The sequence below is a fragment of the Eretmochelys imbricata genome, chromosome 14 (genome assembly GCF_965152235.1).
Source record: "Eretmochelys imbricata isolate rEreImb1 chromosome 14, rEreImb1.hap1, whole genome shotgun sequence".
In the NCBI taxonomy this organism is placed as follows: Eukaryota; Metazoa; Chordata; order Testudines; family Cheloniidae; genus Eretmochelys; species Eretmochelys imbricata.
The window spans coordinates 41182378-41298912 of record NC_135585.1 but is presented as its reverse complement, the minus strand read 5'-3'; the positions used below and the strand labels follow the sequence as shown (position 1 = coordinate 41298912).

Here is a 116535-nt window from a genome sequence, read left to right as displayed (position 1 = left end):
CCAGTGGGGATCTAAAGCGTGAATTTCAGCCCTGAAATCACAAGCCCAGACCCCTTGCCTTAAAGCAGTAACTCGTTTGAGCTGCGAGCCATGAGTTGGTTGTTCGTGACTGGGGCTGGCCACTAGAGGGACAAGATCTCTTGCACTAAGCCAATGTATGAAATAACCACATAAAGCCAACGAGAGGGGGTGTGTCCTAGCACTGCCCTTGTCTCCTCCAGCTCTGCTTTTCCGTGTTGTTGCCCTGAGGTTTCTCCTCTGCAATTCTTTCAATAGGATTCACAGAGAGCCAGCTTGCTGCAGGTTTGTGAGCTAGTGGCCATGGGGCGAGCCCCTAGGATGAGCAGGCAGGAGATGGGGAAGGTGAGGCTGGAGGAGAGAGAAGTCCTGTCAGACTCCAGTCTCCTGCTGTTCAGATCAATCAGCAAATGGCTATGAAAGCCTGTGGGATTTGGGCAAAGACAGGTGGTGGAATGAAAAAAACAACACACAAACTAGGGGCAAGCGATCATATCTCAGACATTCTGAATGAAGCCAAGACATATGGGCCAGCCTGTCCACGGGTAGCTGTAGCCATTTCTGTTTAAGGGCAATGGACCAAATTCATCCCTGCCACTAAGTGTGTACTCATCTCATTCAATGAAGAGGGCCAGATCTCCCTCTGGTGCACATCGGTGTTGCTCCATTGGAGTGAATGGGCAAGAGCTCCAGGGGGAGTAAATCAGTGGAGCTTCATTGACTTAAATGGACCTCTGTCAGTGTACAGCCGTGGTCACGAGTTAATCGCTTGCTTGCTTGCTTGCTTGTAGATGCTCTTAAATTAAAAGAAGAGAAAAGGAAGGCAGGTTTTTAACTCAGCTTATTTTTGAGATGAGCACTCTTCCCAGCAGAGAGAGGGTCACGTTTCTCATCAGAGCCCCCAGGGGCGGGGAGAACTCACAGCCCTAGCTGATTCTAGCTCCGCCAATGAGACAGAGCCAGGAAGGGAAACACCCAATAACGAGCTTTGTGCTCCCCTTCCAGCTGGGAGCCATGGCTGGAGAGAGCAAGGCAGAAAGTCTCCGGGATGAACTTTCTTGTCCCATCTGCCTGGAGTATTTCCAAGAGCCGGTGTCTATCCACTGCGGGCACAACTTCTGCAGAGACTGCATCAGCCAGTGCTGGGGGGAGTCGGAGCCCAACTTCTCCTGCCCCCAGTGCAGAGAAACCACCCAGCAGAGAAACTTCAGGCCCAGCAGGGAACTGGCGAGAGATATCGAAATAGCCAGAGGGCTGAGTTTCTAGGCAGCCAAAGGCTCAGGAGGGGAGCGAATGTGTGAGAGGCACCAGGAGGCTCTGCAACTCTTCTGCGAGGAGGATGAAACCCCCATCTGCCTGGTGTGTGATAAATCCAAGGCTCACAGATCTCACACGGTGGTTCCCATAGAGGAGGCTGCCCAGGAGTACAAGGTAGGAAATCTCCGCCCGGCGTCAGTGTTTGTACCTATGGGGTTTTTCAGATATATTTCTAGGCCCAGAGTAGAGCTGCTCATGCAGAGGTCATGTAGCCTGAGGCCATAACTGGGGGTCCCCAGGCTTTCCAATGTTTGGGTTTCCTTCTAGTGTCACCTGAACTCCAGTGTCATTTCCTGCTGTCATAAAGGATGTTTTTTTGCTAACTACAGTGTTGTGATAAAGATTTTGAACCTTACACCTGGATCTCTGCTCTGACTTGAGGACCAATTTCCAGGAGTGGGTGGGGAAAAATATTTATTATCTTGTGATGCCCTTTTCCTCAGCGAATATTTCTGTTCCAACACACGTTCCTGCTGAGCGGGACACACCGGAAGCAGCACTGCCAGCCCCCACCGTTCTTAAATCCTGCGATCTTTGGAAAGATTCAGTCAGACTGCGGGAATTTATCCTCCCACGCTCTGCTTCATTCATTTCAAACCAACAGAGAAATAACTTGCTTCTTGGTCCCCAAAAGATGCTGGTGGAGGCGAGGTGAGGCAGGGGTGCAGTCAGAGCTCCTGACTGGAGGACAGATGAGGAATTTTTGGAGCAAACCTGACACCATCTGTTTTACTAGGATCAGCAACCTGAGAGCAGAGTTGTAGGAAAGAGATCTTCACTGAACACACTGAGAGGCCAGTGCTACAGGGGCCGGCAAACTTTTTGGCCTGAGGGCCACATCGGGTTTCCAAAATTGTATGGCTGGCCGGTTAGGGGAGGCTGTGCTTCCCCAAACAGCCAGGCATGGCCTGGCCCTCGCCCCCTGATGAACCCCCCCGGGACCCCTGCCCCATCCACCCCTCCCAGTCCCCTGATTGCCACCGGACTCCCCACCCCTGAGTGCCCCCCGCCGCCCCATCGAACCCTCCCTCTCCTTCCTGACTGCCCCCCCCCCGGGATCCCTGCCCCCATTCAACCCCCCCTATTCCCCGCCCTCTGACCGCCCTGACCCCTATCCACAGCCCCGTCCCCTGACCACCACCTCGAACTCCCCTGCCCTCTAGCCCACCCCCCCTTCCCCCTTACCGCGCTGCCTGGAGCCCCGGTGGCTGGCAACGCAACAGCCGCACCGCCGAGAGCACCAAGACAGGCAGCCTGGGCGCCCGGCTGGAGCCAGCCACGCCACCGCGCAGCACAGAGCCCCGGGTCAGGCCGCGGCCCTGCAGCTGCGCTGCCCGGCAAGAGCGCGCAGCCCCACCGCCCAGAGCCTTGCGCTGGCTGTGCAGTGAGCAGAGGCTGCGGGGGAGGGGGGACAGCAGGGGAGGGGCCGGGCACTAGCCTCCTGGGCCAGGAGCTCAAGGGCCGGGCAGGAGGGTCCTGTGGGCCAGATGTGGCCTGCAGGCTGTAGTTGGCCCACCTCTGCACTGGAGTTTGTGCACTGGCTGCCTGGATCCGGTTTATGCTCCTAGCCCCCAGGTGTCAGAGTGAACTAGTTCTCCTCTGCTGCTTGCTGCTTGCCCCCAGTTCCTGCAGCGTCCCTGGCCTGGCCTGTGCATTGCCCTGTGGGTGCCCTCCCGGTCTGCTGCTGGGTTAAGTAAACTGGAAAGCTACATCCATGCACCGGTGTTATTGCCGGGGGATACGGGGTGGGGGGAAGTGAAATTTCAAAAGAAAATTGCTCCTCAAGCTCCAAAAGAAAAAAAATGACTCCCTCCGTCCCCTGCATTTCTCTTTGCCCAGGAACAGTTCCAGACCCGACTGCAGGCTCTGAAGGAAGAGAGAGAAAAGCTCCTGGGATGGAAACTGACTGGAGAGAAGAGAAGCTCAGAGTACCTGGTAGGTGCCCAGTGGTGTTACCCAGCAGGGCCCTGGGGATGAAGGGCAGTGTGGGATATTTATGTGTCTCTCTGGGTCCCTGTGCTGCTGGTTTGGGATTCTGCATGTCTATCTCTGGGTCCGTCTTCACTACCCTCTGGATTCGCTACTCCCTAGTCTAGACGCGATAAATTGACCCCCGAGCGCTCTCCTGTACTCCAGCGCCAGGAGAGGCGCCGGCGGAGTCGATGGGGAAGCGGCAGCGGACGACTCACCGCGGTGAAGTCGATCTAAGTACGTCAACTTCAGCTACATTATTCACGTAGCTGAAGTTGCGTAACTTAGATTGATACCCCCGCCCCCCTCAATGTAGACCAGGGCTCTGTTCCCCTCTGTGGGCTGGGGTGGGACTGGGACTCCTTGCCTGGCTCTGGGGCAGATTCCCCAGGAGCAATGGGCAGCCCTGGGGCAGGACAGATGCTGATCGAATCCAGCAGCAGGTGCAGCCTGTGCTCCCCTCTGCCCGGGATGGACGGGAAGTGGGGTCATGGCCCGACCTCCTGCCTTCAGTTCTGGTAGTGCCAAGGCTGTGTTAATGGTCCATCCCCAGATGTCAGAGAGGCCTGCTGGGCTCGGCTTCAGGCTTGATCTTTGTCTGTGTCTGCAAAACACTGTCTTTTTCACCCTGTGCAGTGCAGTTGTAGCCATGTCAGTCCCGGGATATTGGAGAGACAAGAGGGGGAGATTAGATCTTTGCACCAACTTCTGTTGGTGAGAGAGACAAGCTTGTACACTACGCAAAGCTGTTCTTGAGGTCTGGGCTGGAGAGCTCTGGGTGGCTCGAAAGCTTCTCTCTCTCTCTGACGGAAGATGCTCCAATCAAAGAGATCACCTCAACCCCTCGTCTCTCTCCTCTTATAGATGAGCACTAGAGAGTCAATAGCTGAGCGACAGCCAAGCTCTCATGCTAAGCGCTGATGTTTTCACAGTGCTCTAAAACCCACCTGCATCCTGACCTTGTCTTGGAAAATCACGGTGCCCCATCCAGGCCTGAGACAGAGTTATTGGACTGAATCAGGAGTCAAGTGGCCAAGGGGCTGCAGAGGTGAAGGGCTCAGACAAAAATAACCTGACATTCAATTTGTTTCCCATTCTCATAACTTTTCTGTGCCCACCTATGGCTCAGATCATAGCACCGATCAGCCCCAAACTGAGCTGGGTCTGAATGGATTTCACCTTGGCTGGCGACCGGCTCCAGGGCCACACCAGGGAAGCAGCATCTTAGAAGTTATAAGAGGTTCTTTTAGGCTCTGTAAATACTCATACATCTTGGATATACACATGGGAAAGTGATGTGAGCATGCTCCAGGAGACAGGTGCACCTCAAGCCAGGGTGCGGAGTGGTAGCCAGCAGCTGCAGAAATGGGACAGAGTTAAGGTTGGGTGGCAGTGTGCATGGGAGGCGTGACCTTAACTCTGCATTCCCTTGATTTCAGAGCTGTGTTTGTCTTTGCTTCATTCTTGATTTGATGGTATAAATTTATGGACTGGGGCTGCACTAGAGATCCTGATTTCTGCACTAACACAGTTAGTCTCTTCAGAGGTGTGGCTGAGCATCCCTCCGAGTAATGTGAATATCTGTAGCTTCCTAAGTGAAACTTAAGAGTTTTAGTTTGTTTTCTTATTTTGTGTTTTCTTTACCCCGTTCAGTCTCTCTCAGGAAGTCTCTGCTCACGTACCTCTGAATCCTGCCCTTTCTACTGTTCGAAGGACTGAGATTGTCACAGGTCACTGATCACAAGAGAAATAAGCCATGTGAGATGGGAAGGGAATTTAGGGCGAGGTGGGACTTTCTAGGAAAATGTCTCTGGTCAGATGGGGAAAGTTTCTGTCTGCTTTTGAGGTGCTGAATATTTAGAAATTCCCCCTCCTGCTGACACAGGGCTCTGTGAAATCTCCCCTGCCTCTCGGTGTGTCCTTGACGTGCCCTTTCCCTGTTTGTGCCTCTTCTTTACAGGGAAAGACAGATGCTGAGAGAGAGAAAATTGTGTCTCAATTTAAGCAGCTGCACCAGTTTCTGGAGGAAGAAGAGCGACTCTTGCTGGCCCGGCTGGGAGAGCTGGAGAAGGAGATTGTGAAGCTGCAGGATGAAAACATCACCAAACTCTCCGCGGAGATTTCCCATCTCAGTGATCTGATCAGCGAGATGGAGGGGAAGTGCCAGCAGCCAGCGAGTGAATTCCTGCAGGTGAGACCTCAGAGCCTTGGGGATATTTGGGAAATGGATGAACGGGGAGACCCATGTGGTTTGGAGTGCAGGATCCTAACACTACAGCGGAACTCACTATTTCTAGTTTTTACATAGGAATCCTCTCTCTCGCTCTCTCTTTAATGGTACCTCATTTAATTGTTAGGAACTACTGTTAAAATGTGAATTCGCTGGTTTACAATTACCTCCACTTGCTTCTGTTTTATTATTCTCTTTTATATTATTAGTAAGTTGATGAGGGGTCTGGAACAGCTTCCATCTGAGCAGAGATTAAAAAGACTGGAACTGTTCAGCTTAGAAAAGAGGTGACTAAGGGGGATATGGTGGAGGTCTATAAACTCATTCCGGTGCGGAGAAAGTGAACGGGGTCACCCAATGAAATTTAATAGGCAGCAGGTTCAAAACACACATAAGGAAGTGCTTCTTCATAGACCTCACAGTCAACCTGTGGACCTCATTGTCCTGGGATGGTGTGAAGGCCAAAAGTATAAGTGGAGTAAAAAAAGAATTAGATCAGTTCATGGAAGACAGGTCCATAAATGGCTGTTAGCCAAGATGGTCAGGGACACAACCCCATGCTCTGGGTGGCCCTAAAGCTCTAACTCCCAGATGCTGGGACTGGGGATGGATCACTTGAGTTTGCTCTGTTTTGTTCATTCCCTCTGAAGCATCTGTCAGAAAACAGGACACGGGGCAGATGGGCCATCAGTCTTGTGTTGTTAGGATTGAGGGATCCCGGGAGAGGGGCCCCTTTGTAGGGTTTAGATTTTAATGGTCTTTTTTATAGTGTTCTGGGTCCACTTAAGGCCCACATCACTGGGGGAGCGGAGCCCGTTAATAACACACATGACTTCATCTACCGCTCATGAGGCAGGGAAATATTATTTAAATAATGTGATCCCCATTTCACGGAGAGAAAGGGGGACTTTGTTTTGGAAATCATCCCAGGCCAGCTGCCGCTCTCCCCATGACACCAGCAAGACCCCTGAACCAGGATCACAGTGTGGCCCACTCCACCCTCTTTTCCATTGGCCGACGTCCTTCTCTTGGTTATCACTCGTAACTGAGCTCTTTGTTCTCTCTCTCCCCCCTCCCCTCCCAGGACATCAGAAGCACCTTGAGCAGGTACGTGGCTCTGTCTCACTCTCAGAGACACATCACTCTGTGGGGCAGGGGCTTGAGCGCCATGCAACGCCCTCATCTCCTCAGGGCACCATGGCCAGCTGTGTGGGGCAGGGTCACCCCTCGGATCCAAATCTCACCTCTGCTGACGTTACTCCTGGGATTGATGCTCTTTATTTGAGATGCTGAGATGATGAAGCATGAGGGCAAGTTAATAGACCCGAATAGATTCATGAAATCTCTTGTGTCCCAGGGAACGGGAATATGGACCCTTCCAGAGCAGCGGTGTTCTAATATGTTCAGCTTATGTCCATTTGGCGCCCTGCATGAGGTGATTTGGGGTTAGTGGTCTCCATCCATTTCTGACTGAGCAGGTGTGCACACCACAAAGCTTAGCAGAGTCAATGCAGCTTGTTGGCCCATCTCCCTACTCCTCTTCCCCTCGATGTTGTCTCTCCGGGTCATGCTAGAAACAAACTGGGCCGCTGTGGGTGAAGCTTGTGCTGCCATTGCCTGAGCGGTACCTGCTCTGAGGCCGGGATACATAGAACAGTCCAGCCTCCAGGCCCTGCAGTCCAGGAGCTTTCGCTGGCATGAAATTCATCTGAGATGCGGATAAAATTTTGATTTACAATCAGTTAATTAGAGAATTCTGTTTCTCTCCAGGTGCGAGCAGGGGAAGTTCCAGCAGCCAGTGGAGATTTCTCCTGATCTGGCAAAGAGACTTGGTGATTTTACCCAAGAAAACATTGTGGTAAAGGAGACTCTGAAGAAATTCCAAGGTAGTGAGCAGGGATTGAAAAAGGAAAATGGAGACTGGTCTCTGTGAAGGTTGGAGGAAACGGGCTGTGTCCAATTAGCTGTGAATGTAAAATTCAATTTAAGAAAATGGAAGAAATATAAAAAAAGTTTTGAATTTATTAAGACATTTTTTTCCCTAGATACACGATATTTATGGAGGAACAACAGTAGTCTGAATGTGATTCGTTGTCACTTTGTTTGCCCTAATTCTTGAGGACTGCAAAGTACTTGGTTGAGTGAAACTCTGTGCTAATACAAAGGGCTCCATCTTCTCTTCCTAAGTCTGTTTCATTCCAGTCTGAGATGTCTATGAATTTTCTCTTGTAGAAGGATGAGATACACTAAATGCCACATAAGCTATGTTTATAACCATGTTATTAGTGCAGAAAGGGGTCCATAAGCTTGAGAGTGGCCCATGTCCATATGGGCGAATTTTACACTATGTCTCTCTCTTTATCTCTCTCTGGGTCTCCCTGCCTTTTCCCTTCTGTTCGTGGCTCAGAACTAAAGCACAGTTATTCTGATTAATTGTAGAAATCCTGCATGAAACATAATTTTGATACCATGAAATCTCTTTCTCTCCCTCTCCTCCCAAGATGCTCTGGTGTTTAAACTGCAGACAGCAAGTAAGTGGATCTCTGGCAAAAGGGGGGGGTAGTGTTATGAGTCGGGTTTTAGATGGATTGAGAGAAAAAGACAGTTTGTGTTTGTGGCACTGGATTCATTTGAGGAACAAGCTTCTGAGATCGAACAAAAGAGAGTCCCCCATCCATAGAGAATGAGCATTGCAGAGGAGGGGGCTGGCCTTGAGCACTCCAATATATTATTAACCCCTTAATTGTTGTGAAGTGTACTGACTGAATGAGGGCACTGTCTCCTCTGTTATGCTGAGAGGGGGCGGGGGCCTGGTCTGACCCTCTCTCGGAGTGTCCATAGGACATCGCCCCCTTCTCTGTCTCTCCCTGTGGGTCCCACCTCTCCCTTTCCCCTGGGCTCTTGGGTTGCCAACTAGGCCCCTCCATCCTCTCTGTCTTTGTGAGGTCTTCCGTGGACACTGCCTCCTCCTCTCCCATTCCCCATGGGCTAGGGGACCTGCCCTGGCATACCCACCAACTCCCTCCTGCCTCCTTCCACCCAGGGCTACTGCCTCCTTCCCTTGTCCCAGCTGCACTGGGGTTTGCGCTCCCCTCTCTGCTGGCTCCTTGATTCCCTCTGACTGGGGGTGTCTCCCCAAGAGGCGGCTGAGGCTGATGCCTCTTCGGTCCCACCCCAGGCTCTGCTGCCTGCCCTGCCCAGTCCCTGCGGCTGGGAGTGGGGAGCCACAGCATGGGGAGCAGGGTAGAAGATCGAGATCATAGAATATCAGGGTTGGAAGGGACCTCAGGAGGTCATCTAGTCTAACCCCCTGCAGGGCCAATCCCCAATTTCTGCCCCAGATCCCTAAATAGCCCCCTTAAGGATTGAACTCTCAACCCTGGGTTTAGCAGGCCAATGCTCAAACCACTGAGCTATCCCTCTCCCAAGTCTGCAGCTATAACTGGCCCAGGGAGGTGGGAGCCGCGGTGAAATCCCTGCTCAGCCCCAGCACAGAGGCAGCTCCCTGAGACCCGGGACAGAGAGGCAGGAAATCAGGGAGGGTCCCAGCCAGGACGGGGCTGCTGGGGAGTGTGAGAAATGGTCCCATCCTCCCCCAGGGTTGAGCTCTGCCCCTCACGCTCTGATTCTCTCTCTCCCCCCAGTGACTCTGGATCCAGACACGGCTCATCCCCAACTTGTCCTGTCCACAGATCGGAAAAGTGTGAGATGCGGGGAGACACGACAGCGACTCCCCGACAACCCTGAGAGATTTGACTGGAATCGCTGCGTGCTGGCCTGTGAGGGGTTCACCTCGGGGAGACATTGCTGGGAGGTGGAGGTGGGGGATGGGCGATGCTGGGCTGTGGGGGTGGCCAGAGAGTCTGTGAGGAGGAAGGGGTGGTTCAGTTTTAACCCTGAGGAGGGGGTCTGGGCTGTGCAGTGGCTGCAGGGGGATCAATACAAGGCTCGCACCTCCCCTGAGACCACAGTGTCCCTGGGCCAGGTCCCCAGCAGGATCCGGGTTTGTCTGGACTGTGACGAGGGGCAGGTGGCATTTTTCAGTGCTGACGACAAGGTCCTGATCTTCAGTTTCCCACCAGCGTCTTTCAATGGGGAGAGAATCTGCCCTTGGTTCTGTTTCTGGGACAGCAAAACCCAGTTGAGACTCTGTTCCTGATACACAAGATTATCTATCCCCCTGCAGGCCATGAAATGGGCTTCTCTCGCCTCTGACACCCTCATTTCTACAACTCTGGAATCTAAAGTGGGCTGGTGACCTGTTCTCCCTGCTCCAAAAAAACCCAACGAAACAAAACCACTCAACCGTCAGGGACATTGTCCAGCCTGTTTGTCACTGTTCTCTATGATCGCAGAGGACTCTAGCAACCTGGTCAGAGAGCAAGAGGAGCAGTCCTGGGTGAGGGAGAACAGTACAGGTGGCAAATCTTTGGGGCAGGGGAGTGGCAAGAGAAAATGGTTAATCCTCCCTTTTGATGAGGGTTTTCTAGAATTTAACAAAGCTATTTTTATATCAAGCCCATGGAGGTTGTGTTTTATGGTTCCCATAAATCATTGACTGCTGCCGGCTTTTTTGTTTTTTCACCAAGTGGATTCTGTATCTTCATAGCTGTAAAGATGCTGACATTTTTGTGTCTCACAATGATTTCTCTTGTCTCCTGCGGGGGAAAATATAGCAATAAACCAGGAGCCATCAGAACTACTTGATTTACCAGTGTTGGGTTTGTTTGCTTTTTACTGACCTGCACGGTGGGGTCGAGTGGGTTACAGGCCATTAGAATTGCAACGAAAGCAACCCTTCTGGAATTGCAACAATAGTAATGATCATGTCTCTGCTAGGCCACATTCAGGTGCTTTCATCCATTGTCTGTTGGATCCGAATTTCCCAGCCCAGGTGCATCAAGCATTCAGACAGTACAGTGACATGTAGCCAGTTACTGGTCCAAACTTCTCATAGACCAGGGTCACATGCATAGTTGTTCGGTACCTCTACTGGCCACATTCAGAAACAAAAGAGCATCATCGTCTGTTTGATGAGACCTTGCACATATGGTGTGTGCTCTATAAAATGGCCTCCTGACACACACATGTCACAGTTACCAGTGGGGATCTAAAGCGTGAATTTCAGCCCTGAAATCACAAGCCCAGACCCCTTGCCTTAAAGCAGTAACTCGTTTGAGCTGCGAGCCATGAGTTGGTTGTTCGTGACTGGGGCTGGCCACTAGAGGGACAAGATCTCTTGCACTAAGCCAATGTATGAAATAACCACATAAAGCCAACGAGAGGGGGTGTGTCCTAGCACTGCCCTTGTCTCCTCCAGCTCTGCTTTTCCGTGTTGTTGCCCTGAGGTTTCTCCTCTGCAATTCTTTCAATAGGATTCACAGAGAGCCAGCTTGCTGCAGGTTTGTGAGCTAGTGGCCATGGGGCGAGCCCCTAGGATGAGCAGGCAGGAGATGGGGAAGGTGAGGCTGGAGGAGAGAGAAGTCCTGTCAGACTCCAGTCTCCTGCTGTTCAGATCAATCAGCAAATGGCTATGAAAGCCTGTGGGATTTGGGCAAAGACAGGTGGTGGAATGAAAAAAACAACACACAAACTAGGGGCAAGCGATCATGTCTCAGACATTCTGAATGTAGCCAAGACATATGGGCCAGCCTGTCCACGGGTAGCTGTAGCCATTTCTGTTTAAGGGCAATGGACCAAATTCATCCCTGCCACTAAGTGTGTACTCATCTCATTCAATGAAGAGGGCCAGATCTCCCTCTGGTGCACATCGGTGTTGCTCCATTGGAGTGAATGGGCAAGAGCTCCAGGGGGAGTAAATCAGTGGAGCTTCATTGACTTAAATGGACCTCTGTCAGTGTACAGCCGTGGTCACGAGTTAATCGCTTGCTTACTTGCTTGCTTGCTTGTAGATGCTCTTAAATTAAAAGAAGAGAAAAGGAAGGCAGGTTTTTAACTCAGCTTATTTTTGAGATGAGCACTCTTCCCAGCAGAGAGAGGGTCACGTTTCTCATCAGAGCCCCCAGGGGCGGGGAGAACTCACAGCCCTAGCTGATTCTAGCTCCGCCAATGAGACAGAGCCAGGAAGGGAAACACCCAATTCCTGTCCCAGACGCTGGAAATTCAAACGAGCTTTGTGCTCCCCTTCCAGCTGGGAGCCATGGCTGGAGAGAGCAAGGCAGAAAGTCTCCGGGATGAACTTTCTTGTCCCATCTGCCTGGAGTATTTCCAAGAGCCGGTGTCTATCCACTGCGGGCACAACTTCTGCAGAGACTGCATCAGCCAGTGCTGGGGGGAGTCGGAGCCCAACTTCTCCTGCCCCCAGTGCAGAGAAACCGCCCAGCAGAGAAATTTCAGGCCCAGCAGGGAACTGGCGAGAGTTATCGAAATAGCCAGAGGGCTGAGTTTCCAGGCAGCCAAAGGCTCAGGAGGGGAGCGAATGTGTGAGAGGCACCAGGAGGCTCTGCAACTCTTCTGCGAGGAGGATGAAACCCCCATCTGCCTGGTGTGTGATAAATCCAAGGCTCACAGATCTCACACGGTGGTTCCCATAGAGGAGGCTGCCCAGGAGTACAAGGTAGGAAATCTCCGCCCGGCGTCAGTGTTTGTACCTATGGGGTTTTTCAGATATATTTCTAGGCCCAGAGTAGAGCTGCTCATGCAGAGGTCATGTAGCCTGAGGCCATAACTGGGGGTCCCCAGGCTTTCCAATGTTTGGGTTTCCTTCTAGTGTCACCTGAACTCCAGTGTCATTTCCTGCTGTCATAAAGGATGTTTTTTTGCTAACTACAGTGTTGTGATAAAGATTTTGAACCTTACACCTGGATCTCTGCTCTGACTTGAGGACCAATTTCCAGGAGTGGGTGGGGAAAAATATTTATTATCTTGTGATGCCCTTTTCCTCAGCGAATATTTCTGTTCCAACACACGTTCCTGCTGAGCGGGACACACCGGAAGCAGCACTGCCAGCCCCCACCGTTCTTAAATCCTGCGATCTTTGGAAAGATTCAGTCAGACTGCGGGAATTTATCCTCCCACGCTCTGCTTCATTCATTTCAAACCAACAGAGAAATAACTTGCTTCTTGGTCCCCAAAAGATGCTGGTGGAGGCGAGGTGAGGCAGGGGTGCAGTCAGAGCTCCTGACTGGAGGACAGATGAGGAATTTTTGGAGCAAACCTGACACCATCTGTTTTACTAGGATCAGCAACCTGAGAGCAGAGTTGTAGGAAAGAGATCTTCACTGAACACACTGAGAGGCCAGTGCTACAGGGGCCGGCAAACTTTTTGGCCTGAGGGCCACATCGGGTTTCCAAAATTGTATGGCTGGCCGGTTAGGGGAGGCTGTGCTTCCCCAAACAGCCAGGCATGGCCTGGCCCTCGCCCCCTGATGAACACCCCCGGGACCCCTGCCCCATCCACCCCTCCCAGTCCCCTGATTGCCACCGGACTCCCCACCCCTGAGTGCCCCCCGCCGCCCCATCGAACCCTCCCTCTCCTTCCTGACTGCCCCCCCCCGGGATCCCTGCCCCCATTCAACCCCCCCTATTCCCCGCCCTCTGACCGCCCTGACCCCTATCCACAGCCCCGTCCCCTGACCACCACCTCGAACTCCCCTGCCCTCTAGCCCACCCCCCCTTCCCCCTTACCGCGCTGCCTGGAGCCCCGGTGGCTGGCAACGCAACAGCCGCACCGCCGAGAGCACCAAGACAGGCAGCCTGGGCGCCCGGCTGGAGCCAGCCACGCCACCGCGCAGCACAGAGCCCCGGGTCAGGCCGCGGCCCTGCAGCTGCGCTGCCCGGCAAGAGCGCGCAGCCCCACCGCCCAGAGCCTTGCGCTGGCTGTGCAGTGAGCAGAGGCTGCGGGGGAGGGGGGACAGCAGGGGAGGGGCCGGGCACTAGCCTCCTGGGCCAGGAGCTCAAGGGCCGGGCAGGAGGGTCCTGTGGGCCAGATGTGGCCTGCAGGCTGTAGTTGGCCCACCTCTGCACTGGAGTTTGTGCACTGGCTGCCTGGATCCGGTTTGTGCTCCTAGCCCCCAGGTGTCAGAGTGAACTAGTTCTCCTCTGCTGCTTGCTGCTTGCCCCCAGTTCCTGCAGCGTCCCTGGCCTGGCCTGTGCATTGCCCTGTGGGTGCCCTCCCGGTCTGCTGCTGGGTTAAGTAAACTGGAAAGCTACATCCATGCACCGGTGTTATTGCCGGGGGATACGGGGTGGGGGGAAGTGAAATTTCAAAAGAAAATTGCTCCTCAAGCTCCAAAAGAAAAAAAATGACTCCCTCCGTCCCCTGCATTTCTCTTTGCCCAGGAACAGTTCCAGACCCGACTGCAGGCTCTGAAGGAAGAGAGAGAAAAGCTCCTGGGATGGAAACTGACTGGAGAGAAGAGAAGCTCAGAGTACCTGGTAGGTGCCCAGTGGTGTTACCCAGCAGGGCCCTGGGGATGAAGGGCAGTGTGGGATATTTATGTGTCTCTCTGGGTCCCTGTGCTGCTGGTTTGGGATTCTGCATGTCTATCTCTGGGTCCGTCTTCACTACCCTCTGGATTCGCTACTCCCTAGTCTAGACGCGATAAATTGACCCCCGAGCGCTCTCCTGTACTCCAGCGCCAGGAGAGGTGCCGGCGGAGTCAATGGGGAAGCGGCAGCGGACGACTCACCGCGGTGAAGTCGATCTAAGTACGTCAACTTCAGCTACATTATTCACGTAGCTGAAGTTGCGTAACTTAGATTGATACCCCCGCCCCCCTCAATGTAGACCAGGGCTCTGTTCCCCTCTGTGGGCTGGGGTGGGACTGGGACTCCTTGCCTGGCTCTGGGGCAGATTCCCCAGGAGCAATGGGCAGCCCTGGGGCAGGACAGACGCTGATCGAATCCAGCAGCAGGTGCAGCCTGTGCTCCCCTCTGCCCAGGATGGACGGGAAGTGGGGTCATGGCCCGACCTCCTGCCTTCAGTTCTGGTAGTGCCAAGGCTGTGTTAATGGTCCATCCCCAGATGTCAGAGAGGCCTGCTGGGCTCGGCTTCAGGCTTGATCTTTGTCTGTGTCTGCAAAACACTGTCTTTTTCACCCTGTGCAGTGCAGTTGTAGCCATGTCAGTCCCGGGATGTTGGAGAGACAAGAGGGGGAGATTAGATCTTTGCACCAACTTCTGTTGGTGAGAGAGACAAGCTTGTACACTACGCAAAGCTGTTCTTGAGGTCTGGGCTGGAGAGCTCTGGGTGGCTCGAAAGCTTCTCTCTCTCTCTGACGGAAGATGCTCCAATCAAAGAGATCACCTCAACCCCTCGTGTCTCTCCTCTTATAGATGAGCACTAGAGAGTCAATAGCTGAGCGACAGCCAAGCTCTCATGCTAAGCGCTGATGTTTTCACAGTGCTCTAAAACCCACCTGCATCCTGACCTTGTCTTGGAAAATCACGATGCCCCATCCAGGCCTGAGACAGAGTTATTGGACTGAATCAGGAGTCAAGTGGCCAAGGGGCTGCAGAGGTGAAGGGCTCAGACAAAAATAACCTGACATTCAATTTGTTTCCCATTCTCATAACTTTTCCGTGCCCACCTATGGCTCAGATCATAGCACCGATCAGCCCCAAACTGAGCTGGGTCTGAATGGATTTCACCTTGGCTGGTGACCGGCTCCAGGGCCACACCAGGGAAGCAGCATCTTAGAAGTTATAAGAGGTTCTTTTAGGCTCTGTAAATACTCATACATCTTGGATATACACATGGGAAAGTGATGTGAGCATGCTCCAGGAGACAGGTGCACCTCAAGCCAGGGTGCGGAGTGGTAGCCAGCAGCTGCAGAAATGGGACAGAGTTAAGGTTGGGTGGCAGTGTGCATGGGAGGCGTGACCTTAACTCTGCATTCCCTTGATTTCAGCGCTTTGTTTGTCTTTGCTTCATTCTTGATTTGATGGTATAAATTTATGGACTGGGGCTGCACTAGAGATCCTGATTTCTGCACTAACACAGTTAGTCTCTTCAGAGGTGTGGCTGAGCATCCCTCCGAGTAATGTGAATATCTGTAGCTTCCTAAGTGAAACTTAAGAGTTTTAGTTTGTTTTCTTATTTTGTGTTTTCTTTACCCCGTTCAGTCTCTCTCAGGAAGTCTCTGCTCATGTACCTCTGAATCCTGCCCTTTCTACTGTTCGAAGGACTGAGATTGTCACAGGTCACTGATCACAAGAGAAACAAGCCATGTGAGATGGGAAGGGAATTTAGGGCGAGGTGGGACTTTCTAGGAAAATGTCTCTGGTCAGATGGGGAAAGTTTCTGTCTGCTTTTGAGGTGCTGAATATTTAGAAATTCCCCCTCCTGCTGACACAGGGCTCTGTGAAATCTCCCCTGCCTCTCAGTGTGTCCTTGACGTGCCCTTTCCCTGTTTGTGCCTCTTCTTTACAGGGAAAGACAGATGCTGAGAGAGAGAAAATTGTGTCTCAATTTAAGCAGCTGCACCAGTTTCTGGAGGAAGAAGAGCGACTCTTGCTGGCCCGGCTGGGAGAGCTGGAGAAGGAGATTGTGAAGCTGCAGGATGAAAACATCACCAAACTCTCCACGGAGATTTCCCATCTCAGTGATCTGATCAGCGAGATGGAGGGGAAGTGCCAGCAGCCAGCGAGTGAATTCCTGCAGGTGAGACCTCAGAGCCTTGGGGATATTTGGGAAATGGATGAACGGGGAGACCCATGTGGTTTGGAGTGCAGGATCCTAACACTACAGTGGAACTCACTATTTCTAGTTTTTACATAGGAATCCTCTCTCTCGCTCTCTCTTTAATGGTACCTCATTTAATTGTTAGGAACTACTGTTAAAATGTGAATTTGCTGGTTTACAATCACCTCCACTTGCTTCTGTTTTATTATTCTCTTTTATATTATTAGTAAGTTGATGAGGGGTCTGGAACAGCTTCCATCTGAGCAGAGATTAAAAAGACTGGAACTGTTCAGCTTAGAAAAGAGGTGACTAAGGGGGATATGGTGGAGGTCTATAAACTCATTCCGGTGCGGAGAAAGTGAACGGGGTCACCCAATGAAATTTAATAGGCAGCAGGTTCAAAACACACATAAGGAAGTGCTTCTTCATAGACCTCACAGTCAACCTGTGGACCTCATTGTCCTGGGATGGTGTGAAGGCCAAAAGTATAAGTGGAGTAAAAAAAGAATTAGATCAGTTCATGGAAGACAGGTCCATAAATGGCTGTTAGCCAAGATGGTCAGGGACACAACCCCATGCTCTGGGTGGCCCTAAAGCTCTAACTCCCAGATGCTGGGACTGGGGATGGATCACTTGAGTTTGCTCTGTTTTGTTCATTCCCTCTGAAGCATCTGTCAGAAAACAGGACACGGGGCAGATGGGCCATCAGTCTTGTGTTGTTAGGATTGAGGGATCCCGGGAGAGGGGCCCCTTTGTAGGGTTTAGATTTTAATGGTCTTTTTTATAGTGTTCTGGGTCCACTTAAGGCCCACATCACTGGGGGAGCGGAGCCCGTTAATAACACACATGACTTCATCTACCGCTCATGAGGCAGGGAAATATTATTTAAATAATGTGATCCCCATTTCACGGAGAGAAAGGGGGACTTTGTTTTGGAAATCATCCCAGGCCAGCTGCCGCTCTCCCCATGACACCAGCAAGACCCCTGAACCAGGATCACAGTGTGGCCCACTCCACCCTCTTTTCCATTGGCCGACATCCTTCTCTTGGTTATCACTCGTAACTGAGCTCTTTGTTCTCTCTCTCCCCCCTCCCCCCCTCAGGACATCAGAAGCACCTTGAGCAGGTACGTGGCTCTGTCTCACTCTCAGGGACACATCACTCTGTGGGGCAGGGGCTTGAGCGCCATGCGACGCCCTCATCTTCTCAGGGCACCATGGCCAGCTGTGTGGGGCAGGGTCACCCCTCGGATCCAAATCTCACCTCTGCTGACGTTACTCCTGGGATTGATGCTCTTTATTTGAGATGCTGAGATGATGAAGCATGAGGGCAAGTTAATAGACCTGAATAGATTCATGAAATCTCTTGTGTCCCAGGGAACGGGAATATGGACCCTTCCAGAGCAGCGGTGTTCTAATATGTTCAGCTTATGTCCATTTGGCGCCCTGCATGAGGTGATTTGGGGTTAGTGGTCTCCATCCATTTCTGACTGAGCAGGTGTCCACACCACAAAGCTTAGCAGAGTCTATGCAGCTTGTTGGCCCATCTCCCTGCTCCACTTCCCCTCGATGTTGTCTCTCCGGGTCATGCTAGAAACAAACTGGGCCGCTGTGGGTGAAGCTTGTGCTGCCATTGCCTGAGCGGTACCTGCTCTGAGGCCGGGATACATAGAACAGTCCAGCCTCCAGGCCCTGCAGTCCAGCAGCTTTCGCTGGCATGAAATTCATCTGAGATGCGGATAAAATCGTGATTTACAATCAGTTAATTAGAGAATTCTGTTTCTCTCCAGGTGCGAGCAGGGGAAGTTCCAGCAGCCAGTGGAGATTTCTCCTGATCTGGCAAAGAGACTTGGTGATTTTACCCAAGAAAACATTGTGGTAAAGGAGACTCTGAAGAAATTCCAAGGTAGTGAGCAGGGATTGAAAAAGGAAAATGGAGACTGGTCTCTGTGAAGGTTGGAGGAAACGGGCTGTGTCCAATTAGCTGTGAATGTAAAATTCAATTTAAGAACATGGAAGAAATATAAAAAAAGTTTTGAATTTATTAAGACATTTTTTCCCTAGATATACGATATTTATGGAGGAACAACAGTAGTCTGAATGTGATTCGTTGTCACTTTGTTTGCCCTAATTCTTGAGGACTGCAAAGTACTTGGTTGAGTGAAACTCTGTGCTAATACAAAGGGCTCCATCTTCTCTTCCTAAGTCTGTTTCATTCCAGTCTGAGATGTCTATGAATTTTCTCTTGTAGAAGGACGAGATACACTAAATGCCACATAAGCTATGTTTATAACCATGTTATTAGTGCAGTAAGGGGTCCATAAGCTTGAGAGTGGCCCATGTCCATAGGGGTGAATTTTACACTATGTGTCTCTCTTTATCTCTCTCTGGGTCTCCCTGCCTTTTCCCTTCTGTTCGTGGCTCAGAACTAAAGCACAGTTATTCTGATTAATTGTAGAAATCCTGCATGAAACATAATTTTGATACCATGAAATCTCTTTCTCTCCCTCTCCTCCCAAGATGCTCTGGTGTTTAAACTGCAGACAGCAAGTAAGTGGATCTCTGGCAAAAGGGGGGGGTAGTGTTATGAGTCGGGTTTTAGATGGATTGAGAGAAAAAGACAGTTTGTGTTTGTGGCACTGGATTCATTTGAGGAACAAGCTTCTGAGATCGAACAAAAGAGAGTCCCCCATCCATAGAGAATGAGCATTGCAGAGGAGGGGGCTGGCCTTGAGCACTCCAATATATTATTAACCCCTTAATTGTTGTGAAGTGTACTGACTGAATGAGGGCACTGTCTCCTCTGTTATGCTGAGTGGGGGCGGGGGCCTGGTCTGACCCTCTCTCGGAGTGTCCATAGGACATCGCCCCCTTCTCTGTCTCTCCCTGTGGGTCCCACCTCTCCCTTTCCCCTGGGCTCTTGGGTTGCCAACTAGGCCCCTCCATCCTCTCTGTCTTTGTGAGGTCTTCCGTGGACACTGCCTCCTCCTCTCCCATTCCCCATGGGCTAGGGGACCTGCCCTGGCATACCCACCAACTCCCTCCTGCCTCCTTCCACCCAGGGCTACTGCCTCCTTCCCTTGTCCCAGCTGCACTGGGGTTTGCGCTCCCCTCTCTGCTGGCTCCTTGATTCCCTCTGACTGGGGGTGTCTCCCCAAGAGGCGGCTGAGGCTGATGCCTCTTCGGTCCCACCCCAGGCTCTGCTGCCTGCCCTGCCCAGTCCCTGCGGCTGGGAGTGGGGAGCCACAGCATGGGGAGCAGGGTAGAAGATCGAGATCATAGAATATCAGGGTTGGAAGGGACCTCAGGAGGTCATCTAGTCTAACCCCCTGCAGGGCCAATCCCCAATTTCTGCCCCAGATCCCTAAATAGCCCCCTTAAGGATTGAACTCTCAACCCTGGGTTTAGCAGGCCAATGCTCAAACCACTGAGCTATCCCTCTCCCAAGTCTGCAGCTATAACTGGCCCAGGGAGGTGGGAGCCGCGGTGAAATCCCTGCTCAGCCCCAGCACAGAGGCAGCTCCCTGAGACCCGGGACAGAGAGGCAGGAAATCAGGGAGGGTCCCAGCCAGGACGGGGCTGCTGGGGAGTGTGAGAAATGGTCCCATCCTCCCCCAGGGTTGAGCTCTGCCCCTCACGCTCTGATTCTCTCTCTCCCCCCAGTGACTCTGGATCCAGACACGGCTCATCCCCAACTTGTCCTGTCCACAGATCGGAAAAGTGTGAGATGCGGGGAGACACGACAGCGACTCCCCGACAACCCTGAGAGATTTGACTGGAATCGCTGCGTGCTGGCCTGTGAGGGGTTCACCTCGGGGAGACATTGCTGGGAGGTGGAGGTGGGGGATGGGCGATGCTGGGCTGTGGGGGTGGCCAGAGAGTCTGTGAGGAGGAAGGGGTGGTTCAGTTTTAACCCTGAGGAGGGGGTCTGGGCTGTGCAGTGGCTGCAGGGGGATCAATACAAGGCTCGCACCTCCCCTGAGACCACAGTGTCCCTGGGCCAGGTCCCCAGCAGGATCCGGGTTTGTCTGGACTGTGACGAGGGGCAGGTGGCATTTTTCAGTGCTGACGACAAGGTCCTGATCTTCAGTTTCCCACCAGCGTCTTTCAATGGGGAGAGAATCTGCCCTTGGTTCTGTTTCTGGGACAGCAAAACCCAGTTGAGACTCTGTTCCTGATACACAAGATTATCTATCCCCCTGCAGGCCATGAAATGGGCTTCTCTCGCCTCTGACACCCTCATTTCTACAACTCTGGAATCTAAAGTGGGCTGGTGACCTGTTCTCCCTGCTCCAAAAAAACCCAACGAAACAAAACCACTCAACCGTCAGGGACATTGTCCAGCCTGTTTGTCACTGTTCTCTATGATCGCAGAGGACTCTAGCAACCTGGTCAGAGAGCAAGAGGAGGAGTCCTGGGTGAGGGAGAACAGTACAGGTGGCAAATCTTTGGGGCAGGGGAGTGGCAAGAGAAAATGGTTAATCCTCCCTTTTGATGAGGGTTTTCTAGAATTTAACAAAGCTATTTTTATATCAAGCCCATGGAGGTTGTGTTTTATGGTTCCCATAAATCATTGACTGCTGCCGGCTTTTTTGTTTTTTCACCAAGTGGATTCTGTATCTTCATAGCTGTAAAGATGCTGACATTTTTGTGTCTCACAATGATTTCTCTTGTCTCCTGCGGGGGAAAATATAGCAATAAACCAGGCGCCATCAGAACTACTTGATTTACCAGTGTTGGGTTTGTTTGCTTTTTACTGACATGCACGGTGGGGTCGAGTGGGTTACAGGCCATTAGAATTGCAACAAAAGCAACCCTTCTGGAATTGCAACAATAGTAATGATCATGTCTCTGCTAGGCCACATTCAGGTGCTTTCATCCATTGTCTGTTGGATCCGAATTTCCCAGCCCAGGTGCATCAAGCATTCAGACAGTACAGTGACATGTAGCCAGTTACTGGTCCAAACTTCTCATAGACCAGGGTCACATGCATAGTTGTTCGGTACCTCTACTGGCCACATTCAGAAACAAAAGAGCATCATCGTCTGTTTGATGAGACCTTGCACATATGGTGTGTGCTCTATAAAATGGCCTCCTGACACACACATGTCACAGTTACCAGTGGGTATCTAAAGCGTGAATTTCAGCCCTGAAATCACAAGCCCAGACCTCTTGCCTTAAAGCAGTAACTCTGAGCTGCGAGCCATGAGTTGGTTGTTCGTGACTGGGGCTGGCCACTAGAGGGACCTAATCACAGAATTTTAAACTTTTTATGCAGGCCACCAATCAGCCAATAGTTGCTAACTTTGGGTCACAGAATATCAGGGTTGAAAGGGACCTCAGGAGGTCATCTAGTCCAACCCCCTGCTCAAAGCAAGACCAATCCCCAATTTTTGCCCTGATCCCTAAATGGCCCCCTCAAGGATTGAACTCACAACCCTGGGTTTAGCAGGCCAATGCTCAAACCACTGAGCTATCCCTCCCCCCCCACTGAGCTATCCCTCCCCCCTTGATCTCCTCCTCCTCCTCCTCCTCCTCCCAAGATCTCTTGCACTAAGCCAATGTATGAAATAACCACATAAAGCCAACGAGAGGGGGTGTGTCCTAGCACTGCCCTTGTCTCCTCCAGCTCTGCTTTTCCGTGTTGTTGCCCTGAGGTTTCTCCTCTGCAATTTTTTCAATAGGATTCACAGAGAGCCAGCTTGCTGCAGGTTTGTGAGCTAGTGGCCATGGGGCGAGCCCCTAGGATGAGCAGGCAGGAGATGGGGAAGGTGAGGCTGGAGGAGAGAGAAGTCCTATCAGACTCCAGTCTCCTGCTGTTCAGATCAATCAGCAAATGGCTATGAAAGCCTGTGGGATTTGGGCAAAGACAGGTGGTGGAATGAAAAAAACAACACACAAACTAGGGGCAAGCGATCATATCTCAGACATTCTGAATGAAGCCAAGACATATGGGCCAGCCTGTCCACGGGTAGCTGTAGCCATTTCTGTTTAAGGGCAATGGACCAAATTCATCCCTGCCACTAAGTGTGTACTCATCTCATTCAATGAAGAGGGCCAGATCTCCCTCTGGTGCACATCGGTGTTGCTCCATTGGAGTGAATGGGCAAGAGCTCCAGGGGGAGTAAATCAGTGGAGCTTCATTGACTTAAATGGACCTCTGTCAGTGTACAGCCGTGGTCACGAGTTAATCGCTTGCTTGCTTGCTTGCTTGTAGATGCTCTTAAATTAAAAGAAGAGAAAAGGAAGGCAGGTTTTTAACTCAGCTTATTTTTGAGATGAGCACTCTTCCCAGCAGAGAGAGGGTCACGTTTCTCATCAGAGCCCCCAGGGGCGGGGAGAACTCACAGCCCCAGCTGATTCTAGCTCCGCCAATGAGACAGAGCCAGGAAGGGAAACACCCAATTCCTGTCCCAGACGCTGGAAATTCAAACGAGCTTTGTGTTCCCCTTCCCGCCGGGAGCCATGGCTGGAGAGAGCAAGGCAGAAAGTCTCCGGGATGAACTTTCTTGTCCCATCTGCCTGGAGTATTTCCAAGAGCCGGTGTCTATCCACTGCGGGCACAACTTCTGCAGAGACTGCATCAGCCAGTGCTGGGGGGAGTCGGAGCCCAACTTCTCCTGCCCCCAGTGCAGAGAAACCGCCCAGCAGAGAAATTTCAGGCCCAGCAGGGAACTGGCGAGAGTTATCGAAATAGCCAGAGGGCTGAGTTTCCAGGCAGCCAAAGGCTCAGGAGGGGAGCGAGTGTGTGAGAGGCACCAGGAGGCTCTGCAGCTCTTCTGCGAGGAGGATGAAACCCCCATCTGCCTGGTGTGTGATAAATCCAAGGCTCACAGATCTCACACGGTGGTTCCCATAGAGGAGGCTGCCCAGGAGTACAAGGTAGGAAATCTCGGCCCGGCGTCAGTGTTTGTACCTATGGGGTTTTTCAGATATATTTCCAGGCCCAGAGTAGAGCTGCTCATGCAGAGGTCACGTAGCCTGCGGCCATAACTGGGGGTCCCCAGGCTTTCCAATGTTTGGGTTTCCTTCTAGTGTCACCTGAACTCTAGTGTCATTTCCTGCTGTCATAAAGGATGTTTTTTTGCTAACTACAGTGTTGTGATAAAGATTTTGAACCTTACACCTGGATCTCTGCTCTGACTTGAGGACCAATTTCCAGGAGTGGGTGGGGAAAAATATTTATTATCTTGTGATGCCCTTTTCCTCAGCGAATATTTCTGTTCCAACACACGTTCCTGCTGAGCGGGACACACCGGAAGCAGCACTGCCAGCCCCCACCGTTCTTAAATCCTGCGATCTTTGGAAAGATTCAGTCAGACTGCGGGAATTTATCCTCCCACGCTCTGCTTCATTCATTTCAAACCAATAGAGAAATAACTTGCTTCTTGGTCCCCAAAAGATGCTGGTGGAGGCGAGGTGAGGCAGGGGTGCAGTCAGAGCTCCTGACTGGAGGACAGATGAGGAATTTTTGGAGCAAACCTGACACCATCTGTTTTACTAGGATCAGCAACCTGAGAGCAGAGTTGTAGGAAAGAAATCTTGCTGAGAGGCTATCTGAGGCACTAGGGTTTGTGCATTGGCTGTGTGGACCCAGTTTGTGCTCCTAGCCCCCAGGTGTCAGAATGAATTAGTTCTCCTCTGCTGCCTGCTGCTTTTCACCAGTTCCTGCAGTGTCCCTGGCCTGGCCTGTGAGTTGCCCTGTGGGTGCTCTCCCGGCCTGCTGCTGGGTTAAATAAGCTGGAAAGCTAAATCTGTGCAGCAGCGTTATTGCAGGAGGAGGGTGGGATTCGTTGATCCTCAAAATCCAAAAGAAAGAAAAATTACCGCCCCACCCCCAATTGTCTTTGCCCAGGAACAATTCCAGACCCGACTGCAGGCTCTGAAGGAAGAGAGAGAAAATCTCCTTGGATGGAAATTGACTGGAGAGAAGAGAAGCTCAGAGTACCTGGTAGGTGCCCAGTGCTGTTACCCAGCAGGGCTGTGGGGATGAAGGTCAGTGAGGGAGGTTTCTGTGTCTCTCTGGGGCTGTGTGCTGCTGGTTGGGGATCGTGTGTGTCTGTCTCTGTTCCCCTCTGTGGGCTGGGGTGGGACTGGGACTCCTTGCCTGGCTCTGGGGCAGATTCCCCAGGAGCAATGGGCAGCCCTGGAGCAGGACAGACGCTGATCGAATCCAGCAGCAGGTGCAGCCTGTGCTCCCCTCTGCCCGGGATGGACGGGATGTGGGGTCATGGCCCGACCTCCTCCCTTCAGCTCTGGCAGTGTCAAGGCTGTGTTAATGGTCCATCCCCAGCTGTCAGAGAGGCCTGCTGGGCTCGGCTTCAGGCTTGATCTTTGTCTGTGTCTGCACACACTCTCTGTTTCACTCTATGCAGTGCAGTTGTAGCCATGTCAGTCCCGGGATACTGGAGAGACAAGAGGGGGAGATTAGATCTTTGCACCAACTTCTGTTGGTGAGAGAGACAAGCTTGCACACTATCCAAAGCTGTTCTTGAGGTCTGGGCTGGAGAGCTCTGGGTGGCTCGAAAGCTTCTCTCTCTCTCTCTCTGACGGAAGATGCTCCAATCAAAGGGATCACCTCAACCCCTCGTCTCTCTCTTTGTTATAGATGAGCACTAGAGAGTCAATAGCTGAGCGACAGCCAAGCTCTCATGCTAAGCGCTGATGGCTTCACAGTGCTCTAAAACCCACCTGACATTGTCTTGGAAAATCACGGTGCCCCATCCAGGCCTGAGACAGAGTTATTGGACTGAATCAGGAGTCAAGTGGCCAATGGGCTACAGAGGTGAAGGGCTCAGACAAAAATAACCTGACATTCAATTCGTCTCCCATTCTCATAACTTTTCTGTGCCCACCTATGGCTCAGATCATAGCACTGATCAGCCCCAAACTGAGCTGGGTGTGATTGGATTTCACCTTGGCTGGTGACCGGCTCCAGGGCCACACCAGGGAAGCAGCACCGTAGAAGTTATAAGATGGTCTTTCAGGCTCTGTAAATATGCATACATCTTGGATACGCACATGGGAAAGTGATGTGAGCACGTTCGAGGAGACAGGTGCTCCTCAAGCCAGAGTGGAAAGGGGGCAGAGTTAAGGTTGGGTGGCAGCGTGCGTGGGAGACGCAACCTTAACTCTACATTCCCTTGTCTTCAAAGCTGTGCTTGTCTTTGCTTCATTCTTGATTTCATGGTATAAGTTTATGGCCTGAGGCTGCACTAGAGATCCTGATCTCTGCACTAACACACTTAGCTTTTAGGCACTGAATTCTCATGGCTCTCCACAGGTGTGGCTGGGCATCCTCCAGGGCATGTGAATATCTGGAGGTTCCTCAGTGAAACTTGGGAGTATTAGTTTGTTTTCTTATTTTGTGTTTTCTTTACCCCGTTCAGTCTCTCTCAGGAAGTCTCTGCTCACGTACCTCTGAATCCTGCCCTTTCTACTGTTCGAAGGACTGAGATTGTCACAGGTCACTGATCACAAGAGAAACAAGCCATGTGAGATGGGAAGGGAATTTAGGGCGAGGTGGGACTTTCTAGGAAAATGTCTCTGGTCACATGGGGAAAGTTTCTGTCTGCTTTTGAGGTGCTGAATATTTAGAAATTCCCCCTCCTGCTGACACAGGGCTCTGTGAAATCTCCCCTGCCTCTCGGTGTGTCCTTGACGTGCCCTTTCCCTGTTTGTGCCTCTTCTTTACAGGGAAAGACAGATGCTGAGAGAGAGAAAATTGTGTCTCAATTTAAGCAGCTGCACCAGTTTCTGGAGGAAGAAGAGCGACTCTTGCTGGCCCGGCTGGGAGAGCTGGAGAAGGAGATTGTGAAGCTGCAGGATGAAAACATCACCAAACTCTCCGCGGAGATTTCCCATCTCAGTGATCTGATCAGCGAGATGGAGGGGAAGTGCCAGCAGCCAGCGAGTGAATTCCTGCAGGTGAGACCTCAGAGCCTTGGGGATATTTGGGAAATGGATGAACGGGGAGACCCATGTGGCTTGGAGTGCAGGATCCTAACACTACAGTGGAACTCACTATTTCTAGTTTTTACATAGGAATCCTCTCTCTCGCTCTCTCTTTAATGGTACCTCATTTAATTGTTAGGAACTACTGTTAAAATGTGAATTTGCTGGTTTACAATCACTTCCACTTGCTTCTGTTTTATTATTCTCTTTTGTATTATTAGTAATTTGATGAGGGATCTGGAACAGCTTCCATCTGAGCAGAGATTAAAAAGACTGGAACCGTTCAGCTTAGAAAAGAGGTGACTAAGAAGGGATATGGTGGAGGTCTATAAACTCATTCTGATGCGGAGAAAGTGAACGGGAATGTTTTTTACCTCTTCCGATTACACAAGAACCAGGGGTTACCCAATGAAATTTAATAGACAGCAGGTTCAAAACACACATAAGGAAGTGCTTCTTCATAGACCTCACAGTCAACCTGTGGACCTCGTTGTCCTGGGATGGTGTGAAGGCCAAAAGTATAAGTGGAGTAAAAAAAGAATTAGATCAGTTCATGGAAGACAGGTCCATAAATGGCTGTTAGCCAAGATGGTCAGGGACACAACCCCATGCTCTGGGTGGCCCTAAAGCTCTAACTCTCAGATGCTGGGACTGGGGATGGATCACTTGAGTTTGCTCTGTTTTGTTCATTCCCTCTGAAGCATCTGTCAGAAAACAGGACACGGGGCAGATGGGCCATCAGTCTTGTGTTGTTAGGATTGTGGGATCCCAGGAGAGGGGCCCCTTTGTAGGGTTTAGATTTTAATGGTCTTTTTTACAGTGTTCTGGGTCCACTTAAGGCCCACATAACTGGGGGAGCGGAGCCCGTTAATAACACACATGAATTCATCCACCACTCCTGAGGCAGGGAAATATTATTTAAATAATGTGATCCCCATTTCACGGAGAGAGAGGGGGACTCTGTTTTGGAAATCATCTGAGGCCAGCTACTGCTCTCCTCATGACACCACCAACCACCCCTGAACCAGGATCACAGTGTGGCCCACCCCACTCTTTTTTCCACCAGCCGAAGTCCTTCTCGTAGTTATCACTTGTAACTGAGCTCTTTGTTCTTTGTCTCCCCCCCCCCAGGACATCAGAAGCACCCTGAGCAGGTATGTGGCTTCGTCTCACTCTCAGGGACACGTCACTGAGCGTGGCAGGGGCTTGAGCGCCATGTGAGGCCCACATCTCCTCAGGGTACCATGGCCAACTGTGCGGGGCAGGGCCACCCCTCAGATTCAAATCTCCCCTCTGCTGACATTACTCCTGGGATTGATGCTCTTTATTCGAGATGCTGAGCCCTGGTCTACACTAGGACTTTAGGTCGAATTTAGCAGCGTTAAATCGATGTAAACCTGCACCCGTCCACACGATCAAGCCCTTTTTTTTTTTTTTTGACTTAAAGGGCTCTTAAAATCGATTTCCTTACTCCACCCCTGACAAGTGGATTAGCGCTTAAATCTGCCTTGCTGGGTCGAATTTGGGGTACTGTGGACACAATTCGACGGTATTGGTCTCCGGGAGCTATCCCAGAGTGCTCCATTGTGACCGCTCTGGACAGCACTCTCAACTCAGATGCACTGGCCAGGTAGACAGGAAAAGAACCGCGAACTTTTGAATCTCATTTCCGGAGACTGCGGGAACTGTGGGATAGCTATCCACAGTGCAACACTCCGGAAGTCGACGCTTGCCTCGGTACTGTGGAAGCGCTCCGCCGCGTTAATGCACTTAGAGCATTTTCTGTGGGGACACACACACTCGAATATATAAAACCGATTTCTAAAAAACCGACTTCTATAAATTCGACCTAGTTTCGTAGTGTAGACATACCCTTAGATGATGAAGCATGAGGGCAGGTTAATAATCCCGAATAGATTCATGAAATCTCTTGTGTCCCGGGGAATGGGAATATGGACCCTTCCAGAGCAGCAGTGCTCAAATATGTTCAGCTTGTGTCCGTTTGGCGCCCTGCGTGAGGTGATCTGGGGTTAGTGCAGTAGTTCTCAAACTTTTCTACTGGTGACCCCTTTCACATACCAAGCCTCTGAGTGCGACCCACCCTTATAAATTAAAAACATTTAGCACCATTATAAATGTGGATGCAAAGTGGGGTTTGGGGTGGAGTCTGACAGCTCGCGACCCCCCCATATAATAACCTTGTAACCCCCTGAGGGGTCTCGACCCCCAGTTTGAGAACCCCTAGGTTAGTGGTCTCCATCCATTTCTGGCTGGGCAGGTGTCCACACCACAAAGCTTAGCAGAGTCAATGCAGCCTGTTGGCCCATCTCCCTGCTCCACTTCCCCTCGATGTCGTTTCTCTCCGGGTCATGCTGGAAACAAACTGGGCCGCTGTGGGTGAAGCTTGTGCTGCCATTGCCTGAGCGGTACCTGCTCTGAGGCCGGGATACATAGAACAGTCCAGCCTCCAAGCCCTGCAGTCCAGCAGCTTTCCCTGGCATGAAATTCATCTGAGATGCAGATAAAATCGTGATTTACAATCAGTTAATTAGAGAATTCTGTTTCTCTTCAGGTGTGAGCAGGGGAAGTTCCAGCAGCCGGTGGAGATGTCTGCTGATCTGGCAAAGAGACTTGGTGATTTTACCCAGAAAAACATTGTGCTAAAGGAGATTCTGAAGGAATTCCAAGGTAGTGAGCAGGGATTGAAAAAGGAAAATGGAGACTGGTCTCTGTGAAGGTTGGAGGAAACGGGCTGTGTCCAATTAGCTGTGAATGTAAAATTCAATTTAAGAACATGGAAGAAATATAAACAAAGTTTTGAATTTATTAAGACATTTTTTCCCTAGATATACGATATTTATGGAGGAACAACAGTAGTCTGAATGTGATTCGTTGTCACTTTGTTTGCCCTAATTCTTGAGGACTGCAAAATACTTGGTTGAGTGAAACTGTGTGCTAATGCAGAGGGCTCCATCTACTCTTCCTGAGTCTGTTTCTTTCCAGTCTGAGCTGTCTAGGAATTTTCTCTTGTAGAAATGCCACTTAAGCCATGTTTATAACCATGTTATTAGTGCAGAAAGGGGTCCATAAGCCTGATAGTGGCCCATCTCCACATGGGCGAATTTTGCACTGTCTCTCTCTCTTTATTTGTCTTTCTGGGTCTCCCTGCCTTTTCCCCTCTGTTCGTGGCCCAGAACTAAAGCACAGTTATTCTGATTATTTGTAGGAAATCCTGCATGAAACATAATTTTGATACCATGAAATCTCTTTCTCTCTCTCTCCTCCCTAGATGCTCTGGTGTTTGAACTGCAGACAGCAAGTAAGTGGATCTCTGGCAAAAGGGGGTAGTGTTATGGGTCGGGTTTTAGATGGATTGAGAGAAAAGGACAGTTTGTGGCACTGGATTCATTTGAGGAACAAGCTTCTGAGATCGAACAAAAGAGAGTCCCCCATCCATAGAGAGTGAGCATTGCAGGGGAGGGGGCTGGCCTTGAGCACTCCAATATATTATTAACCCCTTAATTATTGTGCAGTGTACTGACTGACTGAGGGCTCTGTCTCCTCTGTTATGCTGATTGGGGGTGGGTGCCTGGTGTGACCCTCTCTCGGAGTGTCCATAAGACATCGCCCCCTTCTCTGTCTCTCCCTGTGGGTCCCACCTCTCTCTTCCCCCCCGGACTCTTGGGTTGCCAACTAGGCCTCTCCATCCTCTCTGTCATTGTGTGGTCTTCTGTTCACAATGCCTCTTCCTCTTCCCTTCCCCATGGGCTGGGGGCCCTGCCCTGGCATATCCACCAACTCCCTCCCGCCTCCTTCCACCCAGGGCTACTGCCTCCTTCCCTTGTCCCAGCTGCACTGGGGTTTGCGCTCCCCTCTCTGCTGGCTCCTTGATTCCCTCTGACTGGGGGTGTCTCCCAAGAGGCGGCTGAGGCTGATGCCCCTTCGGTCCCACCCCATGCTCTGCTGCCTGCCCTGCCCAGTCCCTGCGGCTGGGAGTGGGGAGCCACAGCATGGGGAGCAGGGAGATGCAGCAGGGGAGGAGATGGAGATGCAGAATCTGAAGCTATAACAGCCCCTCTAGGCCCTGGGAGCTGCGGTGAAATCCCTGCTCAGCCCCAGCACAGAGGCAGCTCCCTGAGACTCAGGACAGAGAGGCAGGAACTCAGGGAGGGTCCCAGCCCGGATGGGACTGCTGAGGAGTATGAGAAATGGTCCCATCCTGCCCCAGGGCCGAGCTCTGCCCCTCACGCTCCGATTCTCTCTCCCCAGTGAATGTGACTCTGGATCCAGATACGGCTCATCCCTGATGTAACGGGCCTGCTGATTGGCTACATGTGAAACGGAGAAAGACACGGAAGCAAGTGCCCAACAACCCTGGAAGCGATTTCCCAACGTTTCTGGGAGGTGGGGATGGGTGATGATGAGGCTGTGGGGGTGGCCAGAGAGTCTCTGACCAGGAATGTGGGATTCAGTTTTAACCCTGAGGAGGGGCTCTGGGCTGTGCAGTGGCTGCAGCGGGGTCAATACAAGGCTGGCACCTCCCCTGAGACCACAGTGTCACTGGGCCAGATCCCCACCAGGATTCGGGTTTGTCTGGACTATGACGAGGTGCAGCTGGCATTTTTCAGTGCGGACAGCATGGCCCCGATCTTCACTTTCCCACCATCATCTTTCAATGGGGAGAGAGTCCACTCTTGGTTCTGTTTCTGGGACAGCGAAACCCAGTTTAGGCTCTGTCCCTGATCCACAGGGTAAAATATCCTACTGCAGGCCATGAAATAGGCTTCTCTAGCAGCTGACATCCTCATTTCTACAACCCTGGAAGCTAAAGCGGGCTGGTGACCAGTGTTCCCTCTCATTTTTGACAGGCCATGTGCGCAAAAAATTTTCCTCCGTGCAAATTGTTGTGCTTCTGTACAAATTTTTGTGTGTGCGGTGTTTTGCCGTATGCACAGGGTTTAGGATCTGTGTGCGCCCGCACACGCACACAGCTTAGAGGGAACACTGCTGGTGACCTGTTTTCCACCCAAAAACCAACCAACTGAACTCTCAGGGACACTGATGAGCCTGGTTTTCACTGTTTTCTATGATCCCGAAGGACTCTAACAGTCTGCGTAGTCAGAGACTAAGAGGAAGGTCCCGAGTGAGGGAGGCCAGTCCACAGGTGGGGAACCTTTGGGACAAGGGGAGGGGCAGAAGACAATTGATAATCTTCACTTTTGATGAGTGTTGTCTAGAATTTAACAAAGGTATTTTCATATCAAGCCCATGGAGGTTTGTTTTATGGTTCCCACAATCCTTGGCTGCTGCAGGCGTTTTTGTTTTTTCATCGAGTGGATTGTGCCTTCACAGCTGTAAAGATGCTGAAATTTTTATTGCCTCACAATAATTTCTCTTGTCTCCTGCTGGGTAAAATATAGCAATAAACCCAGGAGCCATCAGAACTACTTGATTCACCAGTGTAGGGTTTGTTTGTATTTTACTGACATGCTCAGTGAGCTCGAGGTGGGTTACAGGCCATTGGAATTGCAACAGTAGTAATGATCATGTCTCTGCTAGGCCATATGCAGGTGCTTTCACCCAGTGTTTGTTGGATCCAAATTTCCCAGCCTAGGCGCATCGAACATTCAGACAAACAGTGACATGCAGCTAGTTATTGGTCCAAACTTTTCATAGACCAGGGTTGTTGTGTAAAGCCACCGCTCAATCCAGTAGAATGTGATTGTCAGATCTGTAACTTTTCAGTCATTGCTAGTATGATCATTGAGTTCTGTAACCTTTTGCAAACTGTGTAACTTTTAGTCATTGTTAGCATGACCTTTTAAATTTTGTAACTTTTGCAAGCTTTGTAGTCCTTTCACTTACCACTTGTATAACTTCCAAGCTTTGCAATATTCCATCACACCATCACGGAGAATGTGAACAAGGGAGTGTATGTGGGACTGGGTGGAGAGGAACTGCAAGGAGAAAAGAGCCCGGAGACAGGTGTGTCTGATGTAATCTGCCCCGAGAAGGCAATCATAGGGTGCTGTAAAGAAAAGAAGAACCTGGTATGAGTGAAAGGAACAAGGTCTGGGAATGTTTCTCTGTGACGGACACAGAAGGAAAATTCAGTGTATGTGACAGGAGCTGCCCAGTTCCAATAAAAGGAAGAAAGCATGCTCACAAGCCCTTCTTCTTTTTGACCTGCTTGCTGGCCTGGATCCGTGACCGCAGGCGGACACACCAGATCTACTATGCTTTGGATTCTTGGCTTCCTATGCTGTCTCCGGTAACTCTCCGCCTGCATGAGCGTGTGGGTGCATGAGGGTATGAATGCGGTGAATGTGTGCGTGCATGAATAAGCGCCATCCCTTTTCTGTTTGATCCAATAGCGGCATTTAATAAAACCAATATAAGTGTAACCCTGGGTTGGTTTCTAGTGAAATTGAGGTAACGTTAGTGGTGGGGAATGCAGGCAACCACCGATAGGGTACACTCGTGGAAAGGGGTGACAAGGAGTAGAGAGCATGTGTGGCTCTTGCTCCCCCTTCCAGGTACGCTCGAGGAAAGGGGTGACATGGAGTAGAGAGTGCATATGGGTAGCCTAGGAGCCGCGGTGCACCTGCTCCCCCTTCCTGATTTTGGGCACGATGCCACTGTTTAGAAAGGGGAAAAGCCCCCCCGAATCCACAATGGAGGGGAAGGGGGCAAAATTTCCCCATCTCCTCCTCTGGGCCCACTCCAAGGGTGTTGACCGCTGGGTCCCAGGGACAGTTTCATCAGGGGACACCATGGTGGATGTAGAAACTACATACCAGGAATATTGTGAGTTTTATCATCCGGATTCAAAGACTAAGGATAGGGTTGTTGTGGCAAACTTGTTGTGCTTGGCAAACTGCTAAAGGTGATTATAATTCTGAAACTGTGCAAGTGAAGCAGGAGTTGGAACGAATAAGGGCGGGAAGGGATATGTGGAAGGCACAAGCGGCAGGGGCAAGTTGTCAGCAGCTAGCAATCTCCGCCGTCAGGGTGACGGAGAGAGCTGAACAGGCCGAGGAAGAGAGGGAACAATCTAAGGAGCTGGAGATCCAGGTGGAGTGTTTGCGGGGATTGGTGTTAGAGCAGGGGACTTGTCCAGGTGGGAGAGCAGCAGGACCCCTGGGATCGGGGACAAAGGCGCTGCTCCAATATGACCCCAGAGACTGGAACGGGGACATATGGTATGACCCTGACCCGGGATGGCTGCCAGATGGGCCAGGAGCTCGGCTAGCCCCGGGGGCAGCTGTGCAATGGTTAACTTTCCAGCATGGCCCCCCGCCCAGGGAGGGAGCCCGAGACCTGTAACTGGGGTAACTATGCAGGAAATAGCCTTGACCCCTGCGGAGATAACTTCTCTGGCTCAGGGGTTAGGGCCAGCCAAGACAAGCACATTGTCGGAATGGGTGTGTCAGTTTCTAGGGGGTTAAACCCAGAGGAGGTTAGGAAGGGGTTAAAGCCAGGGGAGGTTAGGAAGCTGTGGAGGACGGCATCCACCATACCGGCATGCGATATGGGTATCGCACTGTGGACGCAGGCAGCTGGACAGTGGCAGTCCCTGTTCGTGCTTTTCGCAACTTGGCTCAAGGAGAGGCACTGCAGGAGGTCAGCCCCCAGTATGCAGCAGGCTCCCCAGCTTTGGGGGAGGCCCCTGACGTCTTTGTGGGGAGAATGGTATTAGCGGGATTGTTAACTGGGTGGTGTCCGGCCCGTGCCCTGGGGAGAGCGATCCCCAGGACCCTGTCCGAGATCGTGGTTCCAACGGCCGAATTAAGGCTTAGTGCAGCAACGTTGCCTGAAGATGTTCAGATGGCTATGGGAGTGTGGAGGCAGGGAGAGCCCCTAGACATATCACACCTTAAGGAAGTGGCGCGCCAGGCCACCAGAGCAGTTGGTCAGCTGGGAGCTGGGATTCCTGCTCCCATTGCTGCGGCTGTACCCCCAGCGCCTCAACACAGGCGCCCCCCATGGGACACCAGTCAGCTCCGCATACAGTTGTGGATGGCCTTAAAGGACCAGGGGGAACCCATGGGCCAATGGGACGGGAAACCCACGGAGTCCCTAGGACTCCACTGTATTCAGCTGGAGTTGAAGCTCCCAGAGCCAGGAGGCGATATTTGGGCCAAAAAAGCAACCTCAAATTAGGGGAGCCCCGACTCTCTGAGCTCCCAATAACTGGGAGAGGAAAGCACCCAGGGATGGACCTGGGTGGGACCTCTCCAGGTGGACTCGGCAGGAAAGTTGCAGTCGCACCTTTGGGTGGGGGCGCCATATGAGCACCCTGAGACATCTGAACTAGATTTTCTGGCGCTGGTGGACACCGGCATGGCTGTCTCACTGCTTCCCTGCCCTGTGCCGGGAGTGCCAATCCAGGGAACCATTGAGATCCAGGGATTTGATGGCACCTTGGTGCAAGGACAAGTGTTGGGATGACTGGTCACCCGGGTGGGGAATCATACCCGAAGATGGCCCTGGATTTATAGCCCCGCAACTACAGAACCAGTTTTGGGCATAGATTGCTTGCGGGAGGGAGGAATAGTGGTTGATTGTGCTAACAAAGGTTTATAGAGGACCCCAAAGAAAGACTGGACCCCTGAAGTAGGGAAGGGAGATACCGGATTGCTGACGGTAGTATGTTGGGAGTGGCGGCAGTGACCGGGGATAGCAAGGAGGAATGGAGGAAGCATTTTCCCCAGGCATGGGTGGCTCACAAGCTGGACTGTGGTAAATGGACTGGGGAACCAGTGAAAATAGAAGGACCAGCGGTCCCCCCACAGAAACAATGTCCTATCCCCACTGTGGCATGCCAGGCAGTAGCAGAGATAGTTAGAGAGCTGGAAGGGCAGGGAGTAGTGAAAAGAATGACTTTCCCCTTTAACTTCCCCATATGGCCTGTGAGGAAAGCTGATGATGTCTCACGGAGACTGACTGTCGACTATCGGAGAGTCAATGCAGTGACCCCCCAGTGGGCACCAGTAGTCGCAGACATGACCCAGGTGTTGCAAGACATACCAAGGGAAGTGATAGTGTTCCAAATTGACCAAAGCCCCCATAGGAAGTGGGTCCATTGGGGACAGCTCAAGCATGAAGGGGGAACCACCCTGACTCCATGTTCCTCTCTACGGTTTACAATGTTTAAGTCTTTTTCGCAGCTTCTGTTTTTCAGAGCACCAGAGAGAGCTGGTACCAGCTGAAGTACAATTGGAACATACCATGGTGCATTGTGGTGACAAACTTCTATGTTGTCTGATGTTCTGTGTTTTGTGTTTCGTGTTTCATATCTCATGTTTGTCTTGTAGCGCTTGTCTCATTGCTAGCATTACGGTGTATGGTGTTTGGGGAAAGGGGGGATATTGCATTAGGCAACAAACCATACGCACAGCCCTTTGTAACTCTAATCAGACCCCTCCCTCTCCCTACCCCTCCGCCTCCTGCCAAATTGTCAATCACACACCTATCCCCCTGGTGGCCACCTCTGTCCAAAAGCCTGTGATACATCAAGATTATTACTGCCTCTTTACCGATTGTTCACCTCCCCACCGAATGCTCTGATTTTCATCTCAATGTAGTACATGAGAATGGCTGTTTGACACTCATTACATCCGCCGGTCAATATTTTGATATGTATTTTTGTTACTGTGGACATGCTACGTGTAATGAAAATCTGGAATTGCTCCGGCAATCGAAGCACTGGCATGGATGAGCGGCGGCATGCCATCCCCCTTTGGATGATCACCACAGTTTGGGTGACCAAGGGGAGGGAAATGTTTTGTGTAAAGCCACCGCTCAATCCAGTAGAATGTGATTGTCAGATCTGTAACTTTTCAGTCATTGCTAGTATGATCATTGAGTTCTGTAACCTTTTGCAAACTTTGTAACTTTAGTTATTGTTAGCATAGCCCTTTAAGTTTTGTAACTTGTGCAAGCTTTGTAACCTTTTCAGTTACCACTTTGTATAACCTCCAAGCTTTGCAATGTTCCATCAGGTGATCAGAGAGAGTGTGAACAAGGGAGTATGTGTGGGAGATAAGGGAGTGTGAACCAGGGAGTGTATGTGGGACTGGGTGGAGAGGAACTGCAAGGAGAAAAGAGCCAGGAGCCAGGTTTGTCTGATGTAATCTGCCCTGAGAAGGTGATCACGGAGTCCTGTAAAGAAAAGAAGAACCTGGTATGCATGAAAGGAACAAGGTCTGGGAATGCTTCTCGGTGATGGACACAGAAGGAAAAACTCAGTGTATGTGACAGGAGCCACCCAGTTCTAGCAAAAGGAAGGCATGCACACAAGCCTCCTGCTTCTTGACTTGCTCACTGGCCCGGATCCGTGACTGCAGGCGGACACACCAGATCTACTATGCTTCGGCTTCTCGGGTTCCTCTGCCGTCTCCGGTAACTCTCCACCTGTGGGGGTGCATGAGGGTATGAATGCGGGGAATGTGTGCGTGCATGAATAATCTCCATCCCTTTTCTGTTTGATCCAATAGCGGCATTTAATAAAACCAATATAAGTGTAATCCTGGGTTGGTTTCTAGGGAAACTGAGGTAACAAACAAGTCACTGTATGAAATTTTAGTTTGCACTGACTTCGCTAGTGCTTTTTATGTAACCTGTTGTAAACCGAGGCAAATATCTAGAGGAGTTGGTGTGCCCCCTGGAAGACCTGAGTTCCCCCAGGGGTACATGTACCCCTGATTGAGAACCCCTGGGCTGAAGGACCAGAGAGATGTATTCTCCTCTCTAGGACTCAACGGGGTTGTACACCAGCACAATCACACAGCTCCCAGCACAGCCAGGGTCACAGGAGCTCAGCCAATGAGAGGGATCCAGGAAATGAAACCTGCAGCTGGGCTGTACCAGAGAAGTGAAACTAACTTGGTCCCCCACATCTGCAGTGCAGGGAGCAATGGCTGCTGTGCAAAAACTCCAGGATGAAGCCACTTGTTCCATCTGTCTGGAGTATTTCAAAGCCCCGGTGTCTATCCACTGCGGGCACAACTTCTGCAGAGACTGCATCAGCCAGTGCTGGAGGGAGTCGGAGCCCAACTTCTCCTGCCCCCAGTGCAGAGAAACCGCCCAGCAGAGAAACTTCAGGCCCAACAGGGAGCTGGCGAACATGGTGGAGCTAGTGAAACAGTTGAAGTTACAAGCAGGGAAAGATCCAGAGGGGGAGCAAGTGTGTGAGAAACACGGGGAGCCTCTGAAACTCTTCTGTGAGGAGGATCAAAGCCCCATCTGCGTGGTGTGTGACAAATCCAAGGCTCACAGAGACCACCCTGTGATACCAATCGAAGAGGCTGCCCAGGAGTACAAGGTAGGAAAACACCATCAATGATTCGAAACCCAGCTGGCAGGAATTGGATAAAGTCTGACCTTGGAATTACTAATCTGTGTTCTTTAAAGGCTTTATTTTTAGTGTAGGGGGTCTGTTAGGGTGATCAGATGTCAAGTGTGAAAAATCAGGGTGGGAGTTAAGAGTCCTATGTAAGACAAAGCCCCTGATATCAGGACAGTCCCTATAAAATGGGGACATCTGGTCACCCTAGGGTCTGTGAATTAGACCTAAGTCATGCTGCCTTTTGCCTGTTTAACAGCTCTCTTTGTAACCAGGTTCTGTAGGAGCAGGACAGATTAAAAAATGTATTAAAGCTAAGGTTAAAAAAATTACATAGTACACAGGTTAAGAAAAGAGGGTCTGTACATCTGGGTATAGTGCTTAGATTATCCACAAATACAGGGTTTGTTTTAAAAGTCATAAGATACGTAGCACATAATCAGCAATAACCCAAATTTAAGTGAATACATTTAACAATACAGTTTAGATATTAGCATCCAAGTTTTTGGGTACATCACTTATGAAAAGATATACAGAGAGTGGGTTGTGGAAAGCAAATATATCAATGAGTGAAGACTGTCCCTCAATAATTGAAAATTCGGGGTAGGTTGTCCATTAGAAAATACAACCATCAGGGTAGTATTTCAGTCACACGCAAGGAAATGAAGAATGAATCTCTCATCTGCTATAGCGGCTCAGCTGCGGGTAGCCTCTCACTGGAAAAAGAAAAACAGCCCAACCAGAGAGAAATTTATTCTGCCTCTGTCTGTGCCAGTCATTTCAGTCTCTTAAGAGTAACAACTCAATTCTTCCTTCCAAAACATCCTGGCCAATCATAAACCAGCACAGTGGACTATTCAGAGCCTCTGGGTTACATGGATTATCCAGACCAGGGTTATAATACTGCTAACCAATAAAACAATCCAGTAAATTGTGAGATGCAAATCTGGTTACATTCAAAAGCTCTAAGAAGTGAGTTTTCCTACAAACTGCACCAGCAACTCCTGTAAAGTTGAATACATTGTGTAAATTCTTTCTAAAGTCTGAATCAGATCCATAGGTTTTGTTTATTTAAATTGTTTTCTGTGAAGAAGACAGCCAGGATGCCCCTCCCAGCAGAACAGATCACATACCGTGTTTCTTTGCTCAGGAACGAATCTGGACACAACTGCAGACCCTGAAGGAAGAGAGAGAAAAACTCCTCAAATACAGACAGGCCAAGGAGGGGAAAAGCCAGGAATACCTGGTAGGTTCCTGTTATGAATCTGTAGGTTGGTGGTGGGGGGGAATAACACGACTACTGCTTACTGACTAAGGGTGTCTCTGAAGGCCGACCCCCCCCCCTCCATTTTTCCCTCTCTTCAGGATCCTTTAAGAACTCTCAGAGGCTTTCTCTGGTAAATGGTATCCCTAGTTTCATACCAGAACCAGTTTACAACAAGCCAAAGTCCATTCCAACAACACAAAGAAAAAGTCCATATTTAGCTCTAGAGAGAGAGAGAGAAGGTGGGTGAGGTAATATCTTTTATCGGACCAACTTCTGTTGGTGCAACGTACAAGCTTTTGAGATGCTGGTCCGCTAAAAGATGTCACCTCACCTACCGTGTCTGTCTAATATCCTGACCAGCTATGGAAGATATTTAGCTCGGGCACTTTCTCTCTCCCTCCCCTGCCCCCCCCGGGCTCTTCTTCCATTCTGGTCTGATCTCCCAAATGTTCCCCCTCACTGGAGCTCTGACACCCATTCCCAAACATAGTCAGGGTTTCCCAGCGCCCTGAGCCTCCTGCTCACTGGGCTTTACCCTCCTAGCTTCCTGGTGTCATAGTCCTGCCGGAGCCTTCCTCTGCAGCTATGTGTACACTGCTGCCTAGGTCAGCAAAACTTCTGTCGCTCAGGGGGGTGAATATTCCACCCCCCCCGAGCGACGTCAGTTACGCCGATATGTTCACAGTGCTTCTCCCACCGACATAAGTTATGCTGCTCACGGGTGATTTTTTTTTATGGCAATAGGAGAACATAGAGCGCTGTACGTGTAGACATTGCCTTCCTCTTTGCACTAGCCATTCCCTGAGGACAGCCACCTCTATCTGCTCTTTGCCGGCAATTGCCTGATTCCCCTCAGGTGGGGCTTTGTCCAAAATCTGGATTGGTTTCACCCAGTGGTCCCAAAACTTTTGAAGGTCGCACCCCCCCCCCATCCCTGTCCAAGCCTGCTCCTGCTGGGAGTGGGGCCATGGCTCCGGATGGGGGGAGAGGCTGGGGCTGGAGCCACAGCCAGGGCCTGGGGGGCAGGGCTGGAAGCAGAGCTGCGCCGAGGGGCCAGGTGCGGGGCTGGGAGCTGAGGCTGTGGCTGCAGGTGGGACTGGAGCAGAGCTGGGGGCGGGGAGGGGCTGGGCGGCACTCCCTCCCTGCCCCCTGTGGGGGCTGGCTCAGGCCCCGCTGCACCCCCTGAAGGGGGGAGCGCCCCACAGTTTGGGGACCTCTGGCTTAGCCCCACACTCTTCAGCTCCTGGGGCAAGTGGCCCTGTTCCAGGGTGTGTCTTGGGTTTGCACAGCTCCTCTGTTCCTCTCGCTCTTTGCATGCATGTTTGCAGCCGTGTGTGCATCACAGTTGCCCACTTTCACGCAGTAAATAAGCACCCTGACTTTCACAATAAGCCAAAAATCTAGCTAATCCCATTTCAAAACAAGGCCAAAACAAGCCAATCCCTAAGAACCCCAACACTCTGTGAGACTAGATCCCCCTGGCGTGCAGTCTGGGACTGTGGTGGGCCCACTGTGCACCCCTGACTCTCTCCTCCCCTTGCCCTGCGTGCTCCCCCTTGCCCCTGCTTGCTGGGAGCCAATCAAAAAAAAGAAGCAACAAGCCAAACAAGCAACAAGCTACAAGCCCAAAACTAGCCAATAAGCAACACATAAGCCAATTAAGCCAAAACCAAGTCCAATGTCTGCATTTTTTTCCTCGGATTTGGCATGTCTGGTGTGTGTCTTTCTTTTGTCTCTGCATGAGCATCGTGATTCTCCTAAATTGTTTGTTTTGATCTATACTGATTTTCACCCCTTCCTTCGGCTTCTGTCCCAATAAACTGCTGCCCTTGTCGCTCTGAAACCTGCTCTTGGAAGAATCTGGTTTGTTGGAGCCCATTGATCAGATGATACATGAAGAGGCAGCAGAAAGACAAATTAGGGCCAACACAGCATTAAGAGACATTATGACCAAAGTGAGAAGCTTTAGGGGAAAACGCTGATCTACTGGCGTGGGGGGAGTTTCTATCAAAAGGCCCTGTTGACATTTCACAAGTGGCAATGAAATTCTCTTGAATGTGCACATCTGGCCATGGGGGGGTCAATGAAAATATGTTACTTTTAGGGCTGTCAATTAATTGCACTTAACTCAAGTGATTAATTTGTTTTTAGTTACCTCAATTAAAAAAAATTAATCACGATTAATTGCAGTTTAATCTCACTGTTAAACAATAATACCAATTTAAATGTATTATAAATATTTTGGATGTTTCCTACATTTTCAAATATATTGATTTCAATTACAACACAGAATACAAAGTGTACAGTGCTCACTTTATATTATAATTTTTGATTACAAATATTTGCACTGTAAAAAGGATAAAGAAATCGTATTTCAATTTACTTTATACAAGTACTGTAGTGCAATCTCTTTAACATGAAAGTGCAACTTACAAATGTAGAATTGTTTTTTACATATCTGCACTCAAGTATAAAACAATGTAAAACTTTTTAGAGCCTACAAGTCCACTCAGTCCTACTTCTTGTTCAGCCAATCACTAAGACAAATTTGTTTATCTTTATGGGAGATAATGCTGCTTGCTTCTTATTTTGTAGCCAGCGTTGCAAGGTATTTACGTGTCAGATAGGCTAAACATTTGTATGCCCCTTCATGCTTTGACTTCTAGATTGCATCTTTTGTTTATCTTTTTTTACAGTGCAAATATTTGTAATAAAAAAAAAAAAACAATGTAAAGTGAGCCCTGTACACTTTGTATTCTGTGTTGTAGTTGAAATCAACATCCAAAAATATTTATAATAAATTTAAATTGGTATTCTATTCTTGTTTAACAGTGTGATTTAAACTGATTATTATTTTTAATCTTGCAGTTGATTTTTTGAATTGTTTGACAGCCCTAGTTAATTTACATCTGGTGCAAGGTATGCCACGACATGTCCCCTGCCCTACCTTTTCCTTATTTGTGTCTGTCCGTGACAGGAGAAGACGGATGATGAGAGACGGAAAATCATGTCTGACATTCTGCAATTGCGCCAGCTGTTGGAGGAACAAGAGCGACTCCTGCTGGCCCAATTGGGAAGCCTGGAAAAGGAGATTGGGAAGATGCAGAATGAAAATGTCACCAAACTCTCAGCGGAGATTTCCCGTCTCAGTGAGTTGATCAGTGAGATGGAGGGGAAGTGCCAGCAGCCCGCGAGTGAATTCCTGCAGGTGAGACCCCTGATTCTTGCAAGGCATTTGGGGAAGGGGGAGAGGATAAAACTCATGAGTCATGGAGTGCAAAATTCAAACCTCGGTATAGAGCTCACAGTGTGTATTTTTTAAACAAATTCTGTTGCTATTAATGAATTTTCCTCCTCTTGTGAGTAGGTGTTGTACCAATAAAATAAAAACCAGCAGGATCTTATTAAAGGGAAAAAGGCAAAATACCACATTTATTGTGAATACAGAAAGAATCCTAGTAAGCAGTTAGTTATAGTTATAACATTCCATTCAATCTCATATTTATTCACACATTCATTCATTCATACACACACACACACACACACACACACACAGGTTCTGCAAGGTTGTTATCATAGTTACCAGCCTTAGAGTTGCTCATGCCAAGCCACTAGCAAGGTGGCCTGGACATGAGGAGGGAGCAGGGCCTTGTCAGATGCTCATCTGATGCTCCTGGAAGTTGGTTTGCAGAATCAGACCCCCAAAGTTCTCATTTTTTAGAGTCTATTTTTATAGGAATTTCTTCCTATGCCAGTCTATGGGAATTGCTGCTTCATGCTGTTGCTGAATCAATCAGCAGATAGCACATTCCTGACGGCTCCAAGATGTTATCTTGTTCTTTGGTTCTCCCATTCTTGAGGCTGTTGGGTGGATTCCAGTCTGCCCTCCGGGGTGGGGGGGGGGGTGTCCTCTGGTTATTTCCACTTGACGCCTTCTTCAGCCGATGGACACTGGATTCTTAGGCTGGCACCTCCCTGATCATTCAGTTATTATCCACACCAAGCATCCATCCACATACATCCTCTATCTCTATTTTAATCACAATTGTTAATACAACAAAAGGGTGGGGAGTCTCTGGGTGCTATTTCTGTTGTTAGAGTATTGCTTTGAGTCTCTCTCTCTGTGAATTGCTTTGAGAATAGACTCTGTCTTAGAATGTACTAACACAATTAGCAGCTTGCAAGTTTCACACATACAGGGAGAGAAACAGTACCAAAAACCAAGAGACCTCTTAATTAGTAATACCCTGGAATTTAAACTCTGGGGAATCAAACTCATTTGTGATTTTAATACAGAACTTCTTTAATATGATCCAACATAGGAAACTGAGACCCAGCGAGATTAAGGGTACGTCTCCGCTGCAAGCAGGAGTGTGACGGCAGCTCATGTCGACACGCCTGAGTCAGCGTTGATCTAGCTAGCTCCAATAACAATTGCTGGGAAGCCAGGGCAGTGCAGGTGGCACCATGGACTCACTGCTCAAGTACATACCCAGGGTCCCAGCTGGGGTGTATAATCCATGCTGCTGCAGCAGCTTCACTGCTGTTTTGATTGGAGCTAGCTCACGTACGTCCCCACATGCTGCACATGCAGTCACACCTCGGATTGCAGTGTAGCCGTGCCTTAAGTGAGTGCAACTCTGCCTGTGCCCAAGAGCTGAATGGAGTTTTCCTGCACCTCAATCACGTGCTTTGCCAGAAAGCCAAACGTCCTCTCCTACCAATATCATTGCCCTCTGCTGGCTGGGTAAAGAACCCAGGAGAAGGGCTTAGAAGGCAGATATGCTAACCAACTTAAACACCAACTTAGCAGCATTGGGATGGTGTGTAGCCAAATACCGAGGCCCATGTGGCTACTTCATTCAAACACAGATCTGGGCATGAGGATGATAATTATTAATTACTGTTACACTTATTTGTGTTCCAAAGTGATTGTGACAGGGAAGTACAGTTAACTAAGCAGTTAGGTACAGAGGATATCCCTGAGATTACACTGTTAAAAAGAATCATAGAAAGTAGGACCGGAGGGGATCTCGAGAGGTCATGTAGTCCTGTCCCCTGCATGGAGGCAGGGTCAAGTATTCTCTAGGCCATCCCTGACAGGTGTTTGTCTAAACTGTCCTTAAAAACCTCCAGTGACTGAGATTCCACAACCTTCCTATGTAATTTGTTCCAGAGCTTAACCACCCTGCCAGTTAGGAAGCTTTTCCTAATGTCCAACCTAAACCTCCCTTGCTGCAATGTAAGCCCATTGCTTCCTGTCCTGTCCTCGCTGGTTAAGAACAATTTATCACCCTTCTCTTTATAACAACCTTTTACATACTTAAAGATGGTTATCATGTCCCCCTTCAGTCTTCTCTTTTCCAGACTAAACAACCCCAATTTTTTTCAATCTTCCCTCATAGGTCATGTTTTCTAGACCTTTACTCATTCTTGTTGCTCTTCTCTGGACTTTCTCCAATTTGTCCACCTCTTTCTTGAAGTGTGGTGTCCAGAACTGGACACAATACTCCAGTTGGGGCCTAATCAGCATGGAGTAGAGTGGAAGAATAACTTCTTGTGTCTTGCTTACAACACTCCTGCTAATTCATCCCAGAATGATGTTTGCTTTTTTTGCAACAGTGGTTACACTGTTGACTCATAATTAGCTTGTGGTCCACTATGACCCCCAGATCCCTTTCCGCAGTACTCCTTCCTAGGCAGTCATTTCCCATTTTGTATGTGTGCAACAGATTGTTCCTTCCTAAATGGAGCACTTTGCATTTGTCCTTTTTGAATTTCATTCTATTTAATTCCTACCGTTTCTCCAGTTTGTCCAGATCATTTTGAATTCTAATCCTGTCCTCCAAAGTACTTGCAACCCCTCCCAGCTTGCTTTTGTCCACAAACTTTATAAGTGTACTCTTTCTGCCGTTGTCCAAATAATTTATGAAGATATTGACTAGAACTGGATTCAGGAGAGATCCCTGTGGGTCCCCATTTGATATGCCCTTCCAGCTCGATTATGAACTATTGATAACGCTTCTCTGAGTACGGTTTTTCAAACCTTAGAGCAGGTATGTCGAGGCTTCTATTGCTCTGGTTTACGTGTGAGATAAATAAAAAAATTAATGGGCACCGAGATAATTTGTCAGCTCTGATTCATGTCCCTGTGATACGGAGCTCTTTTTCTCTCTCTCTCTCCCCCCTCTAGGATATCAGAAGCATCTTGAGCAGGTACGTGGCTCCTCACTTCCTCTGATCCCTCACGGTGCTGGGAAAGGGCTTGCATATGCATCTTCCCAGCCACTAATCTTCCCTGCTTAAAGACATGCTGGGTAGAGTTGATTGGGAGACAGGGGATGAGTCACTGGATGGTCCCCTGTTCTGTTTGGTCCCTCTGGGGCACCTGGCCTTGGCCACTGTCGGCAGACAGGACACTGGGCTAGATGGACCTTTGGTCTGACCCTGTCTGGCCGTTCTTATGTTTTTATGATTAACCAACCCCCCCACACCCCAAAAAAAACAAAAAAAAAACCCACGGGGAAAGAAATACAAACATGGCAAAGTCATTTTTGTTCCACAAGCTTCAAAAAGCAGCGTTTCCTTTTCCTTAATGTACCTATTTTCATTTATTTACTTGGGTTTCAAGAAAGTATTTTCCTTTTTTTCCAATTTAAAAAAACCCCACCGAAAACAAAAGATTGACAACACAGTTTTCAAAAGTGCCTGAGTGACTTAAGAGCCTGAACAGCACCAGACTTAGACTTCTGGGGCCCGGAACCTCAAAGGTATTTAGGCCCTTCACTCCCATTGATTTCAGTGGAAGATAAGCACCTAAATATGTCTGGCAGTCTGGGCCTAACCCTCCCCCACCTCAGTTGGAGGGAGTACTTGAACTGGGGGTTTCCAATGTCCACGGTGACTACTGGAAGCCCTGGGCTAGAAGTTCTGAAGGAGTCTCTTCTCACCCCAGCCATTTTGTGTAAGTTCTCCAATAGGCATGGGTGGCGCGTATAAAAGGCCAGGGAAGGCTGAGCCTCCTGAAAAGGCTGGCCACGCAGGGGGGAAATGCTGCAGATACAGCACGGGTCACCTGTCTGGAGGCGTGCTGGCCAGCCACTGCCTTTGGAGAACCAGAAGCAAAGCTCCATGGAAGTGGGAAGGTCCCCTACTGGTGCCTGGACCATGGCCTTGCCTTCGCTCCGCCCTACCCCCACTCGACCTCTTCCCCCATGGCCCTGCCTGCCTCTTTCCACCCCCGCTGTGTTTCTCTTCCCCCGAGGCCGCTCCCTGCCCACCGCTTGCTCCTCTCCATCCCTCCCCGCCGCCCCCGGGTTGCTTGCATAAGTAGGAAAAAGTGATGGGGCCAGGGCTGGGCCTCCAGGGGAAGAGGCCAAATAGGGGCAGGGTCTCAGGGGCATGATCTCTAGGGTGGGGCCATGGTCCAGCCACCAGTGGCCCCCGCCTCACTTCTAGGGAGCTTCCGGCGTGTGAATCTCCCCAAATGGAAGACTCATGTGCCACCTATGCCAATAGGGACCCAATCCAGCAGAGGTGATGTCTGAGCATGGTTACCAAATTGGGCCGCACGGGAGGCTTAGGCAGAGGAATGCCTCTCTTCCCCCAGTTATTGGACTGTTCTGGGGCTTGGGCATCCGGACATCTGGTGAGAAGCAAGAACATAGGCACCTAGGGCACTTGCACTGTGAAAATGTCAGTGCTGAGCAAATTTAGGTGCCTTTAGGGTTTGGCAGCAGCTGGAGCACATGGATTGTGGCACCTAAAATCGGGACATTGGCACCAAAATCTGAGGTTTTGTTGCCCAAGTAACTTTGTGGAGCTGGGCCTACCTGCCCCGAGTAGAGCAAGTTATCCAACAGGCTGCTCCACTTCCCAGCTTTCACTTCCAGGATGATCAGAACATAACCAATGCATAATTACACAGCAAACTGCGATTCCTTAGCAAAGCCTGTTTCTCTCTAGGTGTGAGAAAGGGAAGGCCCAAGTGGCGGTGGAGAGTCCTTCTGAGCTGGAAAAGAGAATCTGTGATTTCTCCCAGAAAAGGATCATTCTGGAGAAGTTTCTGAGGGAATTCAAAGGTATCAAGAAGTGCAAATCAAAATGTCACTGTGGGAAGACATGGGCTCTGGATAAACAGTGTTGATGTCAAGCCCAACTCAATAATAGTAAAAAAATAGGTTATACATTCCCGGGAAGGGCCAAGGGAAGAGAAAATGTTATATCATAAAAATAAGACCAATCTGATCTTGTAAAGGGGATAAGGCAAAATGCCGCATTTATTGTAAATATAATACAAAGATAAAAACACACAATTCTATGTCACTACAATTCCTTACTTATACCTTATTTATACACATATCCATTCATACATTCATTCTGCTTAGTTGTTATAGTTAACCAGCTTAGAAGTTGCCCGTGACAGAGTACTGGCCAGGTAGCCTGTTCACGAGAGTGGAGCCAAGTCCGTGTCAGATGCACATCCGATGCTCCTGGAGGGTGGCAGCAGAACCAGACTCAAAGTTCTCACTTTCTAGAGTCCATTTTTATAGGAATTTATTCCTATGCCAGTCCATGGGAATTGCTTCATCATGTTGTTGCTGAATCAATCAGCAGATGGCACATTCCTGACGGCTCCGTGCTGCCAGATGTTATCTTGTTCTTCAGTTCTCCCATCCTTGAGGCTGTTGGGTGGATTCCAGTCTGCCCTCTGGGGGTCATCTGATTGTCTCCACTCTGCGCATTCTTCGGCCCATCGATACTGAATTCCTAGGCTGGCACCTTCCGAACCATTCATTCATTACCATTATTCATCTGAACCAATCATTCATTCACATACGTTCTTTATCTTAATCACAGTTATTCTACTGTCTTTTTAACTTTTGGGGTGTTGCTAATTCATTTGAAACTCCCTGTCTTTTAATATGTAAAGTGAGATAAAACTACAGAGGGTGGGAGTCTCTGTGTCATTTCTAAGAACAGTTGTTGTCACAAAATGTCAATATCAATTACAAAGTATCACTTAGAGCAATTGAGTAGTTTACAAGCTTTACGCAGACACCATCAGCAGCTTGCAAGTGAACAAGAGACCCGAAAGATCTTTTAATTGGTAGTGCCCTGTACTTTAAATTGTGAGGGACTAATCATGGAGAATCACAAATATAATTATGGGGAATCACAAAATATGCCTACAAAAATACAATAGAGAACCAACAACAACAAGAGTGAATTTTATTATTCACGCTCTCTTCCTTTGTTTCTCTCTCTGGGTATCTGAGCTCCCTTCCCCTGTGTTTGTGTCACAGAAATAAAGCATGTCAGTTGTAGGAAACCTTATCATAAATATGAGTGTATGAAAACGCATCTCTTCTCCCCCTGTCTTCTCTCTAGACATCCTGGTATTTGAGCTGGAGGTGGAAGGGAGTCAATTTTTGGCAAAGGAGATGGAAAACGTAGGTGAAAAGGGTAAGTTTTCCCGGGGATATTGTAACAATGAGAAGAACCGAAGAGAAGACGGGTTTGCGGATCTGGATTCACTTGCAGAAGAAAAGTCTGGGATCAAACAGAGCCAGTTTTCCACCTCATGGTAGTTTCCCGCCTCCGGAGACTTGTAGGAAAAGGGCTGGGTGGAGAGGCCATTACTGCTCTAAGCATACGACTGAGAAGAGGTGATATACAGATGCGCTGGGAGTCAGTGGTGTGATGTCTCCACCTCCCAGTGTCTCCTTGGGGCATGACTCCCATCATTCTCTCTCCTCCAGTCCCATTGCTTTCTTGTCTTTTCCTCCTGGACTCTGATGCCATATTCCCACACTTCCTGCCCTTCCATGGGCTGGGTGCCCTTGCACGGGTTGGGTGCCCTTCCACAGGGTTCCCACTGTCTTCCTTCCCCATAGGCGGTGGGTCTCTCCTTCCACCCAGTGTCACTTCCATTTCCCCATGCTGTCCCCTCCTCCCCCCTTCCCTCTGGGCTAGCCAGAGGGTTTCCCCAGTGGACAGCTGAAAACTCTCCCTCTTTCACTCAACTTTGCCCCCACTCCCACCCTAGCTGTGGGGGTACAGCAGCCCCGGTAGGAGCAGATGCAGAGTCAGTTCTTACAGTGCCTCCTAGTGCCTGGCAGAAGGGAGCTGCCGTGAAATGGCCGCTCAGCCCCCTGCAGGGGCAGCTCCCTAGGACCTGAGACAGGCAGGAAATCAGGGAGGGTCCCAGCCAGGACAGGGCTACTGAGGAATGTGAGAAATGGTCCCAGCCTCCCCCGGGGCTGAGCTCTGCCCCTAACACTCGGACTCTCTCTCTCCCCAGTGAATGTGACTCTGGATCCAGACACGGCTCATCCCAAACTCATCCTGTCTGAGGATCGGAAACATGTGAAATATGGAGATGCCTGGCAGGATCTGCCCCACAATCCCAAGAGATTTGATTCTTCTCTCTGTGTGCTGGGCTGTGAGGGATTCACCTCAGGGAGACATTACTGGGAGCTGGAGGTGGGCGAAGGGGGAGGCTGGGCCGTGGGGGTAGCCAGAGAGTCGGTGAAGAGGAAGGGACCGGTCAAATATAGCCCTGAGGGAGGGATCTTCTCTGTAGCTCTGCGCAGAGGTGAGTACTGGGCACTCACCTCGTCTGAAGAAATCCCTCTCTCTCTGAGCTGGGTCCCCCAGAGGATCCGGGTTTCTTTGGACTATGAAGGGGGACAGGTGGCACTTTTCGATGCTGATCGCAAGTCCCTCATCTTCTGCTACCTGAGGGCCTCTTTCACTGGGGAGAGAGTCCTCCCTTTCTTCTGGGTGGTGGGAAAGGTGTCCTGGCTCAGACTGGCTCCTTCAGAAATGAGGTTTCAAATCCACATCTCCAACAGTCATTTTCCCCAAAAAGGTCACCATCGTGTCTGCTTCGCACCCCCAGGGTTTCTCCAATATCCAGAAAGAATGAGCGGCACTGAATTAAACCTAGCCACTGCCTCAGCAGAGCACGCAACCCCTGTCTCAGGCAACTCTCGGCTCAGTACCTTCCAACAAAGGAAACTGAGGCCAAACACTTGTCACCCCCGCAGGCCGATCCACCGCTATCCAGCCCATGCCACCTACCCTATAAGGGGAACAGAGCCCCATTCAGCCCAGGCAGCCACCCCCCAGCCCACAAAAAGGAAAAGTTTTTATTCCCTGTCCGACTTCCTGAAAAGTAAATAGTTTCCAGCTGCCTTGCTCCTCACTGCCCCTGTGCCCCCAGGTAACAATCTCCAGTCCCCGGCCGCTCTGCTCCCCTTCACCCGCTAGAAACTGTCTCCCAGTGAGAGAGCCCAGAATGAGCCATTTTCTCTCTCCCTGGAGAGAAGCTGGGAGCTGCGGAGGGATCTAGGCCCCTGTGGGCCCTGATGGCTGGGAATGGCCAGCCAGGGAGGAGCTGGAATTCTGTTCCTCACCTTCCAGCTAAAGAACTAGCCTCTCCCCTGCTGCCCTAGTCACTCCTTGGGTTACGGAGGTGGTCAATAGCGCTGGGCAGGCTGGGAAGTTGTTTGACTGGAGGGGAGCAGAGAGGGCAGAGCCCCTTGGAGAGGGAGGCTTTGGAGTATCAGTCACTTTGTGAACGGGGCTGAGGTTTCTGTACTGTACTGATTAATCTGCTTATTTTAGGAGCAAGGGGCCAGGTTGCGGCTGTGCAATGGCTGCTTATTGCGATTCCTGTGCCAGGCTGATTCCTGAGTCCGTCCTCCTTTGTTTGTGTCCGCCTGCTTTCTCTCCTCATCTACACAGATTGTGAACTCTTAAGGGCAGGGGATGTCTTGAAATACAGCACCATTGGCCCCAGAGCCCAGACGTGTACCGGCACGTGCTAACACAGTTCCAGTACTACACAATAACATCAATGAACGACTTGCCACTGGAAGCATGTCTTTTTCTTTACAGCACCGCTTTGTATTTTTACAGGATAATTGGAAATTAAGATTCCCCAGCTGCAAAGAGGGTTTGGTGGACATGAGGCAGTGTTATTTGAGCAAATTCTCTTTTTTTTAAATGATTCACATAATCTGGGCTCAAAGTGTTTTTAGAACAGGGTCTCTAGAGGATGCTAAAGGGTCCTCTTGTCTGGGCCATTTGGCATTAAATACAGAAATAAACTCAGAAGTGATCAGAAAAAGGGTTGCTGTTTCTTTGTTTGCCCCTTCCCCTCCCCCCCTTGAAATGTTCTGTGCCCTCAAGATGGGTTACAGGGAATGGTAGCTGCAGCCAGATGAACAGCGCCCCCCTTTGTCAGTTTAGAAATGGGGCAGATGTGGACAAACCCTCTTTAAGTGGAAAATGCGGCAAACATCTGTATGTGACTGGTCACCAGGCCCAAATGATAGAGCACATCATATCTGAATGTCCCCTTCGTTCTTTTGCCGGGGACCTGAAGGACGTTCATCAGCTCACTGCTGCGGCAATGTGCTGGCTATTAAACTTAGATTTACCTTTGTAGGTGTTGTTATCTACTCAAGCCATAAGAAAGAAGAAGTAGTAGTTTAGGAAGTATCCTGCCCCGTTGCACTCTGTTTAGCCTGCTAGATCCAAATCTTGACGTCTCGATGGAGCTTACATAGTCAAGGCCCCGTGTACAGGCCTCGGGACAGACATCACAGTTATTAATAGGGATCCAAACTAGGACCTTCAGCCCCCAAATGACTTGCTCCTACCCTTGGGGATAAAGGAGTTAGGCCCAGATCCTTAAAGGTGCCTAAATCCCTTTGGTTTCAATGGGAGTTAGGTGCTTGAATACCTTGTGGGCCTTACTCCTTTATGGGTATGTTTGTGTCTCCCTTACCCTAAATCTGAGCAGGTGGAGGAGAGAGGAAGATGTGTCGAGATTCTCCCTTCAGGGATAGAGAGGAGTGGGGCTGGGGTCTCTTCCACAGGATACCTTCATCCTCTACAGCTCTCCCATCTCCTCCACTGTGACCACAGGACTAGCTGGGAGCTTGCTGCAATCACTCAGGTTGTCTCACAGCTCCAGCTCCAGCATCCTCAAAGATGCTTAGGTGCCTAAATCACATATGAGTTAGGCACCTAAATATCTTGGGCCCTGTAGTCTTTCTATAGACCTCAGCTGGCTGTGGCTCAGATCCCCAGACTGCCCAGGAGTGGGGAAGGTGACTGTCTTGAAGTGAAAAATCTTATTTGAATGTTAGAGATTAGGAGATACTCTTATCGCAGTCTGATTTGCCTTCAGCAGATCTTGCTTCTGGTGTTTTTTACTGTCAAGATACTTTGCTTTAACCATATTGATCCAAAGCGCTGGTTGAGCAGAGGTCCCACTTCCACAGTGGATTACAAGTTCCCTCATCAGTCGGGGAAGTGACCGTGTGTTGTGCAGAGCCAAGGATATGCTCCAAGCTCAAGGAGAAATAACAATGAATCATCAGGGCATTTCCCAGGTTGTATTTTCAGCTACAGATTAACAGGATGTTGCCCGATTTTATGGGCGATTAATAGATAATATGGGTTATAGGCTCGCCAGTTCATCTGATCAGAAGATAATAAGGTTCTTAGCCCAGAATCAGGCTACATAGAATTTGCAAGGACCTTCTATAATAAACCTATTGTAATAACAAAGAACATACTTCTAATGTAACAAATGATCAAACTTGTAAGAAAAGATATATGGGCAAGCAATCAGAATAGCCCTATATGCCACAAGCCTGAACGGGATTAATTATATAACTCAGTAAAGCATTCCTGAACAGGAAATGTGCTAGAAATGAAGACACTTTGGTTTATTTTTGAGGGAAATCTCCAAGATTTCCTAGGATTGGGTAGCAGTACCAGGAAATGCTGCTAAAGACTGACCATCCCAGAGGGGGATTTAGTCCTGTAGGGACCAGATCCTCAAAGGTGCCTAAATCCCTTGATCTGGGCCTAAAGGGAATGCTTAGATCCTGTCTTTCCCATAAGCTGACTCCACCCTCACCAGCCAGGCCCATTCTATTCTATTTATTTAATTTGGTTGAGTGAATTTCCTGGTAGCGAAAGGCTGTCAGACTCTGGGAACCACAATCCTTATTGATCTATACCACAGACCCAACACAGGCAGCTCTATACTCAGCACCTCTTTCAAACTGCGGGCTTTTTGTTGTAGTGTAGACGTAACCTCAGAGTTTTGCAGCTAAATACAAGGTGGAACAGATAAGGAGTTAACACATGTTGCAAGGTGAAGTGAGCAGTTAACCCCTCTCCGGCTCAGGACAGAGAAGGTTAGTGGGTTACAGATTGGTGTAATGAGCCATAAATCCAGTGTTTTTTATTAAGCCCATCATTTTTGGTATCTAGCAGAAGGCAGAGAGAACAGAAACCCAGAGATCCAAGGAGACATGACCTCAGTGACTCCTGCACAGGAAATCCAAGAGGAAACCAAATGCTCCATCTGCCTGGATTATATGAAAGAGCTGGTGAACGCAGAGTATGGCCACAACTTCTGCTGAGTCTACATCACTAACTACTGCGAGGCTGGGGGAAAGGGGGATTTCGAACCTTTGTGCTGCCCAAACTGCCGAGCTCGGATTCAGAAAAGGACTCTCCAGCCCAACTGGGAGCTGGTGAATAGTACTGAAACCATCAAACTCCTGGAAAGGAAGGGACAGGAGAAGCTGTGCGTAAGACACCAGGAGAAACTCAATCTGTTCTGTGAAGAGGACGGGGAAGTCGTGTGTGTGGCATGTTGGGAATCGGCAGAGCACAGATCTCACAAAGTGCTTTTCGCTGAGGAGGCTGCCCAGAAATACTAGGTAAAGTAGGAAACACTCTGCATCCTGGCCAATTCAATCCTTCCCTTTTCAGACTAATATGTGCATGAACGGTGGGTATAATAGGCCAGGGCAGGCTAAGCCTCCCCTAATCCAGGCTGTGGCCCCACCCATGCTCCGCCCTTGCTCCCCCTCTCCCCCGAAGCTGGCGGGGGCTCAGCACTGCTGCTTTCCCCGAAGCCCCACCCCTGTGCTGCCCCTTCCCCCTGAGCCCCTTCCCCCCCCCCAAGGCCCTGCCTTGGAACTGCCTCTTCCTCCCAAGGCCCTGCCCCCACCCTGCCCCTTCATGCTGCCCCTTCCCCCAAGGCCCTGCTGCTGCGCCATCTCTTCCCCCGAGTCTCTGCTTTGGTGCCACCCCTTCCTCCTAAGGTCCTTCCCCCACCCTGCCCCTTTCCCCCCGAGGTCCCACCCTCATGCCACGCCCCTTCTCCCCAAGCCCTGCCCTCATGCTGTCCCTTCTCCCAGAGCCCCCCAAGCCCCCACCCTCGCACTGCCCCTTCCCCCCGAGGCCCTACCCCTGCGCCGCCCCTTCCCCCTGAGCTCCTGCCCTCACGCCACCCCTTCTCCTGAGGCTGCCTCTTCCCCCTAAGACTCTGCCCTCTGCTCACTCTTCTCCCTCCACCCCTCATTTGCCCTTTCAGCCAGTAAAATGTGGGAGGGCTATGGCCCCCTGGACCCCCCCGTTCCGGCACCCCTGCTTCACAGTCACGATGAACACAGCAATCCTCCCTATCCTTCAGGGAGCATTTACGGGGCTGGATTAAGGCACGGGATCTATGGACCCCTGCCTACGGCCCCCTGCTCTTGGAGTCTCCTTCTTGCATCCGATGAATTGAGCTGTAGCTCACGAAAGCTTATGCTCAAATAAATTGGTTAGTCTCTAAGGTGCCACAAGTCCTCCTCTTCTTGCATTGGAACCCCAATTCTGCCACCCCTCCTTTTTGTAAAGTACACTTTTAGCCTTCCTGTCTGCAGAGAAAAGCTTGAAAATGAAAATCAAGCATAGGTGACCCAGTGACATCAGCCTGAGTTTGCAAAGAGCCTGAGAAAGTAGCTGGAATCCCCAGCACAGGCCTAAGGGCACGTCTACACTTAACACGCCTACGTTACTACCCCAACGCAGCTGTGCCACTATAGTGCTTTGGTGAAGATGCTCTATGCTAACGGGAGAGAGCTCTCCCACTGGCGTAGTTAATCCACCTCCCTGAGAGGCGATGCCTATGTTGGTGGGAGAAGTTCTCCTGTCGACATAGCACTGTCTACACAGGGGGTTAGGTTGGTATAACTACGTCGCTCAGGGCCCAGGGTGTGGATTTTTCACACCTCTGAGTGATGCACTTGTTTCACTATAGGTCTGTAGTGTAGACCAGACCTAAGTGAGGCAGGAGGGGAAGTGTGCAGTGTGATCAACCAGGACTCCCAAGTGGACACACCATAGTCGTGAACTAATTAATGGGGGGGCCCTACTGCCTCCCCATCTCCTCCTGAGTATAGGGGTCCTCTGGTAGCTAATCCTGGTGGGGAAGGATGGACCCTGCCACCAGCATCCCCAGTGGTGGGTGGAAGGAATGGGGCCATGAGGGGGGACTCACGGGGGTGGGAGGGTGGGCATACCTTGGTGTGTCCAGAACTCCAGATTGATTTAATCTGGCTGGCCCTGGGAAAGGTTCCCAGCTCATTCATTAGGGTTATTACACATTGCGTTGTTACCCACATTTCATTATTCACGTACAGAGCAGCCAAATGGGTACTGGTGTCTGACATGTAAACAGGTCCCTGACCCCAAGGGCTTGCAGTCTATAAAGATGGATGCAAACCAAAGAGGAGGTAGGAAGCCAGCCGAAAGTGGCAAGTCCCACCCACTCTCTCTGGAACATGCTCTGCCCAGATCCACACACACTGTGCGTTAAAAAGACCAGAGTTATTTACTCTCCCTCCCGGCAGAGCGGAGCTCAGTGCAGGATCAGAGAGGGAGGGCAGAGGTGGCTGTATGACAGCTTTCCACCTTGTTATAGTATCTGCTTCTCAGGGGGGCCGCCTGGACCCCCAGCCCCAGGGACTGCTCTAGCTTACAGTCTGCTGCCATGGCCTGCAAACAGCCAGAGTGCAGTGCGGTCTGGTCACCCCAACAGCTGGCCCCTATGAAGGAGGCTGAGAAGAGGATGGCAAATGGTCATACTGCTGGTCCCGTGTGGCCAGGGATTCCCTCTTGTGCCAGGGGATTCCCCCATGGGCAGGTGCAACATGTTTCTACCTCTTTTATACCACACAGAGGCTGGGATTGAACCCAGAACTGGCCGCTTTTGTCAGTGTTACTCACTTCCACCCCAACAAGTGTAAACTCATTTCTGGGGATCAAACTATCCAGATCGCTCAGAGCCAGGGCAGCGCTGGGTGCAGGGCCCCTTGCTGCTGTGCACTGTGCAGCCCGAAACGATGGCTGTCAATATTACTGCCTGGTGAGAGGATCTAGGGGGATCGCTGGAGAGAAACCTCCCACCCAGCACCTCCGGCCAGTGGGTTTTCAGACAACTGGCATCACTTCCTCCTGCCAATGGAGATGCTATAAAAAGAGTTTAGTCAAAGACTAGATTATCTCCATGCCTCCTGGCCCCACTATTCCAGCGCCCCTGCCCAGGTGGCAGGGTTCGGGTTCAGCCCCAGGTGGCAGGGCTCTGGCTTAATTTCTGTGATTTTCTGTGAAATTCAGCTTGTTGCTCGCGTCCTGTCCGTGACTTTTAATAAAAATACCCTTGCCAAAATTGTACCCTTACCCATAACTCTTCGTGAGTTTGTGCCTTCTCTGTCTCTCTGTGCACTTTATCTGTTTGTGGGCCAGGAACTGTTGTCAGAATAGCATGATTTTCAGTGCTGCATCCTGCCTCCTGCTGCCCTTTCTGCTGTTAGCCCTGGATTGCCACAGGCGAGTGATAACAGATTATCCTAATGCCAGAGATCCCACGTTATACACAGAATGTCGGGCCTCCAAGAGAGCATTAGAAAAATCTGCTCTCTATCATCCATAGTGAATATTCCTTACTAAACATTTTACGGTTGCCCCTTTGGCCCAGGAGGTTAGCCAGAATGGGGGCCCTGCACAGGGAGAAATCAGTGATAACAGTCAGCTGTATTCTTTAGTGTAATCTTGTTCATTTGGGGTGAGAAAATGCATCAAGTCCTGTTTCCCTGAACACAGTACAAACAAACAGCAGCAGGCGATTTTCTCACTCAGAATTCCCCTCGTCTGCCTCGCCAATGAGCTCTGTGCCCAAAAAACTGTCTCAACTTTCTCGCAGGTTCATATACACGATGTCTGTTTGCCTCTAACATGCAAAAACTGGAAAACATGGGTGGGGGGTATCATTGACCAGAGGAGGCTAAGCCTCCCCTAACCCAGGCCTATGGCCCCCACCCACGTTCCCTCTCTCCCCTGAAGCTGGCCGGGGCTCTGCTCCAGCTGGTGGTTAGGGGCTGGGCGGCTCAGGCTCAGCATGAAACGTCCCCATTGACTTCATTTACTCACAGGAGTAAAGTTAAACCCCTGTGAGCAAGGGTCTGCAGGATTGGGCCCTTAGAGAACTGCTGGCAAGGGGCAGTAAGGCCCAGAGCCCCAACAGTATTTAGGCACCTAACCCATGGGAGTTAGGTGCCTAAATACTTAGGAGAATCTGGGGCCGAAGTGCACTCCTTCCTCCTCCCTCCCCATTACACAATACCAGAGGGGAGCAGGGCAGGAATTGTCTCTCTCAGAGGGCCTGTCCCCACAATCACACCCCTCCCAGACCTGCTCCAGATGTGGGCCAGATCACGCGCCAACTGACGCTTAGGTGGGAGAGACACAGCGATGCGGAATTGGGCTTCCCGCCTCGGAGATACAACCCAACCCCCACCCCGGGGTATCGAGGATGCTCCTGATCCCATAACACTGGACAGCTGGCAGCATACAATGGGCAGCCTTACGGAGTGCTCAGGGCAGCGCCCTCAAAAGAGGGACGATCCCGGGAAAGCCTGGAGAACTGGCAACCCCGTTCAGAGCAGCCACACGCACAACGAGCGAGGACCTGGCAGCGCCTGTCCCTCTGCGGCTGCTGCAGCTGGCTCTGCCCCCTCCTGTGCATCAGTCACTGGCACAGCTACTCCTCCACTGTCTCCCCAGCACTGAGATCCAGTGCACTTCTCCTTGGAGCTCAGCCTGGGGGGAACCCAGGGGCGGCGCTCGGCTCCTGGCTTCCGCCAGCCGCCAGTGAGTGCCCTGGGCCTGGCACAGCTGTGGTCAGGCTCCAGCCATGCCCGCCTGTTTGGGGGTTGTTGCAGGAGGAGGCCCACAGGGATGTCTGTCTGCCTAAGTTGGCCTAGCGCAGGGGTCGGCAACCTTTCAGAGGTGGTGGGCCGAGTCTCCATTTATTCACTTTAATTTAAGGTTTCGCATGCCAGTAATGCATTTTAACGTTTTTAGAAGGTCTCTCGCTACGTCCATATATTATATAACTAAACTATTGTCGTGTGTACAGTAAGCAAGGTTTTCAAAATGTTTAAGAAGCTTCATTTAAAATTAAATTAAAATGCTGATCTTATGCTGCCGGCCCGCTCAGCCCGTTGCCGGCCTGGGGTTCCGTTCACCTAGGCCGGCAGCGGGCTGAATGGGGCCTGTGGCCGGGACCCCGGGTGGCAAGGGGCCGGCAGCCAGAACCCCAGACCAGCAGGGGGATAAGCGGGGCCGGCAGCCGGGACCCCAGACCAGCCATGGGCTGAGTGGCTCAGCCTGCTGCCACTCAGCCTGCTGCCGGTTTGGGGTTCCGTCCGCCGGCTCCTGCCAGCCAGGATCCCGGCTGCCGGCCCCGCTCAGCCCGCTGCCGGTCTGGGGTCCCGGCCCTGTCCACATAGAGTAGGTACCTACCTTCTCCCCGGTTCTAGCCAGTCTCTTTCTCTCTCTGCACTGAGAGGAGGGTGGGAGTGCGCTGAGAACAGGGCTGGGGGTGAAGGAGCAGGCTGGGGGTTGGGACAGGAGGTTTGGGTGTGGAGAGCTTACCTGGGCAGCTCCCATTTGGTGCGAGGGGTGCAGGTGGGAATGTGGGCATGTGTGTGTGTGCAGGAGCTCCCGTTTGGTGCTCAGGGTGCGGGTGGGAATGTGGGGGGTGCAAGAGTCAGGGCATGGGGTGTGGGGGGGCTGGGTATGTGAGGAGGGTGCAGGAGTCAGGGCAGGGGGCTGGGGGTGTGGGCTGGGGTCGTGGGAGTGCTCCCAGCCCCCTGCCCTGAGCGGCTCATGGCAGGGGGCTGGAGGGGATATGCCCTGATTCCACTCTGCTTTTCCCTCTCCCCCTCCGTAGCAAGGGCCTATCGGCAGCAGGGAGGGAGAGAAGGAGGGGCAGGAACCCAGCACGCTGGGGGAAGAGGCGGGTGGAGGGGGAAGCTTGCCTGCCCTGCAAGGAGAGAGCGGGGGGCCGGGGGCGGAAAAGAGCAGGCCGGGCAGGATTTTTAATGGCACGCTGCTGTCTGCCGGGGTCCGGCAGACAGCAGCGTGCCATTAAAAATTGGCTTGCGTGCCATCTTTGGCACATGTTCCATAGGTTGCCGATCCCTGCCCTAGCACCTGCATGGGGCTCACTCCCAGCTTCAGCTGCACTTTGACCTGGATCAGAATGTTGGGAACCATTAGGAAAGGGATAGATAAGAAAATATCATATTGCCGCTATATAAATCTATCACACACCCACGTCTTGAATTAGGAGGTTGGACTAGAGGTCCCTTCCAACCCTGATATTCTGTGATACTGCGTGCAGATGTAGTCACCCCATCTCAGAAGAGTTATATTAGAATTGGAAAAAGGTTCAGAAAAGGGCAACAAAAATTAGTAGGGGGGAACAGCTTCCATATGAGGAGAGATTAATGAGACTGGGACTTTTCAGCTTGGAAAAGAGATGACTAAGTGGGGGATATGATAGAGGTCTATAAAATCATGACTGTGTGGAGAAAGTAAATAAGGAAGTGTTATTTATTCCTTCTCATAACACAAGAACTAGGAGTCATCAAATGAAATTAACAGGCAGTAGGTTTAAAACAAACAAAAGGAAGTATTTTTTCACACAATGCACAGTCAACCTGTGGAACTCTTTGCCGGAGGATGTTGTGAAGGCCAAGACTATAACACGGTTCACCATAGAACTAGATAAGTTCATGGAGGACGGGTCCATCAGTGGCTATTAGCCAGGACGGGCAGGGATGGTGTCCCTAGCCTCTGTTTGCCAGAAGCTGGGAATGGGCGACAGGGGATGGATCACTTGACGATTGCCTGTCTTGTTCATTCCCTCTGGGACACCTGGCATCGGCCACTGTCGGAAGACAGGACACTGGGCTAGATGCACCATTCGTGTGACTCAATATTGATGTTCTTATTAAACTCCCCCTCTCTGCCCCCCTAAAACACCAGACAGAGATTGATTTGTTTCCCTGAGCACCACCGCTGGGAATTTGACGTGGCTCCCTGCCCACAGACAGAGTCACATTTCTCCCCAGTCTGGAGCCCTTCCTAGACTGAAACTGTCAGCCACAGCTCACAGGAACAGCAGCAAATCAGCCAGATCTAAGGGGAACGCCCCATAGGCTGAGCAGAGGCTGAACACAGGGAAATGAAACTAACCCTGTCACGCTGCCATGGCCGCAGACAGCCCTGTACTAAGTCTCCAGGATGAACTCTCTTGTTCCATCTGCCTGGAGTATTTCAAAGAGCCGGTGTCTATCCACTGCGGGCACAACTACTGCAGGGCCTGCATCAGCCAGTGCTGGGGGGAGATGGATACAAACTTCTCCTGCCCACAGTGCAGAGAAACCGCCCAGCAGAAGCTTTTCAGGCCCAACAGGGAGCTGGGGAAAGTTGTAGAAATAGCCAGGCAGCTGAGTTTCCAGGTCACAGTGACCGCCCCTGGAGGGGAGCAAGGGTGTGAGACACACCGGGAGGCCCTGAAACTCTTTTGTGACACGGATCACCAACTAATCTGTGTGATCTGCAGAGAGTCGCAGGTTCACAGAGCTCACACGGTGTTCCCAGTGGAGGAGGCGGCCCAGGAGTACAAGGTAAGGCCTGGGTGTCTTGTGTTTCAGAGTAGCAGCCGTGTTAGTTTGTATCCGCAAAAAGAACAGGCGTACGTGTGGCACCTTAGAGACTAACAAATTTATTTGAGCATAAGCTTTCGTGAGCTACAGCTCACTTCGTCGGATGCATAGAATGAAAAATACAGTGGGGAGATTTTATATACAGAGAGAACATGAAACAACGGGTGTTACCATACACACTGTAACGAGAGCGATCAGGAAAGGTGAGCTATTACCAGTTTTGTTTTGTTTTGATGATAGTTATTTTCTATATTTTGGCTGGCATAATGCCCCAGTGAAAGTCCCCAGAGCAGGGGGCAGCCGGCCCGCGCCGGACGCTTGGAGAGAAGTGAAAAAAACAGTGGTATAGTGACTGAACCGTGACAGCATCACTTTGGCTGAAGACAGGTTCTAGGTAATGCATAGTCATGGATCCCGAGGACAGCTAGCAGACTAGCATTGGTGGCGTAGCAGTTAGCATGGCTGCTTTCCAAGCAGTCTGTCTGGGTTCAGTGCCAAACAAGCACGATGTTTTCCTCAGCTCTTCCCCTGCTTTTACCCCAGCAAAGCAGTGTTGCCAAGCAGAGAGAGGAGAGGCGCTCCCTTGCCATACCGAGGGCTCTGTGTGGCACAATGGACAGCGTGTTGGACTGCTAGGGAGCAGTGCCTGGCCTGCCTGCATGACGACAGTCATTCAAAGGCTGTGTGTTCAGATCCCACCGGAGTCACTTTAGCTGCTTTCCTGGCTACCATTGTGGCTTGTACGCAATAGGTAGGGCCCTACCAAATTCACGGGCCATCTTGGTCAATTTCATAGTCATAGGATTTTAAAAATCGTAAGTGTCATGATTTCAGCTATTTAAATCGGGAATTTCACGGTGTTGTAACTGTAGGGGTCCTGACCCAAAAAGGAGTTGGCGGAGGGGGTTGGAGTGCTCTTGCTGCGGGCGGCGGTGCTGCCTTCAGAGCGGGGCCGCTGGAGAGCGCTGGCGGCGGGCCAGGAGCCCAGCTCTGAAGGCAGAGCCGCCGCCCGCAGCGGCGCAGAAGGAAGGGTGGCCTGGTATGGGATGGCCACCCTTACTTCTGCGCTGCTGCCTGCAGAGCTGGGCCCTCAGTCAGCAGCTGCCGCTCTCCGGCCGCCCAGCTCTGAACTCAGTGCAGGAGTAAGGGTGGCAATACTGGTACCCCCTTAAATAACCTTGCAACCCCCCTGCCACACCATTTTGGGTCAGGACCCCCAATTTGAGAAATGCTGGTCTCCCCCTGTGAAATCTGTATAGTATAGGGCAAAAGCTCACGAAAGACCAGATTTCACCGTCTGTGATGCGTTTTAGTGGCCGTGAATTTGGTAGGGTCCTAGCAATAGTCAGCCACTTGAGTGCAGCCAAATGGGGCCAAGACAAGGGCCGAAAGGCGCGCCTGGCTACCAGTAGGTAGAAGCCTCTACCTGCGTCTCCGCTCAGCAGGGAGACATATTTAACCCCCTAGAGAATTAAGGAAAAAATGGGAAGGAGAAAAAGAAACCAAAGCCTCTTCCAATGGCTGAGGCCTGGTACAAGCCTTCTGCGGCTGCTCCTTTCAGGCCTATCTCAGTGCCCCCTTCTGGCCATACCAGGGTTGGGGCACTGCCACTGAGCAGTGGGCAGCCGGGGTCCAGCAATCCCTGGCCTCACATGGAAGAGCCCAACTTTTAAGCCTCTCCACTAACTTAGGTGTCGACTCTTAAGCCACCCCACCTTGTGCTGCAGTATTTAGCCTTCTTGTGTGGGTTCTCCTGCCAGGGAGAACGGGCCCTGCTGGGCTCCATTGGAGGAGGAAACCCGGGCTGGAAAGAATTGTGGTCAGCTGGTCAAGCTCGTGCCCCAGCAGCTCAGGCCAGTGCTCTGACGAGTGGGGGAGGTAGCTGAGGAGGGTGGCAGGCCCGTGGCCTTGGGCCCCAGAGAGGGGAAGAGAGGAGGTGGCCAGACACTCGTCCTGGCAGGCTCGCCCTGCTCTCCTTCTCCTCTCAGATGTGCCTTCCTCCCCTCAGAGTGGCCATTCCCGCCTCTGGCACCTGGATTCTCCCCACATCCCGAGCAGGGAAGCCCCCTGCGCCAGGTGTTGCGGGGCCGTTTCCCAATTTGCTGGAGGGCTCCGCCCTGGAGTGTAGGTCTTGGGGGGAAAAGGCAAAGGCTTGTCTCAAAGGCTGATTTTCCAGAGATGGCAGCCAGGGAGCTGCTCTGCTTTGCACCTAGGCTCTGCTTTCACCCTCTCTGCTGAGAGTGAAGATGAAGATTAAACCACCTTTAGCCCTTCAGCTCCACGGAAGGTTTCTCTCCACCCTGAGCTGGCTGTAAGATACCTGGGCTAGGATGTGGCCGGTGTAGCACCCCGTGAATGTCCCCACCAGAGACTGTCCCTGGAGCAGGTGGCAGCTGGTCTGTGCCAGACTTTGGGAGCCAGCCACCAGAACCCCTCAGGGCTCAGGAGGGAAGTGAAAAAAACAGCAGTATAGATAATTGAACTCCGCCAGTGTCACTTTGGCTGCAATCTGGCTGAAAACAGGTTCTAGGTAATGCATAGTCATGGATCTTGACAGCTCCCAGTAAGGCAGCATTGGTTGTGTAGTGGTTGGCATGGCTGCTTTCCAAGCAATTCGTTTGGGTTCAATTCCCAGCCAGCTCAGTGTTTTCCTCACATCTTCACCTGCTTTTACCACAGCAATTGCAGTGTTGCAAAGTAGAGAGAAGAGATGAGGTGCCCAACCCATCCATCACGCAATGGAAAGTGTTTTGGACTTCTAAGGAACAGCACCTAGTATGGTTTGGTTTGACAGTCATTCAAAGGTTGTGGGTTCAAATCCTCCCACAGTCACTGTAGCTGTCTGCCATTCTGGCTGTTACAGAATAGACAGCCACTTGAGGACAGAAAGGCGCATCGGGCTACTTGGCCACTCTGAGGGGAGGAGGGTCCAAGCCAGCCGGTGCCAGAGGGAGGCCCTCTCTTGTGCACAGGGCTTGGTAGGGAGGACAGACTCCCTGATTCCTGCTGAGGAAACTGTCCACAAACACACACAAAAAGTTAGTTCCAGCCATGTTATTTTTCTTTGCTCAGAAACAAATCCAGACCCGGCTGCAGACTCTGAAGGAAGAGAGAGAAAAACTCCTGGGGTTGAAAGTGTCAGCAGAAGGGAGAAGCCGGGAGTATCTGGTATGTGTGTCCAGTGTTATCACTCAGCAGAGACATGGTGTGGGAGTCTGTCTCCCTGGATGAGTGTGGGGATGGGGGTGTGTGTGTCTCTGACCACGTCTGGTGGGATCACGGGGAACCAATATTCCAGTCAGTTCCTGCCTGGGGATGGTCTCACATGGCTTAAACTGACCTTTGCCCTCCCTGAATTCTGGGCCCTCCAGGCAAGTTAGAGCAGCCTCGGGGTTGCACAAGCTGACTTTGGCTCCCCAAGGGGCCCGAGTAGCAGAGACCAGCTGGGATACAGTGGGCTTTTTCCACGCTGCTGTTGTACCTCTTATTCCATAGGCTGGGAGCAGGACTACTGTCGAACATAAATGCCATTCTACCCTGGTCGGGGCAACCCGCAGCACAGGGTTATTCTCAGTGCAATTTAAAAAGGCCTGAAAATTGGGCTTCCCGTGTCTGTGCATGTTGCCCTTTGGGGATATCCCTGTCTCTCCATGGGCTGGATTGTGCCAGTGATTTCTACCCTTCAGTGTGGCTGGACCAGATCCCGAGGATCTCAGAACAGCCCTGATGGAGCTCAGCCGCTGCTACAGCCGTGGTAGGGATGCAATTGCTACTCTGGCCAGTGCAGGCTGTGGGGCCATGGCCCTGCCTCGTCCCTTCCCAGACATCAGAGAAAGTAGGACCAAGATAGATGTTCTGGGCAAAATCTTCTCTCTGACAACTCGGAGAAAGTTCCTCTCTAAATGGCAAGTTCTGAAGTTTGGATCTGCAACGAAATTTGCCCCATTGCACAGTCAGGGCCCAGGGAAATATCCCCTGACCCTCTCCACACCCCTGACCTGCCTTTTCCCTCTTTCTGTCTGTTCATGGCAGGAGGAGACAGACGCCCAGAGGCAGAAGATCATGTCTGAATTTGAGCAGCTGCGGCAGTTCCTGGAGGAACAAGAGCGACTCCTGCTGGCCCGGCTGGCAGAGCTAGAGAAGGGGATGACAAAGATGAGGGATGAAAATGTCACCAAACTCTGCAAGGAGATTTCCCATCTCAACGAGCTGATCCATGAGATGGAGGGGAAGTGCCGGCAGCCAGCAAGTGAATTCCTACAGGTGAGATCTTGGCTCCTGGTATAGACTTGGCAAGCTGGGAAATATTATGTGAATCACACTATTGCACCCATTATAAAGCTGGAGGAACAGTGGCACAGCCAGATGATGTAACTTACCCAAGTCACTAAGGGTGTCCAGGGCAGTTCAAGGAACAGAGCCCAGATCTCCTGCGTCCAAGGTCAGTGCTTTAACCACAAGGCTGCTGGCTGGAACAGGAGCCTGGGCTCTGTCTTTGCAATGCGACGGTGCTAACCGTGACGCTGCCGAACGCACCTCCCTGGGAATGGGGCGTGTGCCCCCTTCATCCGTGGGACATAGAAACAGGTTCAGTGACCACGCGTTGTTTGTTATCGCTGTGAGACTGAGCTTCCTTTCTTCTCTCTAGGACGTCAGGAGCACCCTGAGCAGGTACGTGGCATCTTCTCAGTCCCCTCTCTCGCTTCACTGTGCTTGGGCCCGTGTCCAATCCTCATCTCCTTCACAGACAACAGCAAAGCATGCAGGGCAGGGTATTCAGGCATTTGCCCCCCTCTGGTGAAGCAAAACTTGGGCTGGATGCTCTTTAATGATTAACCCGAATATAGGAACTTGCTATAAAAACTCCATGGCCCACCTGTGCCACAACAACTGGCACTGTCTACACCAGGGGTTAGGTCAGTAAAACTGTATTGCTCAGGGGTGTGAATTTTTCACACCCCTGAGTGACAGCGTTATGCCCATGTAAGTTTGTAGTGTAGACCTGGAATTAATCCAAAGAGTGACAGAGCTGTAGTGATCTGCCAGTTCAAAGTGTCTGTCAGGGTGGACCCAAAGTGTGTTTCAGGATTCTGGCCCTGTCAGATATCAAGCAGCAAAGAGATGGAAAATTTTCCTATGACTTTGCTTTATTTCCATCATTCAGCTTCCAAGCTCACAGGAATGAGCTTTCTTGCAGGTAGCATTTCCAAGGTGCAATAGGGCCATTAACCAATCCTTTGTATTGTGATGTTTCTTGATGGCCCATCTGATTTTGACAGTCCTTTTGGGTGGGCTGGGGGGACAGTTCCCATGCGTGGGTTCCCAAATTCACAGCAAACATTCTCAAAGTTATAGAGCGTACATATACATATTTTTTATAGCATGGAATATCGGCATTACAAGTGAGATTAGTGCGGGCAGCAATTTACAAGCATTTCACAGGTTTCAGAGTAACAGCCGTGTTAGTCTGTATTCGCAAAAAGAAAAGGAGTACTTGTGGCACCTTAGAGCATTTCACAGAATCTCAATACTAAATACATTCTTATAAGACTAATAGCTATTCTGAGCAAAACTAACACACAAGTGAATCGGTCTGGTCTCAAGCTATGAGTTTTCCAGTTCTTCGCTAATGCCTGCAGCCCGGGCAAGAGCTGGCATCTGGCCTGCCAGCGTCACAGGGGTCACTATAAGAGAGACTTGCTCCGCCATTGGTTGGGCTGGACCTGTTCTGAGGCTGGGTTACACAGAGAAATGTGCTCGACTTAACAGCTTTCACAGCCCATCTGCTTCCACTGACATGTGACTGATATTAAATGATGAATGCCAAAATAATGGAGAATAACGATGAAGTAATCAAATGATGAATCAGAACAGCCTGTCTCCTAGGTGCGAGAAGGGGCAATTCCAGCAGCCAGTGGAGATTTCTCCTGAGCTGGAGAAGAGACTCAGCGATTTCTCTCCGAAAATACTTGTTCTAAAGGAGACTCTGAAGAAATTGAAAGGTACAACCAGGAAGGGATCTAGAAAGGGAAATAAAAAGTTGTCTCTAGAATTGTGGGATTTGCTGACCTATCAACTGCTAATTTAAAACTAACGGAAAAGAGATAGATCAATATTCTTGAATGAGGGGACTGGGCTGGCGAATTTTCTAGGGCAAATGAAATTTTGATTTCGAAACAACTATGATATGAATGTGAATCATTGTCACCTTAATTTGTTTGCCTGAATTATAGAGGAATGTAATCTCTTTGGAGGAAGCAAGTGTTAAGGCCATACAGAGTGCTCTGATCTTATTTCTGCCTGGGTTGAATTTCAGTCTGGCCTCAGTAGAAATTCCCTGGGCATAAATAAAGTTCATGACTGATCAGAGAGGACAACACAAGTCTGATGCAGGAAGTCCTCCTTACACCATATTAAGTGGACTTAAGTCATGCACAGGTTGATCATTCTACATGGGGGAGGGGAGACATTTCACATTCACTCTTAGGCCTTGTCTACACGGCCACTTTACAGCACTGCAACTTTCTTGCTCAGGGGCGTTAACCTCCCCCCCACCCCCAAGTGCTGCAAGTTTCAGCACTGTAAAGTGGCAGTGTAGACAGTGCACCAGTGCTGGGAGCTACTCCCCTTGTGGAGGTGGGTTTTTACAGCGCTGGGAGAGCTCACTCCCAGTGCTGGCATGCCCTTGGGGCTTGTCTACACTTCCATTTTATAGCGCTCTAACTTGCTGGCTGGGGGGGGGGAGAAATCACCCCCCTGAGTGCAGCAAGTCTGGGCCGCGCTCCCAGCGCTCGGAGCTAATCCCCTCGTGGAGGTGGATTACCAGGAGCGCGGGACCACACTCGCACTTCAAAGCGGTGCCGTGGGACAGTAGCGTAGCTAGGGGGGAAGCGGGGCAGCGGCTGCTCCCCCACCGAGCAGAAGTGACGCTTCTTTAATTACTTGGGGCCTTTACAATTTTTACTCACCCGGTGGCGCTCCGGGTCTTCGGCGGCGGGTTCGGGGGGACCAGAGATGAAAAAAGGCACCACTCCCTGGTACTCACCCGGCGGCTCCCCGGGTCTTCAGCAGCACTTCGGAGTCGGGTCCTTCACTCGCTCCGGTCTTTGGTGGCATTGGCCTTCAGTGCCGAAGACCAGAGCGAGTGAAGGACCCGACGCTGAAGTGCTGCTGAAGACCTAGAGCGCCGCCAGGTGAGTACAAGCGGGTGGCGCCTTTCTTAATCTCCCCTCCCCCTGTTTTTTCCACCTGGCTATGCCACTGCCACGGGAGCGCTCCCGCGGCAGAGCTTTGAAGTTTCCAGTGTAGCCATGCCCTTAATTTCTCTTTCTGTCTGGGTATCTCTGACCCTTTCCTTCTGCGTTTGGCCCAGCCGGCAAGCACATGTATCCTGATTATTTGTAAAACCGGGCCTTCAGTATTAAAGCTGGTCAAAACATTTCATTCAAAAAAAGTTTGGTAGAAATTCCCATCCCCCCTCAAAAAAACACTTCCAAAACCACAAAGAAAATAAACAGAAACAAACAAACAACCCCCCCCTGATTTTGTTTTTATTTTTTTCCCCAAAAAATTCTCTAAATTTTGATTTTCCAGGTCGTCATCCCCCTCCCCATTCTTTTTTTGGCACCGAATACAAGTGGGGTATTTTTGTTTTGTTTTTTCACTTTTACATTTTTCCTTCTCTTTTGCCACCGTGTAATATTTAAACACTTCTTCTTGCTATGTCCCCAAATTCATCCCAGCTCTGGTTATGGACGGCAGAAATCCCGCTATAACGTGACAGCATGACATCTCATCTTTCTCCTCTCTCTCTAGACACCCTGCCCTCCGAACTGGAGAGAGAATGGGGTGAGTCCCTCTGGGAAAGGTGGGGCCGGGGAAGAAGGCTGCAAATGGGAAGAGATCCTAACAGTTTGTGTTGGTGACCCTGGATTCACTTGCTGAAGAAGCATCTGAGATCCACAAAACCAAAGCTGCTATGACTAGAGAATGGGCATTCCAGAGAGGGGGACGGCTTTAAACACTCCAGCATATTAACCTCTTAACTGGTTGGACCGAGCCTCTTGCTGTCTCCGATCATCCTCTTCGATCTCTCTCTCTTGCTGGGTTGGGGGGTCTCCCTTCACCCTGTCCTTGGGGACTCTCTCCTGGGTGCTCCATCTTGTCCACCCAGGTGGGGAGGAGACCCTCTCCTGCTGGTGCCTCCTTCTCTTCCTCCCCTTGTGGGCTGGGGGCCCTTTCTTGTCCTTGCCATCCATCCCCCGTTTGCCAGGGCAGGGGAGTGTCTCATCACCCCTCCTCCGCCTTCCACGTGCTGCTGACCCATCCCTCTGCCCCACGCCCAGTGTCAATCCCCAGCCCCTTCCTTCTGGAGTGGGGTTTGCACAATGTCCCTCCTGTGTAGGGTCCTACCAATTTCACGGCCTTGAAAAACGCGTCACAGACTGTGAAATCTGATCTCCCCTGTGAAATCTGGCTATGACGGGGGAGGGACATGGCTGGGGGTGCCCCAGCCTTGGGCTCCCACTGTGGGCTGGGCTCCAGCTGCTAGTCCCAGTCCAGGCTGGGGAGGGACAGGACTTCCTCTTCTCCTGCAGGGGCTGCCCTGAGAGGTAGGTCAGACTCACCTCCCCCCAGGTGCAGGAAGCTCTGCAGATGCTGGCTGGGACAGCTCCTGATCCCCCCATTCCCTGCGACCCTCACTTCTGCGCTGCTGCTGCTGCTGCAGGCTTTAGAGCCTGGCGCCCAGCCAGCAGCCGCTGCTCTCTGGCTGCCCAGCTCTGAAGGCAGAGCCCCCACCACCAGCAGTGCAGAAGTAAGGGTGGCAATCCCACAACCCCCCTACAATAGCTTTGTGACCCCCCCCCCCATGGCCTCCTTTTGGGTTGGGACCCCCACAGTTACAACACTGTCAAATTTCAGATGTAAACACCTGAGACCGTGAAAATCCCACGACTGTGACATTGACCAGAGTAGGTCCCTACCAAATTTATGGTCCATTTATTTGCCATCTCCTGCTTCCTCCCTCCTGGCTGGCAGGGCTGGGGAGGCATCTCGCCAGCAGCCCTCCCTATAGGCGCCGACTCCGTGGGTGCTCGGGGGCTGGAGCACCCACAGGGAAAAAATGGTGGGAGCTGAGAACCCACCGGCAGCCCCCCATCAGTTCCCCCTCTGCCCCCAGTGTTTGCTGTCTGCTGGCAGGCCCCACTCATCAGCACCTCCCCCACCCTCCCTGCAGCCTCCTGCCCGCTGGGAGGGGGAGGAGCGAGGGCACACGTGCTGGGGGGAAGGGGTGGAACTGAGCGGAAAGAGGCGGGGTGGGGTGGAGTGGGGGCGGGGAGAGGAGGGATGGGGTGGGGCCTTGGAGGAAAGGGTGGAGTAGGGGCGGGGCCTGGGGGCAGAGCACCCCCCCCCCCCGCACATTAGAAAGTTGGTGCCTGTGGCCTCCCTCCCCTGCTCTTTCCCTGCTGCCGGGAGCATGGCAGCCCCTGCAGGGGGACCAGGGAGATGCCACTGGGGAGGAGGCAGAATCTGCAGCCAAAAACGTCAGCTATAACAGCACCTCTAGGGCCTGGGAGGAAGGCCACCGAGAAATCCCTGCTCAGCCCCAGCACAGAGGCAGCTCCCTGCTGGGGCAAGGCAGGAAATCGGGAAGGGTCCCAGCCGGCTGGGGAGTGTGAGAAATGGTCCCAGCCTCCCCCAGGGCCGAGCTCTGCCCCTAACGCTCGGATTCTCTCCCCCCAGCGAGTGTGACTCTGGATCTAGACACGGCTCATCCCGAACTCGTCCTGTCTGAGGATCGGAAAGGCGTGAGGAGGGGACACAAGCGGCAGCTTCTTCCCGACAATCCGGAGAGATTTGACGCTGAGCTCTGCGTGCTGAGCTGTGAGGGGTTCACCTCGGGGCGACATTTTTGGGAGGTGGAGGTGGGGGATGGAGGAGGCTGGGCCGTGGGAGTGGCCAGAGAGTCTGTGAGGAGGAAGGGAGAGTTTATTTTTCGACCTGAGAAAGGGATCTGGGCTGTGGGACTGTGGAAGGGTCGGTACTTGGTTACCACCTCTCCTGCGACCCCTCTGTCTCTGAGCTGGGTGCCCAGGAAGATCCGGGTGTCTCTGGACTATACACAGGGGCAGGTGGCATTTTTTGATGCGGATAGTGAAGCCCCGATCTTCACTTTCCCATCGGCCTCATTCATGGGGGAGCGAGTCCACCCCTGGCTCTGGGTGGAGATGGGATGCCAGCTCAGGCTGTGCCCCTGAGACGTGGGGTGAAATTCACCGCTGCACCTTTCCTCCAGGCAGAGGCTCCCCCGGCACCTGGACTCCCCGCTTCTGGGACTCTGGCCAAGTGCAGGAAGCCTCTGAACTGACACAACCTCAGGTTGCTGGGTGTGATTAGGGCAGAGAGCCCAATCCCATTGCCCAGTCTGGCCCTAGCCACTCTGATTCTGGAGTGCTCTGTCAGTCTGCAGGTCCGATGGAGGGAGAGGGAACCACAGGGTAGGGACAAAGGTGGGGACTGGAGAGCAGTTTTACTCCAGTGACTTCACTCCTGATTTACACCAGGGTAAGTGAGAGATGAATCAGAGCCAGTGACTCTCAAGGGGTCACTCCTGATTCACACTGGAGTGAGTGAGGCCAGGAGGAAGTCACCTCCAATGGGAGTGACTCCTGATTGACACTGGTGTGCATGAGAGGGGAATTAGCCCCAATTATTCCAATGGGAGACATGGCTAGAAAGGGTTAAACATCCTGCAAAATAAATAACCCTCAAAAGACATGTAGGGAGATAATGTTTGTGTTTTTGTGTATTTACATATGTATGAGTAGGGTCCACAGTGTAATCAACAGTCCCTGTCTATGCAGTATTCTGATAATTCAGAGGTCAAAAGAAGAGCCTATCATTTAAATGAATTGTAAACATGGGATATCTCGGTATTCATCTCTCTTTGAAATGTACTTTGAATGGTGGAGGAACAAGCAAATGGCCTTATGTTAATTCGTATAGCTAAGTATTGGTGATGTACCTCCTTCAAAGTCACCTAATTACCTTTTGTTCCCTGAGTAACTCCAACTTGTCAAAAGACATGAAATTTTATAAAAGATCCTTGGATCCTGATTCTGTCATCTTAGATTTGCTTAAGCGTCATCAGGGGAAGTTTGAGTCGCAAGACTGAGGTCCCACTTATGCTGGTACTCACTGAAGGTGATATTGGACATTGGACTATAATCTAGGAAGACAGGTTTCAGGGTAGCAGCCATGTTAGTCTGTATTCGCAAAAAGAAAAGGAGGACTTGTGGCATCTTAGAGACTAACCAATTTATTTGAGCACAAGCTTTCGTGAGCTACAGCTCACTTCACTGGATGCAAGTGAGCCGTAGCTCACGGAAGTTTATGCTCAAATAAATTGGTTAGTCTCTAAGGTGCCACAAGTCCTCCTTTTCTTTTTATAATCTATGAAGTATTTCTGAAAGAACTCTTTGCAACCACAAAGTTCACCATCTGTGCTATGAATCTGCACCTCAATAAATTGAACTCATGTCTGTATGTATATTGATCTTTTAACCATACTCTCTGTCTTTTGTTTTTAAATAAATTTTAATTTAGTTAATAAGAATTGGCTGTAGTGTGTATTTGGGTAAGATCTGGAATATTATTAGCCTGGGAGGTAATGTGTCCAATCTTTTGGGATTGGTAGAACCTTTTGTTTTATATAATGAAGTAAGATTTACAGAAATTTTCAACATATTTGATGTGGGTACCTGGATGGAGGCCGGAGGCTGGATCACTTCAAGGGAACTGTGTTGTTTGGACTTCTGAGTAACCAGTGAGGTAATAAAGAAGCTGTTTTATGCTGGCGTGGTAAATGTAAGTATTGGAATATTCACCAGCTTTATGGGGATTGTCTGCCCCATTCTTTGCAGTTCACCCTGATTGAGTGACCATAGCTGGCCCGCACTAGAACCCCGGTCACAGTACTCCTGATTGACAGTGGTGTGAATGAGAGAGGAATCAGCGCCATGACTCCAATGGGAGTGACTCCTGATTGACACTGGTGTGAATGAGAGAGGAATCAGCGCCATGACTCCAATGGGAGTGACTCCTGATTGACAGTGGTGTGAGTGAGAGTGGAATCAGGCCATGTATCTTGTATCCCAAATAAGTTACTGGGCATCACTTCGTGCAAAGTCAATAAATAGATGCTAGCACCTGTGAGTTCAATGGCAGATGCACTCATTGTATGCCAGAGCTGCTCCTGGTCCTAGGCAAGGGTGACTATAGCTGTGGAGTGGGAGAGAGTGGCCCAGGTTGTCTTGGCCGGGTTGGTGCGATCCAAGTCGAGGGCACTGAACAGGATTCCCCTTTCTGTGCCTGTGTGTTTCTGTGGTGCCGGCTGCCTCTGTCCCAAACCCACACGGGCTGTAGCCGCTTTGAACCCTGCAACAGCTGCCATGTTGATCTTTATTTGGTCATGTCTGCGCAAGGGCTGAGGCTGGCTCCAGCTCTGCAGGTGGCCTGACTCCAACGTGACCCCACAGGGGTGTGCACTGTGAGACGTCTACAGTGAATGAAGGCATCCCAGCTCAGGGCAGGCTCCCGCAGTGAGCGGGCTTCCAATCAGGGGCACTGGAAGAGGGGCGCCAGGGGCCATGGCCCCATCACTTTTAAAAGTGGAGGGGGTCTGTGGGGACTAGAACCACGAGTGCCGGAAGCTCCCTAGAAGTGGGATGACCATCGATGCCCGGACTGCCCCTCCCCCTCCCCCTGTGGCCCCGCCCTCGGTCCTCCCCCATTCTGCCGCAAGTCCTCGTCCCACCTCTTCCCCCAAGGCCCCGCCCTTGCTCCGCCTCCTCCTGCCCCTGTTCCGCCTCTTCTGCTGAGGTCCTGCCCTCGTTCTGCCTCTTCCTGCTCCTGTTCCCCCGAGGCCCCGCCCACCAGCCCACCACTCACTCCTCTCCGCCTCCTCTCTCCGTCACCCGGGTCTGTGGGCTGGCCGGCCTCTCTGCACCTCTACGATAGGGCTGTGTGCGTGATCCCATGAACCCTGTGGAGAGAAACACCACAGAACGTACCACCTGGGAAAGTCAGACTGACAGCTTCCCTTGTGGCCCCGGTGACCTATGTAAGCCCAGGAGGAGTTCCAGGAACTGGCAGCACAACAAGCAGGACTTCCCTGCCAGCCGTAGTGATGGACCTGCCTCTTGGCCTGCTCTTGGACGCCTGACCTTGGCTCTGACCCTTTGCTCTGCCTCTGGCTCTGACCTTTGGTGCCGTTCTTGGCCTCTGACCGCCACTGCTGTCACTGCTAGGTCTGACTGCCACTGCTCTGACCATTAGGCTATGAGCACCCAAGCCCTGGTCATGAGACTAGCTCCTGCCTCTCGGAGAGGTGCCTAACCTACAGTGACAGAAAACCCCCTTCCATCGCTGTAGGAATCATCTGCATGACAACACTACAGGGGCCCAGCTACGGCCCTGTAGCTGCACCACTGTGGTTGGTACCAGCCGTGTAGACGTGGCCAGTCTCCTGGGGGATAGACCACTAGCAGCTACAGCAGTAAAACCCAGAGCAACTCAGTCAGATTGTTTCTGGAGGTGGGGCAGAGGGGTGACACTGAGGTCCAGCAGCATTTAGTGGGTCTGCGGTCTGCCCACAACTAAGCTCCACCCCAGAGAACGAGGCCGTACTTTTCTACCTTCTCCTGTTCGCCCCTCCCCTACCCCTACCTTTGTGGTCATTTGTCTAGCTTTGTGCGATGAGTGAGAGAAAAAGGGATGAAGCAGCGGGGAAAGATGAGAGTTTCTTTGATTTTCCTCTTAGTTGGAAATGTCTGCTTGATGAACATTCCAGGCAGGTGGGCCTTTGGTTTGCACAAGCAGAGGCCACATCTACACTACAAAATTAAGTTGATCTAATTCATGTTGGCGTACAGCCCCCACACAGCAATTACACTGCACTTTGCTCCTTGAGTCAGCACTGCATGGCCTCACCGGGAGCAGTTGTACTGATTGTACTGTCAGCACAGGGCATTGTGGGATAGCTCCTGGAGGCCGGTAGCAGTTGACGGAAGCAATGCTGGGTCTACACTGACACTGCATTGAGCTAACTACATCGGCCAGGACTCTATGCTGCCCATGGAGATGGAGTTATTAAGTTGCCGTAGCAGGGCAGTTTCATCAGTGGGAGTGAAATTTTAGTGTAGACACTGCCATAGTTAGCCTTACATAAACTGCCTAACTCTGTAGTGTAGACCAGACCAGAGAGTGCATACTGCCAGCATCCAGGTACCATGCTGGGGGTTGAAAGCAAAGAAACAACCATCTCCTTTTGTTTCTGGTTCCTCCTGTGTTGAGAGAAAAAGGACTTTGTATGCCCCTTGTCAATAAACAAAAATACATCAGCGAAAATACCAGACTCCATTGTTAATGTGTACTCCCATCTGGAACCTCCAGAGGCCCTAAACTTCAACTGTGGCCGGTTACCAGCTGTGTCCACCCAGACCCATAGGGCCCCAATCTGACCCTGATCTGTTCATATATTGCAAACCTTCCCCACTCTGGCCTAGGGTTACCACCTTTGAAATGGAAAAAACCCAGCACCCGTCCCCACACAAGACAAACCCATGGCAACCTCAACCCCTAACCACAAGGAAACCTCGCACCCCCCCTTCAACAGCCACTTATAGTATCTAGAGAGAGAACACATATAGATAAGATTGGTAACATCACTGATAACAAACAGGCCTTTGTTTTATCAGCACATTTTGCCAGCCAGTCTTTGTAGTCCGTTTCGTTTAGGCAGTTGTCATTGAATGTGCTGTTTCTGATGCCAGCTTTTTCTTTTTGCCTGGCTCCTTGCTCTCGCGTGACACAAACCCCTGTGTTGGTGGGCAGACAGCTGCTGTGTTGATCCATTGTCTCTTAAATTATGGCAGTGGGAACACTGCAGCATCTTTAGCTGGGCATGGAACTTTTAACATTAGACATCTGATGAAGTGAGCTGTAGCTCACGAAAGCTTATGCTCAAATAAATTGGTTAGTCTCTAAGGTGCCACAAGTACTCATTAGACAGCCAGTGTATTGTGAGAATAATGCAAAGCTTTAGACGCACATAAAAGAAACCCAGCAGATTAGATTATTTTTTCTGGCAACCGGTAAATGCATAAAAAAAATGCCCAGGCCGGCATAGGCACAGGAACTAGAGATGCAGGGGGTGCTGCAGCACCCCCAGGTTTTACGTGGGGCTTGGCTGCCGGCCCTGCACCTAGGCTCCGTTCCTGGCCCCGCAAACGTGGTCCTGGCCCTGCACTGGACGCTCCACTTCTGGCCCCCCACGTGGGGTCCCGGCTCCTGGCCCCACTCCTGGGGCTCTGCTGCCAACCCCGCGCCCAGGGTCTCGGCCCTGCGCCCGAGGGTCTTGGCTGCCGCGCCGGCCCTGCTCTAGAGGTCCCAGCTGCCAGTCTCAGCTCCCTTACCCCTGTCCGGGTGCCCCGCTCCTGAAGACAGGGCCCTGCTCTCAGCCCAAGCTTGGGGGCGGGGTGCGTGTGTGTGCAGACAGGGGTAAGGGAGCTGGCTTTCAGCACCCCACTATTAAACATGTTCCAGCACCATTGCAGGCCGGTCAAATACAGGGCAAGTGGTAACCCCACTCTGCCCCCTGCCCCCCGACAAAACACCAGATTTATTCTCTTCCTCCCACAGTCACCCCCAGGGATTTAAGACGATAAGGTTCCCAGCATAGAGAGGGGTCACATGTCTCTCCACCGCCCCTGGGGCTGGAACTGCTATTCAGGACCCATTACAGCCCAGCCAGCCAGGGCTGGCCCAGGCATGGAAACACCCCTTTCCTGCAACAGGCAGAACATATGAAAATTTCACCAACAATTCCCCCTGCTAGCTAGATTTGCTGCTTCCTGGAGGAGCCCTCAGCCATGGCCACTGTAGAGCATCTCCAAAGAGAGCTGACTTGTCCATCTGTCTGGATTATTCCATATACTGCGGGCACAATTTCTGCCGAGCCTGCATCAGCCTGTGCTGGGAGGGATCAGGTAGAAACTTCTCCTGCCCACAGTGCAGAAAAACAGCCCAGAGAAGAAACTTCAGGCGCACCAGGGAGCTAGGGAATGTTGTCAAAATAGCCAAAGGGCTGAGTTTCCAGACAGCAAGAAGCAGAGGGAGGATGTGAGCAACACCAGGAGGCCCTGAAACTCTTCTGTGAGGAGGATCAAACTCCCAGCTCTCTGGTTTGCAGAGCATCCTGGGCTCACAGAGCCCATGTGGTGGCTCCCACGGAGGAGGCCATCCGGGGTTATAAGGTAAGAACTTAAGAACGGCCGGACTGGGTCAAACCAAAGGTTCATCTAGCCCAGTATCCTGTCTTCCAACAGTGGCCAATGTCAGGTGCCCCAGAGAGAATGAACAGAACAGGTGATCATAGAACATAGAATACCAGGGTTGGAAGGAACCTGAGGAGGTCATCTAGTCCAACCCCCTGCTGAAAGCAGGACCAATCCCTAATTTTTGCCCTAGATCCCAAATGGCCCCCTCAAGGATTGAACTCACAACCCTGGGTTTAGGAGGCCAATGCTCAAACCACTGAGCTATCCCTCCTCCCCAGATCATCAAGTGAGCCATCCCCTGTCACCCATTCCTGTACCCAGAAAAGGTAAGACCCTTTTCTGCGGCTACAGAACTTGTACCACTGCCAGTTTAGGTTTGATCACTATTGCGTTCTCTAGTATTTCAGAGAGCAGGAGTCATCCCTGATGCACAGGACTCACAAGAGAAAGAGACCAACTTCCTCCGCCCCATGAAAAAATCTCCAAACTAAACTTGTGTGCATGTCGCACACCCATCAATTGAACCCCCCCGCCCCCAAATCACTTTCTCTTTGCTCAGGGCCAAATCAAGGCCCGTTTGGAGGCTCTGAAGGAAGAGAGGGATGAGCTGGAGGAATGTAAAGATATGGAAGAGGGTAGAAGCGACGAATACCTGGTAGGTGCCCATTGTTGTGACCCAACAGGGACATGGGTGCTGGGGGCTCTCCCCCTGTGTGAGTGTCACACTCAGACTGTCAGGGGATTGTGTGTGTGTCTCTGTGAGCACGTGTCACCTGTTGGGATTGTGCATGTGGGAGTATGGCCCTCTGTAGGCTGTCCCTGCCCCTGCACTGGGGCTAGGTCCGATCTCCAGCAGCCATGGGCAGCTAGCTACAGCACCAAGGGGGGTGTGGTGAACTCCCCTCTGGGCAGTCCAGGGTGTAGGGCCTTTGTTTTGCCTCCCTCCCCATGGGCGGGGGGGGGGGGGGAAGTATTAGTCTGGAGAAGTGTTTCTCAACCTTTCCAGACTACCGTACCCTTTTCAGGAGTCTGATTTGTCTTGCCTACCCCCGAGTTTCACCTCCCTGAAAAACAACTAGCTTACGAAATCAGACATAAAAATACAAAAGTGTCACAGCACGATTGTACCGGAAAATTGCTTCCTTTCTCATGTTTACTTATATAATTATAAAATAAATGGTGACCCCAGGTTAAGGAACACTGATGTAACATATAAAGCAGTATAAACAAGTCATTGTTGGAATGAACTTTTAGTTTGTATTGACTTTGCTAGTGCTTTTTATGTAGCCTGTTCATAGAATATCAGGGTTGGAAGGGACTTCAGGAGGTCATCTAGTCCAACCCACTGCTCAAAGCAGGATCAATCCCCAATTTTTGCCCCAGAAGATCCCTAAATGGCCTCTCAAGGATTGAACTCACAACCCTGGGTTTAGTAGGCCAATGTGCAAACCACTGAGCTATCCCTCTTCCACCTTGTTGCAAAACTAAGGCAAATATCTAGATGAGTTGACATACCCCCTGGAAGACCTTTGCGCACCCCCATGGGTACATGTACCCCAGATAGAAAACCGTTGGTGTGGAGTCATTGTGTGTGTTGGCCAGTCCCAGGATAATAGCAACCACTCAGCTGTACTATAGGCAACCTGGAGTCTGGAGAAGCTAATAGTCTTTTCTATGGGCTCTGAAACCTGTCCGCTTCCTCCGACTGCGCTGAAATTTGGTGTGTCTCATATAGGGTGGATTGATTCAAATCACCAAGTGGGAAGCTTGGCTTTAAACCATCCCTTTGAATCAACTTTTCCTTTAGTACTTTATTTTTGGAAGAAAGAGGCATTCTTACTGGTTGAGATTACCACTAAAATATGTAGATTTACAGCTCAATGGAGCCTTTGCACTAGATTTGGTACCTTTTTTTGCTACCTAAGAGGGAGCACTCTTTGTCCATTCATTTATGCAATTGCATAGCTCAGTATTTTCAGATTCTTATGAATTGTACATTTTTAGAAGTGTGTTAGAAAATGGGGACTGATATATTGTTTATTTACTAACTAATTAACTTTTTGTTCACATGTTGTTTGTCAAGCTGCATTAGGAAGGTAACGGGAATGTAGTTAAACACACAAAAGAATTTATTTCTATTAAAACAAAACAACCTTACATAAACGTCTCTTATTGACACTCGTTTCACATTTACAACTAAATTATAATAAGTTTAGGCCTTAATATATTTTGTATTAAATACAGATTTCTTTAAAAAAATATTATACTTAAACTAACAAAATAAAAAAAATCCAGTTTAAATTAAAATCCATTTTTCCTCTTTATTAAAAAAAATAATTGATTTTTATCCATTCTGGTCTCATGGGGCTGCAGGACAGGGGCCGTAGTCCATATGTAAGGTTACTTCTGCCGGTTCCCCAGATACAGCACCCCTAACAAAACGGCATTGCTTAAGGTTGACAGATTCAACGAGGAAATTATTATTTTATTTTACAATCATCAGGCTGTGGCTTGGCAAACCTAATCTTCAAACGGGGGATATTGGCATTTAAGATTAAATTTATAATAAAATGTTGTGGCTTCTGTCCAAAGCTCATGGCACACAGCAGAGGTTCCTTGCATCTCTCCACCCCCACTCCCCAGGGGCCACTCTCCTGTCCCCCTCTATTTCAGGGACTCCCTGCAACTCCCCCAATCTCCCCCATGCCAGCAGCTCTGGGTGCATCCCCATTCACCCTTCCAATGTCAGGGTCCCCTAAACCCCCGCCCCCTCCACCAGGAGTTCTGGCTGCACCCCTCCCCACACACCAGGCTCCCCATTCTCTCCACCATGTGCTCTTTCTTCTTCTGCCCCAGAGTACCTTTCTTCCCCTCCCCCTGCATGGGAAGGGAGGGAGAGAGACAACTGGTACCTCTCTCCCTCACCTGGGAGGAGAAGTGTAGCTTCCTCTGCTTGCTTTAGCTTTGTTGCCTGTAGGCATTTCAATCCCCTGGAAGGTGGTGTTTGCTGGTTGTAAACTTGCTTATCCACTTTGTGGTTGAGTTTGTTGCTCTCCCTGTAAGGATGTTAAGGAGGCCCTGGGCTCCGTGTTGTGTTAACTGTGAAATGTCCTTCTAGGAAAAACCTCTCTCTAAAATCTGAAACTCTAGGAACAATTTGGAAGCTAAACAAAGAGGCCCAACACATGATCGTTAGCAATTTAACAGGTTTAAATGGGAAGAAGGGAAAGAACCAGCAACTGCAACATAAAAAATCATGTGAAATCAATTTTTTAATGACAATTTTCATGCACCCTGTCTTTCTGAACTGTCCTTTTGCCTGTTTTTGCTCCTCTTTGCTACAAGGAACAGATCGAGGCCCAGAGACAGCTGATTGTGGCTCTGTTTCAGAACCTGCACCACTTTCTTGAGGAACAAGAGCGACCCCTGCTGGCCCAGCCGGTGGAGCTGAAGGAGGAAATCGCCTAAAGAGACAGGAAGAAAATATCACCACGCTCTCGGAGGAGATTTCCCATCCCAGTGAGTCGATCAGCGAGATGGAGGGGAAGTGCCGGTAGCCAGGGAGTTTGTTCCCGCAGGCGAGACCTCAGATCTTTGCAGGGAAATATAGAGAAGGGGTAGAAGGTTAGAGCCAGGAGTCACATAGGACTGAAACTTCATAGATCTCACCTATAGGTGGTTAAATATAAAGTCTCCCTTGTTTTCCATGGCTTTATAGGATCATTATTTTCGTTCATTTTCCAGCTGCGATTTGTCAGGGTGGCAAGGTCCTAGGAGAGGGGTATGATTATGGATATTTTAAATTCTTTGCTTTGAAGCCTTCCTCTCCCACTCTGGGTTGGACACAAAAAGAACTCCGGGCATGGGCACCAACTCCATGGGTGCTCTGGGGATGGAGCACCCAGGGAAAAAAAAGGTGGGTGGTCAGCACCCACTGGTGAGCCCCACCAATTAGCTTGTCCCCCTCCCCCCCCCCCCCCCGGGCCTCCTGCCTGCCATTGATTAGATGTGTTAGTGATTAGCTGTTCCACAGCGTGCAGGAGACTGGGGGGGGGGGGAGCAGGAAAAGGCGGGGTGCATTCGGGGGGAGGGGGCAGAACAGGGTGGGAAGAGGTGGGGCGGGAAGAGGTGAGGCGGGACGGAGCCGTGGGTGAAGGGGTGGGGCCTGCAGCAGATTGGGGGTTGAGCATCCCTGGGGAAACGAGAAAGTCGGCGTCTGTGAGTCAGGGCATTGCTTGAAGGCAGATGTGCCAACCCTGACGCCACCGGCATACCTATGTTGGCATTGTAGTGCAGGCCAATGGCTCACCCTTTGTGTACATGCACCGCTGCAAAACAGAGGTGGTGTTACTGTATAGCCACCGAGTTGTGCTTCAAAGGGACAAGCTGGCTGCAGCTCGGTGAACATCCCGGTGGTTGCGTGGTGCCCTGTGTAAATGGTCACCGTTTGTTCACTTTTATCAGCTTTATCACTCCATGGGTGCTCTGGGGATGGAGCACCCAGGGAAAAAAAAGGTGGGTTACCATCCTTTTCTCTTCCTCCCTCTTAGGACACTGGAAGCGCCTTGAGCAGGCACGTGGCTCCTTCCAGCTCTCCCCCCTGCCCCCCGCCGGCACCGTGCTGGGAAGGGGCACGGGCATCAGCCTTGGTGGCACAAAATCCTGCAGTTGAGGCCGTTTATTTAAGGCCCTGTGATCCATCTTCCTAAAGCGGTGGACCCCAAACTTTTACACTTGCGCTCCCCATATCTGGTCCGAGCCCCGCCTGGAGCTGGGGTGTGGGGGGGTGATGGGGCAGGATGGGGGAGGGGGAGCTCCATTCCAGGGGTTGGGGGGTGACTGGGACAGGGAGGGGGAACCATGCTCAGGGCAGGATGAGGGAGCCTCCAGCTGTCTCTGTGTGCTCCTCCAGGCTTCAGCAGCAGCTGCTGATCTTCCCACCCCCTGGTGGCAGAGGCCGGTTAGTAAGCGGACTTTTAGTGTCTGGGTGGCAGGGACTGGGGGGCCCGGGCCGGAGCGGAACTGGGGGGCAGAGCAGGGCTGGGTGGCTCTGTGCTTTCTGGGCTCATGGGCTCCCTGTTGGCCCATGCAGTGACCAGCCCCTGGGTCAGGGACTGCCCGCTTTAAAGCCCCTTCACACTGCCAGAGGGGTGAAGTTGAAAAGAGGCCTTAGTGCACAAAAAGCTCGGCCCATCTGGCTTGTTTCATGCAGGGGTTTCACAGGAACCCTCTCACCAGCCCGTCAGCTGTGCAGAAGGCACCAAGAAGCACCGAGGACCAGAATGCAGACTGAAGCTCTACAGTGAGTCAGCAACGATGCCCTGAGGAGAGGCAGGCTGGCGATGGGCTGCAGAGATGGGAAAGTCCCGTGAGCGGATGCCAGGCAAAGCCCCCCACATTTGCCCAGGCAGCAGAAGAGGCAAACTGGCGGGCAGAGGCTCCGAGTGGCGGGAAGTGATTTTGGAACAAAGCAGGTGGTTCGGAGGCCAGCGAATCCAGCCCCAGTGGGGCGAAATGGCTGCAACGTGGTATTATCCAGCTGGCCGCGGCGGGTGGGGGGACGGTGCATGGATCTGTTGAAGGGCTGCAGCAGTTTCCCCCCCCCACAGCGGGCAGAGGGGGTGTGTGCGCAACACATCCCCCAATAACACCTCACCCAGGGCCGCTCCTGGCTGGGGCAGTTCACGCAACAGCCTGGGCTCAGGATGGGGACTCCCCGCTCCAGCTGTAAAATCCACCCAGTGCCAGAAGCCAGCGGCAGGGCCTCGCCCATCACCTAATGGGAGAGCAGCATCTCCCCGCCACCCCGAGCACCGTGACAGGGAGCTATTGCCCCCCACCAGCAGCCAGTGACTGCCCTGCCCACGGTCACAGCTCTGCTTGGTGGCAGTAGCAGAGAGGCAGTGTCCAGTCAGTTACTAGCTGTGCCTCCCCCAAAAAAGCTGGTCATGCAGGAGGGCAAATGCCGTGGATGTGGCACGGGTCACCTCCCTTCGGGGGTGCACCGGCCCGCTGCCTTTGGAGAACCGGTGGTAATGCCTGGGCTGTGGGCTGGCCTGTGCTCTGCCCCCGAGGTCCTGCCCTTGCTCCACCTCTTCCCCCAGGGCCTCCCCCGCCTGCCACTTGCTCCTTCAGAGGAGTGAGTGGGGGGTGGGTGGGGCCTTGGGGGAGGAGGCGGAGGGGAGTGGCAGGTGAGTGGGGACTTGGGCCCTGCTGCCTCCCCACCCACCCCCCCCCCGGCCCCCGCTGCCTCCCCGGGCCCCGCACCCATCCCTCTATCGCCTCTGGCCCCCACTGCCTCCCTGGGCTCCCCATCCATCCCCACATCGCCCCTGGCCCCCGCTGCCTCCCCAGCTTCCTCCCCCTATCACCCCTAGTCCTCACTGCCTCCTCAGTCCCCATTGCCCCAAGCTCCCTTCCACAGCCTGGCACTCCAGGCCTGCCCTGCTCCGTGCCTCTTGACCACGGCACCTTGGATGGTCGCCCACCCGGAAGACTGACCCTGCAGGTTTCTCTTCTCAATTTTACATTTCTGGGGAGATGAACGTGGTTAACATACAGTTTGGGTTGTGACGGGTCCCCAGAATTCCATGCAGCTGTTGAAAACTGGAGCCGTTTTCCCACACTTTAGGAGAACGTCAGGGGATGGATCACTTGATGATCACCTGTTCTGTTCATTCCCTCTGGGACAGCTGGCACTGGCCACTGTCGGAAGACAGGACACTGGATGGACCTTTGGTCTGACCCACTCTGGCCATTCCTATGTTCTTATCCCGGCTCTGAATTAGTCTGGAAGCTCTTTAGGGCAGGGCTGTCTTAGATTTGTAAAGGTATTCAGGCCCCTAACTCCCATTGAAATCAGTGGAAGTAAGGTCCCAAACTACCTTGGAGGAGTGTGGGGCTTGTTCTGCGTGACTAGGGTTACCAACTTTCTAATCGCACAAAACCGAACACCCCTGCCCTGCCCCTTCTCCGAGGCCCCGTCCCCGCTTGCTCCATCCCCCCTCCCTCTGTTGCTTGCTCTCCCCCACCCTCACTCACTTTCTCTGGGCTGGGGCAGGGGGTTGGGTTGGGATGTGGGAGGGGGGTGAAGGCTCCGGCTGGGGGTTTGGGCTCTGGGGTGGGGCTGGGGATGAGGGGTTCGGGCTGAGGGGGAGGGCTCCGGGCTCGAGCAGAGGGTTGGGATGCAGGGGGTTATGGGCTCTGGGCTGGGGGTGCAGGCTTTTGATGGGGCCAGAAATGAGGGGTTTGTGGTGCAGGAGGGGGCTCCAGGCTGGGGCAGGGGGTTGGGGTGTGTGCGGGGAGGTAAGGACTCTGGCTGGGGGTGCAGGCTCTGGGTTGGGGCTGGGTTCTGCATCCTGATTTTATCTACCAATATTAAAGAGGCCAAAGCAATTACCGGGGTGGTGGGTGAACCTCCCATTTGGGGAGGCTAGCCCACCAGCCCCACCCCTTGAGGCCAAGCCCCCGGCAGCCTGAGCCCCGAGATGCCCCCCCTGCGACCAGAGGAGACCCAGGCCACCCGCCTCAGCCCCCGAGTAAGCTGCCCATGCCCCCAAGCACCAGGCTGGCCAGAGCACCCAGCTGAGCTGCCAGCCCCACCCGAGCACCGGGCTGGGCCACTAAGCTGAGCCCCTTCCTGGGCTGGCCTAAGCGCTGCCCTGGCCGCCGGTGGGCCTGAGCTCCAGGCTGCTGGCTGGAGCTGAGCCCCCGCCAGCTTCTGGGTAGAGGGAGAGGGAGGGCGGGACGCCCAGGGGAACATGGGTGGGGCCACAGCCTGGGTCAGGGGAGGCTTAACCTGCCCTGGTCGTTAATATCCGCCGCCCATGGCAGTTACCCCAGAAACTCCCTGCCACTCAGCGGAAAGGACTGTGTTCTCTCCATTAGGAGACGGGGCTGAGCAAGAAGCTCCCAACTTCACGTGCTGTCGTCAATAAATGATAAATGAAAAGCCCTCGGCTTGAGCCGGCAGCAGCAGAGGAGCTCGGGGTCGGGCGCTGGGTTTGGAGAAGGATTTACATTCCCTGCTGGGCAAAGGCCGTTCCCCGCCAGTAGAGGAGAAGTTTGTTTCAATTGGGAAAGTCCATGGGCCACTGAAGGTCTGTCTGCACCGCCTTGTAAACCCAGGTCTCCTCTGGCTCAGGTCTGGGACTTGAGCTGTGTCCACACTGCACCATGACAAGGCTTGGACCAGAGCCACAGCAGGACTGGGGCTCTGAGCCGTTCCCCTATTGGGGCCCGTGACACGCGCTGACCCGAGTCACACTGATTTGTGTGTGGACGGAAAGGGGGCTTGGGCTCAAACCTGTCACAGCCCAGGCTTAGTGTGCAGTGTAGGCATACCCTGTGTGGCATCAGCTCTCCCCAGTCCTGTTGAGGCCCCTCCGCATGGTACTGAAGCCACAAGGGGGTCGAGGTGGAGCTGTGGCCAGCTGGCTGGGAATGCACATCAGCTCCACTGTGGCCTTTAGAACTTACCCAGTGGAGAAGGCACAGCTCCGGGTCACGGTACCATTCCCACTGAGCGCGCCATCTGGGTGTCTGTGGGCAGCTGTAGCCAAGGGAGATCCCTATTGGTTCCAGGCTTGGGGGTCTAATATGGTGCAGGGCCCCTGGGGCATTACATGGATAGCCCTGCTTTCCTGGGCATCCCCTAGGATCCATGCGGGTTGCGGTGAGACCCGCGGCTCCTGCTGTCTGGCCTCTGCAATAATTCTTCAGGGCAGGAGATGCGGGGAAGGGGGATCATTGGCTTTCCCCAAACGTCTGATATATTATCATTAAGGCTAAGATTTTGTCATGGATATTTTTAGTAAAAGTCGTGGACAGGTCACGGGCAATGAAAAAAATTCACGGAAGCCTGTGACCTGTCTGTGACTTTGACTAAAAATATCCCTGACACAATGGGGAGCCCAGCTGCGGGGTCTCCACACTGCTTTTAGAGGTTAGGCAGCTGCAGGGGCTGCTCCAAGCTCTGGGGGCCCCCACTGCTTGTGGGGGCTTGGAGCTCCAGGATCCCCCCACCTGGAGCTCTGGGGTACCCCTGCCACCTGCAGCGGCCAGGAGCTTTGAAGGACCCCCCAGTGCTCACAGCAGCTCAGAGCTCCTGGGTCCCCTGCCCCCTGTGGAGGCTGGGAGCTGTGGCAGGGGTCCTGCTGCCTACAACAGCTTGAAGCTCCAAGGGGCCCTCACCACCCATGTCCACTGGGAGCTGTGGGGACCTCTGCTGCCCACGGCAACCAGGAGCTGCGGACCTGCCACCCATGGTGGCAGGAAACTCCGGGGTCCCCCTGGCACCTGTGGCCACGAGGAACTGCGGGGGGCCCATGCAGCTCCCAGCCAACAGGGCTAAATTCATGGAGGTCGCTGGAAGTCACAGATTCCGTCACTTCCGCAACCTCTGTGGAAAAATCGTAGCCTTAATTATCACTGAATGTTTCACTACCACTTTGTGTGCCTCTGTGGGCACAGATTGCACTGACTCCGACCCTTAACGCCCAAGGCAAACTTTGCAAATGCAGCTGATTGACTGAGCAGGTTTAAGATTTTACTTTGAAGTCCCGCTCAAAACTTCCTTCATTAGGGGCCCTTCCTCACCTGACACAGAAAGGATGGTGGGAGAGGAGGTGGAAGGTTGGTAGGAGATAAAGTAGAAAGGGCAGAGCTTAGGTTATTTGCACGGCCTTAACTGTGCATTTCATTTTTGCCATGTTTTGGAAGGAGTTTGCCTTGGTGTATAAACAGGATCAGGGCCTAACTTATGTTTGTCAGTTTTTTATATTAAACCATAAACAGAAACCTCCAATGGGCCTATATGTCATTATGTTTAAATGGCTATTTTATGTATTTAATTTTGAAAAAGCTACAGTGTTTTCTCAGGGTTTTTCCTCCAAAAGAAACAGAGATTTATCACCTTCCCCCCAGTTCAGAACTGCTCTTTGCCTGGGGGAATTTAATATCGGTCCCTTCACAGAGAGCTTTGCATTTCTCTGCACAGTCTCCAGGGGCTGAAAATCAAACAGGCTTCCCCCTAGCTCAGCCAATGAGAAAGACCCTAAGTGAAGAAACACCCAATTGTGGCTGCAGTCTAAAGGCAGGAAAGTGAAATGAAACCTGTCACTTTCCCCCGCTGGGAGCCATGGCTGCAGAGAGCCCTGTACAGAGTCTCCAGGATGAAGCTTCTTGTTCCATCTGTCTGGAGTATTTCAAAGACCCAGTGTCTATCCACTGCGGGCACAACTTCTGCCGGGCCTGCATCACCGACTACTGGGAGGAGTCGGATACCAACTTCTCCTGCCCTCAGTGCAGAGAAACCGCCCAGCAGAGAAACTTCAGACCCAACAGGGAGCTGGCGAAAATTATCGAAATAGCCAAGCGGCTGAGTTTACAGGCAGCCAAAGGCTCAGGAGGTGAGCGAGTGTGTGAGAAACACCAGGAGACCCTGAAACTGTTCTGCGAGGAGGATCAAGCCCCCATCTGTGTGATCTGCCGAGAGTCCCAGGCTCACAGATCTCACACCGTGGTTCCCATAGAGGAGGCTGCCCAGGAGTACAAGGTAGGGAAGCCTAGCATATTGTAACAGGCAGGAGTTTAAATAAGTAAAGCATCGCATAGAATGGGATCTTCTACTGTGAATTTCTAGACTTGCATATATTTAGGTTTCTCGCCAGTTTCATCTGAATGCCTCATTTCCTGTACATATATATATATACACACAAACATAGCATGAAGAAGACAGGAAATGACACACTTATGTTAATGATCTCTGCTCTCAACCTCTTGCCGAATAACGTCTGGGAGTTGGATCAAAGTGATGCTGAACTTTTGCTACCTAATAGTTCTGTTCAAAGTGACATTGTTCAGGAGCTGAATAAAACGGATGGAGCTAATACAGGGCCCGATTCAGCAAAACGCTTAGACATGAGCTTAACTTTAAGAGCGTGAGTTATCTGACTGAAGACAATGGAACTATTCCCTGGATCTAACGCAATGGTCACCAACTGGTAGATTGCAATCGACTGGTCGATCCTGGAGCCTCTGCCCAGTCGACTGCGATCTCTGGCTGCTAAAAGTCCAGCAGTGCAGCGGGTCTAAGCAGGCTCCCTGCCTGCCCTGGCCTCATGCCGCTCCCAGAAGGGGCTGGCATGTCTCTGCGGCCCCTGGCGGGAAGGGGGCAGTGAGCCTCTGTGTGCTGCCCGCGCCTGCAAGTTCCCGGCCAATGGGAGCTGCGGAGTTGGCACGGGTGGGGTGGGGGGCCATCGGCAGCGCAAGAAGTCGCCTGCCCCTCTACCCCCTACCCCCCCCGCCCCCAGGCCACAGAGACATGCCAGCTTCTTCCCAGAGCGGTATGGGGCCAGGGCAGGCAGGGAGTCTCCCTCAGACCCGGTGCACTGCTGACTGGGAGCCACCGTGGACCCCTTCCTGCACCCCACCCCCCTGCCCCAGCCCAGAGCCCCCTCCTGCACTCAAACACCCTCCCAGACCCTGCACTCCCTCCCACACCCCAGAGCAATGAAACAGCCCCGCAGCCCAGTGGCGCTGACTTTGTGGTTTCCCTGGGGGTGCTTGACCCCTGCTATGCCCAATGCCCCGCCCTCACTTCATCCCTTCCCCCAAGGCCCTGCCCCGTTCCATCCCCTCCCCTGAGTGCACCCCACCCTCGTTCCGCCTCCCCCACCCCGCCCCAGCGTGTCCTGCATGCCACTGATCACTGGTGCATGAGAGGTGCTGGGTGAGAGGAGGAGGAGCTGATCGACGGGGCTGCTGGTGGGTATTGAGCACCCACGGATTCGGTGCCTATGCTGCAGCCCGAGCCCCACAAGCCCCTGCCCCAGCCCTGAGCCCGCACCCAGCACCCAAACTCCCTCCCAGAGCTTGCACCCCTCACTCCCTCCCACACCTCAACACTTTGGCCCAGCCCAGAGCCCCCTTCTGCACCCAAACTCCCTCCCAGAGCCTCACCTCTCACCCCATCCTGCACTCCAACCCCCTAATCCAGGCTCAACCTAGAGCCTCCTCCCACACTCCAAACCCCTCAGCCCCAGCCCAGAACGTGCACCCCCTCCCGCACTCCAACCCTCTGCCCCAGCCCAGTGAAAGTGAGTGAGGGTGGGGGAGAGCGAGCGACGGAGGGAGGGGGAATGGAGTGAGCAGCGTGCGGCCTCGGGAAAGGGGCTGGGTAGATTCTGGGTTGATCTTAAATTCAAAAAGCGATCTTGTGCATAAAAAGGTTGGAGACCACTGATCTAATGAAAGCATGTGTTTCAGTGTTTTGCTGAACAATGGCCATTCTTTTCCTTTGTCTGTGTCACTCCTTTTATTCCTGACACGGGAATCACTCACTTCTTGGTTCCCAAACATGCAGATGTCTCAGAGACCAGGGGGCTAAGGACTATACAGAGGTCCAAGATTGTAACATCAGTAACCGGTAAAACAATCCAATGAATTGGAGGAGACAAACCTGGTGGCCAACTATGCATGGCTGTGGAATCATTTTCTCCTTTTGAGTTAAATCAGGTGCAAGCGTTTAAACAAATACAGTCATATCCGTGAAGCCGGGTTATAGTTTGTAGGGACTGAATTCTCCCTACGCCGCTATCCAAAGAAGGGAAAAAACGTTGAACACCCAACATTATTTCCTTGCCAGGAAAAACTCCAGATCCAATTACAGACTCTGAAGGAAGAGAGAGAAAAGCTGATGGGATTGAAACTGACCAAAGAGGCAAGAATCTGGGAGCATCTGGTTGGTATCAGGTTATTATTATCCAGCAAGGACATGTAGGTGCGTGTCCCTCCCAAGGTGTGAATCACTCTGGTAGTGTGGGGGATGGGAGAGGCTGTGTCTCAAACTTTGACCATGTGTCACTGAGTGAGATCCTGTGTTTCTATGTTCCCCTTTGGGGATGTCCCATCTGTGCCGGCTGGATTGTGGCAGACACTCTGTGTCCTGCACTTGGGCTGATGAAAATTCCCCTGGACTCTGATATGTGAAGGGGGAGAGATGCAGTGCGTGATCCTGGGCTGGCTAGCACCAGGCATGAGGTCATGGCCTGGTCGCCTCCTTTCCCTCTCCTGAGCAGCCAGGAGCATCACATCTGCTCCAGGGGCACAAGGCAGCTTGTGTGGCCTTCCCCAGGAGATCCAGAAAGAGCCTGTTCTCCCCTCATCCCTGCTGAGTCCAGGCTCAGTCTGGGCCTGTGTGTCTGTGTTTGGATGGCCCGGGAATTTCTGGGTTATTTGCACCCCTAGATGTCTACGTGTTTGGGCATCTCTGGGAGCGACTATCAGGATTTCCAGAGTTAATGTATTAGAGGGTTAAGCTGTCTGTTGAGTTCTCTTTTGTTTCATTCTTTTTCGTTTGTTTGCTTGCCCCAGCCTCTCTCACTCCCAATGTCATCCAGAGTATGTCTACACAGCAACTAGACACCCGTGGCTGGCCTGTGCCAGCTGACTCAGGTTCGCAGGGCTCAGGCTGTGGGGGTCTAGGACCCTGAGAAGTGGAGGGATCTGGGACCCTGAGAAGTGAAGGGTCCCAGAGCTCGGACTGCAGCCCGAGCCCAGAAGCCTACAGAGCAATGAAACAGCCCCGCAGCCCAGTGGCGCTGACTTTGTGGTTTCCCTGGGGGTGCTTGACCCCCGCTATGCCCAATGCCCTGCCCTCACTTCATCCCTTCCCCCAAGGTCCTGCCCTGTTCCATCCCCTCCCCCGAGTGCACCCCACCTTCGTTCCGCCTCCCCCACCTCGCCCCAGTGTGTCCTGCATGCCACTGATTACTGGTGCATGAGAGGTGCTGGGTGAGAGGAGGAGGAGCTGATCGACGGGGCTGCTGGTGGGTATTGAGCACCCACGGTTTCGGTGCCTATGCTGCAGCCCGAGCCCCACAAGCCCGAGTCAGCTGGCACAGGTCAGCTGCAGGTTTTTCTTTGCTGTGTGGACATAACCTCAGGGTCTTAACTTAACTGTCTTAACTTCTCCTTTAGGGATCTACCTGGAAGGTCACAGACTCTATTGTGTCAGGCACATAGACACACCAGTCAGATTACAGCAAGCAGGGAACTGTAGGAAAATCTTCCCCTGAACAATACTGGGAATTAGAAAAGTTCCTGGAGGACAGTCCATCAATGGCTCTTAGCCAGGATGGGCAGGGATGGTGCCTCTCACCTCTGTTTGCCAGAAGCTGGGAATGGGTGACAGGGGATGGATCACTTGATGGTCCCCTGTTCTGTTCATTTCCTCTGGGGCACCTGGCACTGGCCACTGTCGGAAGACAGGATACTGGGCTAGATGGATCTTTGGTCTGACCCAATCTGGCCATTCTTATGTTTTTATGGGAAAGTTTCCCTCAAGCGCTATTTAAGGTTGCAGTAAAATACCCCCTCCACCCCTCACCCCCATTGAGCACCCAGGGTCTCATCTGGAGCTGGCCTGAATTGGCAGAGCTGCCTTGACACTCATGGAATTAAACCAGCTGAAGATCTGGCCCCAGGTGACTCACTCTGTGGGCCTTGCCCTTTCCCTTCCTCGTTACAGGAGCAGGTAGAAACCGAGAGGCTGAAGATTCTGTCTGAATTTGAGCAGCTGCGGCAGTTCCTGGAGGAACAAGAGCGATTCCTGCTGGCCCGGCTGGAAGAGCTGGACAAGGAGATTGAGAAGAGAAGGGACGAGAACATTGCCAAACTCTTGGAGGAGCTTTCCTGTCTAAATGACATGATCAGTGAGCTAGAGGGGAAGTGCCAGCAGCCAGTGAGTGAATTCTTGCAGGTGAGATACTGGATCCTTGATATGCAAGAGCCATGGAGTCCAGGAGTCAAATGCCAGAGTAGAACTCACAGGTTATGCAGCTCAAATATAATTTTTTTCTGTTTCTAACCATTAGTATTATTATTGGTTTCATTGTTCGGAGAACCTGGGTATTTTAAATCAAATATAATCTATGTAGGTACTCAAATGACCCCCATGATCATCGGATCTACATGCCTCCCCAAAATTAATGCATTGATCCTCTTTTTAGGGAAGGATTATTACCTGCATTTTACAGATGCGGGGGACTGAGGCAAAGAAGCCTGGATCCCAAAGGGTCTTGGGATTGCAAGGCCTAACTTTCAGGTTCCTAGAACATCACTAGGACAACAATGGGATCCACAACGTTAGGCCCCCAGGCTCCCTACACAATGCACAGGCAGATCTAGGCACCGAAGAACAGGAGCCACAAAAACCAGAATGCCAGGCAAGGAGCTGCCAAAGCTGGCCGATGGGAGATGCCAAGGAGAGGAGTGTGTCCCGAGCCCCGCCACTCTTACAAAGGAAGGTGCCCAAATCTGGGCTGCAGGGGAGGCGCCTGGCTCTTGCTTGTGATCCGCAAATGGGAACCCCTTACTTGGAGCCTGGTGGCTTCTGGTGCCTAGATCGTTCTTGTGAGAATGAGTCAGGTGGGTAACTAGTGCCAAACAAAGCCACTCTGGTGGCAGAGCCGACTCGCCCTTGTAACCTTTAGCTCAGTAATTAGGGTCCTCAGTTGGGAGGTAGGAAATCCTGGTTCAATCCCTGCCGGATGAGAAGAAGAGATGTGATGGGGTTCCCCACCTTAGAGGTACACACCCTAACCACTGGCCTAAAGAATGGATTTCAACTTACTTCTCTTCTAGCCCACTCAAAGGCAGGGGCACAACGGACTAAGCAGTTAGGTACAAAGAAAAGCCATAAGGTTATACCCTGAAATCATCTAAACGGCTACCGAGATTGGTCTGTGTTGCATCTCATTGATTTCACTCAGGTTCCTTCTCTCCCTTCCCCTTCTAGGATGTCCGAAGCACCTTGAGCAGGTACGTGGCACCTTCTCACTCCCACTCACAAGTTTCCATGCTGTTCTTATGATCGGTTTGTATTGTGGTCGTGTTTAGGGGCCCCAAACCACAGACCCATAGGGCTCCATTATGCTAGGCAATGGACAAAAACGTAACAGACGCTCCATGCCATAGGTGCTGATTCCGTGGCTGGAGCACCCATGGAAAAAAATAGTGGGTGCTCAGCACCTACCAGTGGCCCCGCCGATCAGCTCCTCCTCCTCCCTCCCAGCACCTCCCGCCCGCTGTTCAGCGACGTGCAGGAGGCACTAGGGAGGAGATGGCAGAGCAAGGATGGGGCGTGCTCCAGAGAGGGGGCAGAACGGGGTGGGAAGAGGCAGGGCAGGGTGGGGTCTTGTGGGAAGGGATGGAGTGGGGCGGGGCCTGGGGCAGAGCTTGGGTTGAGACCCCTGCTGAAAAGAGGAAGCCAGTGCCTGTCCTGCCATACATCTCACTGGGAAAGGATCCCTCCTTCCTTGCCCTTTGACTAGGACAAGCGTAGCTGTCCTACGCTCCAGAAAGCCTTACCTTGCAGGTCCCCCCGAACGAGGAGACCTGGGTGCTTTCCTCCTCCTAGAGGGAAGGCGGAGTGAATTTCCAAACATACAGCGGCTTTCGTAGTGAAACAAGATTGATGTGAACATAGAGCAAGAAGATCATTTTTAAAAAATTGATGATCTCCACTTATCTATGTTTATATCTCTATTGGCTGAGAGCAAAATTCCTGGTGATCTGATGACTTCTGGGTGATGCGTGAGACAAGCTGGAGCTGTGGTGTTCTCTCAGTCCTCTTCCAAGCGCTCAAAGGGCCACATCACAAAGATGTACAGCACAGAAGTCATATTTTTTGCCCGTTATTGGTTAATCGCAGCAGGAAAGCCAAGGATCGAATTGGCCGTGGGTTCAGATAGATTTTGTCTGGTCCATCGATAAAGCACAGGAATAAAACTCTGTTAGGGAAGCTTCCACTGAGGGTTTGTCTACACTGCCACCTTACAGCGCTGAAACTGTCAGCTCCGGGGTGTGAAAAAACACCCCCCTGAGCGATGCAAGTTTCAGAGCTCTAAAGTGGCAGTGTAGACAAACCCTCAGTGGAAGCTTCCCTAACAGAGTTTTATTCCTGTGCTTTATCGATGGACCAGACAAAATCTATAGCACTCCCAGCGCTGGTAGCTACTCCCCTCAGGGGGGCAGGGGTGGGTGGTTTTCCTACAGTGCTGGCAGAGAGCTGGAGCTGGAACCGTGACTACACAGCCAGGTTAAAGGGCTGCCACGGCCGTGCTTTAATGTTGGTAGAGAAGACGTACCCTGAGGCTGGGGTATACAAAGGCAGTCCAGGGGTGAAATCCTGGCCCCACTGAAGTCAAAAGAAATTTTGCCATGATCTTCACTGGGGTCAGGGTTTTACCCCAGTCCGATCAGGACAGCAGGGTTCCTTAGCATGAAAGTCATGGGGAAAGATGATTTTTTAAAAACAGCAAACAAACAATGGAGAATAAGGAATAAACTAACTAATGAATTAGAAGAGTCTGTTTCTATACAGGTGTGAGCTGGGGAAGGTCCCGCAACCGGAGGAGGTTTCTCCTGAGCCGGAGAAAACCCCCAGCAGCATCTCTCATAAAACTATTGCGCTAAAGGAGACTCTGAGGAAATTCCAAGGTACGGAGAAGGGATCTGAGAAGAAGGGAACTTGACATATGACAGTGGGAGGAGATGGGCCAATTAGCTGCTCATGTAAAGTCCAGACAATAAGAGTAAACAATGATCTTATCATTACTGAACTCTGTAAGGGCCTAGAGCAGAGGTTCTCAACCTATTTTGGCTAGGACCCCCTTTGAAAATATTTCAGGCTGTGACGACCCCCCTCAAAAAGTGAGGACCCCCTCCATACCACGCCTTCCTTACTTCTGCGGTGCTGCTGGTGACAATGCTGCCTTCAGAGCTGAGAGCCTCAGCCACTGCTCTCGCGACCCCCCCATACAATAGTCTTGCGATCCCCTTTTGGGTCGGACCCCCCAGTATGGGAAATGCTGGACTAGAGGAGATTCCTTGGGACTAGCCCATAGGATGAGAGCTTGTTGGAAAGTGGGAGGTGTTTTTTCTTTCACACACTTAATTTTGAAAATGTTTCTTTACAAATAATTCGTAAGTCTTATCTAGATTTCTTTTTCCCGTGGGCAGTTCTATCCTCCCCAATGCCCTCACCTACCACCCCTGATCCCTCCTTTCACCCTTGCACCCTCCCGGGCTATCCTCTTCTCTCCTTCTACCTCTTCTCTGCTTTTCCCTCTTGGCTGAGGGACCCACCCAGGCTGCTGATGCTGGTGTCCCTCCACTCAGGGCCGGCCTTAGGGAAAATGGTGCCTGGGCGCACGGGTGGCAGGTGAACCCCACCCTTTGGGGTTCTGCACTGCTGGAGCCCCAAGCCCTCCCTGCACTGCTGAAGCCCCGAGCACTCCAGCTGCACCGGCCCAAGCTGCCTCAGCCGGCCCAGCCCCTGGCCGCCAGTCCGAGCTGAGTCCCTGCCGGCTTCAGGGGAACGTGGGTAGGGCCTTGGGATGGAGCACGGGTGGGGCCACAGCCTGGGATCCCCTGGCCTTTGATATTCACCGCCCATGCCTGGGCGAACTTGTATTTTGGTGCCCCTGGCCCCCACAGGCGCCCCACCACCCTATCGCCCCTGACCTCCACTGGTCCCCCTCATCCAGGCCCCGCCGCCTCCCCTCAGGGCTTAATTTGTATTGAAAGAGATGCCGGGGCTCAGCCCCGGCACAAATTAAGCACTGGCTGTCAGCAGGTCAGTGGGTAGGAGGTACCAGCGCAGCGTCCCCTTGAATACCACGCCTTGGGCGGCGGCCCAGCCCACCCACCTCTAAGGCCGGTTCTGCCTCCACTCTCCCCAGCGCTGTGGCTAGGAGTGGGGCAGCAGGGTGGGAAACAGAAAGGCAGAATCTGGAGCCAAAACTACAGCTGTAACAGCACCTCTAGTGCCCGGGAGAAGGGAATCGCGGTGAAATCCCTGCTCAGCCCCAGCAGAGGCAGCTTGCTGAGATCCGGGACGGAGAGGCAGGAAATCAGGGAGGGTCCCAGCCGGGACGGGGCTGCTGGGGTGTGTGAGAAATGGTCCCAGCCGCCCCCAGGGCTGAGCTCTGCCCCTAACGCTCTGATTCTCTCTTGGTCCCCCCCAGCGGATGTGACTCTGGATCCAGACACGGCTCACCCCCGCCTTGTCCTGTCTGAGGATGGGAAAAGCGTGAGATGGGAAGACACGCGCCAGCACATGCCCGACAATCCCAAGAGATTTGATTCTTCTCGCTGTGTGCTGGGCCTGGAGGGCTTCTCCTCGGGGAGGCATTACTGGGAGGTGGAGGTGGAGGACGGGGGAGCCTGGGCTGTAGGGGTGGCCAGAGAGTCTGTGAGGAGGAAGGGACGGGTCAATGTTAACCCGGAGGAGGGCATCTGGGCCGTGGGTCAATGTGGGACTCAGTACCTGGCTCTCACCTCCCCCAAGATCCCCCTCTCCCTTGCTGAACGGCCCAGGACGATTGGGATTTATCTGGACTGTGAAGAGGGGCGGGTGGCATTTTTTGATGCCGATAACGAGGCCCCGATCTTCACTTTCCCACCGGCCTCTGTCCCTGGAGAAAAAATCCTCCCTTTACTGTGTTTGGGGAGAGGATCCCAGTTCAGATTGTGTCCCTGCATCACAGGGTATAATATAGAGCCTTAGAAATACACATGGTTAGCCTCACACGGCACAGTTTGTCCTGGAGGCCAAAGTGTATTTGTGCATGTCAAACCCAAGAGAAGGGGGAAAAGGCATCGACCTGTCTGTTTGTCCCAACACTGATGCTGCAGGATTACAGCAGTTTGCAGGGACATAGACTGGGGTGGGGCAACCAGAGCCAGAAACGGGGCATTGGAGAAGGGTAACTGGGGTAGAGGGGAACGGGGAGGAGGTGGATACTGCAGAAATGAACCTGAAAGGGAGACAATCAATAATCTCCAGCTTTTAATGGGGTTTTACAGGTGCATTTTTTAAAAAAGCAAATGGATTCTACATTCTTATGATCCATGGAATAATTGTATTAAAGTGAATTGTAAAGTCCCTAAGGGCCCTTTTGTCTCTCCTGGTGGGTTTAAAAAGGAAAAAAAAATGGAGTAAGTGAAATTGCAATGAGCCATTCATATGGAAGGCAGTGTGGCCTAGGGGGTACAGCACTGGATTCAGGAGACCTGGGTTCCATTTCCAGCATAGCTGTTGGCCTGTTGGGGGAGTTTGAGCACGGCTCTATACCTCTCTCTCCCCATCTCAGAAATGGGGCTGATACTGGCCTCCTTTGGAAAGTGAATTGAGATCCTTGGTTGTAAAGCGCTGCCTGAGAACTACATGGAGGCTTGCATCAGTGTGAATGAATCCATTTCAAGCAACACCCCTTTAGTTAAGCCAGTGAAAAGCTGTGTGTAGACAAGGCCGTGCATACATCACGCTTGTTAGCAGAGACTGATTCTGAGCCCTTGCACAAACACAGCACTATCTCTTCACTGGGGGACAGGAGCTGGTTGTGTCTGATATATTAAGGCAGAGCTCTAACACCCCCCCACCCCCCAGATCTTTTGCAACACAGACATCCAAACAGGTGAAAGTTTGTGTCCCAGTGGCAATCAAGAACCTCCAGGATGAGCAAGCAGCAGATTGGAGATTGATGGCGGGGCGGGGGGGAATCCCTTGGATTTCAATGTACTGCTATTCTAGCTCAAACAAAAGAAGGAAGAATGGCCTCGTAGTTCAGGTGTTAGCTTTGGACTCAGGAGATGCAGGCTCCTTTCTTGGTGTTGCCTCAGGATTCCTGTGTAATTTGAAGCGAGTCATTAGACCACTCGGGGCCACAGATTCTCCATCAGGAGTGTCGGGGTTGCACACCTTCCTGAACTCGCAGAGGGCCTGTGAGGGTAAATGAGTTCATGAATGTGAGCTACCAACACACTACAGAGATGAGAGAGTGAAATGATCCAAAACATGGTTTGAAAGTGTATGTTCTCCACCTCGTTGCAGCGAGATGGATGTTATTGGAACAGGGAAAATGTCCAAAACTTCCAAACATGGGAGTAAAAGAAAACGACAGAAGTTAGAAAAATTCCCATATACAAGGTGGGGAAAATGTAATTCACCTTCCGGATGCATGCAGGTATTTAACCTGTATATGTGGGATTGTGGGGTGTCTACAGCTAACTTGGGTATATGAGATTGTGCTTGCACATTGGCATCAGCGTCTCACACATACACACTATGCTGATGGCTGATGATGCACATCTCTTACATTTATAGTTATGTTCACAGGCGCCCACTTTCCCATTTCCCCGGGGGGTGCTTGACCCCTGCTCTGCCCCAGGACCCGCCCCCATTCCACACCTTCCCCCAAGGCCCCACCCTGCCTCTTCCCACCGCTGCCCTGCCCTCGCTCCGCCTCTTCCTAGCCCCGCTCCTCTCCCTTCCCCCCAGCATCTCCTACCCCCCTCTTAACAGCTGATCAATGATGGAAGGGAGGCGCTGAGGGGGAGGGAGAGGAGCTGATTGACAGGGCGGGTGTCTATTTTTTTCTAGTGGCTCGTCCAGCCGCGGAGTACCCATCGAGTTGGCGTCTATGGTTATGTTGGGGTTTGGGTGAAACCCCATTGAAGCTGGTGGATATAACAGGCCATCCTTCGTGCAGGAGAGATGTCAAGAACACAAAGCTCCTTCATGGAATAAGAGAGCTGAAACAATAGGAGCCTCCACCCAAAGCACAGGCTATAAATAGGGATCTGAATGATGTGGGTGGATGGGTTTCACTGGGGGATGGAACACAAATGCAGGAGAGCTGGTTATAGTTGGATGAACGTGTGTGTGAGAGAGAGATGCAGCAGAAACACCACAGAAACACTCAACGAAAGCAGCAAAGGAGCCCCGGATGCAGCCAAAGATACACACGTAGTGTTGTGTCCCTTAGGAAAAAAACAGAGAGAGAGATTTTGAGCAGAGTGCTGGCTAGAAAGAGGTATGGAATTGTGAGACAAGAAAATCTCCTGTTGTTTGATTCCTGCCCTGTTCAGGGAAACAGGACTTTGTCCATGCTTTGTAAATAAACAGGGTGCATGATTGAAATACAAAGAACTGACTCCATTGTCAATTTCTCCTCCGACTGGCAGCAACCCATAACACCCCAAACATTGGCTAAATGCTTGGGTCAAAAGGGGTAGCAGTATAGAAAGGACTTCCCCAAAAGCAGAAGCAATTTCATGGTAGTCATGAGACCTCAAAAAGGCCCTTTTTGCTGGTATAACTGCACCTACAGTAGGGCTTTTGCTGACATGGCCATGTTAGTTAGGACTGATTTTTTTTCTCTCCAAATTTCTAATTGACATAGGCAAACCTTATACGTGTATATCAGCCACAACAAAAAAGTCTGCTGTTTCTTGTCTACACTTGGGCTTCCAACGATGCTGCTACTCATGGAGCCGAATCAGTGCTAGCAGAGCTGTTTTCCCTCTGTGTATTATACAGCCCATAATTATAGCACCACTGTCTAATGAAAGACTCCAGCTGAATTTTGGGGGGAGAAATCCGGCCCCAGGCAAGACTTTTGGAGAATGAGTATTCACAAGAATGGCATCCATCACTGAATTCTTAGAGAGTTTCAATGAAATTCACCCTGCTAAACTGGGCTGTGAAACGTCCCCTGACTCTGTCTATCCTGGACAGCTGCCCATTCCCTCCTGGATTTTGTCTGTTCCTTACATAGAAAGATGGGCTGGGAGGCAGAAGATTGTGTCTGAGTTTGAGAAACTGTGGCAATTTCCGGAGGAACAAGAGCGAGTCCTGCTGGCCCGGCTGGAAGAACTGGAGAAGGAGAATGTAAGGAAAGTGAAAATGTGGCCAAACTCTTTCTGAAACTAGCATTTCTCAATAGCCTAATGCAGGGGTGGCCTTTAATTGTGCTTTCTTCTTTTCTTTATCTTTAATAAAAGGTTAAAAGGATTTTAATGGGGTGTTTGCCATGGGATTAAGCAGGCTGAGGCCTGTGTGTATCAAACCCTGAACCTTGTTTAACATTGTTTGATGTTGGACAGTGACTGGGTTATGATAACCCCTTTGACTTTTTGGGCCCACATAGTCCATCTTAATTAACACAACACTACTACTTTAGACACCTAAGTTCAACATTTAGGCGCCACTGAGGTCGTCAAAGCCCCCACTTAGCTGTTGCCTAACCTGTAAGTGCCTTAATTCACTCAATGCCTAAAGTTTTGCTGCAAAATTCCCCTAAGTGCTTATGTTTCTGCCTCTAGGCATGCACGCTGCTGCCTCACTTGCGGTGTCTGGTTGCCTGTCTCAAGTTTGACGCCTGGTCTATGACACGCGGTTATTTCGGAATTAGCCGAGTTAATTCGAAATAAAACTGATTCCGTCCACATGACCAAACCAGTTTTTTCAATTTAAAGAGCTCTTTAATCCGATTTCTGTACTCCACCTCGGCAAGTGGAGTAGCGCTAAAATTGAGATCGCAGTTCTGGGTTACAGGTACTGTGGATGCAATTCGACGTTATTGGCCTCCGGGAGCTATCCCAGAATGCTCCCTTGTGACCGCTCTGGACAACACTCTCAACTCCGATGCATTAGCTAGGTAGGCAGTAAAAGCCCCGGGAACTTTTGAATTTCATTTCCTGTTTGGTCAGCATCAGCACAGGTGACCATCAGCACAGTCCATCATCACAGGCGACCATGCAGAGTCCATCATCACAAGAAACCACGCAGTCCCGGATTCGCAGACGAGCTCCAGCATGGTCTGAACGGGAGGTGCTGGATCTCGTCGCATGTTGGGGAGACGAATCTGTTATGGCACAACTACGTTCCAAAAAAAGAAACGCAGATATGTACGCTAAAGTCTCCAGGGCCATGACAAAAGAGGCTACTCCAGGGACACAGAGCAGTGTCGTACAAAAATCAAGGAGCTCAGGCAAGCATACCGAAAAGCCAGGGAGGTGAATGGGCGCTCTGGGTCACAGCCCCATACATGCTGCTTCTACAGTGAGCTGCATGCTATTATGAGGGGTGACGCCACCACTATCCCACCACTGTCCATGGACACCTGCAAGAGGGGAGTTGCACGGAACAAGGAGGATGAGTTTTTGGAGGACGAAGAGGAGGAGGAGGACAGCACACAGGCGGCAAGTGGGGAATCCGTTTTTGCCCCTAGCCAGGAACTAGTCTTAACGCTGGAGCCAACAGCCTCCCCCAACTCCCAAGGCGGGCTCCTGGACCATGACCCTGGAGAAGGCACTTCTGGTGAGTGAGAGCCTGATCAGAGCCACACGGTGGGAGGGTGGGGGGAAACCCAGGCTTGCTATGCGAAAGGGGGCCTGGCAGTCTGAAAGCATTGAAATGAATGTGGAAGAAGCAGAACCCCGCATGCCCCTAGGGCTTACTGGCTGCCTGCAGCTGAATTCTGTTGCCCGGCCGTGTGTGGTGGCTTACTCACACCAAAATGGCAGGCACTTCAGTATAAGAGGTGAAATGCCTTGTACAGAAAGAACATGTGCTGTGTACTATGACTTGCCTGTTTCACTGAGAAAGAGTGTCCCCTTTGGTCTCTAAAATGTATCTTTTAAAATACTACCCTCCTTTTTTCTCCTCCCGCAGGTGAAAATGTTTCAACGCGGCCCCTATCTACTGTGTCCCAGAGGCTGGTCCAGATTAGAAGGCGGAAAAAGCGAACCAGGGATGACATGTTCACCAAGCTCATGCAGTCCTCCTGCACTGATAGGGCCCAGCTGAATGCGTGGAGGCAAACAATTGCGGAGTCCCGTAAAGCGTTACATGTACATGAAGAGAGGAGGGACGTGCATGATGAGAGCAGGCAGGATTCTATGGGCAAACTCATGGGGGAGCAAACTGACATGCTCCGCTGTATGGTGGATGTAATGCGGGAAAGGCAGCAAAACCACAGACTGTCGCTGCAGCCTCTGTATAACCGCCCTCCTTCCTCCGCAAGTTCCATAGCCTCCTCACCCAGACGCCCAAGAACGCGGGGGCGGGGGAGCGGCTACGGGCACCCACATACTCAACCCCAGAGGATTGCACAAGCAGCAGAAAGCTGGCATATCCGAAAGTTTGATTTGGTTTCTGGACTTGTCCTTCCCTCTTCCTCCACCCCCGTAACCCAATTCGCCCCAAGCCCCAGTCTACCTTTTGATTTCTCTCAGTGTGTTGTGCAACAAAGAATAAAGAACAGTTTTTAAACAATTGTGACTTTATTTCCTTTCATATATATAGGGGGCAGGTAACTTCAAGAGAAACAAACACAACTGTCACACCGTATCCTGGCCAGTCATGAAACTGGCTTTCAAAGCTTCTCTGATATGCAGCGCACCCTGCTGCACTCTTCTAATCGCCCTGTTGTCTGGCTGTGAGAAATTGGCTGCCAGGCGAGTTGCCTCAACTTCCCACCCCGCCATAAACGTCTCCCCCTTACTCTCACAGATACTGTGGAGCACACAGCAAGCAGCAATTACAATTGGAATATTGGTTGTGCTGAGATCTAACGAGTCAGTAAACTGCGCCAGTGCGCTTTCAAACGTCCAAACGCACATTCTACCACCATTCTGCACTTGCTCACCTATAGTTGAATGCTCCTTACTACTGTGCAGGGGGCCTGTGTACGGCTTCATGAGCCAGGGCATTAAGGGGTAGGCTGGGTCCCCGAGGATAACTATTGGCATTTCAACATCTCCAACAGTAATTTTCTTGTCTGGGAAGTAAATCCCTTCCTGCAGCTGTTCAAACAGACCAGAGTTCCTGAAGATGTGAGCGTCATGCACCTTTCCCGGCCATCCCATGCTGATGTCAGTGAAACCTCCCTTGTGATCCACCAGTGTTTGCAGCACCATGGAAAAGTACCCCTTGTGGTTTATGTACTGGCCTCCCCGGTGTTTCAGGGATAGGGATATGCGTTCCGTCTCTCGCACCAGTGCATTAAAGCCATCCACAATGGTCTGCAGATTTCCCAAAGTCATTACCCTTGATAGCAGCTGGTCAATGATTGTGTTGGCTACTTGCAGCACAGCAGCCCCCACAGTAGATTTGCCCACTCCAAACTGATTCCCGACTGACCGGTAGCTGTTGGGCGTTGCAAGCTTCCACAGGGCTATGGCCACTTGCTTCTCAACTGTGAGGGCTGCTCTCATTTTGGTGTCTTTGTGCTTCAGGGCAGGGGACAGCAAGCCACAAAGTTCCATGAAAGTGACCCTACGCATACAAAAGTTTCGCAGCCACTGGTTAGGTTCACGATAGGCGAAGAAAGGCGCGAAATGGTTGTCTTCTGTAGCTTTCACAGAGGCGGGAGCCCAGGACAGACAATATGGAGAAGCTCGGTAGCACGGCAAGAGCGGGAGAGCAGAGTTGGCGGCGGAAGTTGTGCTGCTCAGTTCACGATGGCCGAGCAGAGGTGGCAGCGGAAGCGGTCGATGAGGAAGAGAAAGAGTAGGTACTCAGAGAGATGACATAGAAAGATGAGAGGTAATGCGAGGTGGATTCATTGTACCAGGAGAGAAGCAGTGCACCATACTGCACCATCTGCTGAAAGCAGTATGGTGTCTGCACACCAAAAAGGCGCGAAACGATTATCTGCCGTAGCTTTCACAGAGGGAGGAGCGACTGACGACACACACCCAGAAACACCCACGAGAATGTTTCTGGCCCATCAGGCACTGGGAGCTTAACCCAGAATTCCAATGGGCAGCAGGGACTGCGGGAACTGTGGGATAGCTACTCACAGTGCACTGCTCCGACATTCAATGCTAGCCTCAGTACTGTGGATGCACTCCGCCAAATTCACGTGCTTTAGTGGGGACACACAAGACCGAATGTATAAAATCGCTTCAAAAAATTTGAATAGAATAATTTTGAAATAATTTTGTACTGTAGAGGACTCTGTGTGTGTGTGTGTGTGTAAACTGTACTTTCAGGCTGGAATCAGACTCTGTGCGTTTGTGCAACTGTTGCCCCTAAGAATGGAATCAGACATATTCTGTGTCTATGTGTATTATTAAAACCAGTTCCTCACCAGATCAAACCTCATACCCCAACATGTGGGGAGAAAAGGAGCAATGTCATGGTTGCCTGTGTGTATGTTGGGAAGGGGGAGGGATTAGTGTTGGTTAAGAAGAGGTGAAAGTATCTGCATCTACCAGCCTTGTATAGCTGCACAAGAATCAGGCACAATACAGAGTTACCCATCTCTGAGTGCCAAATGGTTGGATTGGCTAATGCAACCTGTAGAGGTCCATGGCACACTGGGATATAAAGGCAAGTGTACATCATCATCATTTGATGGGGATAATGATAGGAAGGTTGACAATTAACGAAGTAGTTACGTCGAAAGACGATTGGGTATTCATTCTCATTCGTGTCACTGTGGATTGATATTTTTTCCTGTCTGTCTCCCTTCTGGAACATCAGAAGCACCTTGAGCAGGTATGTGACTCCTTCAGCCTCCCGCTTAGCTTTCAGGATGCTGGGAAGGTGTTTGGCGAGTGTGTGAAAAGCAAAGCTCTGTGCAAACTGTGGGCATGTTGCCACTGTTCACCTTAAATCCGAGGCTCAATCCCCTGTTATAGAAATGGAGGTGTGGAAGTGATTTAATTTGTTGCTTGCTAGCTAGCCAAAGGAAAATGATAATAACAGTAATACTTCAAGTTGACTGAAGATGAATATTTAAGAGAAAGTTGCCTGAAAAAGCCTAGAATGGTGATAAAGCCCCAATGTCACCACCTCCCTGGTGGTCTAGTGGTTAGGATTCGGCGCTCTCACCGCCGCGGCCCGGGTTCGATTCCCGGTCAGGGAAACAAACTTTTCGTCAACATTTATTGAACAAAGGGAACCGTTCTAGAGCCTCAGAGCAGAAAAAAGGCATGCTCCCACCATGAACAGTTTATAAAAATAGAGCTGTGCAAATCAGTTGTTGTTTTGCTTGCTACCTTGCCAAACCAATAAAATAATAGTAATAATCATCATCATAATTCAGGTTGACCCAAGAGGAATTTTTTTCAGTTTTCTTGTGGAAACAAAACTAAAAAAAAAAGATTTTTGGTTAAACTAAAATCTTTCAGTAAATAAAATATTCATCCAAAAAACCTTTCACGCAGGTCTATATTCAAGTCTTTGGAATTAACCATCTAGAGAGAAGGATTATTAGCCTCTTAATTGTGGGTTAGGGGCAGATCTATTTCTAGCCCTCTGTCCAAATGCCCACAGAGGTGTGTTTGTTTCACATTGCATATAAACCAAAAAGAAATTAACTTGAAACCTAAACCTGTGATCACGATGCAACATTGTGATTGTGACTAAAGGAGAAAATTTCTCCTGAGTTCAGTAGAACGAAGGTTTTCTCATCAGGTTCTAGCAAATGCTCCAAGTTCTGATGGTGCTTGGAACTTCCAGACATATCGGCCAGAATTTTCAGAAGATTTGGCACTGGTACCCACCTCTAGAGCCAGATTTTCAGATGGTCTCAACACACTGAATGCTGAGCTATTCTGAATAAAAGCTGGTACGGATTGTGGGTGCTTCACTACATGGGCCACAGTGCAGGAGTTTGAGGTTCACCATTACTTTCTCATAAAGCCGAATGTCTGGATTCTGCCTCAGTCCTGGCGTACATCTTTTATTCACATAATAAGTCAGCAGTGAGATTACAACACCTCGCTAAAGAGACTCCAGGAAACCTGCAAATTTTGCTCAGGGTGATTGTGTATAAAAATGAACTATGCTGTAGAAGGGCCCTAGAATTTGAAAAAAAATATGGCTTCTTGGCCTCCCGGAACAGCTCATAACACTAAAGAAAAGAAGGAGGGGGCAAAGGCACTTTTTTGGTGGTGTCTGAGTGGTCTAAGGCAGTGTGCTTCTCAAACGATCTGATGTGGGGGACCGGCAATTTTGTTTTCCAATGTGCGCGCAGACCGGCAGCCGCTGGCTCGCGGACCACCACTTTGAGTAGCACTGGTCTAAGGAGCCAGACACAGAGCTTTATTTTCTCCTTACTTGGGTGTTCTGATCTCTGGATGGAGGCCAGGCTTCAAATCCCACTCCTGACACAACCCTTTTCTTTTAGTTGAAGGAATGGTCTCAGTACAATCTCTCATATAACATTACAACACCCATGGCTTAGCATTTCTAGTACAGTAGTTGCAAGAGAAATTGGAGGGAATTTAAATAGCTTCAGAAGCTGGGCGTTCAGGGCACCCAGTTAGGTAAATTCTAACCCCTTTCTCCAGCAGAGACTTGGCATTGCTTGAGGTGAGCCAGTTTTGTGGAGGAAAAGGAGAGCAGCTGAGTGACTAATGGGAGTTAGATTCACATTGGCATTTTGAAACAATTTTGTTTTTTAGAGAGGAAAAAAAAAAGGAAATAATTTGCTATCAGGCCTGAAATGGTAACCTGTCCCAGTACAGTGGCGGAGGCAATTTACCAAATTAGTCACACATTTATTTAGTGAATCAGTTTGTCTTTTGAGAATAAAGAGACTGACAGATGGCTACAGACAAAAAAGTTTGTTGGGTATGTGATAAATATAGAAGTAAAAAAGCAGCTGGAAACAGAAGATTATTGTATACAAAATCTAGCATCCTTGTTCTTTCCGGCTTGGTTGGACAGTGAGGCCCATGCCTGGAGTTGCTGTAGCTAAGGAGCAGTATCAAAGCTGTTTCTGTAGCCTAGCGGTTATGATGTTCACTTATCACACAGCAGTGCCTAGGTTAAAACTGGACAGAAACCCTTCAAAGTTTTCATTTCCTTACTGTCTGAAAAAGAACATAGACCAGATCCTCAAAGATGCTGGGTATTTCAATGGGATTTAGGCACCTAAATACTATTGCAGATCTGAGTCTTAGCGTTTAAATTTATCCCGACTAATCAGACACTAAAGTAAGTATTATTTTCCACATTTGAGCATCAAAGACAAAGAAAGGGTCGAAATACAGAGAAACAACAGCAAAAAATGGTTGTGTTTATATAGATAGATATAGATATATTGCACATAGCAACAGGAATCAATGTAGAGTTGGATCTAAAATACTGAAAGATTAATCTTTGCTATACAAATAATAATGAATGATAATTAATAATATAATAAAGGACCTTGAATTCCTTCATAATGTTATGGTTCTTGGAACTTCCAGACGTATTGGCCAGAATTTTCTAGAGCCAGATTTTCAGAAAAACTCAGCACACTGAGTGCTCCACCTGAAACAACAGCAAAAAGTTGCCTTTAGATAGTTAGATAGATAGATAGATAGACGGGGTTTAGGGGGATAGATAGATCAATAGATAGCCCTATGCCACTTGAGGAGGTGGAGTTACTATGTGCGTGTAGCAGGGCACTGACATAGGTGGGACAAGGCTGTAGTGTGTACAGCGAGGTAATTAGGACAACCTAAGGTGCTGTAGGTTGGCTTAATCGTGTAGTGTAGCCCAGGTTTTAATCTCATGGTGATGGGTTAGAGCCCCATGTTGGGTGTCTTGTTTCCTTTGCTTAGGAGTGCTTGTTCACACACCTATCTCCTTGCTTTCCAGTTCAGGGAAGGAGAAAATAACCAAATCTTCTGGTATTAAATGGCAAAACTTTTCGAAATGACCCTGCCCCCCAGTCAGTGAAACCTATGGTGAGAAACTTGCCCTCAATTTTACTGCATTTTGGTTTCTTGTCTTGTTGGTTGCTCCCTAGGCACTGACAGGGAAATGTCCATGGAAAAGTGGAGTGGATGTGAGCTTTCTTGATTCTGAGATTTGCCTGCGTTTTGGCCTCATTGTGAGAAGGGCAAATTGGATGAGACTTTGCAGCATTTCTGATGACTGTTTGAGTTTGGAAAGTAAGCTCTTTGTTGTCCTGTTCTTCAAAGGGAAACTGAGTGAGCGGATATACACTGGCAGCTGAGAAAGCCTTAGAAGGGGACATCCAAAGCTGGGCACAATCGGTTTCTGTTGTGGAGTGGTTATCGTGTTTGCTTCACACGCAAAATGTCCCTGGCTTAAAACTAGGCAGAAACAATGCCTTTTCTCTCTACTGATCAGTTTTGGTCTTCCTTCATTCCAAGCCCTTTTCTGAAATACACCTGCGTTTCCCACACTTTTTGTTCATTATTCTTTCCTTTTATGAAATGTTAGGGTCTTAATTTAATTGCCACACAACTTTGCTCATGAATTAATGTTTAACATGACATTTTACAGCCTTTTCCTAGGCCCTCCTTTCTGTCACTTACATGAGTTTACTTATGGGAATATTCACTGATTCATTGCACCTAGCATTTCAAAGGAAAGTTCCGAATCATTGATGTTGGATTCACTTTCTTTATTTCTTTCTAATTCTTTCTTTCACATAGATGGGGAAATCTGTGTTTGAGCAAGTTAGCTTACTGCTCCCTCTTTCTAGATTGAAGTTGCCACAATTAATAACTTCCCTATACGCAAATATCTATGTGAAAATATTTTCTAAACCATTGCAGAGATCCAGGGCAGGGCTAGGAGTGGGGCAGATTAATAATTGTCTGTTCTTTATGTTGGTGCTTGCTAATTGGCCATTTGGAATTTTCATCAGTGATGGCATTACACCCAAACGATAATCTCAAAATGCAGAGAAGAAATGGTTATGTGGGCTAATAAATAGTTCTTGGCGTAACACCAAAAGTGATGCATTCTAGTGTGAAAGAAGAACCCATTCATGTCTTATGAGGGTTTGCAATGTAGTTATAGCCATGCAGGTCCCAGGAAAGCTTGTTTTTCTCACCAACAGAAACTGGTGCAGTGAAAGATATTATCTCACCCACCTGAGTGTTTGCTAGCCACATATCAGGGTTCCCTCCCCACTCTGAACTCTAGGGTACAGACGTGGGGACCTGCATGAAAGACTCGCTAAGCTTATTTCTATCAGCTTGGGTTAAAACTTCCCCAAGGCACAGATTCCTTTCCTGCCTTGTGATTGCTGCCACCACCAAGTGATTTAACAAACAGTCAGGCAAAGGACGGTTTATCCCGTTTTTTTTGTATCTTTAAAGTTTTGCCTAGAGGGGAATCCTTTGTGTTTTGAATCTGATTACCCTGTAAAGTATTTACCATCCTGATTTTACAGAGGTGATTCCTTTTCCTTTTCTTTCAATAAAATCCTTCTTTTAAGAACCGGACTGATTTTTCCATTGTTCTAAGACCCAGGGGTTTGGGTCTGTAGTCCCTTTGTAACCAATTGGCGAGGATATATGCTCAAGCCTTCCCCAGGAAAGGGGGTGTAGGGCGTGGGGGAATATTTTGGGGGAATAGGACTCCAAGTGGTCCTTTCCCTGATTGTTTGTTAAATCACTTGGTGATGGCAGTGATCACAAGGCAAGAAAGGAATCTGTGCCTTGGGGAAGCTTTAACCTAAGCTGGTAAGAATAAGCTTAGGGGGTCTTTCATGCAGGTCCCCACATCTGTACCCCAGAGTTCAGAGTGGGGAAGGAAACCTGACACCACACTACCTGAGAAGTGAGGAAATAAGACTCAAAGCAGAAAAAATGGAACAAAGAAGTTTAATTCCTAGCAGAAAAATGGGCCATGCCTCTTTGTCAGCTCAAACCAATCTCCGACGAGTCTGTGACCTCTTGTGGATATTGCTGTTTCTGTTATTTAGACAATATCACTTCTAGTATATCCATTGAATTAGATTTATGCTGCAGTATTGCTGTGTATCCAAAGAGATTCATTCAGTTATACACACGAGTGAATTGAGATGGGCAGTCGGAATCAGCCAGTTCTCCCCCATCTCAAAATCTTTGCTTTTTTAAAAATGCCCTTTTTTGTGCTGTTTATAAGGGACAGGGCAAAAAAAAGGCCAGATAATAAGCTACTGGGGGGGAAAGTGCTGCGTTTCTTTTAATTCGCAGTGAAGAATGAAAGGAGAATTGTGTTGAAAATTTTCTTTCTCTGATTGAGGATGGAACCAAGGCAGCAGCAAAGAGAACCCTAACCAGGCCTAGGTCAAATCTGGATCACCAGACACTTTTGAATGGACCCTGAAATCTTTTTCTTTACTTATTATTATTATTATCATTTTTAAAAATTATTTTCTCTGGAGTCTGGACCTTTTCTATACCTTGACCAAGAAATTTGAACCTTGACAAAAAATAATTGACTACCTCTGTAGTAGACCATAAGGGACGTGAGTTGGGATTTTTTTTTTTTTTTGGTCAACTTCTCTACCCTTTCTAAGGCTACTTTCCAGGGTGGATAAAAATCAATGATTAAAAAAAAATAAAATTAAAAAATCGGATTTTATTATTTAAATTGGATTCTTTTGGATAAAATGCTTTTTGAGGAAAAAACCTCTCTAAAGATATTTTTAATTAAGATACATTATAGCTCAAAGATATCTCATCATGGAATAGGGATTATAAATTCTAATTCTATAGTAGGAGACAATATGTTCATGTAATGTTTAAGAAAAGTTTTGTAAATGAGTTCCAATAGTTCATGGATTAGGGACCCAATTTTATGGGGTTCCACAAGCTTCTGTATAGATTCTTTAGGTTAATCTTTCTATCTACTCAATGGGACTCAGTGCTCAGTCTAGAAGATACCATCAGAGATGCTTAGTTTTGCAGTTCTCAAACCATATATCGGGGCTCCCAGCTTTGTCTGCCCCCAGTTTGTCAACTCTGTGCAGGCAGGAAGCAGGCAAAGTCCTGAGCCTGGCCCCACCTGGGCTCCGGGATCATGCTATTTTGCACAGCACAGGCAAGTCCATGTTTCATCTCCTTGTCCTCCTGGGTAAGCCAGACCCTTCCCCAGAAGTGGTTTCATTCGAAGCTGGAGGGATCTAAGTACCTGCAGGTTTCCCTCCCTCATCTTTCTTGTAGTGCATTTAAGAGTGTTGCATTGTTATGCCTGGGAGTTGACAGGGAATGTCCATGGGAAAGTGAAGTGAAAGTGAGCTTTCTTGGTTGGGAGCTTTCCTGTGTTTTGTCTCCTTGTGAGAAGGGGAAATTGGAGGAGCTATTGCAGTTTGAGTTGTTTGAGTTAAAAAAGAAGCTACTGGTGTACTTTATTTTCCTGTTTTTCAAAGAGAAACAATGATAGCTGATGCAGTGGCTACTAAGAAAACTGTATGAAATGGGCCAAATGCTTGCCTCAAGTGGTTTCTGTAGTGTAGTGGTTATCACATTCGTCTCACACGCGAAAGGTCCCCGGTTCGAAACCGGGCAGAAACAATGTCTTGTTTTGCTTCGTATTCTTTGTGTTTTCTTTCTTTCCAAGTCCTTTATCAAGCTTTCTTCCTTGTTATTTTTTGCTTTCATGAAATGTTAAGGTCTGATGGGAGGGTTTACCCTGCATTTTGAGGGAAGGACTAGACTCATTTGGGAGATTGCCAGCTACTTAACAAATATGAACCTTGAAGAAGCCAGGGAAATTAATTTCCAGCCAGGGAAGTTAATTTCATAGTAAAAAAATCTTAGTTTGTTCTTCACTTGCAAATTGAAGAAATCCACATTTGTTTCCCGATTCCCGCTTCTTCTACATGATGTTGGGAAGGGCTTTGGTGACCATATAAAAATCAAAGCTCCCCACTGACTAGCAGCAGAATGCGGGCAGGTTTCCACTGTGCACCTCGAAGTCCAGGCTGCATGGCCTTTTACACACATAGACGTGCAAATCATTCTTCCCCTTGCTTGCTAGCCTAACCACATTTACAATGACAATAAGAGACATTCAGCTTGACCCAAGATGAATATTTTTTCCAATGTTCTTGTTGAAACAAAACCAAAACATTATTTTGGGTCAACCAAAACATTTCAGTCCATCAAATATTCATCCCAAACCTTTCATTCCACTTTATAGACCATGGAATTTGTAAGTAACCATCAGGGAGAAACTGACCATTTGCCTCTTCCATTCCTGAGGTCCAGCTCACCCACCTCTTAAGGCGAACAGTTGTTCCCTTCTTTGAGATTTCCTTTGAGGAGCTTCTGCGCAGGGGGTCTGATGTCCTGCAGAAATGCCTGTGTGGCTTGGGGGGAACTGGCTTGTCTGCCCCCTCTCTAGGAGCTGAGAAGCTTTTTCTGACTCTCCCTCACTATGTGAGTGAAAGAGCACCTCCCGCTGGTAGGAGAACACTAAATTCCACCCTCCTGCGCTGGTTTCTCTGATCAGCTGGTAAATCAACCCCAGCTCTCTGGTCTAGAAACCAGCATCTAACCAGCCTTCTAATAGCCCCTGTTTGCTAGCTGGAGAGCAAAGGAACAAAGAAAGGAGGGAAACATTGGAAAAAGAATCTCAGCTCGCAAAGAAACTTCCTTAGGGCTCCTTCTGCAGTGTGAGCGTGCCTCTCAAGAGCTGCTGCCGCAGACAGCCTATCTCGCTCAGTCGTAAAGCATGAGACTCTTAATGTCAGGGTTGTGAGTTCAAGCCTCGAGTTGGACATGTGAGCCCTCCGCTTATCGGCTGGACCACATTGTATGGCTTCCTTGTACCTGTCTCTAACCCCTCCTCACGGAATTTGTGATGATTTTACCAAAACCCGTTGGAAAGTAAAACAAGATGGCAAAAAAACTATTTTGTTTAAAAAAAGAAAAAAGACGTATCCTCAATTTATAATATTGGAAATGGTTTTAATTTGTTTTCTGTTTCTATTTTGTACGAATTTACTGGGCTAAAAACATCCAGGGCACATTAAGGAAATTAGTAGCTCAGAGCTTGTGGTAACATCACCTGAAGAAGAAGAAGAGGTTGAGTGTTAAAAAGGGCTAAGGAAATAATGTTATTTCAAAAGGGAAAGTGGTGTTGTGTGTTAAAAGGCTGGGTTAAAAATTTCTAATTGTTATTTTCTCATTCCTCACACCCCGACCCTGCCTAGCTAGGAAAGGAAGGGAAATGTGCTAATCAGTCGACAGATTTCTCTGACATGAAAAAGGGACATGAGGTTGTTTGTAGTTATCTCAAAAGAAACAAAACAGAGAGAAAACTGCTGGCTGGGAACTATATATGCAGGACAAAGGGCTGGGATTCTTCTATTCTCATATCGGTTAAGTAGCTGGTAATCTCCCAAATGATGGTTTGTTCCTCTCCCCAGAATGCAGGCTAACTCCCTCCTTTAGACGTTAAAGTTTCATGAAAGGAAAAATAAAGAGGAAGCAAGCATAGAATTTATGGATGTATTTGAGAAAGGAAAGGAAATGGACTGAAAGAAGACAAAAGGACTGAGAAGGCACATTTAATAGAGCCTCAGGGCTTGTCGACACTGGCATTTTACAGTCTCATGCTCTACCGACTGAGCTAGTCGGGCTGGGCAAGAAAGCTTCTCGAAGGCACAGAGAGTGAAGAAGGAGCACTGAGGAAGTTTCTTTGCCCGCTGAGGTTCGTTTTCTGACATTTGCCTTCTTTCCTGGTTCCTTCACTCTCTAGCTAGCAAACAGATTCTGAAGGTATTTAAAATTCCCTCTAACTTCTCTTGCTGGTATTCCAACAAAAATCCTAAGCAAGCGCTCTTCAAATGTTACGAGAGAGATTGAAATAAGGCCATTTCTTCAGGTAGAATAAAGAGCTTCTGTCAGGAGTGGGATTTGAACCCACGCGTCCATAGGGAGACCAGAAAACCCAAGTACAGGAAAGACAGAGCCTTAAGTCTGGCGCCTTAGACTACTCAGCCATCCTGACACTATGGAAAAAAGCCCTCTCTCCACCCTAGTTTCCTTCAATATTTGATGAGCTGCTCAGGGATGCCAAGACGGCATCTCTCTTTCAACAACTACAGCACATCTGGTTTTTAAACACAATCACCCTAAAGTTGCAGGTTTCCTAGAACCCTGTGAGTTCTGAGGTGTTCTAGTCTCCCTGCTCATGTATTAGGGGAATAAAAAGGTGGTCAGATATAGGATAGAGGCAGAATACAGACACTCAGCTTTAGGACGAACCTCAAACTCCCGCACGGTGGGCCACATAGTCAAACAGCCAGCACTCACAATTGGTACTGGCTTCCCCCCACCCCGCCCCAAAATAGCTCAGCACTCAGTGTGGTGAGCCTTTCTGGAAATCTTGCAAAAGCGTTTGGTGCCTGAATGGGAGTTAAGTTCTTCTGAAAATGATTTTTTTGTTTTGTTTCACCGAGAAAATTGGGGTGGGGGGGGTGGGGATATTGATCTAGGGTGAACCTGAATGTTTATTGCAGTTTTCAGTCAGCTCCACTTGGCTTTCTAAGGCTACTTTCTCTACAGTTTCGGAAGCTGATCCATTCCCCACTATAGAAGGTACAAGAAGAGAGAGTGAAGGAACCCCTGTGCTCAGTATCACAACCTGAACCCAAGCAAAACGTCTCTGAGGGTGAGATATTACGTGTAATTGGTTTCTTAATGTATTAGGCTTCGGCTTGAGTGTTTTGTTTTATTTTGCTTTGTGACTTATTTTATTCTGTCTGTTATTACTTGAAACCACTTAAATCCTACTTTTTATACTTAATAAAATAACTTTTGTTTCTTAATAAACCCAGAGTAAGTGATTAATACCTGGAGGAGCAAAGAGCTGATACAGAGGGTGAACAATTTATGAATTTACCCTGTATAAACTTCATTCAGAGTAAAACGGATTTATCTGGGGTTTGGATCCCATTGGGAGCTGGGTGTCTGGGAGCTGGAGACAGGTGCTGAGCTGTTTTTAGTTAAAGTCTGCAGCTTTGGGGGCGTGGCCCAGACCCTGGGTCTGTGTTGCAGCAGGCTAGCATGTTTGGCTCAACAAGGCAGGGTTCTGGAGTCCCAAGCTGGCAGGGAAAATGGGCTCAGAGGTAATTTCAGCACATCAGGTGACAGTCCTAAGGGGATCGCTGTGAGCGAACCCATCACAATGGTGTAGTAGACCAGGATATGTATACAGCTGATTGCTTTGAGACACTGGTAATGATTTTAAGTGAGTTTTACATGTGCTGGCTGGAGAACAGACAAAGTGGCTACTGGTTTGTTATTTTGTGTTTGCTTCTTTCAGGGAAGGGAAATAGAGGCAGGGAAATCAGCAAAATGAGTGAGAGTGAGGCTGAGAAGAAGCTAGAAGTGCACAGGTTGCAGATTGCTGAGAAGGAAAATGAACATAAAAGACAGATGGAATTAAGAGAAATGGAGATTGATGCGCAATTTGCCTGGGGACAAAAGCTGCTCACGAAAGAGCCATGGAAGGCCAGAGGTTAGCCCAAGAAGCTGCTCAAGAAGAGAGGCAGGAAGCTCAGGAGGAGAAGGAAAGAGAGAAAGGCAACAAGCCCTGAAGTTAAAAGACCAAGAAATACAGGCCCAAATTGGGACCCAAAAGCGTGAACTGGCTGTAATGGAGTGGAAGAGACAGAACCCTTCAGCAGCTGGCTCCACTTCCCCAAAGATCCATACATGGGAACAGTTATGTCCACCATATAACGAATCCAGTGATGTTGCCAAGTATTTCATCACCTTTGCGAGACTGTGCCCTCTCCATGCGATTCCTGAGGATCAGACGATGGCTACTTTGGTTGCCAAATTGCCAGGGAGAGCTCAGGACATATTCAATAAGATGCCTATTGTTGATGCTTCAAACTATGGTATCTTTAAGGAATTGATTTTGAAACAGTTTCAGATTACGCCTGAGACCTACAGGGTTAAATTCACAACTCTTTCAACTCCCAGAGCCCTTCTACAGCACAGATGATTTGTCTACACATTCACCCTGAGCCAAATGTGCAGGTTCCCAGGAGCCCTGTGAGTTCTATGGTGTTTTAGTCTCCCTGCTGATTTCTTATGAGAATAAAAGATGGACACCAGAGCTGAGGCAGAATACAGACACAGCATGATGAGAAAACAATGGTGAACCTCAAACTCCAGCAATGTGGGCCACATAGACAAGTAAGCAGCTCCCACAATCTTGACAAGCTTTTTTCCAAAAGAACTCAGCACTCAGTGTATTGAGCCCTTCTGAAAATCTGGTGAAAGATTTTAGTGCCTAACTGGGAGCCTAGTTCTTCTGAAACCCTGGCTCTAGTGGTGGGTGTGAGACCTTCTGAAAATTCTGGTCAATGTGTCTGGAAGCTCCAAGAACCATCACAACTTTGAGCATTTACACCCATAACATGCACAGCCCATAACATGTTAAAGGAAACTAGGTTGGATAAGCCACTGTCTGTGCAGTGTCAGAGTGTCCGAAGGGATCAACCCCATCATGATCCATTTTGGATCATCCCCACCTCTCTGCTTTAGACACTACAAGTCAACTCCAGCCTTAAATCCGTTATGAGCTAATAAAAACCATTTCTTTTTCTTTCCAGATCTGCTACTTTCATTCACAAACTGACTAATGTGCTTAAAAGGCACATTACTCTACCCCTCAATCCTTCTTTATTCAACCCCTTAAGAACAGGAAGAAGAAGAAGAAGAACTCAGTTCATTCATTTAACTAGTACAGTCTCCTTTTTGGCTATATTAACAGGAAAGATCTCTCAATAGATTAATGTCACTCATAGCTACGAAAAGAAAAAGCACCATCTGCTCTAGAAACTCCCTGAAGAAGCAGAGTAACAAATCTACACTGACAAACTCCTAGAGTCCTGACCAGAGGTATTCTGCCTACTACCCAAGATCCATAAACCTGGGAATCCTGGATGCCCTATCATCTCAGGCATTGGCACTCTGGTAGCAGGATTTTCTAGCTATGTGGT

At 50.5% G+C, this 116535-nt stretch overlaps 4 protein-coding genes, 3 non-coding genes and 1 pseudogene across 9 annotated transcripts; 7 read left to right on the top strand and 1 right to left on the bottom strand.

The window, feature by feature from the left end:
- Positions 1–1032: 1032 nt before the first annotated feature.
- LOC144274443 (zinc finger protein RFP-like) lies at positions 1033–9905 on the top strand (annotated as a pseudogene).
- Positions 9906–11696: 1791 nt separating this feature from the next.
- LOC144274393 (zinc finger protein RFP-like) lies at positions 11697–20883 on the top strand. Its single transcript, XM_077833190.1, has 8 exons — positions 11697–12113; positions 13838–13933; positions 15930–16160; positions 17285–17307; positions 17971–18086; positions 18701–18730; positions 19844–19978; positions 20386–20883. Exons 1-8 carry the CDS (start codon positions 11697–11699, stop codon positions 20412–20414), a joined length of 1077 nt encoding a protein of 358 aa, XP_077689316.1. The 3' UTR covers positions 20415–20883.
- Positions 20884–22640: 1757 nt separating this feature from the next.
- Positions 22641–71965, top strand: LOC144274842 (zinc finger protein RFP-like). Of its 3 annotated transcripts, none has more exons than XM_077833941.1 (7): positions 22641–23062; positions 24036–24131; positions 25877–26107; positions 27266–27288; positions 66519–66634; positions 68448–68480; positions 70377–71965. In XM_077833941.1, exons 1-7 carry the CDS (start codon positions 22646–22648, stop codon positions 70889–70891), a joined length of 1431 nt encoding a protein of 476 aa, XP_077690067.1. In that variant the 5' UTR covers positions 22641–22645; the 3' UTR covers positions 70892–71965. The 3 variants fall into 3 exon arrangements, with proteins under 3 accessions (XP_077690067.1, XP_077690065.1, XP_077690066.1); XM_077833939.1 differs by lacking the exons at positions 22641–23062; positions 24036–24131; positions 25877–26107; positions 27266–27288 and adding exons at positions 60110–60593; positions 63705–63800; positions 64665–64895; positions 65281–65303 and having other exon boundaries at positions 66507–66634; XM_077833940.1 differs by lacking the exons at positions 22641–23062; positions 24036–24131; positions 25877–26107; positions 27266–27288 and adding exons at positions 60111–60593; positions 63705–63800; positions 64665–64895; positions 65281–65303.
- On the top strand, positions 37020–50884 carry LOC144274841 (E3 ubiquitin-protein ligase TRIM7-like). Its single transcript, XM_077833938.1, has 7 exons — positions 37020–37460; positions 38632–38727; positions 41726–41956; positions 44942–44964; positions 46714–46829; positions 48139–48213; positions 49052–50884. Exons 1-7 carry the CDS (start codon positions 37053–37055, stop codon positions 49933–49935), a joined length of 1833 nt encoding a protein of 610 aa, XP_077690064.1. The 5' UTR covers positions 37020–37052; the 3' UTR covers positions 49936–50884.
- Positions 71966–87104: 15139 nt separating the features above from the next.
- On the top strand, positions 87105–96923 carry LOC144274843 (E3 ubiquitin-protein ligase TRIM39-like). Its single transcript, XM_077833942.1, has 6 exons — positions 87105–87527; positions 89619–89714; positions 91503–91733; positions 92772–92794; positions 94359–94474; positions 96004–96923. The coding sequence occupies exons 1-6, from the start codon at positions 87111–87113 to the stop codon at positions 96543–96545; spliced, it is 1425 nt and encodes a 474-aa protein (XP_077690068.1). The 5' UTR covers positions 87105–87110; the 3' UTR covers positions 96546–96923.
- Positions 96924–104625: 7702 nt separating this feature from the next.
- Positions 104626–104697, top strand: TRNAE-CUC (transfer RNA glutamic acid (anticodon CUC)). The gene has a single exon. It is a non-coding gene; the product is annotated as a tRNA-Glu (tRNA).
- Positions 104698–111012: 6315 nt separating this feature from the next.
- On the top strand, positions 111013–111085 carry TRNAV-CAC (transfer RNA valine (anticodon CAC)). Its single transcript has one exon. It is a non-coding gene; the product is annotated as a tRNA-Val (tRNA).
- A 2334-nt stretch (positions 111086–113419) lies between these two features.
- On the bottom strand, positions 113420–113528 carry TRNAL-UAA (transfer RNA leucine (anticodon UAA)). Its single transcript has 2 exons — positions 113491–113528; positions 113420–113465 (listed from the first exon to the last, which is right to left on the bottom strand). It is a non-coding gene; the product is annotated as a tRNA-Leu (tRNA).
- Between the last annotated feature and the right edge of the window lie 3007 nt (positions 113529–116535).

Bases quoted from the DNA above. Each gene is read 5' to 3' on its own strand.
- LOC144274393 (XM_077833190.1), top strand. From the start codon at position 11,697: ATGGCTGGAGAGAGCAAGGCAGAAAGTCTCCGGGATGAACTTTCTTGT. The intron at 18,087-18,700 runs GTAGTGAGCAGG...TCTCCTCCCAAG, and splicing joins GACTCTGAAGAAATTCCAAG to ATGCTCTGGTGTTTAAACTG. The intron at 18,731-19,843 runs GTAAGTGGATCT...CTCTCCCCCCAG, and splicing joins GTTTAAACTGCAGACAGCAA to TGACTCTGGATCCAGACACG.
- LOC144274841 (XM_077833938.1), top strand. From the start codon at position 37,053: ATGGCTGCTGTGCAAAAACTCCAGGATGAAGCCACTTGTTCCATCTGT. The intron at 46,830-48,138 runs GTATCAAGAAGT...TCTTCTCTCTAG, and splicing joins GTTTCTGAGGGAATTCAAAG to ACATCCTGGTATTTGAGCTG. The intron at 48,214-49,051 runs GTAAGTTTTCCC...CTCTCTCCCCAG, and splicing joins GGAAAACGTAGGTGAAAAGG to TGAATGTGACTCTGGATCCA.
- LOC144274842 (XM_077833939.1), top strand. From the start codon at position 60,174: ATGGCCGCAGACAGCCCTGTACTAAGTCTCCAGGATGAACTCTCTTGT. The intron at 63,801-64,664 runs GTATGTGTGTCC...TGTTCATGGCAG, and splicing joins GGAGAAGCCGGGAGTATCTG to GAGGAGACAGACGCCCAGAG. The intron at 65,304-66,506 runs GTACGTGGCATC...GAATCAGAACAG, and splicing joins GTCAGGAGCACCCTGAGCAG to CCTGTCTCCTAGGTGCGAGA.
- LOC144274843 (XM_077833942.1), top strand. From the start codon at position 87,111: ATGGCTGCAGAGAGCCCTGTACAGAGTCTCCAGGATGAAGCTTCTTGT. The intron at 87,528-89,618 runs GTAGGGAAGCCT...TTTCCTTGCCAG, and splicing joins AGGCTGCCCAGGAGTACAAG to GAAAAACTCCAGATCCAATT. The intron at 94,475-96,003 runs GTACGGAGAAGG...GGTCCCCCCCAG, and splicing joins GACTCTGAGGAAATTCCAAG to CGGATGTGACTCTGGATCCA.